The sequence below is a fragment of the Xenopus laevis genome, chromosome 2L, assembly GCF_017654675.1.
Source record: "Xenopus laevis strain J_2021 chromosome 2L, Xenopus_laevis_v10.1, whole genome shotgun sequence".
Taxonomy (NCBI): Eukaryota; Metazoa; Chordata; class Amphibia; order Anura; family Pipidae; genus Xenopus; species Xenopus laevis.
The window spans coordinates 46,933,420-47,077,598 of NC_054373.1; the positions used below are offsets into that span (position 1 = coordinate 46,933,420).

At 40.1% G+C, this 144,179-nt stretch overlaps 2 protein-coding genes across 5 annotated transcripts in view; both read right to left on the bottom strand.

Moving 5' to 3' along the window:
- Positions 1–4,835: 4,835 nt before the first annotated feature.
- sh2b2.L (SH2B adaptor protein 2 L homeolog) lies at positions 4,836–68,267 on the bottom strand. 2 transcript variants are annotated; one of them, XM_018246293.2, is made up of 9 exons: positions 67,547–68,267; positions 33,919–34,790; positions 23,907–24,008; positions 21,908–21,999; positions 20,845–20,939; positions 19,885–20,070; positions 16,651–16,844; positions 15,656–15,827; positions 4,836–7,134 (listed from the first exon to the last, which is right to left on the bottom strand). In XM_018246293.2, the coding sequence occupies exons 2-9, from the start codon at positions 34,762–34,764 to the stop codon at positions 6,827–6,829; spliced, it is 1,995 nt and encodes a 664-aa protein (XP_018101782.1). In that variant the 5' UTR covers positions 34,765–34,790; positions 67,547–68,267; the 3' UTR covers positions 4,836–6,826. The 2 variants fall into 2 exon arrangements, with proteins under 2 accessions (XP_018101782.1, XP_018101781.1); XM_018246292.2 differs by having other exon boundaries at positions 4,836–7,137.
- A 25,316-nt stretch (positions 68,268–93,583) lies between these two features.
- Positions 93,584–144,179, bottom strand: part of cux1.L (cut like homeobox 1 L homeolog) — a 248,213-nt gene continuing 197,617 nt past the window's right edge. For 2 of the 3 annotated variants that reach the window (XM_018246295.2, XM_018246294.2), the window contains 2 exons: positions 141,795–142,059; positions 136,883–139,195 (listed from right to left, as the gene is read on the bottom strand). In XM_018246295.2, the coding sequence (XP_018101784.1) occupies positions 138,517–139,195; positions 141,795–142,059 (944 nt within the window). In that variant the 3' untranslated portion in view covers positions 136,883–138,516. Of the gene's footprint in view, positions 94,209–97,562; positions 97,628–99,998; positions 100,080–101,100; positions 101,158–104,275; positions 104,360–105,380; positions 105,498–106,729; positions 106,846–109,976; positions 110,044–112,285; positions 112,423–136,882; positions 139,196–141,794; positions 142,060–144,179 lie in introns of those variants that run through there. The other variant, XM_018246296.2, reaches the window with a different exon arrangement.

A 144,179-nucleotide genomic window follows, 5' to 3' on the forward strand; every position in this document is an offset into this window, starting at 1 on the left:
CTATTCATTGAACTAATGTTGAAAAGGTGTTTAGTGACCCTTTCAGAAATCAGATCAGCACTGTGCTGGGTCACAGAAACAAGTAAACGTGGCATTGAAAGGGGACGAGTACGTGGGACCACACATTTTAAATATTAAGTGATAAAGATATGAAAAAAATATGCCAAGGGTGAGCACAAGAGCACTGTCCCTTGAGAGCATGGAAGTGTTATTAAAGGAACAGTAACACCAAAAAAAAATAGTGTTTTAAAGCAATGATGGGAAACACAACTTTAGTTTATATAAACAAGCTGCTGTAGCCATGGTTGCAGCCATTGAAGCTTAGGATACAGTATATAACAGATACGTTCTGAAGTATTACATTGTATACTACAGAGATAATCTGTTATCTGCTATGTATCCTGTGCCCTTTCTCCTTTTTTCAGTTTGAATGGCTGCCCCCATGGCTACACAGCAGCTTTTTTATATAAACTATAGTAGTGTTTCTGAAGCAAACACACCAGTTTCACCAGTGCAGCACGACACTACAGTACAGTGAAGCACTTTAATTTTCTAGTGTTACTGTTCCTTTAAGCAGTATTTCTTTAAAGGAGAATTCAACCCTAAACGTAAAAACCCCTACCCTACATAAACCCTCCTCCCCCCAGTGTTACCCCGGCAAATGCCCCTAATTTAATACTTACCCCTCGGTGCAGATGCAGGCCTCGGAGTTCATGGGCACCATCTTGAGCCGCTTTGGTAACCTTCAGAATGAGACCGGCACATTGGCGCATGCGCAATTGGAGCAAAAACTCACGAAAATTGCCGAAGCCCTAATCTCATTACAAAGATTACGAAAGTGGCTCAAGATGGTGCCCGTGAACTCCGATGCATCAGTCTACATAAGTCCTACTATTAGTAATATTAATGTATAGAAAAATGTACAGACTCTTTAGAAAGGAGATATAATTAGACATTTTATTAAAGACTCTACAAGTATATTTAAGAAGAACTGTGTGGTAAAGGGGAAAAAAAATCATACAAATATAAAAAAAAAAAAAATCACTACATTACCAAAACATGTGGACATTATGCTTTACAGGAGTGTATTTTGGCAGTTTTTAAATTACTTAACAATTATACTACAACATAAGTTCATTTATACAACTGGTCTATATAGAAAACAAACATTTCTTTAAAAAAAAAAGTATTTTTTGAAACTGCATTTTGTTGCATCTTGTAGTTGCATGGATAGTAGGTTCTGTGCCGTGTAGCTGCTACCGACTGCAACTCCCTGCATCCTTAGCCTCAAAATGGATGGTAAAGGAAGCTGGAACATCTAGTTCCCAGAAATCTTGGGAACCCATAAAATTTGAACATCGTTATAAGCTCGATACTGTGAACAATGGCAGTCAGGAAAATGGCAGTTTTGTCTTGCCTTCACAGATAAGAAATATGACAGTAAAGATTCAGATTGCTTCTATATACAATGTTTATAGATGGCTAGAGGCTTTAGAACCACAGAAACTAGGCACAAGTATACCAGCTGATCACATTGCAGGACCAACATGTGTTGGGGTCCCAGTGAGGGGTCTGAGTGATGCACAATTGTATTATATTTGTGAACAAGAGATTAAGTTCCCCAGGGTATGTTTGTAAACGATGAGCTTGATAGATTTAGCTGATGGAGTTAGTCTTCTTTCTATTGTACTGTTCATTGGGGCCAACTGCAGAGGTGCAGCTCCTCTTCACTGCCTTTCCTCTGACCAACGGAAAATTTATTTTAGGGCCGATAATCCTCAATCCACAAGGATTGCCAGATTATGGGGCAAATTTACAAAAGGGCGATTTTTCGCCAGCGAATGCTCTGCCACACTTTACTCCACTTCACCAGCAGTAAATTCCTACCACTATGTTTATTCACCAAAATGCAAAGTTGCATCTCAGCGACTGAATGCTGGTGAAGTGTCGCTAGCATTGTTGGAAGCGCAAGCATTTCTTAGCGATCTTTCGCTAGCGTTCAATTCTGCCCAGTGAAACTTTTGTTAATACTCTTACGCTTAGGTTAATTTGAATGGGGCAGGTACATATAGGTTGTCTTTATTAGAGATGTTGGTGCAAATGCTTGAAGTGGCCACTTATTATTACAAATGCCCAAGGAAGCATAATAAAGACAAAATAGATCCTCTAATGCCCTAGACATGAGCCCACCCTAAAACAAATGTGGCATGCCCCTCAAATGGTTGGGAAAAAATAGTAATACAAAATCTTTAATAGTTAAAACTTTTGAAGGCAATTCTGCAAGCTTTCTGTGAAAAAGATAGCGTTTCTTAGAACTTTTATGACGGCATACAGGATATGATGTCACTGACATAAGATTGAGGAGGATGTAGCTTCATTTTATCAGCTCGCCCGTTCTAAGTAAACTCTGGCGAAAGAGGTAATGTTCTGTAAAATTCACACTTTCGTGAATTTGTGGAGTAACGACCATTTGCCTGAGCGAAAATTTGCCAGTAGGGTCAGTAGGGTGCAAAACTGTTCTAGCTACGGTCTCTTTCACTAGTGAATTGTCGTCTACGGCTGTTAGTAAATTGGCAATGTCCCTGCGGATGAGATTTCTGGTGAATTTTCACTAGCGACGGACACTTTGCCCTTTAGTAAATCTGCCCCTATGAGTCTGAGGGTCCAACAACTGCCCAGATGGGTAGTCGTTGGGCCTGAGTTCTGAGCAAATCTGAGCATTTATGGCTACTTTAAGTCTCTAGTAAAAAAGAAAAAAAGATCCTGGCACAGTAAGTCCAAGGGGCAAATGATTTATTATCATTTTAGGATTGCATTTTTCTGTGATTCATGTGAATCATTGCCAAAAATAAACTCAATTTCAGCCCCATAGTGTGCATGAAAGCATAATGCAACTTGCTAGGCAGAACTGTCTTTAGGGTAACTATTTCCCTAGCTCTTCGCTCTGTCTGGAGCCCAAAGCTGACCGTATGTACTGATATAAAAACACATGAACCAGGTTTCTTACTGTTTTCAACACACCTATGTTCTGTGAACAATACTAACCAACACCATGGAAATCTGTTCATTTGTTCATCAGACAGACTTACAAATGTCATCTGCTCAGGCACTGTGACGCCGGGAGGTACATTAATCAAAGGTTGAATTTCGAATTCATGTGAATTTTTAAAAACTCCTATAAATTAGAAATTCAACCAATCGAAATTTATTTTAAAAAATCAAATTTTTTTACTCCGATGAATCGTCTCAAAACCTCAAATTAATCAAGTTTTTTAAATTAGAATCGAATTCGATTCTAATTTAAAAATCTCTATTAGAGTTTTTTCTCCGAAAAAACTCTGTCTGGAAGGCCACATGTAGCTCCAAATTGATTTATGGACCTCTCCCATTGACTCAAACAGCAATTCTTAAGTTCTTAAAGGGCCAGAGTATGATAAATCTCGAAAATGTAATTAAATTTAAAAAAAAAAAAAACTGGAATTGAATTTGAATAAATCTCTAGTCGAATTTGACAGTTTTAAACATAAAAAACTGCATCAAAAGAACAATGCAATGGCTTTAATGATAATATAATGATCAGCAATAATGCTTCAAACTTTGTACTACAGGTTTAGGACTTGTTATCCAGAATGCTTGGGACTAAGGGAACTTTCCATAATTTGGATGTTCATACCTTAAGTTTACTAAAAAAAAAGATTTAAACTTCCAATAAATGATAAATTATATCTTAGTTGGGATCAAGTACACGGTACTGTTTTATTATTAAAGAGAAAAGGGAATCATTTTTTAAAAATTTAGTCTATGGGAGACTGCCTTTCTGTAATTTAGAGCTGTCTGGATAACGGGTTTCCGGATAACGGATCCCATACCTGTATTATATCTCTACTGAGTTCTGGACATGTGTAATTATCTGTGAATGTCACATTTGATTCATTCATATAAATGCAATTTATTCTAAATTTTTATATTTAGAATGGCATATCTGAGTTTTCACATCAAAGTGGATTCCCTGCTGTCTGAGATCACAAGGAGTGAGGTTAAGTTTGAAGAACAAATAGAAAAAGAAAATAGAACAAAACTATATAATGACATTATTTTAACTTAATCAAACTAGCCTCCCATTACTGATTGTTAATCTAGTAATCAGGCACCATTTCCAGGTAGAATAGGGGGAAGATAAATGATTAAACACACAGGCAATATAAAACCTGATACCAATTACGCTTAGGGGCAGATTTATTAAGGTTTGAATTATTATTTATTGAACGTTTGAAAATGGTCAAAACTCACAAATTCAAATTGGGAATAATTCCAATTCGTGATTTATCATACCTTGACCCTGGGAACAACTCAAATTCGACTATTAGCCACCTAAAACCTGCCGAGTTCATGTAAAAGTTTCGGGGGGAAAACTTGATTAGAGAGAGTTTTCAGGTCTGGAAAATTCGTTCGAGTTTTTGATGTTTGAGTTTTTTCTTAAATAACATCCCATTTGAGTTGTGAGTATATTTGAATATATTGGAGTAAAACAAATTCACATAAATTCAAAATTCGACCTTTGATAAACCTGCCCCTTACTGTAAGTATTGTTGTCTTTAATTAAATTCTTACGTGACATTCCCCTTTAAAGATCACCTTAAGTTTCTTGTAAAAATGAGTGATTTTTTTCATGCTATGGTCATCACTAAGGGGCATATTTATCAAAGGTCGAGGTGAATTTTCAAATGAAAAAAATTTGAATTTTGAGCTATTTTTTTGTGTACTTCAACTACGGAATAGTCCAAATTCGATTAGAATTTGAAAAAAATTAAAAAATTCGAATATCGTCTCTAAAAATTTGACTTTGACCATTCGCCATCTAAAACCTGTCAAATTGCTGTTTTAGCCTATGGGGGACCTCCTAGAACCTATTTGGAGTCAATTGGCGGACTTTGAAAAATTGAAGGTTTTTTTCGGCCGAATTCGGACCTATTAGATCGTAAAAGGACCTATTTGACCAAAAAAATCTTTACACTTAATTTAGGTTGGTCTTTTTGAATTTGAATTTTGAAGTATTTTCAATTCGAAATTCGACCCTTCATGAATATGCCCCTAACTGTCTAAAAGCAGATTTGCACAAGGGTTAGTGCTGCCTGAGTATAACATGAGTAGCACCAGTACATCCATTGCACATACGCCTTTTCGCAGGGTCGGACTGGACCCTGCCGGGCCAGATCCACACCCAGATGTGCAATTTCCAGGCTCCTTCCTGTTGCGGCCGGCCGGAAAACTTAGCACACGACAGCGCATGCACGCAGTGATGCTCCTTTCTGCCCAGAAACGCAGTGCGCACCTGTGCACAAGTGCACGCGACGGCTTGGCAGGGGGGGGCAGATGGGTTCGGAGGGGGGCCCTGGACAGCAGCCCCCCCAAGTCAACCCTGCCTCTTTGCCTACTTCATATGAGGGAAACAATGCTGAGCTTCTTATAAAGAACAGAAGCAAATTTTAAGGCAGTTTTGGCTTAATGTAATAAAGTTGTAAAGTTTGCAATGGGTTTACTAACCAATAGCTGTTGTAAAGGTGAGCAGAAAGTGCTATGGGTATTGTAACTAGGCCTGGTGTAAATATGCAACATTTATTTCATTACTCTCTATAAATTGATAATGTTGTGCTTAAACTGGCAAAACTAGTCCAAAACTAAGGTTTTTTTGCCTGAAAACTGAAATGATTCAAACGATTCAAGTTTTTGTTTCGCTGTAAAATTGATCTATTTTAGTTTTCAGGTTGCGGGTCTCAAACTCACAGAATCGGGGTTTTCACATTCTAGTTTTTTCTTAAGATACCAGTTGAGTTTCGAGTTCATTTGAGGTAAAAAAAACTCTTAACACTTGACCTTTGCTAAAACGCACGTAGGGGGTTGATTTATCAGAGGCAGTTCTTAGTATTGTCAATGGCAAGGTATTTTTTGTCATTTTGTAGCCACAAGTAGCTGCTACTAGTAGCTCTGTATGTCTTCACCCATAGGGTAGGACTACATGGATGCCGGTAACAAATCACATGAATTGGAAATAAGGTAAGTGAATGGATTGTCGGATGAAGTCGCAGCGTTGATCCGACGTTGCACGCTGCGTCTGCATCCGAGTCGTGTTGCATTGGATCAACGATGCGATTTCATCTGAAATTTCTATCTCTTACCTAATTTCCGTCGCCTGCGATTTGTCGCTGGCGTTTTGTCGCAACGTGTCAGATCTCGCCGAAAACGTCCATGTAGTCCTACCCTAATCCTGAGCAGCAATGGAAGGTCTGGGAAGGCTGAGGCTGGGGGAACTATTGCACTGGAATGGGCTCTGGATCCCATAGCAACTAAAATCAGAATTGGTGACCACCTATATGTAAGTTAACCTGTGATTGCTCCTGAAATGTTTGGGGAGCAATTCAGGGTGTTATTGGAAATCGCTCAGTTGTACCAATGCCCTTAGATTGTTAATGGAAATGGGTTGCAGTGGGATTAAGGAATATTCCTACTAGTAGTATCAGTAAATAATTTGTATGGGTTGTATGACGGCAAACAAACCATGACTCTTCTTACATGTGATATGAATTCAGATGCACCAGTACTCCCGAGGTCTGCAGAGGCTGCACTTACCTATTAGGTACAAGAGGCAAACAAATAATAACAGGCAATGGACATTAGGTCGTTTCTAAGGTGTGCTACTCAATAAGACATGCACCAGCCAATGTCCTCTGATTTTGGAAGGTTGCTTAAAGACTAGCACCGCTTAGTAAATACAGGCCATCCAGTGTGAAAGAAGGACTATGTAGTAGTGCTCTGGTTTCCAAATGATTCAGTAAAAAGAATACTGGTTCTCAACAGCCCTAGTTCTACTTCGAGACCCATCACTTTCATGATAATCTTCTGTGCTCCCATTGGGTGATTCTAGCAAAAGTTCTGCACTGTTGCGACGGCTTCGGGTGCCGAGAGTGCCTTCTACTCGGTGGTACGCCGGGTGTGGGGCTGAAGCTGAGGCTGAGCTCTCGGGGGGAGACACTGGCTGCATGTTACTTGCTCCAGAACCTGCAAAGTAGTGTTGAGACTGAGTTTCAGTCCTACTGTTTTGTTGCTGGACACTCACGCTTTGAGAAGGTGCAGGATCTGCTGAAAGAAAAGTAGAAAGATTGGCATTTTATTAAACCTAAAAATGAAACATGTATCCTTCTGTATAAAAGACATCATTTGGAGTTCTTTGACTGACTACAGGGAAGACCAGCCTTGATAAAGGGGTTGTTCACCTTTAAATTAACTTTTAGTATGATGTAGAGAGCGATATTCTGAGACAATTTGCAATTGGTTTTCATTTTTTATTATTTGTGGCCAAATATTAAGATATTTCCAGCTTTGGTGTATAAATAATCTTTAAAGGGGTTGTTCACCTTCCAAACACTTTTTTCAATTTAGTTGTTTTTAGATTGTTACCTAGAAATAATGACTTTTTCCAATTACTTTCCATTATTTATTTTTTACGTTTTTTCCAAAATCTAAGTTTAAAGTTGAATGTTCGTGTCTGTGGTGTTTCAGTCTGACAGCTCAGTAATCCAGGTGCAGACTCTAAACTGTTACAATTTTGCAACATTTAGTTGATACATTTCTCAGCAGCATCTCTGGAGTATTAGCAACAATTGTATCAAGTCTAACAGCTGCCTGTAATGAAACCCAGAGATTCTGCTCAGCAGGGACAAAGATAAGAAATGTATCAACTAAATGTATCAATTTAGAACAGTTTACAGGATCGGCGACCCCCCCTCCCAGAGCTGCTTCAGAAGGAGAGAAATGACACTTTATACTTTAATATTAGAAAAACCGTGACACATAGAAAATAGAAAGTCACTGGAAAAAGTCGTTATTTCTGGTGATCTATCTGATAACAACTAGTTGTTTGAAGGTGAACAACCCCTTTAAAAAAAAAAAATATATATATACTTTGTTTTACAAAACCCCAAAAAAATTCAAGTTGTTTTTTTAACCCGAAAATTCAAGTTTTTGACTAAAAACTACCCTTTGAAAAACTTATATTTTTCGGGAAAATATTTAAAAAAAAAAGCCCCTATGTTGCTGTTTAAGCAAAACGTACCATCTATAGTTTATATATTACTACTCGTTTACAAACACAGGCACAACTAATAATAAATCTGACCACCAACAGATAATATCTGGTGCTTTATATCCCACATTAAAATGAATAAACCATATATTTATGTGTATGTCCTTTTATAGACAGTGGGACGGCTCAGATCCCTTTGGTTGATGTGGAAAGAGAGGGTAATGATAAAATGACGAATGCATTTGTCATGCGTCTATATCTTTTTTCCCGTTTTTCTTTTGTTGCATGTCTTATTTGCAGTTTTGCAAAGCGAAACAAGAAAAACTGCGTTTATGCAGTTTTGCAAAAATATTTGCCAACAGCGAAACTTCTGTATATTATGAAATTTTTTACTCATCACTATTTAGCATCTCTCCAGTTTGCAATTTCAGCAGTCTGGTTGCTAGTGTCCAAATTACCCTAGCAACCAGGCATTGATTTTAATAAGAGACTGGAATATGAATAAGAGAGGCCTCAATAGAAAGATGAGTAATAAGGAGTAGCAATAACACATATATGTATAGTCTTACAGAGCATTTGTTTTTTTAGGTCAGTGACCCCCATTTGAAAGTTGGAAAGAGTCAGAAGAAGAAGGCAAATAATTCAAAAACTATAAAAGATAAAAAATGAAGGTCAATTGAAAAGTTGCTTAGAATTGGCCATTCTATAGCATACTAATAGTTAACTTAAAGGTGAACCACTCCGTTAATGGCCCCAAGCTCCAACTAAATCTAGGTTGGTAGACTGGTTCTACATCTGCCTAACTCTTGCGCATACTTGATATTATACCAGGTTTACATTAATATTACTTCACAAAAGAAACCAGTGCAATATTTGGCTTATTTAATGTGCCTGACTATAATTTCACAATACAGACAACCCTTATCATATTGCGTGTCTACAGTTAGAGCATTCACTGCTGCTCTTGAAGCAATGTCAGCACAAAATCTGTTCTGTATGAGAATTGGGTTTTTTGTTCGGTTTGCTTTTGCCACAGAAAGGGTTAATGAAAACCGGTTCATTGCCATGCACCTCTATACAGTAACTGAATATTGCTTTAAATGACCTCTTGGATTTCAAGAAAAGCTGGGCCTGCTATTAAAGAGGTAAGTTAGAGATTTTCTGTTGATTATTTACAATTTAAAAACCACATCCTCCTTCCTTTCCTTTTACTGATTGTGCAGTTTAATTGTGTAAATCAGCCTTTTTTCCTGATTCAACGATCAACATTTTGCACATTAATGATTTTCGTTACACAAACAGGCTAGTTTATCAGTAATCTTATTGCTGAAATAAGCATTTATTTACATACTTGATTCTCTTATACAATTGTAGTAGAAACATACATTCTGATAAATTCTGTCTGAATGCAATGAGGTATCAAAGTTCATTTCCAATCATTTTGACGCTGTTGATGCATTGGCTATTGAAATCAGTATCTGTCTGCCCTTTGTTATTCTCTGTGTGCTGGTTTTGACTACATTTACCACTGAAACAATATAGCAGCAGTCAGCTCTCCTCCAGCCAAGATTCCAAATCCAGCAACACCATGAATACAGTGCAATTAATAGAGCTGTAATGAAGGGGGATCAATGAAGAGTGCAAGGAATTGTGGGAGTCTTAGCTATATCTGATTGATTACTGTAGAATTGTCTCAAAAATACACCTAGTTAGGACCAGCAGTGCAGTGAATAGGGTATGATCATGTGAATATAAAGGGGCAGATTTATCAAGGCTCAAATTTCGAGTTCATGGGCGTTTGTAAAAACTGTCATGAACTCGAAATTCAGGGGGGAAAGGACCAATCGAAATTTTTCAAAAAAAAAAAAAAAAATCGTGTTCAAATTAGGGTGAATGGGATTGACCCGCAAACTCGAATGAAATTCAATTCGAGTTTTTTCACAAAAAAGCTCGATTTTCTGGATGTCTCCAAACAACTCGAAATTGATTCCAGGAAGTCCCCATAGGCTTAAACAGCTATTCGGCAGATTTAAGGTGACGAATAGTCTAATTCGAATTCGTAAGGGGCTAGTACATGATACATTTTGAAATTCAAATTTTTTAAAAACTTGAATCTATTCCCTAGTCGAATTACACTATAATATACTCGAAAATTCAAATTTTTAAATTCTAAATTCAAATTTTCATTCGACCCTTGATAAATCTGCCCCAAAGTCTTTATGTTTTAGGCTTCATGATCTTTAGGCTTCAGGTAATTATGTGGAATCTAGTCTGGCCAGTGCGATAAACCAGATTTGTGTGTCATAACCAATAGGTGCTAAACCAGAGTTGCGCATAATGTTAAATACAGCAATAATCCCATATCTCTAAAACCTCATTATTAGGTATGTAATCTTAAATCACTGTCAGACCTTAAGATACATTTTAGAATCTCATTGGTTTTGTTGGGGTTTTTATTTTCATGGATAATTGGCAGTGCTTGAAGAACAGTCTATAACATATGAAACCAGAGACCAGTCAGAGCCCAGCAATGAAGGTCATAGAAATCACAGAAAATGATCAATGTGAGAAAGAAAGAATAAGTTAAAAGCATTAGAGATTCCATGTAGCAGAGATCAATGGGCTTTTGTGTAAGAGGCTCACTCTGTCCCCTGACTATTCCCACTAAGATGTTATGCATAGTGTATGAACAAGCACATACAGAGCATACATAATTTCCATCCTGCTGAGTAGAAGAAAAATAAGCCAGACTCACGGACAGTATCATTATATTCTGAGCTGGCTATGAAGTCTACGGGAAGCTGCAATGATTAATGGAAGTGTATAAAATGTTTTTATCTGGGATATCATATAAAGCAGCTTTACTGTTGTCATTTTGGGCTCCTCTAAGAAGTGTAGTCTTTAGTTTATATCCCGATTCTACAGATTTAAAGGAATCCATGCTACTCGAACAACATCCTTTAGGCTCACAGTTTTCTACATAGGTACAACTGAATAAGCTCTTATCAAAAACAGTGATACGTCATTTACTTAAAGAAAGGTAACCAAAATAAAAGCTCCCAGGAATGTACTAGCAATGGACGGTGTGTCTGAGTAACATGACCAATTAAAGGAATTCTGTCGTGATTTTAATGTTGTCATTTTTATTTTTAAATTACACTGCAAATAATTCACTCTACCGTATAAAATTGTATTAATTGAACCAACAAATGTATTTTTTGTTTTAGCTGTAATATTAGTGAGTAGGCAGCCATCATAGGTCATTTTGCCTGATCCTGTGCTTTCATAAAGAGCCAACACTTCTGTTATGCTGTTACCTTCCTATTATTCTTCAGATGGGCTGCTGGGGGTGGGGGGAGGGGGTGGTTGATATCAATATAACTTCCAGTACAGCAGTAAAGAGGGACTAAAGTTTATCAGAGCACAATTCACATGACTGAGGGCACCTGGGAAACGGACATGTCTAGCTTCATGTCAGATTTCAGTGCAGAATTCTGCTGCAGCAGCACTTTTAACTGATGCGTTTTGGAAAAAAAAAACATGTTTTCCTGCATTAGAATTCCTTTAGTATAACAGACACTGGACTACAAAGAGAAAGTAACAGGCAAGAGCAGACTATCTCAAGTGTATTTCACATTTAAGCTGAAATACATAATAGCGATCAACCTATTTGCCAAATGGGCTCCATCCTGATTTTTGAAAATCTGTACCATACAGAGTATTCTTCCTTGGATCCAAAGTACTTTGCATCCTAGGATTATATATATATATTATATATATATATATATATATATATATATATATATATATATATATATATATATATATATATATATATATATAGTCAAATACAAGAGTCCTCTGCACTCAACCCATTCTCAATATATTTAAGACAGCGACATTTTGTGCATACTGCTACTAAAAAATGCCCTACCCTTTAAACAAAACAGGGACCGTTTGTCCATATATTGCAATATATTTAAGCTGGCCAACTACGTCAAAGTCATCCCATATCTGGCCAGTCCCACGCTCAATTTTATCTGATTCATTAAGAATTCTGCTGCCCCACCATACACCCTACAAAGGGACTTGGTTTTACCTGCAACTTAACTTGCTGCTTTCAAAGTAAACCTCCATACTTGGCTGCCCTTTTATTAGACACCAGTGGGATCACCTGACTATAGCTGGGAAGGGTGGGAGCTACAACATGGAGCTGGTCACTGCTCCTGTATAAACTATAACAAACAAGGGAAAGTTGTGCTCACCACTATTTTTTAAAACCATTAGGCGGGGGTGCAATGAGGCTGTGACCACAAAATACATATAGTCAAATACAAGAGTCCTCTGCACTCAACCCATTGTCAATATATTTAAGACAGCGACATTTTGTGCATACTGCTACTAAAAAATGCCCTACCCTTTAAACAAAACAGGGACCGTTTGTCCATATATTGCAATATATTTAAGCTGGCCAACTACGTCAAAGTCATCCCATATCTGGCCAGTCCCACGCTCAATTTTATCTGATTCATTAAGAATTCTGCTGCCCCACCATACACCCTACAAAGGGACTTGGTTTTACCTGCAACTTAACTTGCTGCTTTCAAAGTAAACCTCCATACTTGGCTGCCCTTTTATTAGACACCAGTGGGATCACCTGACTATAGCTGAGAAGGGTGGGAGCTACAACATGGAGGTGGTCACTGCTCCTGTATAAACTATAACAAACAAGGGAAAGTTGTGCTCACCACAAAGGGTAGGGCATTTTTTAGTAGCAGTATGCACAAAATGTCGCTGTCTTAAATATATTGACAATGGGTTGAGTGCAGAGGACTCTTGTATTTGACTATATGTATTTTGTGGTCACAGCCTCATTGCACCCCCGCCTAATGGTTTTAAAAAATAGTGGTGAGCACAACTTTCCCTTGTTTGTTATAGTTTATACAGGAGCAGTGACCAGCTCCATGTTGTAGCTCCCACCCTTCCCAGCTATAGTCAGGTGATCCCACTGGTGTCTAATAAAAGGGCAGCCAAGTATGGAGGTTTACTTTGAAAGCAGCAAGTTAAGTTGCAGGTAAAACCAAGTCCCTTTGTAGGGTGTATGGTGGGGCAGCAGAATTCTTAATGAATCAGATAAAATTGAGCGTGGGACTGGCCAGATATGGGATGACTTTGACGTAGTTGGCCAGCTTAAATATATTGCAATATATGGACAAACGGTCCCTGTTTTGTTTAAAGGGTAGGGCATTTTTTAGTAGCAGTATGCACAAAATGTCGCTGTCTTAAATATATTGACAATGGGTTGAGTGCAGAGGACTCTTGTATTTGACTATATGTATTTTGTGGTCACAGCCTCATTGCACCCCCGCCTAATGGTTTTAAAAAATAGTGGTGAGCACAACTTTCCCTTGTTTGTTATAGTTTATACAGGAGCAGTGACCAGCTCCATGTTGTAGCTCCCACCCTTCCCAGCTATAGTCAGGTGATCCCACTGGTGTCTAATAAAAGGGCAGCCAAGTATGGAGGTTTACTTTGAAAGCAGCAAGTTAAGTTGCAGGTAAAACCAAGTCCCTTTGTAGGGTGTATGGTGGGGCAGCAGAATTCTTAATGAATCAGATAAAATTGAGCGTGGGACTGGCCAGATATGGGATGACTTTGACGTAGTTGGCCAGCTTAAATATATTGCAATATATGGACAAACGATCCCTGTTTTGTTTAAAGGGTAGGGCATTTTTAGTAGCAGTATGCACAAAATGTCGCTGTCTTAAATATATTGACAATGGGTTGAGTGCAGAGGACTCTTGTATTTGACTATATGTATTTTGTGGTCACAGCCTCATTGCACCCCCGCCTAATGGTTTTAAAAAATAGTGGTGAGCACAACTTTCCCTTGTTTGTTATATATATATATATATATATATATATATATATATATATATATATATATATATATAATGAGACCAGGTGAGGCCATGCGCACACCTCAAAGGTGAGGTAACCAGGTGCCGCAGCTGTATCGAATATCCACTTCTCTCTTGTTGTAAGCAGCGCACACTGGATGATTTTTTAAAAGATTAATTTATTTTTCAAAATTTTAAAAGCATAAAGCACAGATCAACGTTTCGGTCCTGGTCTTGGACCGTTGTCTATATATATATATATATATAATTTGTGGAATATGATATATGTGGCCCAACAAGGTGATCAAACTCAGGGTCTTCTACTCTCTGCCATAACTCCACCACAAAGAGCACAAAAACATTTTGGTGCTTCCTACAAATGTCAATGGGCTACAATTTCCAGCCTACTCCAACATATTTATGCATGGTAAGAGCTGTAATATTGCTTCATAAACTTTTCCTCTTCAGGGCCAGCAGCTAAATTAAGGCAATGACATCATCCAATGGAATGTCATCTGCCTCTGTGTCCAACTGGCTGGAGGCATTAAATATATTTCCAATTTTTGCCCTTCTGAGTCTGCAATATCATCACACTAGACAATCGTATGGCAATCTTACTAGGATGAAAGCAAGATGAACGACCTAGCAGAGAACACATTGCATCTGTAAATGTCTTATTTGGGTATTAGGTAGTTCAACTGAGAGAGTTTTGTGAAAGATTATTGTCAAGGGCCAGTGTGGGCACATAAGACAACACCAATGTGGATGAACCCATAGCCCTATGTCATTAGGGGCAAATTTTGTACATTTTGCCCATTGCGTTTCTATGTGGCATCAAAAAGACTGGAATGACCCCCCCCCCTTCCGCCTCCCATTATATTCAATGGAAATCATGTGTACGTGCAACTACTGCCATTTCAAAAACACTTATGATCAAAACATCTCATGGGTCTTAATGAGCCTAATAATGAAGTTTTTGTGTATTGTTTTTTTTTTAACATGACTACAAGCTAATTTCCATTATTCACACCCATTAATAGTCAAAGACAAGCTGAAGTTACAGAACAACCATACTACAGTGCATCAGTCTCTTGAAGAGAGAAAACAGCACAGAACTGTTCAGAGTCTATTGAAAGAGCCAAATATAATAAATAAGAGTACATTCAATGGGTGAAGTAGATATTAGAAGGCATCCATGATAGAAGATTTCAGTTAACACATAGAAATGTAGTATCTGTTGTCTTCATATATCTGCATCTCTAGAAAAAGCATGCATCATTATATAGTGAATAAAGTACCCCCTCTTGTAAAATATAAGGATATTATAAGTCACAGAGGAGTTTCATGACCATATAAAAACACGAGGCCAAAGGCCGAGTGTTTTTATACAGGTCATGGAACTCCGAGGTAACTTCTAATATCCTCATATTTTGCAACTGGAGGTACTTTATTTATTATAATACACAAGTTTCAGAGAGTCATGTGACAGAAATGACATCAGAACTCACCGTTAATAACTGATGACATCAGAACTCACCGTTTATAAGGATAGAATTTACAAGATATTCATGGCTTTTGTGTATTAGATACACAATATAAGCAAAATCTGTTATGCATATATCAAAAAGGTCAGTCTATAGCTTCACTGTAACTAGAAAGAATAGTAATGACTCACCAGATAACTGGCGCTGGGCCACAACAAAGCTGCGCAGGGTAATGTCAGCAGAACCTCCAGATTCCAGTGGGATGGGATGTGAATGAAAGTGCTTGAGCATGTCAAAAATGGTCTGAAACCAGAGATGCTGCACATGACACTGGCCCGTTTCATTTAAAGACAACCGCAGGTGCTGTAATGCAAAACAGAATATATATCTGTTTAAGAGGATACACCGCATATCTGCCACCTAGAAATCAAGAAAGAGAAGAAGCTTCTACTGCTGGTTTATACCTCGTGGGTTATTTAGTATGTGAAAAGGCTCTACAAACAAGGTGATTGGGTTAATTAAAAGAAGGGCAGTTTGGTGTAGGGATCATTAGATGCTGAGAGCTGCATTTCCAGTTTGGACACCTGTGATAAATGTATAGAGTTGAACATGATGTTGTAAGACATCTCTGCATCCACTGCAGGTGGCATCTCTAAAGTTGGCCATACAAGGGTTGACTAGGTAATATCTCACTGATCAGGCCATGGCTGAACAGAAAAAGAGCGCATGAGAAAGCACACACAGTATGGCCACCTTTCTATCATTCTCATTGTTTGTGTGGAGTGCAGACAATGAGAACTTATTCTGTTAAGTTCTTGCAACACAAATATAAAGCTTTCAGATTCTGCAGGGCCATTCTGCAAATACAGGCTGCAAAGCCCTCCTATCTCTGAATCTGCCTGCATGGGAACTAGCGATACAGCCCCTCCTTGCCCGTAGGAATGCAGAAAATGAAGGTAAAAATTAAGCTAAAGGGTAAGCAAGATGATTGCTGCCTTCAGCTGTTCTCACTTCACTACATTATAGAAACACCCCTGGTTGCATTAATAGAACAATTAGATTTCTAAAATATGGATTAAGCTACTTATTCCTATAAAGATAGGAAAAATTCCATATTAAAAATATATTATTCCAATAAAAGAGCTACTATTAAGCCATTGTACTGAGAAATGACATCAATACTTGCCTTAGCTTTCCCTTGGAAATTGAAGGTCAGAACATATTCCCCAGGACGGGTCTCACTTTGACGAATAACAAAGAGTCCATGACTCCGAGCTCCACCAGAAAGTACCAGCTGAGCAGCTCTGATCCGTGACAGTGTGCCATGAAACCAAGGGAAGTCAGACAGATTTATCTCAATTTCCTCCTCACCTTCCTCACCTGGGAATATGGAATAACAAGGATTTAAATTATACCGTAAGTCAATATATGTAACATTGTATAAAGAGATAAATTACTGCAATTTTTAAATATTAATTCCTTTTCTGATCCCTTGGTGCAAAGTGCCTATTATAAGCCTAAATCATAATGCCTAAACCTAAAGAAAAAATAAATGAAAGTAATTAAATAATGAAATAAACAAATCAATAAGAGATAAAACTGAACAATCTTCAAATGAACTACCTTCAAGTAGGTCTTGGAAATGCAGAATGGCTGTGTATTCGGCAGTGCTATATTTATGTCCCCTTATACACCACCTAGCTTGTCCTGCACTGCCAACAATTAAAAGGAATAACAGAATCCTTACTTACCAGCTGACTCTGGCAAGCATTAAACAGATTCTGTCATGATTTTTATGGTGTAATTTTTATTTCTAGTTTACACTGCAAATTATTCACTCTACCATATAACATTTCATTCTTAAATAAAAATTTTTTTAGTTGTAATATTGGTGTGTAGGCGCCATCTCAGTTCATTTTGCCTGGACATGTGCTTTCAGAAAGTACCACTACTGCACTATGGAACTGCTTTCTGGCAGGCTGTTGTTTCTCCTAATCAATGTAACTGAATGTGTCGCAGTGGGACCTGAATTTTACTATTGAGTGCTTTTCTTATCTCTACCAGGGAGCTGCTATCTGGTTACCTTCTCATTGTTATGTTGTTAGGCTGCTGGGGGGGGGGTGATATCACTTAAATTTGCAGTACAGCAGTAAAGAATGACTTAAGTTTATCAGCGCACAAGTCACATGACTGTGGGCACCTGGGAAACTGACAATACGTCTAGCTCCATGTCAAATTTCAAAATATGAAATATAAGAAAAAATCAGTTTGCTCTTTTGAAAAATGGATTTCAATGCAGAAGTCTGCTGGAGCAGTGCTATTAACTGATGCATTTAAGAAAAAATAAAAGCCCTGTACTTAAAGTATCCCTTTAAGTACAGGGCTTCATTGCACCCACAGTCCTGAGCTTTGCACCTTGCACCCAGCGTTGGACTGGAGCATTGGGGGCCCACTGGGGCTGCAACACCTTCTTAACAGGGCACAGGCCTGGGCTGGCGGGGGCTCATCAGGTTTTTTCCTGGTGTCCCACCGGCCCAATCCGACCCTGCTTGCGCCCAATGGGAGCTATGGCCCAGATGAAAATTTCTCTGAAGCTGAGCACTGAGATGTGTCATTTTGTAGATCTTGCATTTGTGTTTAGGGAAAAACAGGTGAAGAGTCATAACTTTATTATTACTGCTGCTGTGATTTTGTTCAGGTGTTTTACTCTCCTCTTCATCATGATTGCTTGGCTACTCATCCATTTGTTTATGCTGACCATGTATGACTAGAGAAAATGAATATGTATTTTTACAGCATCATGATTTTTTTCCTGGCCACCCCTTACAACAGCATTCCCACCAAGAGCCATGGAAAGAAATGGGAAGTTATAGGAAGTATTTATAAATGTTCTCTTTTTCAGGACATAATGTATTCAAAGACACGGTTACATGTGGAATTCTTTGTAGAGACTAATTGTTTTATTGAAGTATACAAGCTCCCCCATAGTGTAACGGGTACAAGTGGTTTCTTATAAACAGGATTATCATGCGCTTATTTTACAGCATAACCAATTTCTTACAGGAAAGTAAAGCAAATATGTATCTGCCATTCTGGCTATGGAGATACAAGGTGGATTATAAAAAAAAAACATCTTTGTGACATGTGTGTTATGGCGGTTACATCCCTTTTGGCACCAATGCTTTCCATCAGTTTATAGATGAGCACGACCCAATCTTCATTCCTCCCATTAATATACTATGGTCACAATATTACAAACAAGTAAAACAAGTCAATTCATTATATGAATTTAAGACTATAAGGGGCAGATTTATCAAGGGTCGAAGTGAATTCGAGGGAATTTTCAAAGTAAAAAAATTCTAAGTAATTTTTTGGCTACTTCGACCATCGAATAGGATACTACGACTTTGATCAGAAGTAAAATCGCTCGAATATTCGACCGTTCGATAATCAAAGTACTGTCTCTTTAAAGGGATTCTGTCATGGGAAAAACATTTTTTTCAAAACAAATCTGTTAATAGTGCTGCTCCAGCAGAATTCTGCACTGAAATCCATTTCTCAAAAGAGCAAACAGATTTTTTTATATTCAATTTTGAAATCTGACATGGGGCTAGACATATTGTCAATTTCCCAGGTGCCCCAAGTCATGTGACTTGTGCTCTGATAAACTTTAGTCACTCTTTACTGCTGTACTGCAAGTTGGAGTGATATCACCCCCTCCCTTTCCCCCCCCCAGCAGCCAAACAAAAGAACAATGGGAAGGTAACCAGATAACAACTCCTTAACACAAGATAACAGCTGCCTGGTAGATCTAGGAACAGCACTCAATAGTAAAAATCCATGTCTCACTGAGACACATTCAGTTACATTGAGAAGGAAAAACAGCAGCCTGCCAGAAAGCATTTCTCTCCTAAAGTGCAGGCACAAGTCACATGACCAGGGGCAGCTGGGAAATTGACAAAATGTCTAGCCCCATGTCAGATTTCAAAATTGAATATAAAAAAAAAATGTTTGCTCTTTTGAGAAATGGTGACAGGATCCCTTTAAAAAAACTTTGACTTCAATACTTCGCCAAATTAAACCTGCCGAAGTGCTATGTTAGCCTATGGGGACCTTCTAGAGCATTTTTCTAAGTTTTTTGAAGTTGAAGAAAAATCTTTCGATCGACGGATGAAATACTTCCTTTCGATCGACGGATGAAATACTTCGAATCGAAGGATTTCATCGTTCGATCGAACGATTTTACTTTGACCGCAAAACGGTCAAATTCGGTGAAAAAAATGTCAACTTCGATATTCGAAGTCTAAGTAAAGCCTTTTCGATGGTCGAATTTCAAAGTATTTATCACTTCGAAATTCGAACCTTGATAAATCTGCCCCCATTTGTTCTGCAGTGATTTTCATGTTTTTATTTAAGGTACCTGGTAAGTGACTAGAAGCAGAGGATTCCAATGTTTGTAGAAAATTTTCTAAAGGGACATGTACAAGATGTTCTGCAGAGGACTGGTCTCTGTTTCTGGCCTGGGGTGGTGCACAAGCTGGATGAGGTGGAACTGCAGAGGCGGCAGGAAAATCTGTAGCACATGTGTCCAGAGGTCGGTAAGATCCTAATGAGAGGATGGAAAAACAGTTTTAGCGAGTTCATTCTGCATGATGTCAGTACTGACTAGTCACTAAAGGAGTATTTCCTCTGGAAAATATAAGAACATGAATGTGTATGTTTGAAAATAGTTGGAAAAAATGGATGCCCTTTTAGCAAGTGAGAATATATAGAAATATTGAAATTATTACATTTAGAACACTGTCAACTGGTCAGGTGCCATTTTGGTGGTATATGTAGTATATGGTATAGAACTAGGACAGCAGATCCAGTGGGTGTTTAAGGGCTTGGTTGGGAGTACAAAAGGCTCAGTAGATTCCATAACAAAGAAGGTTGCAACATATGTCTCCAAAAAAAACTTTCCTCAACATTTAGGGGTTAAAGTGCTTCTGTGGTCGGAGTTAAATGTGCCACTGATCACAATGTGAAGCATATTTTCTAGAGAACATGGAGAAGTTAAATAGATTCAGGGCCGCTCGTTCCATGAGGCAAGGTGAGAACCTCTAACATCCAGTTAAAAGGGGCTGCAAAAAAGAGCCTCTTGCAACATTAAGATGAGAATTTCTGTTTTTTAAACTCAAAATTCGGTTCCGCTAGTGCAGAGAGCACTATAGCACTCATTGCACTAGTGATATGCCCCCCCTTTGACCCACTCCAATGCTGAAATTTTTAAGCAGCAAGTGGGAGGGGAGGGGCAGCAGCAGCCCCAGGACTACACTTGAATAGATTATGCCAATCATACACTACAGAGGGGACATATGAGATGAATACAAGTACTTACCCTCAGCCAGAAACTCGCAGCTACATGACGAGGCTTGGCCGGCTAAGCAGGTTCCCTGTTCGCAAGATGAAAGTTCTATGTCATCCCCACTATCTCTGTACATGAAGAGGAACAATGTAAATGTCAGCAAAACTCTCTTTATAACTATTCATTATATGATGTCAGAGTAAATAACAAAAATTAAGTACAAACAAAGCACAGTAGTAAATAAAGGGCAGATTCATTCACTTTGAAGTGTTTTTCAAAAAAATACATGCATGTCATAAAAATCACTGTTTTATTCTGTTAAAGCGACAGTACAACCCTTCAATATCTGTTTGATAATTTGGGCTTGTGCTGAACTTATTATATTTGCCTGTTGTTTTAATTATGACAAATCTATAGTTTTGTTATTTATTGAGCTAAACAGGGAAATTAAAGTTGCCAAATGTCCACTATATGCAGAGAAATACAAATTCACCAATTTGGACACCAATTTGTCCACAGGTTTGCACAATCAGATGCACACCTTGCCCCTTATAACTGGTCAGCCTTCTTGCCAACCATGTAGACCAAGGATCCCCAACCTTTTTTACCCTTGAGCCGCATTCAAATGTAAAAAAAAGTTAGAGAGCAACACAAGCATGCAAAAAGTTCCTGGGGCTGCCGATTATGGGCTATGTTTAAATATAGATAGCCTCCATGTGGACTGTTTGGCAGAACACCTGGTTTTTATGCAACCAAAACTTGACCCAAAACAAGAAATCTAAAAATAAACATCTGCTTTGAGGCCATTGGGAGCAACATCCAAGGGGTGTTGCGGACAAACTACTGGTTGGGGACCACTGCAGTGCACACAGCAGTAAGGAAAATAGTTTTTAGGAACTCTAATATACAGTATGCAGTACAGTAGTGGATGCAAAATGAGGTATCTAATTTTAAAGTTGGGGTTAGGGCATAAAATGCAAAATAAAATCCTTAAAAAATAAAAACTGACATGGCCATTTGTAGACTTGGGTATGGTCTAAACAGAGGTATGGGTTACGCTAAGATTAAAATGATAAAATTAGTTCCAAGTCTTTACCCGGGGTCAATACAGTCCTGTATATCAGCCACCCATGAGTGCTTCTGAAGGGAGTCAATCGTTTCCAAGATATACTCTGCGCTGTTTTCTACCTATAATAAAAAAAAATTATGCATTCTCACCGCATTTCATATTGCAAATGTTACAGAGGAACAGCAGGGTTCCCTTCAGCTCCAGTGGAAGTTAATGAAATGCTAGGTTTGCTTTGCACATGAAAAGAATATACATATAATCCAGAGCTCAAAGCAGAATCATGTTCTGAGACTGTATAGGCAGGGGGTATTGTATTTATAATCAAAGACATCTCCAATTTGAGAACTAATGAGCCAACACACTGCAATAAAAATCAAGACTTCCAAGAAACGTAGGTGTAATTATAGAAAAGAAATAAACAGTATGTCAATGGACATGAATCATTTGTTAGTGTTGCTGGTCCTGTACATCGAGTGTGTTTTCTGTTTAAAAGCCTGTGTGGTTTCTGTTTCCCTTAAATCCCCCTGAAGGTTTCTAAGGTCTCTTTCAGACTTGGTGAGGAAATGGCGTTGCTCCCACACAGTTGTAGGAATGCTTCTCCATTTACATCATGGTACATATGCCCAGGTGCAAATCAAAGTTCTGCTCTTGGTGCCAAGACTCAGCATGCTCATTCCCCAGAGTTCCAGTAGCCAAAAACTAGCACAAATAATCATATACATGATTTTTTATGAATATATTCAAGAACTCAAGGGAACAAAATTCTGGTAACACACAAACTGTAGCAGTTTTGGGAGTGAAGGTTTCTGGCAGAAACGTAAACAGTTACTAAAGGAGAAGGACTAGCATTTTACACTTGGGGGGTGCCAAAAGTTAGGCATCCCCAAGTGACTACTTTTACTTACCTGACACCCTGGGCCGGCGGAAGAAACCTGCACTGGCCCGGGGTTCTTCTAGCGACCAACATGGAGAAATCCTCTTCCTGCTTCTTCGGGTCTTCTCGCAGTTGCGCATGCGGAAAACCGGACTTTAACAAAAAAAACTGTGCACTACTGTGCGTGCGTCTGCCCTGGGAAATTTGAAAACTGATGAAGCAGGGTCTCTCCTTGGTGCTTGCTAGAAAAACCCTGGGCCGGTGCGGTTTTTGAGAATCGGAGCACTGGCCCGGGGTGTCAGGTAAGTATAAATAGTCACTTGGGGGTGCCTAACTTTTGGCACCCCAGTTGTAAAATGCTATTCCTTCTGCTTTAACACAATTTTAATAGTAAGTCTGCTTCCCAGGTACACTAGCCCTGTGCAATTTGGTACAGGTATGGGATCTGTTATCTGTAAACCCATTATACAGAAAGCTCCAAATTAAAGGACAGCTGTCTCCCAGAGACTCAATTTTATCCAAATAATTCAGATTTTTTTAACAAATTTCCTTTTTATCTGTAAAAACAACAGAGTACCTTGTATTTGATGCAAACTAAGATATAATTAATCCTCATTGAAGGAAAAACGAGCATATTGGGTTTATTTAATGTTTAAATCATTTTTGAGCAGACTAAAGAGATCAAAATTATGGAAAGATATGTTATTTGGAAAACCCCAGGTCCTGATCATTCTGATCCCAGATCTGTGTATGTGTGTATATATATATATATATATATCCCAGTCTTACCATAGCCCTTTCCTTTTGTTACTAGCTCTTCTTGTGCTAACCTCAAAAGTTTGACAAGACATTTTGGGCATGTATAAGTTGGCACTAGGGGGTCCATTATCAGCATTTCTATTCTGCACCTTCCTGATATATATTTTAAAGCGCAGTTTTCAGCAGAGCCGGTACACAGCCAGTATACATTGTGCCCCATACCCTCTAACATCATTAAGTGGATAAAGTTGTGTCAAGTTTTAGTTCTTATAGATTCTATTTCTATTCTCTGTTTTTTTGTCTAGTTTATATTAGTTATATATTCTGGTGGTTGTTAAAAAAAACATTACAGTATTAATTGCAAGCCCAGAAAAATGTGACAAGAAAACATACCTTTAGCACAAACGTATTGTCTCTATCTGGCATCTCTAGGGGCATGGTTGTCCGCACCTCCAAAATAGCAGAGAGTGGAATGCTTACTTTAGGTTTTGAAGACTGAAAAAGACATAAAAAAATATTTTCAGAAATGTAAATAAGATCCCAAAGGCAACCTATGTTACCAAAATGAAAATCAAGAAAGTACTGTAGCAAAAGATCATATAGACAACCGGATGCACTAAAGTACATACAGTATGCACAAATAATTTGTGCTCTTACATAGATCAGACTCAGCTTACATCTATTTGGTGCATTTCCCACAACGTGCAGTGCATTACATGGTCCAATAAGCCAAATGTATGTGAATATACAAATTAGCAGTGAGTGTTACATTTTCTTAAGTAGGGAATCCACTTCATGATCCAAAAATCAATAGTTATTGACCTCATTTTTCTAATGCACAAGCAAATATAACACAGTAGAGAGCATTTCATTCAATAAACTTAGACTGAAATAAACACAAATGTTGCCTTTATTGATGCCATTCATTATCCTTGCATCTAAACACACTCCTTGCACTTTTGTATTATGTTTGCCCTTCCTATTATGCTGTGACTTGCATATTGCCGACAGAGGGGAAAAGGAAATACTGAGGGAATATCTGAAAACCAGGCACCTAAACCCTCTGATACCCCAGGCAAATAGTACAGCCCCCCTTCAGCTTAGACATGCTGCCACGAGCCAGTATCCACAGCCACCCAAACTGGCCATGTCAGAACTTGAAAGCATTTTGAGATCTCCCAGGGCAAGGGGATTGGTGTCACTTACATATTCCATGCTCAATAATCAAAGCAGTAAAAATAGGTAACCCTTTTGTGGACTGTCATTTAAAGGAGAAGGAAAGGCGTGGTGATCTCGGGGGTGCCAAATGTTAGGCACCCCCAAGTGATTTATTGACTTACCTGAAACCCCGGCCGGTGCTCCTATCAGCAGAAAACTGCACCGGCCTGGAGTTATACCAGTGAGCATCACGGAGCGGTCGTCTTCCTTGTGCGGCTACACATGCGCAGTAGAACGATAATGCCAAAGTTTAACTAAAAAGGCGGCTATTTTGTTTAACTATGCATGCGTTTGCCCCATGACATTTGAAGAAAGAAGAAGTCGGAAGTGGATCGCTCTACATATCTACAATCTACAATAAACTACTTTTATGTTTATGACAAACCTGCCTTGAAGACTGGTCTCTGCGAGTGCCTGCCCCCTTTTCTCTATACGGTGGCTGTGGATACTGGCTTGTTTGGCAACATTTGGCACCCACAATTTGAAAAAGTGTGGGGCTTTGGAAATTTAACCCTTTAACAACCCTATCTCAAAAGGCTAACCAAAGTATCCTTGTGCAAACCTACATGCGTCTGCTTGATGATCATGATATAACTATACCCAACCCATGCTTTTCCTTTCCTTTTTCTCTGTTTCTGCCCCTTTTCTTCTATCCTCCCTGATTCTTTTCTTATCTGATGTCATAAAAAAGGGTATATGTATTTCAACATTTACTGACCTAAACATTGTGAGACTTCCCTTTGCTTTAAAAAAAGCAAAAATATCTTTAAAACAAAGTTAAATGTTTTAAAGTTCTTTCTAAATGTAAATGCAATTGAAAGCAGTATTAGTTCTTTTCTAGACTGCTGACTCTAATGCCTGAAAAATGTAGCAAAAGTCAGATCCGCCAGACTTAAATACACCATGGCTTGCATTCTTCTTCACATGTCTGTAATCAGTAGGCTGCAGGCCAGGATATTGGCCTTAGGTGCCCCTAGGCAGCGGTATCCTAGTGCCCAACACTCTTGCGAGCGTGCGCATCTACTGGAACACTGGCGATTACGCATACAGGAGTAGATTGCGGCAAGGCAGCATGCTGCCCCTAAAATCTTGATACCCTAGGCCCGGGCCTTTGTGGCCTCACCACAGATCCAGGCCTGGTTGGCTGATATTTAAAATAGTCAGAACAAGCAGTGCAAAGAATACCAATAAAGAGACAGATAATGATTTCAATAGCAGTTGCATTTATAAATACCACTGAAATTTTTTTTAAAAAAAAATCTATATAGGAAAGCTGTTTAGAATAACATTTTGTTTCATTGGGCATCATTTTGTTTTTGAGTTTTCAAATGCTTTAAACTTTGCCATCACTTTGCAATACACTGATACCCACCTATAAAAGCAGCCACAGAAAACGGGAGCAAATTATTATACTAACTAATGCAGTCGATGGCCAAGCAGAACAGTGTATTTTTCTGTGCATCCAGTTAAAACCTCTTTATTAAACAAGACAGTAAATGCCTGCAGAAATAGCACACGTTTTTCCCTCCAACGCCCCATTGCTCACTAGAAACTCATGAATGTAGTTATTTAGGCTTAATTAATAAAAAATAAATATATAAAACTGAAAAGGCTACCAAAATCTAGACTGGACTATACCCAACATTATCTGCTATCCTGTCTATTATTGCCTGAAGCCTGTAGAATGTGTCTGTTCTTAATGTTTATTTTATAGGTGACTATTATAACCTATAAAATATTATTATAGGTTATAGACTATTATGCAATGCTTACAATTATTCTAGGGGTGGTGATCCCATGATTTGACCCGTAGCTCTCAGCAGTGACTCTCAGACTTTGCTCCGCTTAAAAACATCGACAGGTCACAGTGAGAGCATTTGCTTAATGGAAAATCCATCACGTTTATGTTCAACGTGAGAACAATAAATTGGGATAAGACTAAAATTCAGTTATACCTGCTTTTATTCTATTTATATACATTAAGCATATAGCTTTTATTTCTTTAATGTGCATGTGGGCATAAAGACTAAGGGCAATGGCAAAGGGGTTGTTTTATCATCAAAAACATCCAAAATGGCGTACCGTTGCCAGCAATGTAAATCACAGCAGGTACATTTTTCAAAATATCCTCCAAGGCAGTGATTTCAATAATCTACCCACACTTATTTACACTGCCGTCAATGTCGTTGAATCATAAGCGACCCATCTTCAAATGTATTGCCATGGGCAACAAAATTACCTGTTTTTCATTTTCCTAAACAACAGAAGAGAAGATTCCTTATGATTCAGAAGATTCCTTATGATTCAGCACCAGTGATAGAGGGACAGAACCATTTCCCCTTATGTAAAACAAATAAAGGTGCAATGCTTGGGCAAAGATGGTCACGCCAAACTTTTATTATAATGGCAGAGTTTTTTTTATTACACTTTTTTTTTTTTAGATATTTCCTGCAATTATTATGCCCAGGTCATACGTGTACACATAATGCAGGTTTGGAAATCCTCACACCATTAATCTCTGTCTAGATTGATGGGAATTTCCATTTATACCTGGGAAAAAAGAAAAAAAAGAAATTGTGCAGTGCTGCATTGGATAGAGTGTATCTCTGCAGTATTCGTGATTCATGCACTTCCCTCTTCATTCAGCATTGAATTACCCTGCTTTATAAAGAAATAATGATTGATCAAATAATTGCACCTTTGTTATTCTATGATGCTGGGGTAGTCGGGATTTTGTTGTTCATTACATAACCCTGGAAGAATTACTTCTTATTTGGTGCACTTTTTTCTCATTGCTCTTAAAGGAGAAGGAAAGCTCCCAAAGCAGTTTATTGCCAATAGATTGACCCTTCTCTGCCTGGATAGAACCCTTTGCCTGGACTTTGACCATTCTTTTACCGAACCCTCTTGTTACTGCGAACCTCGGTCTGACGGACTGCCTCCTCCTTGATCCGCACTCCTAACTCTGCCTACTGGCCCTTACACTGGTAGCCCCTTTGTGGACTGACAGGCTCTCATTGGCAGTAAGGCTGGTTTTTATGGAACCAAAACTTGCCTCCAAGCCGGGAATTCAAAAATAAGCACCTGCTTTGAGGCCACTGGGAGCAACATCCAAGGGGTTGATGAGCAACATGTTGCTTATGAACCACTGGTTGGGGATCACTATAAAACAATGTCAACTGCCATGCCAATTTAGTTTACATCATATTGCAATTATGTAAAAGATTGTCTAAGGTTTTAATATGATTATGCACACATTACTGGCAGGATTTCTATAGGCAATAATTAAAACAGACAGGGTTGGGTTTTCTCCCTCCACTTAATCCCTAGCTAAGAGGATTCATAGCTTAGCGTGCTAGAAGGCGGCATGCACAGCACATAAATAAATCCGTGCATCTAGACTACAGTCCTGGTTCGGTGTCAGGTGGTCGCCTCCGAGCCAGCAGATGGCAAATTAGTTAAATGAAAACAAAACATGAAAGACACATGATCACAGGTCCCAGGGGTCTCGGATATACTACTCAGCACAATTGGATAAACATATTGGAAGCAGGGGATAGCTTACACTCATTATTAGCCTAAGCATGCTGCTGCTCCGTAGTTACACTTGGAAAGGGAACACAAACTGGCACCATTAGACTAACTGGATTTTATTCTCAACACCAAAGCAAAAAATACCATTATTTATGAATGCCGCCACCAATTTCCTCTGTCTGTCTGGTGTATACATCCTTCTATAGTAGTCTAAAGTACTATGGAATATGTTGGTTATTTAAATTACTACTACTACTACAGGTATGGGACCTGTTATCAGGGCCGGATTTACATAGTGGGCGCCCCTAGGCCGACTGCCGTTTGTCGCCCCTGTTCCCTCCCCTTTATTGTGCAAATTTTGATCATCAATGGGGATTGGCGCATGGGAAATGTAAAAAATTATTGTATCTCCAGCACATCCCCAGTGTTTTTCAACCAATGTGGGTGTGGTTGGGCATCATGCCGCCCCCCTAAAATCCTGCCGCCCTAGGCCCGGGCCTAGGTGGCCTTTCCACAAATCCAGGCCTGCCTGTTATCCAGAAAGCTCTGAATCACAGGAAGGTCATCTCCCAGACTTAAAGGGCATGTAAAGGCAAAAAAATAAAATCACATTTCTGCTTTCTTTAATGTAAAAGAAACCTATCTCAAATATACCTTAATTTAAAAATGTGTACCGTTTTATAAAAAACCTGACTGTGGATAGGAATTGTCAGATGGTCCCTAACTGCTCTGCAGGGAAACAATCATACTTATGAACAGCAGGGGGAGCCCCCCCCTTATTTCCCAGCCATGCAGAACTCAAGCAGCTTTGTTTATGACGATCCCTAAGCAGCCCAGACCACACTGAGCATGTGCACAGTCTTAATTTTGCAAAGATGTTTAACAAAGTTACAAGATGGTGACCCCCTGTAGCCAACTTTGAAAGTATAAATTATTTGTTTGATTAGGCTCGTGGTGCAGTAAGTTCATGTTTATATTTAGTATACAAAATACAGCATTTCTAGCCTTATTCTATTTTAGACTTTACATGCCCTTTAAGGCATGGAGACCTAAATTTACAGAAAGATCCCTTATCTGTAAAACCTCAGGTCCCATGCATTCTAGAAAAAGGTCCCAAACCTGTACTAATACTCTTGTTCGTTTAGCAATCCACTATAAATATTAAAAGTAAAACTCACTGATGTTTTAAGTGTGTCACTGATCAGTATATTTTTTATAATCTAACATTAGTGGCAGTCGGTGATAAAAAAAATATAACAGTAAAGCCCAGATGATCTTATCCGTACACCTATGGGACCTGTTATCCAGAATACTCGGGTCCTGGGGCTTTCCAGAGAAGGGATCTTTCTATTATTTAGACCATCATGTCTTAAATTTGCTAAAAAAATAATCTAAACATTAAATAAGAATATTATGATAGTTATTCCTCCATTACAGAGAAAAAGGAAATTGTTTTTAAAAATGTGAACAATTTGATTAAAATTTCTATGGGAGATGACCATCCCGTGATTCAGAACTTTCTGAATAACAGGTTTCTGGATAATGGATCCCATACCTGTATTATGACATAGGCCTGTTGTACCATTTATTATAACAGCAGTCCTATTCAGGGGTGCTTCGCCAATGAGGCAAGTTGAGGCCTCAGACGGCAGCGCCCCACTAGGTACCAGGGGCAGCAAAAATGCTGCTCCTGGTACTTTAAGAGCGAATTTCCAGGGGGAGGGGGGGCAGCAGCAACTGCTGCTGCCTCAGGCGGCGGAGGGGTCAGGATCGCCCCTGGTCCTATTCATCTTACAGGGGGAGCCCTCCCCAAAATGTATTTTGCTTACTGAAAGAAAATGTAATTGAAATGACTATTCCAACTGCTTAAAACAGGATCATAAAAAAATTAAAAATGTGTCCCCTTGCCACCCCAAACAAACACTTGGTAGACAACAACCCCCCTCCATGCAGACAATTAACCCGAGATCCCTTCTACCAGGAATCCCCCCTCACTGAACCTATCTGCCCCTAGGATATTTAAGCCTCTATTCCAATATAAATGTAAATTTTTTTTTAATTCGAGCTTTATTTGTCCTATAATTGACTGGCCAAAGGTCACAATGGTCCAACACAGAAATTTAGCCCAGGCCTTTCTGAGTACGAGTCTTGTTACTTAACATAAGTGTGAATGGTACAGTATAATTTGTGTTTATTAGAGTGCAAACAATTGCCTTCTGTACCACATGTCTCTGAGCGTCTTTTCTGCTCTGCACTCACAGTAAAATCACTGCAGGATTTCCAGGATCAGGCAAGCATGAAATCTTATGCGCAGATAGAAAAAAACCATCTTCTTCCTCCGTGGAACAGTCTGTTCAAATATGTCACTCTAGGGCCAGTCGTGGAAAATGTTAAATATATATATTTGTGAATGTTACTCCTTCAGACAAAGCAGCTTTATATCTTGCCTATAGTTTCCCTATACTATTTAGAGAAGGTATTCACCACAAACATTTATTCTGATGAATGGAAATGATTCATAAAACAGAGTTTGATTCAGAGAAGAGAACGTATCCTGTGTTTTGACTCCCTGCCAGACTTCTCTTCCAGTATTTCTCTGTACTGCTTCACTACACTACTTGTGTATCTGCTTTCCCCATACCTTATCGATGTGACAGGATCACACATTAGACATCTCTTATATATGAGTGGGATCTGCATAGGTGGTGGGTGATTTTTTGGTGAGGGGAGGCTAAAGCTGGCCATATATGGGCTAACTTAAAGGAAAACTATACCCCCCAAACAATGTAGGTCTCTATTAAAAGATACTGAGTAAAACAGCTCATGTGTAAAACCCTGCTTCATGTAAATGAACCATTATCATAATAATATACTTTTCTAGTAGTATGTGCCATTGGATAATCATAAATAGAAAATTGCCATTTTAAAAAATAAGGGCCGCCCCCTGAGATCATAAGATTCACTGTGCACACATACAAACCACATGTAAGGTCACATGAGCCAATTAACAGACAGAGTTGTGCCTTTTGCTTCCTCACTTCTTCCTGTTACAGTTAGTGTTGTAGTATTTCTGGTCAGGTGATCTCTGAGGCAGCACAGATAGAGTCACGAAATGGTGGTTCAAGGCAAGAGATGTAAAAGGGCAATATTTATATAAATATATATTCCAGTTTGGTAAGATTCTTTAATATGTCATTCAATTTGATATAAACTATCTGTTGCGTAAGTATTCATTTTGGGGGTATAGTTTTCCTTTAAAGGGGAACTATAGTGAAAATGAGAATTGAATAAAAGCTCCCTCATACTGAAATAAGAAACTTTCTAAATACAATCAATTAAATATTCTGCATTGTTTCTGAAATAATCAAGTTTATGTTCACTGTCTCTCTCTCAGTATCTGTTTCTCTTCATTCTGTCGTCTTTCAGCAGCTGGGTGTCAGATATTCATTGACAGTTAGATCATATATATATATATATATATATATATATATATATATATATATATAAATATATATATATATATATATATTATACCTTTCCTAACAGATGTATAAGAGCTCACTCAAATAACTGATTACAGTACAAATAGATTCCAACAAAATAACTGCCTTTTGCACAAATTCTGTATGTAGAGAGACATGATGTCTGGTGATTTTAATAGAGTGAGCTCTAATAAATCAAAAGGAGCTCCCCTATAAGATATATTGGATCTAACTGTCAATGAATATTTGACCCAACTGTTGAAAGAAGACAGAATGAAGAAAAACAGATGCTGAGACAGTGAACATGAACTTGATTAATTCAGAACCAATGCAGAATATTTAATTGATTGTATTTAGAAAGTTTATTATTTCAGTATGATGAAGCTTATATTAAATTAAAATTTTCACAATAGTTCCCCTTTAAAGCTGTCACATTTAGGGAATTCTATCATGGTATAAAAAGACCCCCATAATTACCTTCTGCAGCTCCCACTCACTTCAACGTGAACCATGCAGAAGAGTAGCTTAAAGCTTTTTACTCCTGCCCTTTTCTGTGGTTCCTGATGAAGTTTCATTATAGGTGTTCTCCTTGCATTAGGGTTAAAATGCCCCCATGAAAACACTGCTTTTGTCTATACATGAAACACCATGTATTTTATCTCCATTCACTTCTGCTTTCCTATTCACTGTAAGCCTCTCTGGACCCATTTGCTTCCTCTTCTTTTTACTGCCCCTTTTCATCTCTATTCCATACCCTGTTTCACCAATATCCCCTATGTCAGGGGTGCCCAAAAAGTAGATCAGGATTTACCAGTAGACCTTTAGCTGGTGATCAGTAGATCTCAAAACACTGTCAACAAACAGCTTGTCTATATCGCCCTCCTGTTTCATGCTTTTCATTTAGATAATTATTAGGTTAAGGTTTCATACGAAATAGTTGTTAAATATAGCAATTAAATAAATTCTCTCATAAATCAGTATTAATAGAATGCTAATAATGTTTTTATGGATGTAGATCATAATGGGACAACATCACTAAAAGTAGACCTCTCAACCTCTCATTAGTAAAGTATGGTCACTCCTGCCCTATATTCTACTATTTCTTACTTTCTGACCTACAAACATCCATGATGTAGTTCAAAGTTCAAATTCCAACCAATTAGATTCCCTACTGGGAAGACTATGTCCGATAGACTTTTTTTCCCAAAATTTTTAAAAATGATTTCCTTTTTTTCTACAATAAAAAAAAATAATAATAATAAAACAGTACCTTGTGCTTATCTGAACTAAGATATAATTCATCCTTATTGGAGGCAAAACCAGCCTATTGGGTTTATTCAATGGTTAAATAATTAGTAGACTTAAGGTATGAATATCCAAAGACAGGGTTGGACTGGACATTGGGGGCCCATTGGGTTAGAAACGGCAGTACGAATTGTGCCAAAAGCCTGCACACAGCGCGCATGAACCAAAATTTATTTTGGGGGGCCTGGCAGATCGGGGTCTGGGCCCATGAGTGCCAGGGCCCATCGGGGTTTTTCCCGGTGTCCTGATGGCCCAGTCTGACCCTGTCCAAAGATGTAAAGACCCCTTATCTGGAAAACCCCAGGTCCAAGCATTCTGGATAACGGTCCCATAGCTGAACAACTATGATAAGGACATCACTGTAAAGCACCGCATCCCACACTGTCACCTTTTTGGGTCATAAGTTAGTTAGACATTTGACAAAGGTAAAGAGTAACAGTTATTTTGATTGTTGCTACTCTACACCAGCCCATATTATAGGCCATCATCTGTGGTAATGCAGCACCACTGCAATGAGATATTTGCCTTATGGCAGGAAGTCAGTATGGCAGAGAGTCTATAGATGTCTATAGAGATGCACTCAGAACCAGAACAACTGTCTCACTAGACTCATACCAGGATCAGTAAACCTTTATTATGGATAAACTGGGCACAAATGAAACAATACTTTATTACTGCCTATTATGGGAAGGAAAGAGAACATTAAGATAATATAAAGATATTTTTATGGGAAAAGGACAATTGTGCAAAGAAAATAAAAAGCTGTATAATAAAACATGAAATAGTGTTAGCAGTGGAGGATGTTAGCACTCCAAATCTCTAAGGAACTCAACATGCAAGCATATAAAAATAAAAAAGGTTATTACCTTTGGAGGCACATAAAATTCAAGCAGGAATCTTTCTCCCTCCATTTTCACCGCTTTCCTTAAAAGTAAGCGGCATTTCTGCCACTGAGAGTTGGCAACACAATTAGAGTCATCGGCCACCATGTACCTGAGAGTTCCTTCTCTCTGAATGTCAACGACATCTATTTTTGATGCTTGCGTTTTTGAAAGTCGCAGTTTTTGGGTCCATTTTTCACGGGGCTCAACGTGTTCCTTGCTACCTGAAGTGCAATGCTCACGATCAGAGCGTCTTATTGTCCCATTGTCCAAACCTGGCTCAGGAGAGGACTTTCTGTGCCACATTTCCTTCACGCCATCCACTACACACAAGCTCATGTTCCGTAAAGAGAAGCCCTTTTTAAATTTTGTTTTTGAGCTGTCGTGAACCGATACATCTTCGGAACTGCGCGAGTGGCCATAAGATGAGACTTTATGTACACGGGCCTGAGTCCGACTTAGATATCGATTTGTGACAGTATTGTCCATGCTGTCTAGAGACTCTGTGGACGTTTCTTCTTTCCGGGGTACAAAATTTCTTGCTAAAGGCACCTGGCAGTTTTGTAGACCTACAAAAGGAACTATGTTGTACTTTGTGGGGGAATCTGACACGTATACCCTGCTGACCTCAAAACTGAAGAAGTCTAGAAAATTGGCAGCAAAATGATGAGAGAATGATGTTTCAGCCCCAGGAGCATTATAATGAGGATTCTCCCTCAGAAACCTGCAAAATTTCTGTGCAAAGTCCACGGCAGTCGCTTGTGCATGAAGCTCACAAAATTCCTTCCAGTCAGGGAGCTGAGAGGAAGAGTCTCTACTATCACCATTCATGGTTGCTCCATTTCACTCTTAGGAAACTATAAGAAAAGCAAAGGAACATGTTCAGCAAACACAACTTGTGTTCCAGAAATCAGAATAAGTACAAAGCCAATTTAACTCTTCAGTAACAACACAACAAACAATGGATGCCCCATATCTTTTATGCTTGTGACATTTTTCACACACTATATAAGCATTTCAATCTCCTTGAGAATAATCAAAGTGATAGAACGTGATAATAATATATGAATGAGCATTTTGGAGCAGCCGTATGTATTTTATTATGGGGAAGGATCACCTGTTTCTTTGTGAATAATATCTTTATAAATATAACTTATATTGAGAACTTTAATTCTTTAATACATACTTATGCTAGGCAATGGGATGTCAGCTCACAAGAAGGAATGCTGGACCTATCCACGACCTCATACAGCAGTTTCCCATTTTAACCAATCAATTTGGTGAGACAGTGCTCTCTGCTTAACAGGAATTCAGTGACCGCAGAAACCAACCTCGGTAAAATTATAATGTATATTGACAGGGGTGGCTTTGGGGCTGCTGCCGCCCCCTCTCCTGCCCCGTGCTAAAAAATCAGCGTCAGAGAGGTCAAAAAGGGGCTGGAATTCCTCAATAGCGCTTTTTGCACTAGCGGAGCCAGATTTCAGGGTTAAAACGTTAAAAGGTGGCTTTTTTTAAGGTGTTTATCTGAATCAAAAAGGTCATATACAGTATGTTTAGTGTTGCTCGATTTCATGTTTTTTTTAAACTACAAATCGAACTACAGAACACTACTAAAGCAGATTCAAAAGCAGCAAATCTATACATATACCTATTTACCTATGACATAGAAATAAAAATCACTGTGTTCATAAAACTACTGTTTTGCCTCTTTCCAGCTTTCAGAAGGGGGACACTGACCCCAGCAGCCGAAAAGCTATTGCTCTGTAAGACTGCAGTTTCATTGTTATTGCTACTTTGTGTTACGTATATTTCTATTTGGGACATTTCCTTTTCATCTTCAAGTCTTCATTCACACCACTGCCTGGTTGCTAGGGTAATCTGGACCCTAACAACCCGATATCTGATAAAATTCCCAATGGGATTGCTGCTGTAAAAAAATGTAAAAAAAAGACCAATTGCTAAATATCTCAGATTATCACTACATCATACAATAAAGTTGATCTAAAGGTGAACATCACCATTAAGGTCCAAGTTAGCAGAGAGTAACATTATCACTTATCAGCTAAGATCAGTGATATCACTGTTTATATATTGCAGTGAATACAGCTGTGATAAGCATTTGAGCTTTGTGCTCTATAGAGTTATTGTTCAAATTTTAAAATACTCGAGAAGAGTTTTCTGTACAAGGAATGTGCAACATTTTTGGATATAATTTAAAAAAAAATTATATATTGATAACAAGCTTTGACACTTTCAGAAGGCAATCAGCTTGTTTCCAATGACAAATGAGACATCCATGTGAAGCTATGTCTATATGTCTATATGGAATATATATAGTGTAGATCAGGGATCCCCAACCTTTAGAAGGTGTGCTCAACATTCAGAAGTAAAAGGAGTTGGGGAGCAAGACTAGCATGAAAAATGTTCTTGGGGTGCCAAATAAGGGCTGTGATTGGCCATTTAGTAGCCCCTATGTGGATTGTCAACCTACATTAAGGCTCAGTTTGGCAGTGCACCTGGTTTTTATGCAACCAAAACTTGCCTCTAAGCCTGGAATTCAAAAATAATCACCTGCTTTGAGGCCACTGGAAGCAACATCCAAGGGGTTGGAGAGCAAATTGTTGCTCATGAGCTACTGGTTGGGGATCACTGGTGTAGATGCACTAGTCTGCATTGAGCCTCTAGCAGTTAGGGTTGCCACCTGCCCGTATTTTACTGACCTGGCTGTTAAAAATTAAGCTTAATCCCAATGTTATTAATTGGGAAAATGCATTAAAATATAGGAAGTCCGGTATTTTTTCAAGAAAAGGTGCCAACCTTAGTATGAAAACAGTAACAATTAAGGTACTTATGAGCTGGGTACAATGTTGCCAATGCATCAGCCGCAAGCACCTCCAGGTAACCAGTTCAGCTGATAAACACACTCAGTGTGTTAAAACATAACCTTTATTTAACGTTAATTAAAACCACGCTGCCAACCATAGTAGCAGTATGTAAGGCTCATTGTCGAGCCGATGACACTGCACTGGACTTTGGAAGGAGGCAAGATGGTGCCACTGTAGAGTCCTACCTCTCTCTTCCTACAACATACACAACCCCCAGTTGTCCAACCTGCTAATGAAATGCAGAATAGCACAGAGTGGTGCTGGACGCTGGTTGACATCTTTGGTCATTCAATGTCTTTTTTCCTAGCTCTCTGGTGCCAAACATAGACAGCAACAGATCTACTCTCCATGTTTCTGCCCCCCAGAGATCTGGCAAACTAATTACCCTGAGATGTTGCTTGCCAACCCAACTGTACTACTACTACTGTACTACAGGGTGATTTTGGAGGCTGTTTTGGGAGGGAAAAGGTCTCCTTTTCAGACAGAGCGTCTCAGTTGCTAATTTGAAATGATGGCTCTCTATGGGTTATATTTATCAAAGAGTGAAGTTAGAGATCGTCAAAGTCCACTAGAGTGAAATTCCGCCACTCCATTAATTTCTATGGAATTTACAAAAAGAGTATTTATCAATAAGTGAAAGTTCACCCTTTGATAAATATGCCTTTCAAAATACCATAGAAATGAATGGAAAGTGGCAGAATTTCACTCTAGCGGACTGTGGCGATCTCTAACTTCACTCTTTGATAAATATACCCCATAGAGAACCATCATTTCAAATAAGCAACTGAGATGCTTTGACTTGTCCATTAAAGAAGAAGGAAAGTCTGTTTGCACTTAGGGGTGCCAAATGTTAGGCACCCCCAAGAGATTGTATTGACTTACCTGAAACCCCAAGCCGGTGCTCCTATCGGTAGAAAACTGCACTGACCCGGGGTTTTACTAGCAAGCACCACGGAGTGATCTTCTTCCGGCTTCTTCTTTCTTCAAATTTCCCAGGTCAAACATATGCGCAGTAGAATGAAATAGTTGACTTTTTAGTTAAAGTTTGGCTTTTCGTTCTACTGCGCAAATGCGCGAAGAAAGAGGAAGAAGATCTCTCCGTGGTGCTCACAGGTATAACCCCAGGCCAGTGCAGTTTTCTGCCCGAGACGGCCCGGAGTTTCAGCTAAGTCAATACAATCATTTGGGGGTGCCTAACATTTGGCACCCCCAAATGCAAACAGACTTTCCTTCTCCTTAAATGTATTCATATTAATTTTTAACCCACTGTGAAAAGAAATACAGCATTTCTTTCCTTCTATTGTGTACACATGGGCTTCTGTATCAGACTTCCTGCCTTCAGCTTAAACCTCCTTGCCCCATGCGTGAGCATGCTCAGTTTGCTCCTCTTCCCCCCCTCCCTTCTTTCTCTGTTGTAATCTTAGCCCAGAGTGAGCAGGGAGAGACTCAGGCAGGAAGTGATGTCACACCAAGCTAATACAGCAGCTGCTAACCTAAACAAACAGGGAGCTTCTAGAGCCTTTAACTCAGGTATGGTAAAACATTCTACAGAATAAATATAGTATTCTAGCTTGCACTTTTGCAGCTAATCTATTGGCAATAAAATGCCTCCATAGCTTTCCTTATCCTTTAAGAAACATAAGTTATTCTTAGTAACCATAATGTATCTAGCATCTGAACACCAACGTGTATTCCTGTTAACACTACCTGCCCTAACCATATATTGTACACTTGAACATTCCCTGGCTTTCACACAAGGTCTCTCCCTCTCGTCGAGCCAAATATATTTATTCAACTTGCCTGGATTTAATAATGTCTTGTTATTACTGACAAATTGTGTAAGACATCAGCTTGTCATTATTGAATTTTATATTTAAAAAAAATAATAATTAATCACATTTATATTTTTCAGCTTCACAGAACAGAAAGTGCCTGAGAGATAAATACAATTAAAAATTAAATGTGACTCAGAAATGACAGTCATTAAAATAAGAAGCACATTTTCTTTAAACCACAGCAAGTTCAATCATATTAACTGTTTCAAAGAAGGATGCTCAGCTGATAGAGGTTAAAGCACTGGTCACAAAAAGTGTTGGTCTGGAGTAGAGATGAGCTGGAAAAACAAAAAAACAGGTATTTTGGAGCTGATCTCTGATTTGTGTATATGTCAATGCAAATTGTTGGAGCTGTGGAAGTGAGCAGATCCGCTTCTTTCCACCTGCCTACAAAATGCAGGTGGAGAGAAGCCAGGGGCACTTCGCCAATGAGGCGACTTGAGGCTGTTGACTCAGGCGGCAGCACCCCACTAGGTGTCAGGGGCGGCAAAAATGCCGCTCCTGGTACTTTAAGAGCTGAATTTTCGGTTTTCAAACCGGAAATTCTACTCCTCTAGCATAGAGAGCGCAGTTAGGCTCTCTGCGCTAGCGCACTGGCCCTCTCTGCCGCCCTCGTGGACCCCCCTGGACCCCCTCAGGTGCAAAAAGGTAAGCGCACACAGGGCAGGGGGGGCGGCAGCAACTGCTGCTGCCTCGGGCGGTGGAGGGGCCAGGATTGACCCTGAGAGAAGCACAGACAACAATCTGTGTCATCAGGGCCTTAAAAGGGAAATAAATTATTGTATAGTAAGTATAGAATTTACTGGTCATCTATTTAAAACAAACATCTTATTGGTGGCCATAGGTAACTGCATAACTAAATATACAGTTTGAAGAACAGTTTGGCAGAGTGAGAGAAGATGTGAGATGCTTGATAAGTAATTGAAATACCACTGAAATAATGGCATTTTAAGGATATTTTCCTACTCAGCAGACAGGCCCGGAGAGGCCACCAAGGCCTAGTGCGGCAGGATTTTAGGGGGCGGCATGCAGCCCAACCACACCCACATTGGTTCAAAAACACTGGGGATGAGCAGGAGATATGATTTTCTTAAATCTCCCATGTGCCAATCCCCATTGCTCCGGTTCCAATGATGAAAATTTTGACGGGGGATACAGACAGGCCTAGGGGTGCCCGCTGTGTAAATCCGGCCCTGTCTGCAGGTATCTGTATTTTGATGACCACTCTCCTGTGACGTTGCTGAATGTTTGGGAAACTTGTTAATAGATAAAAGTGCCACAAAGGCCCAGACCTAGGGCGACAGAATTTCAGGGGCGGCATGCTGCCCAGCCGCATTTAAATATGAGCACATGTCTCCAGTGCCGGACAAATTCTCCGTCTGCCTGTGCACACGCTCGCACCTAAAGGAAGTGGACGGGGAGGGGAAAGGGAGGGTACTCGAAGGGGAGGGTACGCGGAGGGGAAGGAGAAGGGGGTAGGAGGAGATGGGGGGTGGAGGAGGAGACGGGGGAGCGGAGCTGGCCTTGGGGCATCTGAATAGTAAGCCCGGCCCTGGGTGTCTGCAATACTGACCCACCCACTCACTGCTGCAACCTATAGCTTCCCCCACACCCTCTATCCAGATTTTCCTCCATACAAGGCAGTTAGAAAAGTCAGCAGAGTCATTAGTGCCGGGTTATAATGCCCTACACCTCAGTTGTGCCCTAAGCAGTAGGCATCTGCTGCCTACCACTAGTTTCAGCCCTGCTTTTTCCTGTTGAAAACAAAACATATAACACATGCTGGAATGGGACTTAGTTTTGTGCACCTGATCTTGTTAAGAGAAAGAGGAGTATTGCTTTTAAAAACTCACATTTATGAGTGATACCGTGCTGTCACTAGAAAGGACCTTGTGCACAGCAGCAATTGACATTACCCATACTGTGCATTTATAGAAGTTTCTCTTTTGTCAGTAATGCTGAGTTTGGAGGCTGCCACCCAGCCGGTATTTCATGGGCCTGGCCAGTAAAACACCTGCCAAGTCATAAATTTACTAGCAATGTACTTGCCGGTTAATTTGTAATGCCCTTCCACTGTAACCCTGAACTGCCTATTTATGAGAATGAAGCCCCAAGATCTGCAAAATAAATACATTTGGCTACAGCGGCGATTTTGGGGCTGATGCCACCCCACCCCCTCTACTGCTCCACACACAAAAATTAGCGTTGGATTGGGTCTAAGGGGGGCAGCATCGCTAGTGCATTGAGCGTTCTTTACACTAGAGGAGCTGAATTTCCCGGAAGTTCGGCTCTTAAAGTTACAAGAGGCGGCTTTTTGCCACCCCTTGCAACTAGCCGCTCACTACAGCCTGAGGCAAGGTTCTCACCCTGTTTGGGTATCAAAAACAGAAGGTATCACTGGACTGGAAGGTATCTGACACTGCATGCTATCTCTTAATATAAACATTTTAGTATCACTTTAAAGCAATTACAGGCAGAAACTATAAGGGGTGGAGGGAGTCACAATGTCAGTAATATTTTACTAAAAACAAGTAATGTCAGCAGTACCATCGTACTTCTCTAATTTGATTTCCAAGACTTTAATTTCTCTTCCTTATAATTATTTTGCTAAATTATAATAATGATGGTGTGTAACTGCCAGGGGCGATCCTGGCCCCTCCGCCGCCTGAGGCAGAAGCAGTTGCTGCTGCCCCCCCTCCCCTGGAAATTCGCTCTTAAAGTACCAGGAGCAGCATTTTTGCCGCCCCTGGTACATAGTTGGGCACTGCCGCCTGAGGCGACAGCCTCAACTCGCCTCATTGGCAAAGCACCCCTGGTAACTGCACCTATTGATCCTGGGAAACCCTGGAACTACCACCATCCCAGTACTAACAGAAGCTAGCACACAGGGAGCCACTACTGCCATGATGAAAGGATATCCCAATCAAGGCAAGCAATGTAGAATATAGGCACCATCTCTCCCTACTACATGTACTATCCCACAGCCAGTCTCCCCTTCTCCCCTGTTGCTGCTTGCACGAATCAGAGCTTGCACATGGAAACCATTCAGCACAGGAGCCCCCGTGGCTTATTGGGTCAAGCAGAATACATAAAATTTCAGGGATGTGCCCCTTTGTCAGGTGTGCAGCATTACACAATTAGGGCTCTTACAGACGAGCGTTTGAAGCTGTGCTCCCCTGCGTTCAGTTTTTATGCGTTCAGCCGCAGGGGAGCGCAGGAGTAGACACAATCAGTTTTTTTCAACTCACACAGGCGCATGTAGGCACTGAACGCAGGAAAAAAGCAGCATGTTGCGTCTCAACCTGCGTTCGGCGCCTACATGCGCCTGTGTGAGTACAGCCACTGAGTGTGTCTACTCCTGCGCTCCCCTGCGGCTGAACGCATAAAAACGGAACGCAGGGGAGCACAGCTTCAACCGCTTTTCTGTAAGAGCCCTAAATCAAGCAGTCAATTAACCCCAAACAGATAATTTAACCTCCAAATCTTGTAGTTCATCAACCTCCATGAAACTCCTCATTTAAATATTTTCTATTCCCGTACTGTAGTACAAATACTAATTTATGTGTGGCATTCTGTGCTGGGATTAGATTTTCAAGAATTTGCCATCTCAGTTGTGATGTTTGATGCCCCTTTAGCCGTTATACTTTCAGTTTTACCTCATCCTTATCACTTGTTATATTATCCAAATCAGGTGTCTAATTCAACCGTACCTTTATAGTACGACACACAAAAGCCAACCCACAGGAGCATTTAATACAATATTCAACCACTGTGCTGTCACATGAATGAAAACCCTTTGTCTCTCACATATTACTTGTAAGCAAAAAAAAAATGGTTGTACACAAAACAATTTCTCTTATTAGGATCTATTTTGAAACCATCCCTGTACTTCAGTATAGCCCTCTTAACAGCAAATACATGCCTGGCACAGTACGGAGGTTTCCACATTATTTTTACCTGTGCTGCTCTGTAAGGTGATGATGCAGAACCTCATGCTTGCAATAGTACATCTCAAGAGACACATGCTGTTAGAGTATAGAATTGCCAGTTGCAATTGGTGTTTTCTTAAAGAAAAGCCACTTCTCAGCACCTTTGCATTTCTGCAGATTGTGGACTGATGAACACGATTTCCTAGCACATTTTTCATTTGAGGTGTTTTCAGATTGTTCTCCAGAAATAAAGACTTTTTTCAGTTTTTCCAAAATCAAAGTTTAAATTTGAATGTACTTTTAGTCTGGCAGCTCAGTAATTCAGGTGCAGATTCTGAACTGTTACAATTTGCTACAATTTGCATACATTTTCACACCACCTGCAATATTAGCAACTATTGTATCAATTCTTACAGCTGCCTTTAATGAAACTCAGGGATTCTGCACGGCAGGAACAAAGATAAGAAATGTATCAATTAAATGTATTAATTTTGAACAGTTTACAGGGTCTGCGATCGTACATCTTACGATTTTTCGGCCGACATCTGTCAGGAAATTGATCGGTCAGGTCAAAAAATCTTTGTCGGTCCCAGTGCAATCTATCTATGTTTGCAGGGCCAAGCAGGCAGCTCCCCTTTGTTTTCCTGGCAAATTGGTCTTTTTAGTTGATTGACAATTTGTACGATCGCACGATCGTTCCGAGAAAATCGTGGTCTCACAATAAGGATCTGATCTTTTAAAAATCTCAACATGGCCATCTTAAGGCATATAGGATGCATATTGTACAATGCTATTGTGGATTTATGAAAGGCATTTTCTTTCTATTGAAGTCAACTGGAGACAGCTTCAGAGTGGTTATCCACTAAGAGAGATTTCCAGAGGATGGGAATCCCTTCAGATTAACAGAAGGGAGGCTTCAAAGTATTGTGTTTTCTTGCAATAAATAATTCCAAAAACAAGTACCTGGTGCCTTTTTAGTGATGGAGGATATATCAGGTTACTTGTATTAGAGGGCAATTTACACGTGTACACCAAAATCAGCCTGCAATCAGAGCTGCCATTAGGGGGTACAAGAGACATCGCATTTCTGATGCTCTGCTCAACTCATACGCAGAGATAAAATGTCTCATTTACAAAGGATGTACAATGTGCATTTTCAACATGTTTTATGCCAACAAGGCAGCATTTCGCCCCAAAATTCTAGGCACAGGCCATTTATGTCCACCACTCCTTGCGTGCAATGCAATAACAAGATGCAAATTAGCTTCTTTTTGGTAAACCGCATACAAGTTATGGCATACACTTTTTTCATGGCATTTGTGTAAGAATGGTGTGCACAGTACTAATGTTGCCATTAAAATCTGTTTCCTTGGTGTAAGACAGTTGTAGCTATAAACACAATGTACTAAGGGAGTTTGAATTACCGACAAGTCTAGGGGGTATATTTACTAAAATCCAAATATTTCTCATATTTTATAAAAAAAAAACACAACCAAACTCCCATTTTCGATTTGACCTTATTTAATAATAAAATAACCCAAATTAATTGGATCATGGATACACTGGATAAAGTGTTGCGAAAACCCGAATTTTTCAGGCTTTTTTCCCCGAATCGCTTGTTTTTTTGAGTTTTAGCTTGAATACCCCAAAAATGTCGGATTTTCAGGCTAAACCCAGAGCAAACCACGATAACGTCAAATTGGGATTCTCCCATTGACTTATAAAGGACCTAGACAGGTCTGAGATGGCAGATTTTTGGATTCTGTTTTGTGCAGCATCGGGGTATAATAAATCTCAAAAAATGTGTTTTATTTCCATGAAAAATTTGAGAAATCCAAATATTTCTCATAGTTTATATAAAAAAAAACACAACCAAACTCCCATGTTCGATTTGAACGTATTTAACAATAAAATAACTCAAATTAATTGGATCATGGAAAAACTCAATAAAGTGATGCGAAAACCGAATCACTCAAATTTTTCAGGCTTTTTTCCCCGAATCGCTTTTTTTGAGTTTTTTTTGTTTGTTTTTTTCAACTTTCTGTTTATTGAAGTTAACACATTAGTTCAACAGAATGCAATTTTCTCTTCCTGTTTACACATTTAGCAATAAAATTTTACTGATATGCAATCTTCGCCTATTGTGTTTTTCACTTTTACAAACCCAATTATGTGTTAACAAATTTACAACAATTCCTTTTAAATGAGGAAAAGGGGAGGGGGAAAAAGGTGAGGGGAAGGGGTTGAGTGAGATCTCCTGGTGGCTTTTTTTGAGTTTTAACCCGAAAACCCCAAAAATTTTGGATTTTCCGGCTAAACCCAGAGCAAACCATGATAACTTCAAATTGTGATTCTCCCATTGATTTAAAAAGGACCTAGACAGGTCTGGGATGGCAGATTTCGTATTCTGTTTTCTACAGCATCGGCTATCGGGGTATAATAAATCTCAAAAAATGTTTTTTTTAGTAAATAACCCCCTAGGTTGCCTCATGATATGTATAATGTCAATTTGTGCTCTGTTTGTACCCAAAAAAGTGGGTAACCAATAACCAGTGATATGTTACATCAGGTCTATGTCGTCCAGTACAAGCTGGAGAGCTACATATTGTATGAAACTTTATTTGTAAAACAGAGTTTCTTCACATAATAGAATGAGCATATCCCTAAAAAGCACAATGCTGAATTCACAGTCTAGAATAGCTTCCTAAATTTGGCACTGATTTCTAAACAGCTTTTTCAAGCAAAATGGGGAAGTTGATTTTGGGAAGTGAATAGAACTTCTATTTGTGTGAGTGATGGAGATGCTTCTTTCATGCATACAATCCATCCTCATAAGGAGCCTGCCTCTGACATACATTCCCCTGTACAAAGCAGTGAGCTCTTGACTTATACTTCACATCTGAAAAATCACAGGCACTCCAGGCCAGAGTATTATCTGGAGAATTCAAGCACTTCACTTCCCTTCACTGGGGAATAGATCAAAATCTAACAGGCTGCTGCAACTGCACTGTAGGGAACAAAACATGATGATTGCACTTAAAATTGCACTTTGCTCACTGTAGTTGTGGACATACATATGCCCGATAGAATGCTGCTTATAAATATAGTTAAACATGATCACACAACTTGCCATTTTTAGTGAAAATGGCATTGCCCATAGGAGAGATTATTATTATACCCTTGGGGTAGTGCCCCCCACTATGCTGAGTGCAGGGCACTGTGTAGAAGGGGGCGTTAGAGGCATTTCTGGGCAGACTGCATATCTGACTTGCTCTTTATTTAACAGTGTCATAGACCTGATGGAATTTACAGCCGGCTACTATTCCTGCACCAACCCTGGGCACAGGTCTTATAACTCAAGAAAGCAGCAAAGCATTAGTCTTGCATCTGTACTCCTTTAATAAAACACCGCGGTACTAAAATACCTGCCAATGTATAACATAGGTAACGTTTTACCCAGTTCTCTAACTTATAGCAATCAATCCAATGATAGTCTTTAGTTGAACCCGCTTGTTTTGTTCTCATATGGTCTTAATTAGCACATCTATTATTCAAAATGGAGATTTTTAGCTCTTACCCAATAGTATGTACAGCAGGTCAGGTCCGGACTGAGAATTAAAATAGGCCCTGGCATTTCAGGTACACAGAGGCCCAAACAGCCCCACCAGCCCACTAAATACTGACTTTCTATGGCACCTTATAGTAGACACTGTGGCATTTGCCAGAACCCACAGATTGCCAGTCCGGGTCTGCAGCAGGTTATCACCAGTCCTGCTAACTGATTCACTTCTACAATCAGAAACTAGGGACAACACTAAATCCAGTAGAAACCTGTTTTTTTGTCACTCAGGGGATTGAGCAAAATAAACTTGGGCAAACCTAAAATCCGTGAAGAAATGAATACAGCGTACAAGCAAGGGGCAGCAAATAATCCAATAAATCGTATATTTGGGGGACGTAAAATCAGGGTTCTACTGTATCACAAGAGCAATGTGAATGGAATAGTAAAGAGAAGTGCAATGCCTTCTTACATCAGGAAATAAGGGAAGAAAGGCGCTGTATGTTCCTAACAAAAAAAATTCTTTAGTCTGCTGCCCACCACTTGCACTCTATACTCATAGACATAGACATCTGAACTAATCACTGGTTTTGTATATACAAGCACATAGTAGTAGTAGTAGTTATGCTCTGCAGGAGATTGATACCACTAATTATGCTTCTATCCTTATTTCAGATTCAGCATTTATTTTAGGCAGATCGTCTTGGTCTCTGCAAGATAATAAGTAACTTGCTCAGCACAACCTTTAAATGGACAGAGCACTTACAGCATGAAGCAAACATACGATGAGTACATTATTATAGGAGCTCAATTGTAGTTAAGGGGAAAATATTACCTTATAGTCATTTAAGCACGAGAAGAATGTTTCATGGTGAGTGCAGCCCAGTCATGCTGGGGAAATTGCAGTTCAATATTGTAGCTAATTGTTCCTGCCGCGCACGCAGAAAGCTACTTTTCAGTAGTCGTGTGACATGTCCTGACAGTAACAGCAGCCTTGTCATGGTTCATAAAGGAAATGTAAAGCAAAGTAATCATTGGAATGTACATCAGCCTCTAGAACAGGGATCCCCAACCTTTAGAACCCGTGAGCAACATTCAGAAGTAAAAGGAGTTGGGGAGCAACACTAGCATGAAAAATGTTCTTGGGGTGCCAAATAAATGCTGTGATTGGCCATTTAGTAGCCCGTATGTGGATTGTCAACCAACATTGAGGCTCTGTTTTGCAGTACAACTGGTTTTCATGCAACTAAAACTTGCCTCCAAGCCTGGAATTCAAAAATAAGCACCTCCTTTGATGCCACTGGGAGCAACATCCAAGGGGTTGGAGAGCAACGTGTTGCTCGCGAGCTACTGGTTGGGGATCACTGCTCTAGAAAATGATGATCCTATTATATATATACTGCTCTACTTTACAACTCCACCCTCATTTACCACTACAAAATATGTGAACCCAAATATTAAGGGGGCACTAATACTTTTTTCTTTTTTATATCACCTATACATTTGATTAACGGAAATATCAACAGCAGAATAGATTTCATTTGCGCTCTTTCCTTTCACAGCTTCTGTGAACACATTTTTAGATAAGCTTACAGGTTTTACTTGCCTTGGCCATACACATGAAGATCTTAGGTCTCCAAATGAGCAGATCTTTCCCTGTTATGCCCACCTTGAAGTAAGCGATATCAGGCTGATCTAATTGTTTGGCCCTAGGGCCCAATCATTGCATACCTCTCAACTGTCACCGGGACAGTTCCGATTTTGATAGCTCAACCTGCAACTGCAATGTTCCGACTTTCTCTTTGATCTCCTGCACTGAAAAGCCAGAAAAAGATACAAAGTTTCTAACTTAATTGGCTTTTGGAGAGAGAACCCAGAATAGATACTTTTGTAACAATCTGAGATAAGCAGGTCTCTTGAGAGAGGAGTCTAAAGGGGAACTGACCTTCATTAGCAAAACTGTAATAACAAATAAAAATCACAGAAATGTGTTCAACTTTCATAACCTGCCAAATTTTGTAAAATGTGCATGGTCAAAAAATCTTTTTGTGCCTCTTTCTATTTCCAAAATGTTGGGAGGTATTTGATTGGATCACAACAACGGGAAAACAGGGTCCGTTGGATGGGTGAATACAGGGGCCAATCAGCTGCCAACTCGGTCTGTCTGCAGTTTTTATCCTCCTGTGTATGCTGCTATTAAGCTGCCATTGTTTCACTCAGTGGCTTACCACAATGTCCCTTCCACAGGGCACCTATTTTCTTTTAATTATAATGTTGTCATTCCTTTATAATTCCATAACAACATACTTAACATGAGTCTTTTAACCTGAATTCAGAGCTACAAACTGACCCACAGAAAACGGGCCACTGGGAGGTATGAAACTGTACATGAGAAACCTGGGAGCTTGGTGGGAGGGCTTTGTTTGCACCCTTTTTTCTCAGGATAATTAGGGGGCAGATTTATCAAGGGTCGAAGTGAATTTGAGGGAATTTTCAAAGTAAAAAAATTCAAAGTAATTTTTTGGATACTTCAACCATCGAATAGGATACTACGTCTTCGAATTTACTTCGAATTCAAAGTAAAATAGTTTGATTATTGGAATCTCTTTATAAAAAATTTTGACTTCAATACTTCGCCAAATGAAACCCGCCGAAGTGCTATGTTAGCCTATGGGGACCGTCTACAGCATAAAATTGTTCGAATCGTGCGATTCGAACGATTTTACTTCGATCGTTCGATGGCCAAATCCGGTGAAAAAAGTATTTTAATTCAATGGTCGAATTTCGAAGTATTTTTTACTTCGAAATTCGACCCTGATAAATCTGCCCCTATGTGTGTTATCAGTGTTTTCAATGTAGGGGTTAATATGAATACAGGCGCAGGGCATGGGAGACTGGGTTATTACTTGCAGTGACTCCTTAAAAATCTGTGTTGGCGGAAAGTGGGAGGAGTCAGGACGGGAAGTGGGCAGGTGTGTGGATCCGAGCCGGGCCCCTCTGAAGATTTTTTTGCAGGGGGGCTTGGCACACTCTACTTATGCCACTGGTCTGTGCCCAACCCCCTCCCTTGATTCTCCCCATCTCCTCACCTGCCCAGCCCAGCTCTGCCACCAACCCACCCCTGCTACATGCAAGTGGGTCTAAAACAAGGAGAATAAAGAACTCATCATTTTTAAATCCTATCTGTGCTTTTTGGGTCAATCCGATGCAAACTTGCTAAAAAACATTTCACATCACAAATCACAGTGTTCTGAATTTTGGTCACTGACTGTGACCTTTCTCAAGGGAAAAAAAATACTGGGTTTGTAAATTAAATAAATAAAACGTGTTTTGTATGCACATGGCCTGTTAAGTGCTGTACTTTGTTGGGCTATTACACTATTTATTACAAGCACCCAGGCAGACAATATATTTTTGTGTGAGTGCTCCTACATTGAGATTGCATATATATATATATATATATCTGTATATATATCTATATATATATCTAGTATATATAGTAAATATTGTTTCTAGTTGCTATAGCAATATATATATATATATATATATATATATATATATATATATATATATATATATATATATATATATATATATATATATACATACACACAGTATATATCGATGTTTGCTACCCGGCCTGTACAGTTAGGGGCCGATTCATGAAGCTCGAGTGAAGGATTCGAATGAAAAAATTTCGAATTTCGAAGTATTTTTTTGGTACTTCGACCATCGAATTGGTTAAATTCGTTCGAATTCGAACGAAATCGAACGGATCGAACGAAAAATCGTTCGACTATTCGACCATTCGATAGTCGAAGTACTTCCCCTTTAAAAAAAACTTCGACCCTCTACTTCGGCAGGTAAAACCTACCGAAGTCAATGTTAGCCTATGGGGAAGGTCCCCATAGGCTTGCCTGTGATTTTTTGATCGAAGGATTTTCCTTCGATTGTTGGATTAAAATCCTTCGAATCGTTCGATTCGAAGGATTTAATCGTTCGATCGAACGAAAAATCCTTCGATTGATCGATCGCAGGATTAGCGCTAAATCCTTCGACTTCGATATTCGAAGTCGAAGGATTTCAATTCGAGGGTCGAATTTCGAAGTATTTTTAACTTCGAAATTCGACCCTTAATGAATCTGCCCCTTAATGTAGGCTGCATATACAGATCCGTTATCCAGAAACCCATTAACCAGAAACGGAAAGCCCATCGCCCATAGACATTTTATCCAAATAATCCACATTTTTAAAAATGATTTCCTTTTTCTCTGTAATAAAAAAACAGTACCTTGTACTTGATCCAAACTAATATATAATCAATCCTTATTGAAAACAAAACCAGCCTATTGGGTTTATTTAATGTTTAAATGATTTTCTAGTAGAAATAAGATATGAAGATCCAAATTATGGAAAGATCCATTATCCGGAGAACCCCAGCATTCTGGATACAGAATCCCACACAGGTCCCACACCTGTACAAGCAGAATTAGAATTAAAGCTATACAACCATACAAAAAGGTATGTGTTTAATTCCCAAAACCAACATCCCAAATCAATAGTTCCCTCACTTTCTAAGTAATAGGCTTTAGAAAAGACCACAGCTTTAATGCACAAGCCAACACAACCATTAGGCAAGGAGTTGTTTAGTTACTGATATAAAACCTATTCAAGCTGCATTTAGTAATTTTGCAGGAGCTAGGGAATTTATGCCACCCCTCCTGTTGATATGTCACTGATATGTCAAAATTAAAGGTTTTTTGATGGTTTTAACACTTATTAAATTTCACATTTTTAGAGTTTTAGAGAAATTAAAAAACTATTTTTTTTGAGAAAAAATATAATTTGTGAAAACAAGGAAATCCAAATGTTAGTAAATAGGCCCCTTAGTCAGAAAGCATCAGTATTAAAAAATACCTGGTGTATGGGACAGGTTTTTAACACACACAAAATAACATGCACCTATTGTCTTGCTGTTCTTAGCGTAGGGTGGGGGGTAAGGTCAATGGCCTACAGGGAGATATGTTGCTCACGACCAAATCTCCCGGTAATGCGTCTCCAGCAGAAATAACTGAAACCGCTGCCATTAAAACCAAACGAACCCAAGGCAACTTCCTGCACTTTCAGAAGAATGAAGCAATGTGTTGGTTTTACCCCAGTGATTTCAATTATTTCCAATAGAGAGAGGCATTTTTCGGCACTCCCTGTTGGCCACTGCCCTACACTGTGAAAGTTTTGATGTTGACTAGATTCTCATTCCGGCATATTTAGTGCAGTGTAAAACAAGAGTTTACTACAGTCCCAGGAAGATGTACAATAAAATGGAAAAAACAAGCAATTTTTTTTAGACAACTGAAAAGACATATCGCAAACAATCAGTAATAAATTAAGGGGGTTTTTCACCTTCCAACACTTTTTTCAGTTCATTTTCAAATAGGTCACCAGAAAAAAAAGACTTTTTTCAATCACGTTTATTTTCTACTTGTGATAATTTTTCTAATATTGAAATATAAAGTAAAATTTTTACTTTCTTATATCTTTCTGAAGCAACTCTGGGGGAGGGGGGGTTGCCAACTCTGTAAATTGTTCCAAATTGATACATTAGCTGATACATTTCTTATCTTTGTCACTGCTGAGCAGAATCCCTGAGTTTCATTAAAGGCAGCTGTTAAGAATTGAAAAATGTAACAGTTCAGAGTCTGCACCTGAATTACTGAGCTGCCAGACTCAAACAACAGGAACATTCAACTTTAAACTTTAATTTTTGAAATACAGGCAAACATGGAAATCAATTGAAAAAGCTTTTTTTCTCAAAACAACTGAACTGAAAAAAAAAAGCGCTGGGAAGATGAACAACCCCTTTGGGGCTAGGGCCACATGGGGAGGTTGAAATCAGCTAACCGAAATCTGCTGGCTGATTTCAACCCTATCGTGGGCAGTAGCCTCCTCCTTCCGCATTGAATCTGCGTGAACAGACTCTGCGGGTTTAGCAAAGAAACGCGTCTTTGCAATTTGAGCTGAAATCCGCTGAAGTCAGTTCACGACGAGCTAATTCAATGCAGAAGAGAGAGGAGGCTACTGCCCACATTAGGGCTCAAATCAGCCAGTGGATTTCGGCTAGCTGATTTTGGCCCCACGTGTGGCCCTGGCCTGACTTGGTGGGAGCCTTTGATTGCACTGCTGTTATTCTACTGAAAAGTGTAAGTGTCTTACTCTTCCCAACCAACCAAAACTAAGCTATGCTTGAAACAAACATGCCACTCACAATTCAAACATCATGGGGCAGATTTACATAGGGTCGAATATCGAGGGTTAATTAACCCTCGATATTCGACTGCCGAATTTAAATCCTTTGACTTCGAATATTGAAGTCGAATGATTTAGCGCTATTCCTACGATCGAAGGAATAATCGTTCGAAGGATTTTAATCCATCGATCGAAGGACTTTCCTTAGATCAGAAAATTGTTAGGAAGCCTATGGGGACCTTCCCCATAGGCTAACATTGGCCTCAGTAGGTTTTAGGTGGCAAACTAGGGGATCAAAGTATTTTTTAAAGAGACAGTACTTTGACTATCGAATGGTCGAATAGTTGAACGATTTTTAGTTCGAATCGTTCGAATCGAAGTGGAAGTCGTAGTCAAAGGTCGAAGTAGCCTATTCGATGGTCGAAGTAGCCATATTCGACCATTCGAAATTCAAAGTATTTTTTCTTCTGTTCCTTCACTCGTGCTAAGTAAATGGGCCCCCTTGTGTCTGATACAAATCCTAGTGCATTATACATTGTAATTACCAAACTTCTGCTTTAGAGACATATGTTTGTTCATGATTTTACAATCATAACCCAGGCTGCTTTCTAAATACATGACCCCAACAGCTGCTAAACATGGGATCGTGATCAGTTATGTATTAAATCCAGCAACTATACAAGAATGTCTGCTAGAACCCTAATAAAATATTATCAAAATATAACTTTTGACAGTTTTGCTTTGCCTACAAAGCTCAGAAAAATGGCACAAGTTTGCAACCATCTCCAGGCATACAGCTCCTGCTCCTGACAGTTTTGAAACAACCTGTAGGGTTCAGTGACCATTGCTTTGATATAGTGGGACATTGTTTTAAGGCAGTGAGTCCCAAGGCACATATGCTCTGAGAGGGGCTCCCATATTGATCCCTGTAATATCATTAGAGTGGGAACACCCAGGGAGTAAATGGTGGACAAACTGGTGATCACTTCATGAATTGATTCTTTGTCCCAAATGCCCTGGCCAGAATAAACCACACATTCATCAAAGTGTTTCTCTCACCCCATCAGTTCTCTACAGATCTCCAAGGAGCTGCACATAATTCCCACATGTGACTGCTATGCAGATCTTTTGGGTATGGTACATCACTGCAAGAGACGGATACTGAGCTCAACGTATACACAGCTAACAGGAGGAATTGACTTTGTAAAGTCATCCATGTCAACATAGATTAGAGAAGACCTTGTTAAGATATGGCTCTGAGATCATTTCTTTCATTTTCCTAAGTGTTTGGACACCAGACATAAAGGGAAACAAGGATGGGGGCAGCTTGAGATTGTGGTGCACGTGTGGCCACCCAATTATCTACTTAAATCAGTCATTACAAGTAAATGCATTTAGTACTGAGCAGGAAGAGGATCATTTGGTTCATTGATATGATGTTCTTGTGTCATTAATGCACACAGTATCAGTATGATTTATACAGGATGAACAAATTATTATTATTACCCTTGACATCCAGGAAGGCCAACAGGCGTAACCCCTGACCCCTCAGTTACAGCCTAATCGTGGAGGCCAACAAAATTGAGTATGTTGCAAGCAACTTACCAATACTGGTAAAGATAAATCTTTTATTTATATTTATTTTTAGCTCTTAGTCAATGTGCATACAACCAACATATCTTCTGGCACACTCATGAGCAGCAGGTGCAAGACAGTTGCATGTAGAGGTGCAATGTGCAACTTGATATCACCTCCTCAAGGTCGATTTTAATTTAAGGGCTCCTTTGCATATTTATTATACCCTGTACAAGTTGCAAGTTGCAAGCAGATTTTAAGGGTGTAATATGTCAAATATATTTGTGTAAACCATTTAGGCACGTGCAATTCTGTGCTTTGTCCACAGACATTAGTAAAGCATCAGGTCTAGTAACCCATAGATCTTTGCTTTCAAACATATTACTACTGAATGCTACTTGCTCATTGGGTACTTCTGATTACTAGACCCATTACATTAATTTAAGGACTATAAATTTAATGACTTCAGATCACATTGCTTATTTACAAACATACTGTTACAATCAAATGAATTGCTAGTTCTTTAACTGATCATGGGATAAGATTCTTACCCCATAGATCTAGAAGCAACAATAATTCCTCATATTGTTTAGTGTGAAAGTCAACTATTCTCTTTAATACAGTGGAATTTCTTTCTACAATAGACAATAGAAAATAGTCCACAGGCCTCATGTCCCTTGCCGCCTACACCCACAGGCCCCATGCACTTGATTCCCCTTGTCATTCATCTAAATCTGAGGGGGAGGCAGGATCGTATTCATTGCTTTTTAGGCAAAAATAAAAAGCAAAGATTGTATGATAGTGTCCCTTATCACTTTTTGTACGGGTTACACATAATTTCACAGATTAGGTTTTTATTCTTCTTTCACCATTAAAGCATGACCTGATCCTTACTTGCATAATAGGCATCTTCATTCATGTTTAATAATTTAATTCATTTGTGATTGACCCAGGAATTAGAAATCCTAACAATTTTGGACTCAGGAAGGAACCCTTTAATATATCTATATTATATATTTGCAGAGGTCCTGCAGATTACGATTGCTATCCTCTAGACATTTTGTACCAGTGAACATTCAGATGTAAAGAGAGTTGGGGAGCAACCCAAGCATAAAAAATGTTCCTGGGCGGTGCCAAATAAGTGTTCTGATTGGCTATTTGGTAGCCTCTATATGGACTGGCAGTATTCCGGGTTTTTATACAACTAAAACTTGCCTCCAAGCAATGGAATTAAAAATTAAGCACATGTTTTAAGGCCACTGAGAGTAACATCCAAGGGCTTGGTGAGAAACATGTTGCTTGGGGACCACTGCTCTAGATTTACATTTGAGGGCTTTACAAAAAGGGAAAGGCAAAAAAATTCCATTTTATTTGAATTACTCTATGATCTGTTTGCTCAAAAAACTACTACTCTGGGGAGGACAAGTGAAAAAGATCCCAGATCAATGTTTCTTACAGTGTAAACTTAATATAGTCAGCAAAAGGCTTTGAACCTAGTGGAACCTATATGTGAACCTGTGCAACTGCAACACCAGACTTCATATATACAATGTGCCAAGACAGACACCATTGACTTACACTATGACTTCATATAACCCCAGCCTACAGTAAAAATGCATATCCACTACTAAATAACTTGCACAGATCAGCATATCAGATTTGCATACATTAGCAAACGTCATACGGTACTTCCCCTTTAAATGTTCTAAGAATGCTTTTTTTAAAAAAAAAACAAATCCTAGCAAATCTCTTGGAAACTGTATATTGAATGAGTGTGCATGCACTAGGAATAAAGTACATAGCTCAGCATTCCCAGTGTAAGATTTCTCAGCTGCTCTGATCACTCTTCATTCTATGAAAATCTGATGTGTGGAAAGGCGTAATGGGATTACACAACACACTGGATGTGGATGCTGGGAGTTGTAGTTGCTGAACAACAGCAGACCTGCCATCCATGCTTTAAAATATACTATTATGTCAACTGGGAATTTTGGAGACAAGAGTACTTAAGTCTCCATCTGTTCCTATCAGGATAAGAGCTCCTGCATCTACTCATGTTCACATGCACAATAGTAAGGAGATGCTTATTGTATAGATGTGAAGCATGCAAAACAGCAATAGAATAGTGTTGATGCCAATGAAAGAAGCCCCTATAAAACTTCCCACCTGAATACCTGCAACACTCCCAGAGGTGACGTTATTAATTTTTCAAGACTAAAACAAATAAAGATATAAATAATATTAACAACTTCTTTAAAAAGTGCCAAAACATATTCATCAGCACTGTAAAATAGAATAGCACATACATCGTTCATTCAAATTACATTTCAATACCAACCCCCACATGCAGCAGAGAGGGCTCTGCTCCCTTGAGCTTACAATCTAAACAGAGAGAAGCGCACACATGATAGAATACTTTTTTTAGCAATGTTAAATAGTAACCTATTCAAAAGAATCTCATTGAGGGCCAAGTCCTGTGCTAACTGAATTCATGTGCCTTTGTGCAATGGTTTGTAACAAACAACCTGGTATGAACCAGGAGCTTCTAGAACACAGGTCATACACTTTTAATCCAGCACTAAATGGCAGAGACAATAGGATTAAATAGACAAAGCAGGGCTTGTGCAGACACTTCCAGTTGCATCATAAGTTATTATTTCATTAGTAAGTTGTTGGTTCATTTCAGGAACAGGAGCCATAGCCCCGAGCAAAATCATTTTGTCCTAAATATGACATCGTTACTGATGTGCCCAGCACTGAGGGTGAGTGGAAGATGAGCCTTATGGATAAATGACACTGAACCAAAATACAACATTAGGTTGCACCTCCCTTTGACAACTAGGAACCTAATGCACTATTTTATAAAGGTATAATTTACATTTAGGACCACAGTAATAGTCTAGCAAGTATCCCATTTACTGTAACCAATAGTAGAGTACAGTATGTATGTGTAAGGTCCATACCATTTCATCTAGTACCTGGCCAGATCCACATAATTACAGGCAGATGATCTAACTCTAATATTACATCCATGACACTGGACATAGCACTGTGAGGTGCTAAGGGCAATGAATTTTGGTGTTTCGGTAGAACAGGTAATAATATCACGGGTGTTCTGATGCTAATACTGGAGAGGGCTGTGTCTAGTAGCATGTCATGTCTGCCAACATTTGCAAATCAAAAAGACCACATCCCCAATCCACTGGACCACAACATGCCATACCCAGGCACCATACTCTGCCCACCTTCTATTAAATCAACACTCCATTTTAAGCCCAACCATTGCAGATTTCCCCCTTAAATGTGATCCATTGGGAGGTATGTGTTAGACCTTTCTTCTAGAAACTCCAGGTATGATAAGAAATACAATTAATAAATGAAACATCTTTGTTCAGTAAGTGCCTGCATAGATAGAAGGAATTCTACACCTCTTTTCAATAAAAAAAAATATATATAAAGTTTAAGTAAAGCCTGCCACTGACTGGTATGGCCAACTACTTGAAAGGGGCTGATGGTGGCCCCCTGTCCTAATGTGCCCTGGGCTAATGCTCCTGTTACTTATAAGGCAACCCTACATGTCATGTTCAATTTCTAATACAAGCAGCTAAAAGCTATTCTTGCAAATGCAGTTAAATATACTGATGTCTGTATGCCATGGGGTGACTCACAGAAATCAATGTGTAACCTATTTTCCTCTGTCCTTGTTGCTAAAGGGAGTGTGCTCAGGAGCATGATGAGGATGACTAAACAGAAAAACAAGTGGTTCTGTATTACCTCGATGATGGGTTAGGGAAGGACAAACATAAATCTGTACAGGGCTCAGTGCAGTGTCTGCTTCAGTTTACCTACAGTTCCCATTAACGACATACTGATAACCCTGTAGGATTTTTAAATCGCCCCTTTCCAAATATCTTTTGTGGTTCTAAGTGCATCTGCCCCTTTGCAGCCGTAGGTACTGCCTCTCCTGTGTCAGGGGCATTTATTATAGCTGAACAGAGTGGCAAGGAAAAGAAATGTTTTACTCTGGCAGAATATACAACATATCTCATTTTTATTTGTACTTAGCTCTGGTTTAGCTCAAGCTTGAGTCTCTGGCACAATGTGCATTTATCTCCTGTATCAGAGACACACACCGATATTACTATTCTACAGAGCTTCTCTTCCCACGCAGCCGGCCTCATTTATGGAGTTAGGTGCAAAATGCAAATATCTTGTGCAAATCACAGGGGCCACTACTACCTGCGTGTGACTTTAGATGGTCATAATGATGCTTTGCCAGGCATCCAGAGTAAAATGTAGACACGTTTTATGAATAGAATACCCTTGCTGTCTGTCAATTCAGTTCAAAACTCACAAGCTACATATTACGTTATATGGGTAGGCTAATTCTCTTACCAGGACTATTCAGATCTATGGATTGATACGTGGGAACAATACATGCTCAGTGTTTATTAACCATTTTTCCCCAGGTATCCTATGCCAGGCAAATGTGCTACAGTAAAAAAATGTAAAAAAAAAGAATGAATATACAGTGCATGTACCTGGCCAAGTTTACAAAGATGGCAGCACGGTGTTCTACTGGAAAGTAGATAAATGTAAAAGATGTTAGTATGATGTAGACAATTTGCGATTGGTTTTCATTTTTTATTTGTGGTTTTTGAGTTATTTAGCCTTTTATTCAGCAGCTCTTCGGTTTGCAGTTTCAGAAATCGGGTTGCTAGGGTCCACATGAATTTATAAACCATGCACTGATTTGGAAAACCGACTAGAATATGAATAGGAGAGGATCTGTATAGAAAGATGAGTAATAAAAAGTAGCAATAACAATAAATGTGTAGCCTTACAGAGCATTTCATTTCTAGATAGGGTCAGTGACCCCCCATTTGAAAGATGAAAAGAGTCAGAATAAGAAGGCAAATAATTCAAAAACTATAAAATGAAGGCCAATTGCAAAGTTGCTTATAATGAAATATGCACCTGCCAACATGAACCGATTGCAGTATCTTAGTAATAGTAACCACTAACTAGCTGCACAGAGGAAAACAGGTACTCAAACGTCTAACTCAAACGAGGCCTAACAAACGAGTTATACTCAAATAACAATTCCCTCATAACTTCTGGGTACTGTGTGCATGAATAATGCTTTCCTCATTATGTACAAACGCAGCTGCTCTTTTATGTGTCTTTAATTATGACAATTATATTCCAGTCACATTTCCAGTGCTTACACCATGTTGTATTGTTCTTATAACCAACCTTGACATTATATATATATGAGGTGTGTTGGAAACGATCATGTTTATGTGTGTTTTTCGCCAGTATTAAACAGGTAAACAGTTAACTCCAGGGAGAATGTATGTTGCTGCAGCAGTGAGGCTGTGTTTGTGTATTGGCTCAGGAAAAGCCTGATAAATGGATCCCAGGAGTGAATGGAGGAGAGCAGGGTGGGCCCTCCTGATTCTCTGCTGAGCTGCCTACCCTTGCTAAATTCAACCAAGATCTGCATGTACAGGCAGCCAGCTTGTCACAATATATTTATATTAAAGGTAAATATTTGTATACACAAAAACATAACATTTAAATGTGAAGTTACAGGCTCCCCCATAACAAGATCTTCTTATCACCTGCCAAAGCAAATGCATTCTTCCAAACAATGAAATATAGGCTATTTTCATGTTTTTCTAAATTTTTTATCTAAATAGTTTATCTAAATTCCTTGCCAAATCTTGTGCCCCCTAACTGTATATAACTGCGGGATATTCAAAGTTATGCCTTTGCCATAGAACTTCACTATGACCACCTGAAATCCACAAACAAAAACCCTTTAGGGCAGAGACACACGTGGAGATTCGGGGAGATTTGTCGCCTTGTGACTAATCTCCCCTAACTGCCTTCCTGTCGGCTAAAATCTAAATTGCTGGTGTGTATAGATGAGGATTCGTACAATTTTCGGACTGTGTGTGGAGAGTCCCGAAATTTTTCGTCCGGTGGAGATCGTTCGTTTGGTCGATCGGACAGGTTAGAAAATTTCTGTCGGCTGCGGGTAATATCTCTGCATGTATTGCTGATCATACGATTTTCAGTGGGAGACTGTCACTAGCTTTTGTCTATCGTACAATTGCTGTCAGGGGCAGAACATCGGCTGATCTGTTCTTAAAATACTTTATTTGGTTGGAATGATAAGACTTTGATCTGAATGGTTAGTGGTAGGTCGGGAGATGGGAAAGTCCGAACGTACATTGATTCGTACGATCAGATCTTTGCGTCTATGGCCAGCTTTAGTCTTCAGAAGTAAAAAGAGAGTGAAAAGGATAACATGGGCACTATGGGTGATGTTTCATTGTTTCATTGACATTGTTTTGTCATTGTAAGAGCACAGAATATGGAGTTACTCTGTTGCTAAGAATCCACAAAATGTGCAGCTTGGGAGAGGGTGGCAATATGCTATGCCTTCCCCCTGTTAATTCCTTTTCCCAGGTAAGGTGAATAGACGTGATTTCTGGCCTTGCCCACAGCATTTGCTGGCTGCACCCTGGCACCACCTCAATATGCTCCTTGCTCTTCCCTTGTCTGTGATATATATTCAAATGAGTCCATTTGAATGTCAGATCTGCCATTAGGGAAGGCAGTGGCTCAGCCACAAGTTCATGTGTAATTAGATCTGTAGTGAGTTGGTATATACTTCTGTTGTGTATCTTCCACATGCTCTGGACTCCTCCCACACTTCAAATACATAGAGGCAGGTAGGTTAACTAGATCCTAATGAAAATGGCCATGGTGTGTGTATGTATATTGTGTCAATATGATAGTGACTTTACATCGTAAGCTGCACTGAGCAAGAGACCGATGTGTTATGATCTTTGTAAATTGCAGTGTAAATGTGTCAGCCCTATACAAGCAAAGGATAATTATAATTATGATAACTAGGCCCTTAGAACTGAGAAAGTACTATGGCTAAGCATTAGCAACGAGAGGCATATGCTGCGCTGCTGTAAGAATTAGGTACATGCAATGACTTTGTCGTCAGCCGCAACCTCCTTTGTTACCAGCTCCTGCTCCCATCAGTCAGAGAATAAAAGGACGGCAGAAGAGGAGCCAGTGCACCATGTTCTCCAAGCCGTGCTTTCCATTTCCGCAGTCAATAGTGGGACGGTGATAAGCTTTTATGATGTACAGCAGAACAGCTGCGTGTAAAGCACACAAGTACCAAAACCCATCTGCTGAGTGATGTGAGAGGCTCGATGCACTTTCATGCCAGTGATTATCATAAATACATTACCACTTCCATTCAGCTGGGCCAACACAGTTATGAGGAAATAGTGGAGTCATTAATTTGATTTAAATATGGATACTTTCAAGCTAAATACTGTATACTTAATTACTACCCACCGGATCACTGGCAGGAGGGAGAGAGAGATGTGTAGATCTCAACATGAAGTAGAGCTCAACATGAAGAGGGGTGCCAGAGAGGGAGAGACAGGGAGAGATCATTTGTTCTAGCTACATGCTGACTGCCAATGTATTCTGGAAGCAAAAATTCTGGAAGTAAAATATGTATAAAAGCGGATGTGGACTAATAGCGGTACAAAATAAATGCAGCACATGTATAAAAACAATTTCTGTGTATGTGGCGAGCAACCACTGTGTATCAGACTTACTTCCTATTTTCTGTTACACAAATTGGCAAATATTTGTACATGGGGACCTTCTTAATGGGGTGATGCTTAGCTCAAGAGATATTACAGTGGGAATATACTATATTATCGTTAACATTTATAGGAAAATAAACGGATCCCTTGTTCTAAATAACATTAAAGGGATGATTCACCTTCAAATTAACTTTTTGTACGTTATAGAATAAGCCATTCTTAGCAACTTTTTAAATCGGTTGGTCACCTTTAAATGAACTTTTAGTATGGTGTAGAGCAGGGGTCCCCAACCTTTTATAGCTGTGAGCCACATCCAAATGTAAAAAATGTTGGGGAGCAACACAAGCATGAAAATAGTTCCAGGGGTGCCAATAAGGGCTGTGATTGGATATTTGGTAGCCTTAATGTGGACTGACAGCCTATAGGAGGCTCTGTTTGGCAGTACACCTGTTTTTTATGCAACAAACTGCCTCCAAGACAAGAATTAAAAAATAAGCACCTACTTTGAGGCCACTTGTTAGCAACATCCAGGAAGCTGATGAGCAACATGTTGCTCGCGAGCCACTGCTTGGGGAACATTGGTGTAGAGAGCGATATTCTGAGACAATTTGCAATTGGTTTTCATTTTTTATGTGTGGTTTTTGAGTTATTTAGCTTTTTATTCAGCAGCTCTCCAGTTTGCAGTTTCAGAAATCTGGTTTCTAAGGTCCAAATAACCCTATCAACCATGCATTGATTTGAATAAGAGGCTGGAATATGAATAGGAGAGGACTTGATGAGATGAGTAAGTGAAGTGTGTTTATTTTCTCTCCTTTTTTCAATTGTGCTTATTATATGATGCTTTTGCGTTATATGTTTGAGGTGTCTTAATAAAGCACCTTAAATTTAAAAATAAAAGTTATTGGTTGCTAGGATACTTTGGACCCTAGCAACCAAATAACTGCTAAAATTCCAAACTGGAGAGCTGCTGCACAAAAATCGAAATCATTTAAAAACACACATAATAAAAAAAAGAAGACCAATTGCAAATAGTCCCAAAATATCAGTCTCTACATCATGCTAAAAGTTCATTTAAACAACACAACACAGTACTGAGCCACACATAAACCTTGATTAAATGTAGGCTAAGTGACACTGGCTGTAGCACTTTTCTTTGCCTTAACACTGCTAACTGTACAGCATTCCCTCTTCTGTGCAAGAAACAGAGTTCTTCTCACTGCATTGTCACTCCTCTTTGGTAAACCCATTTACAGAGATCCCATGAATTTCTCATCATGTCAGAGCTTTCCTCTCCCTTATACGGCCCTCTGGGGGAATTCAGTCATTCAAGTATTTCCATCAGGGTAATAAGATACTGCCTTGAAATATTTAGCTCAGATGCTTAGCAGGCTGTTAGATTAAGTAAATACCAATTCAGCTACAACAGACAACACAACATGTATCTGGCACACTGGTCTAGGTGTTTTGAGATAGAAATGTTACCACTCTTTATTTGTTGAAAACGAGTTATTTAAGGCCAAGAACCATGAAGTTCTTAGGGATATCAGTGCTAATTGGGGATTGCTCCACTGAACTGACCTCATGTCGATGCCATGGCATCTTCTAGCCTCCTGGAACAGCACATTGCCCAGTGCTTAGTGTGTTTATGGATTTCCCTGTTCAGCTAAATCTGACTTTATATGTTCAACAAAAATATATAGGTTTAGCTAAGAAATCCAAAAGTATAAAAAAATTACGAGTGACATGCTGGTAGGTAGGGAGCATTTTTACTTAAATTACCCATTTATTCTGCATGAAAGCAGTCGGACAGAATGGGGTCTTGGTGGTATCTCTGGGGTCCTAGGTCTGAATTCCAGCCATGGGTTTCTCTCCTACACTTTTTCTCCTTCCTACTATACGCCAAAAACATACAGGCAGGTAAATGGGCTCCTCATAATCCTCTGCACTCAACCCATTATCAATATATTTAGGACATTGAGGAATTTTGTGACTTAAGCTACTAAAAATGCCTTAACCTTTAAATAAAACAGGGATTGTTTGTCCATATATTGCAATATATTTAAGCTGACCAACTACATCAAAGTCATCCCATATCTGACCAGTCCTACACTAAACTTGCATTATTAACCTTGAAAGCAGCAAGTAAGTTGCAGGTAAAAGGATAAAAGCTGCCAACAGACGGAGTGGGCAGTTTATTGGCCCGTGTGTGGGGCCATCCGACGGGCTTCCCCGATTGATATCTGGCCGAAAGTCGGGCAAATCTTGACCGGGCAGGTTAAAAAAAATCCGGACAGATCGCAGCCGCATCTGTGCATCTACGTGGTCTATCGGCCGCCCGTATCGGATCAGTCTGATATTGCCCACTTCAATGTGGGCATATTAGAGAGAGATCCGCACGTTTGGGGACATCGCCAAATGAGCGGATTTCTACGTCTATGGCCACCTTTAGTCCCTGTGTAAAATGTATAATGAAGCAATAGAATTCTTAATGAATCAGAGGCAAGTTAAGAGTAGGACTGGCCATACAGAGATGACTTTGACATACTTGTCCAGCTTAAATATGGACAAACAATCCCTATTTTGTTTAAAGGGTAAGGCTTTTTTTTTTACCCTCAGGTCAACGATGGCATCATAATTGCCTCTATGATGGCAATTTGATCAAGAAACACATCAACGTGCAAATGAAGTCCTTGATCCAGCAGAAAGCTCAAACCTGCCCAATTTTTGCCCAGATATCTGTCAGGTAGGCCAGTCTGAGGGCATCATATGTGCTGACAAGTCAGTCTGAAGGGGCTGAATTGGCAGCTTAAATCTGTCTGTGTATGGCCACCTTTAGTCTGTAGTCAGCATATAACACTAAAAGGTCCCCATAGAAGCGGCCATTCTTCTTTGGTGAACGACCGATTTCAGCGCAGTCCGACCAATCCGTTAAATTATTGTGCGGTGAGTGGGATTCGAACGATCGTACATCTTGCGATTTTTCGGCCGTCATCTGTCATAAAATTGATCGGCCAGGTTTAAAAATCTTTATTGGTCCCAGTGCAATCTATCTATGTTTGTAGGGCCAAGCAGGCAGCTACCCTTCAGTTTGAGTTTGAAATGATCTTTTTAGTTGGTGGACACATCGTACCTTTAAAGATCATTTCGAGATTATCTTGGTCTCACGGTAACGATTGGATCTTTTAAAAATCTTTACATCTATGGCCAGATTAACTTTAGCTGTTCTATAAACCAACTAGTGAGCCTGGGTTTATCCATATATCATGAAAACCAAATGCTTGCTCTTGTATCTAACTGGGAGACTATCCCTTGTGTCAGCCTATCACAAATGGGAAATATCTGCAAACAGAAACAGAATCATGGCACTCCTTTTACTGACTTCCACTGGTCCAGATTAGACTTTTCTCTGAATAATCAGCCCTTTCAGTACCCTGATGAACCCCAGACCCACACTCACAATGTACAATAATAAAGCAATATAGACAGTGTGCTCTATATTAAAGAAGCGTATACATGAGCAGTAGCAACACAAGCAGCCACCACATAATTGGAAATCCAATCCTTGGATCTGGTTACAGATTGGTGATAATATGATAAAGGGATTAAATGAGAAAGTCTGCCTAGTTTATATTGCACACTTGCAAACAGTGGGTTAAATGCGTAAGGATTCTATAATTTCCTTCCCATTTTCCAGGGGCATTCCAACCTGCGGCCTTCTATAACTATAAATAGGAACAGTAAACACTTTGTTAAGAGCAATGAAAAAACAGGATGTATTAAGGGTAAAGTCACTGACTGGCATCTTGTACAGTCTAATTAAATCCGGCCCAGAAGGCTCAGCAGCCCCCCTCACCCAAAACACACATGTTCAGCACCAACACTGTGATTATGAGATTATACCCACAGGGCCGGAGTTAGAGAATTCAGCAATGGAATCATGTGCCTCAGACCCTAGTGCCCCAATTGTGCCCTATGTTTCTCATATAATTCCAGCCCCAGATCTAGGATTATGTTTGTCCAAGAAATCATCCAAGCCCCTCTTAAAGCAGAAGGAAATGCTAAAATGCAGTAAGCTTTATCAGAAAGGCCTATATACGTTAAATACTCAAGTAAACCCTCAAAGTAATGCTGTTCTGAGTCCTCTGTCAAAAGAAACACCACATTTATTTCCTTCTATTGTATACACATGGGCTTCTGTATCAGACTTCCTTCTTTCAGCATAAACCTCCAGGGCTTGGGCTTGAGCATGCTCAATTTGCTCCTCTTTCCCTCCCTCCATTCTCCCCTCTCTGCTGTAATCTGAGCCCAGAGCTATGAGTGAGCAGGGAGAGACTCAGGCAGGAAGTGATGTCACACCAAGCTAATATGGCAGCTGCTATCCTAAACAAACAAAGAGAGCTTCTAGAGCTGTTTACTCGGGTATGGTAAAGCATTCTACAGAATAAATATAGTGTTTTAGCTTGCACTATTGTGGCTAATCTATTGGCAATAAACTGCTTCTGAGGCTTTCCTTCTCCTTTAACAGAATCAGCCATCACAACATCGCCCGGCAGTGTATTCCACAACCTCACTGTCCTGACTGTGAAGAACCCCCTACGTTGCTTCAAATGAAAGTTCTTTTCTTCTAGTCTGAAGGAGTGGCCTCTGGTGCAGGGATCCTCTTTATGGGTTAAATGGTCCCCTGCTATTTGTCTATAATGTCCTCTGATGTAAGAGTACATTTCCCCTGTTTCTGAACTACAACTCCCAGTATTGATCGTGGGATCTGAAAAGAAAAGCTGCAGCGTAATACCCCTGGTTTCCATCATTATTATATAGGGTTAGAACATGTATAATTTAAATATTGAATAATAAAGTGATTTTTTTCATATTAGAATATTTCACCTGGGCCTATATGTCACTAAAGAACAGTGAGTGGTTTGTCTGCTAATGTTTCTCCCTCTTGTGGAACAGAATCCCCTTTACTGTATGTAAACGTCCCACAAATGAGGCTCTTTGTGGCCTCCAGCTCTTGCACGTGGGCCTGTGATTGACAGCTCTCCCCTCTCTCCCTATGTCTGTCTCTCTGCTCAGGCTGTCTGTGTTCTCCATTAGGAAACAGTAGCAGAATCACACGCCTCCCTCCCCCAGGCACAGAGAACAACATCTGCCTGAAATGACCATCAGATGCTCCACACTGTAACCTGTGTGTAACCTGTATGTAACCGGAATGTAACCTGTGTTTAACATGTATGTAACATGTATGTAATCTGTATGTAACATGTATGTAACCTGTGTGTAATCTGTGTATTACCTGTATGTAACAGTAGGTAACCTGTATGTAACCAGTAGGTAACAAGTATGTTATCTGTGTGTAACCTGTGTGTAATCTGTGTGTTACCTGTGTGTAACCTGTATGTAATCGGTGTGTTACATGTATGTAACTTGTGTGTAAACTGTATCTAATCTGTGTGTTACCTGTATGTAACCTGTATGTAATCTGTGTGTTACCTGTATGTAATCTGTGTGTTACCTGTGTGTAACCTGTATGTAACCTGTGTGTAACCTGTATAAATAACGCAGCAGGGCAACTGGACCGGGGCAAGAGCTCAGTCCCACAATCCACAGAAAGGACAAGGCGCCTGACTCGTGTCACAAAGCGCTAGACACAGTAACTCGCACGATCCACATGACTGTAGGCAATTACACACGGGCAGATGCTAGTTACATGGATCACATTAAGATGATACTGTACAGAGGGGGAGGCACAGGAGAGCAGCAGCCACAACATGAAGCGTCTGTACAGTGTGTGTGAGAGGATATGTCCCTTCCATAAGCACAGACACCCCCACCCCACAATATTAGACAGTCCGTCTCACTACTCACATCACCCAGCAAAGCGAGAGCTGAGCAGCTTCCATAGAAACCCGGGGGGGGGGGGATAAGCGGCACTTACTGTGTGACAGGAATCATTGCTGGTGCTGGATGCGCCGGGGATTTAAATCCTGTGCTGTACAGTCAGCGTGATCCCACTATTCCATTTCTCTGTATCGACTAATAACACATCCCCGAGCCACGAGCACCTTCCCCTAATCCCTTTCTTGTTTTCCACTCCCCCAGAGCTGGGGGCGGTGTCCGACTCTTATGGCTCAACCTACAGACTCCCAGCTCTGCCGATGGAATCGCACTTCTCTCTGCCTGCTGACTGCCACCTCTAACTACTGACTCCCACCTCTAACTACTGACTGCCACCTCTAACTACTGACTCCCACCTCTAACTACTGACTGCCACCTCTAACTACTGACTCCCACCTCTAACTACTGACTGCCACCTCTAACTACTGACTGCCAACACCGTATAATGACTCCCACCTCTAACTACTGACTCCCAGCTCTAACTACTGACTGCCACCTCTAACTACTGACTCCCACCTCTAACTACTGTCTCCCACCTCTAACTACTGACTCCCAGCTTTAACAACTGACTGCCACCTCTAACTACTGACTCCCACCACTAACAACTGACTCCCACCTCTAACTACTGACTCCCACCTCTAACTACTGACTGCCGCCTCTAACTACTGTCTCCCACCTCTAACTACTGACTCCCAGCTTTAACAACTGACTGCCACCTCTAACTACTGACTCCCACCACTAACTACTGACTCCCACCTCTAACTACTGACTCCCACCTCTAACTACTGACTCCCACCACTAACTACTGACTCCCACCTCTAACTACTGACTCCCACCACTAACTACTGACTCCCACCTCTAACTACTGACTCCCACCTCTAACTACTGTCTCCCACCTCTAACTACTGACTCCCAGCTTTAACAACTGACTGCCACCTCTAACTACTGACTCCCACCACTAACTACTGACTCCCACCTCTAACTACTGACTCCCACCTCTAACTACTGACTCCCAGCTCTAACTACTGACTCCCACATCTAACTACTGACTGCCACCTCTAACTACTGACTCCCACCTCTAACTACTGTCTCCCACCTCTAACTACTGACTGCCACCTCTAACTACTGACTCCCACCACTAACTACTGACTCCCACCACTAACTACTGACTCCCACCTCTAACTACTGACTGCCAACACCGTATAATGACTCCCACCTCTAACTACTGACTCCCACCTCTAACTACTGACTCCCACCTCTAACTACTGACTCCCACCACTAACTACTGACTCCCACCTCTAACTACTGACTCCCACCTCTAACTACTGTCTCCCACCTCTAACTACTGACTCCCAGCTTTAACAACTGACTGCCACCTCTAACTACTGACTCCCACCACTAACTACTGACTCCCACCTCTAACTACTGACTCCCACCTCTAACTACTGACTCCCACCACTAACTATTGACTCCCACCACTATCTACTGACTCCCACCTCTAACTACTGACTCCCAGCTCTAACTACTGACTCCCACATCTAACTACTGACTGCCACCTCTAACTACTGACTCCCACCTCTAACTACTGTCTCCCACCTCTAACTACTGACTGCCACCTCTAACTACTGACTCCCACCACTAACTACTGACTCCCACCTCTAACTACTGACTCCCACCACTAACTACTGACTCCCACCTCTAACTACTGACTGCCAACACCGTATAATGACTCCCACCTCTAACTACTGACTCCCAGCTCTAACTACTGACTCCCAGCTCTAACTACTGACTCCCACCTCTAACTACTGACTCCCACCTCTAACTACTGACTGCCAACACCGTATAATGACTCCCACTTCTAACTACTGACTCCCACCTCTAACTACTGACTCCCACCTCTAACTACTAACTCCCACCACTAACTACTGACTCCCACCTCTAACTACTGACTCCCACCACTAACTACTGACTCCCACCTCTAACTACTGACTACCAACACCGTATAATGACTCCCTCCTCTAACTACTGACTCCCAGCTCTAACTACTGACTCCCACCACTAACTACTGACTCCCACCTCTAACTACTGACTCCCACCTCGAACTACTGACTCCCACCTCTAACTACTGACTCCCAGCTCTAACTACTGACTCCCACCATTTACTACTGACTCCCACCTCTAACTACTGACTCCCACCACTAACTACTGACTCCCACCTCTAACTACTGACTGCCAACACCGTATAATAACTCCCACCTCTAACTACTGACTCCCACCTCTAACTACTGACTCCCACCTCTAACTACTGACTCCCACCACTAACTACTGACTCCCACCTCTAACTACTGACTCCCACCTCTAACTACTGACTCCCACCTCTAACTACTGACTCCCACCTCTAACTACTGACTCCCACCTCTAACTACTGACTCCCACCACTAACTACTGACTCCCACCTCTAACTACTGACTGCCAACACCGTATAATGACTCCCACCTCTAACTACTGACTCCCACCTCTAACTACTGACTCCCACCACTAACTACTGACTCCCACCTCTAACTACTGACTCCCACCTCTAACTACTGACTGCCACCTCTAACTACTGACTCCCACCTCTAACTACTGACTGCCAACACCGTATAATGACTCCCACCTCTAACTACTGACTGCCAACACCGTATAATGGCTCACACCTCTAACTACTGACTCCCAGCTCTAACTACTGACTCCCATCATTTACTACTGACTCCCACCTCTAACTACTGACTCCCACCACTAACTACTGACTCCCACCTCTAACTACTGACTGCCAACACCGTATAATGACTCCCACCTCTAACTACTGACTCCCACCTCTAACTACTGACTCCCACCTCTAACTACTGACTCCCACCACTAACTACTGACTCCCACCTCTAACTACTGACTCCCACCTCTAACTACTGACTCCCACCTCTAACTACTGACTCCCACCTCTAACTACTGACTCCCACCTCTAACTACTGACTGCCAACACCGTATAATGACTCCCACCTCTAACTACTGACTCCCACCTCTAAGGGTAAGGACACACTGGACGATTTGTCGCCAACGTTTTAAAAAGTAAATCGCGGCGACAAGACGATCGTCTTTTTTGAACAGACGATTCACAGCGACTATTGGCACAGAGCGATTTGTATCCCATTACTCTGTGCGGTACGTGCTCCACCCAAACCGGAAACGGTTTGTGCTTCCCGCTGTAACCTGGCGTCTTTACGTGCTTGCGTTCTTGCGTCATTGCGTTCGCATTGTAATTTGAATACAGTTGCTGCTACTTATCTGTATGTGTGTGCGTGTCTAGGAGATTTCAGTGCTTTTCTAAGTACATGCTATTTCTGATAAATCGCTCGGAAAAGGGTCTCAGTGCGTTTTGGAGCTACAGGCGATTCACAAACACGCTGTGGGCACAGGAGCTGGCGTCTTTCATTTGGTTTTGTTCAGAGACAAAACGAGCGATATGTCGCCGCGATTTGCTTTTTAAAAACGTTGGCGACAAATCGTCCAGTGTGTCCTTACCCTTACTACTGACTCCCACCTCTAACTACTGACTCCCACCTCTAACTACTGACTGCCACCTCTAACAACTGACTGCCAACACCGTATAATGACTCCCAGCACAACCTACTGACTCCCAGGACTGCCTTTTGACTCTCAGAATATTCTAGTGACTGCCAGGCCAGCTAAGACTGTTGACACTCAGTTCATTCTCTTACAGACTCCCAGCTCAGCCTACTAAAGGTGGCCATAGACTCAAAGATCTCCTCGTTTGGCCAAACGAGCGGATCTTTCCCCGATATGCCACTAACGGCATGGCTATATCGGGGGTAATTCGAACGATCGAATTACGATGCGCCAAGGGGCTCCGACGGGTCGGTCGGTTAAAAATCAAACCTTCCCGATCGATATCGTGGCCAGATATCGATCGGGAAGACCCGTCGGAAGCCCCCATACACGGGCAGATAAGCTGTCAAATTGGTCCAAACGACTATATCGGCAGCTTTATCTGCCCGTGTATGGCCACCTTTACTCACAACACAGCTAACTGGCTTTCAGTACTAACATCTGACTCCCAGCAGAGCCTCCTTACTCCAGACACAACCTACTGGCACTGTCTAACAACTCCCAGCACAGCAGGCCTGGACTGGGAGACAAAATAGGCCCTGCCATTCCAAGTACACAGAGGCCCAAACAGCCCCTACCAGCCCACTATATGGTCATTTTTTATAGAACCATACAGCAGCCCCTCATTTGCCAGAGCCCACAGATTGCCGGTCAGGGCCTACAGCACAGCATACTGACTCCAAACACAGTTTACTGACTCTCAACATCGCTTACTGACTGACAGCACTGCCTACTAACTCGCAGAATTGCTTATGGACTCTTGGCACAGCCTACTGACTCCCAGCCTAGCCTGTAGACTCCCAGCACAATCTACTGATTTTTGGCAAAGCCTAGTGACTCCCAACACTGTCTTCTGACTCCCAGCAAAGTCTAGTGACAACATTGTATATTGACTCAGAGTAGCCTTCTTCCATTTCTCCTGCATGATACTATGGTAATATTGTTTATCATTGAGAATTCACTGAAACTGAAGGGGACTCACTGGCAAATCCTACAAGAGGTTATGGTAAGGGTGCACTGAAAGCTTTTGTATTTGAGGAATGGCCATAAATATGCAAAAATAGAATACATAATTCATGTGAGAGGCTTATTTTAATGAAGCAGCTGTAGTGGAGATGAATGTGTGAGCCCCCCAGGCAGAAGATGGGACAATCTTCTTCATTTGCATCATTTCTCAGTGGCAATAGCATTTAATATTAAGGATTTGAGGGCATTATTATACAGGTTAATCAAGGGATGTGAATAAATCCCCAAATACTCTTTCCTTGTACTTTACAAGTTTTGAAAATCATTCATCACATCAGAATCACAGACCTATTCAGACAAAATATCTAGTAGTATTGTTAGATCAACACCCATATGTATAAAAGCCGTATGGGATCTCTTGTCTGGAAACTCATTATCCAGAAAGTTCCAAACTACAGGAAGACCATTCCCCATAGACTCCATTTTAAGCAATGAGTTTTGAAAATAATTCCATAATTTATATATAACTTTGTTTTTGTTGTTAACTAAGTTACATAAATCCATATTGGTGTCAAAACAATCCTATTGAGTTTCTTTAATGTTCAAAGGTTATTTAGCAGACTGGTGATCCAAATAACGGGAAAAAGCCCATAAGGAAAACCCTGGGTCCCAAGTATTCTGGACAATATCTCCCATATCCTGTACATTGCAAAAAATGCTTTGCACTGCTATTGGGTTTATTTAATGGCCAGTTAGATGAGTGGCCTGTCAGAACTTTATGGCTAAGGGCAAACAACAGGGTTGACAGTGGGTACTCTTTCTCAGCTCCCTTTCCCAATGGTAGATATAATTATATAATTGACCTTAATTTGGGCAGTGGCATCCACTTAATAATCAGTTGTATCAGTTATATCAGTTGTAAAGTGAGGATAGCCCATAAGTATTGCCATTCTACAGAATTGAAAGTGTTCTCTGAGTGTAAGGTAATTATTATCCTGGGTTTAAATGGAGTCTATGGGAGATTGCCTTTCCATAACTAAGAACTTTCTGGATAACGGGTTTCCGGATTACGGATCCCATACCTGTAATACATTGATAGAAGAAGGGTTAAAATTGGGGGAACTGGTTACTGTGTTTGGGTGAGCTAGCCAACTATATTCTCTGGGTACATTTGCACTCACAGTTGCAGCTTAAGGCAAGGCACAGTCAGATCTCAGAAACCACACGTTTCTGAAAATCACATTGGCAAATTCTCGGGAGAAAACAAACGGCCAAATTGTTCTTCTTCTAATCAGGTGTAGCTTTAGATACATGGTGCCACTTATTATGGAGAATTGCAGCAGCGCTTGTTGGCCTGTATGTTTTTGGAGGAATTTTCATTCAGATTTACCTTAAATGGTGAATATACATAATTATACTATATTTTAACAGCAGTTTAGTCTCTTAAAGGGATTCTGTCATGATTTTTATGGTGTAGTTTTTATTATGAAATTACACTGTTTACACTGAAAATAATTCACGCTACCTTGTAAACCTTCATTCCTGAACCAGCAAGTGTATTTTTTTAATTTATAATATTGGTGTGTAGGCGCCATCTCAGGTCATTTTGCCTGGTCATGTGCTTTCAGACAGAGCCAGCACTTTAGGATGGAACTGCTTTCTGGCAGGCTGTTGTTTCTCCTACTCAATGTAACTGAATGTGTCACAGTGGGACCTGGATTTTATTATTGAGAGCTGTTCTTAGATCTACCAGGCAGCTGTTATCTTGTGTTAGGGAGCTGCTATCTAGTTACCTTCCCATTGTTCTGTTGTTTGGCTACTGGGGGGGAGGAAAGGGAGGGGGTGATATCACTCCAACTTGTAGTACAGCAGTAAAGAGTGACTGAAGTTTATCAGAGCACGTCACATGACTGGGGGCAGCTGGGAAACTGACAATATGTCTAGCCCCATGTCAGATTTCAAAATTAAATTAAAAAGTAATCTGTTTGCTCTTTTGAAAATGGATTTCAGTGCAGAATTCTGCTGGAGCAGGACTATTAACTGATTCATTTTGAAAAAAAACATGTTTTCCCATGAGAGTTCCTTTACCTGCCTCTAAAGTTATTTGCCACTGTCCAATCCCCTTTTTATACATTCATGCATACATTAATTTTATACACACTCTAAATGCAATCACTGCTTCCCAAAGACACTGTACACTGCTCCTTTATGTCTTTATATGGGGCTAATGTCCTGGTCAGAACGACTCAGCATCTCAGCAGCCCTAACTACTGCCCCATGTTTATGCCCCTATAGACTAAATATATACCTAAAAGGTGTTGTTTTTGGTTTCATTTGAAGTGTTTAAATTTACCTTTGGTTCTTTTTGGCCTGAAACAGAGACAGGTGTTTCCTCCACTTGGTCTTTTAAAAACATGTTAGTTTCAGTATTTACAGTATCTCAACATCAATAAAAAAAAACCGAAGCACCATTTCAGATATATGCTTAGCAGAGGGGAATCCTGGGAAAGAAGAAACTCAGTTGATGTCCCAAATTAGCTATTCAAATCACCGTCTTATCTTTGGGTTCTCATGGTCTGAGAACAGAACTATATAACAAAAATCAAAGTCCAATCAGAAGCTGCCAAACTATAACTCTCACACAGGCATGCTGAAACTTGCTGGTCAACAATAGTATAAAATAATATTGTAAATGACATTTGCCCTTTTATCTTTGTTTTACATCAAGTTTCCCTGGGGATGTTGCACAAATATAGTCTGTGCCTGATCTTATAACATCCCTATAATGACAGTGGCTGGCATATTTCCATTCTGTACTTATTTGCTTTCCACTTGGCAGCACAGAACGTGGTGCAGGAGAGTAGTCTAGATCCGCAACCCCCTTCTATGGAATGATGACAGGTCGTATATATTTAGCAATGAGGAACAGAAAGAGTTTGTGATGACTGAAACAAGTGGGGAAAATGTCACAGACATAACGGCTCTGGGAATGAAGTTTCACATTGTTACACAAGTAAAAACAAACCAGCCAGGAACTGATTTCTTTTTGTTATTAGGCATTTCATTAATGTAAATTCATAGGCTCGTAGATTTTATTTCATTGTATTTGTTTGTGTTATATCCAGGCTCTTCGATAACAACCTGGATGATTTATTATTGTGTTATAGGGGGTGGTTCACTTTTAAGTTAACTTTAGTATGTTATAGAATGGCTAATTCTGAGCAACATTTCAATCAACCTTTTTATTTTTTTATAGTTTTTGAATTATTTGCCTTGATCTTCTGATTCTTTCCAGCTTTCAAATGGGGGTCACTGACCCCGCTGACTGTAAGGCTACGCTTAGGGGCAGATTTATCAAGGGTTGAAGTGAATTCGAGGGAATTTTCGAAGTAAAAAAACTCGAAGTCATTTTTTAGTTTACTACAACTTTGAATTTACTTCGACTTCGATTCGAAGTAAAAATCGTTTGACTATTCGACCATTCCATAATCGAAGTACTGTCTCTTTAAAAAAACTTTGACTTCAATACTTCGCCAACTTAAACCTGCCGAAGTGCTATGTTAGCTTTTGGGGACCTTCCAGAGCATATTTAAAAGTTTTTTGTATTCGAAGGAAAATCATACGATCGCATGATAAAATCGTTTGAATCGTACGATTTGAAGTACGATCGGAGTACGATCGTACGATGCAAAAAATCCTACGAATTCTACTTCGAGTTTCATAGTATTCAATTCGATGGTCGAATTTTGAAGTATTTCGAAATTCGACCCTTGATAAATCTGCCCCATATTGTGATTGCTACTTTTTCTTTTCTTTCTACGGTTGCTAGGGTCATTTGAACCCTAGCAACCAGATTGCTGACACTGCAAACTGGAGAGCTGCTGAATAAAAATCTAAATAACTCATTGCCCACAAGTAATAAAAAATAAAAAACAATTGTAAATGGTCTCAGAATATCACTCTCTACAACATACAAGGTACAACATAAGGTGCCATATGCCTGGGTATTTAATAATTTGGCTTTTGAATTATTTTTTTACAAGTTACACTTTATTTTAGGTTATATTCACAGGTGTCACTGGCAGTAGGGGAATTATATGTTACTGGGTTTCACAGCAAATTCAATTTAAGGCCCCAAAACACTGGCACCAGGATTCTACATCTAACAAAATCTTTTCCCCAAACTCAAGTAGGATGGTGCCTCTACCCAAAGAACTGGATCAGCTAATGGCTGAGTTGAATTCAATTACTGGAAAGTCTTCCTCCCTATAATTTACTGCATGTGATTCTAAACTCCAGGGAAGTTGTATCGGTTTTGTATTCATGGACTTATATAAAACACTTCTACTTTTCTTTCCCTGCCCTTGTTAACTAGTTTTTTTCCAAACTTCAAGCTTTACCCCATTCAGAAAAATTGTACCCCAGTTATAAAATATTTAATGATTCAGTTATTAGTGAGTTTGGCTATTGAGAGGGCAAACCTAACCCTTTACTGTATTTATTGGAACAGATCCACTGTAGGATTATTTTAACATGTATTTATTTTAATAATACTTTACAATGATAATACAATCGGGGGGGGGGGGATAATGGAACGGTGGAACTTGGAATAAATAACTCCAGGTTAGTCCTGTGCTTATCCCCCTGTTTTATATAAATATATATAGAAATGTAAAGGGGTAGAACTGTAGCAAAACTGTAGCAACCCCATGTTTGGTCCTTGCGAAGTAGATTGCAAGTGCATAGATAATCCAAAACAATGATAATAAAGTGGGAAGGATTGTACAGGTATGGGATCCATTATCCGGAAACCCGTTATCCCGAAAGCTAAGAAATTATGTAAAGGGCATCTCCAATAGACTCCATTTTATCCAAATAATCCAAATTTTAGAAAATGATTTCCCTTTTCTCTGTTATAATAAAACAGTAGCTTGTACTTGATCCAAACTAAGATATAATTAATCCTTATTGGAAGCAAAACCAGCCTATTGGGTTTATTTAATGTTTACATGATTTTTTTAGTGGAATTAAGGTATGAAGATCAAAATTACAGAAAGATCAGTTATCTGGAAAATCTCAGGTCACGAGCATTCTGGATAACAGGTCCCATTCGTGTATTTACCTCTCAAGAACCAAAAGTAGAGTAGCTTCAGTTTTTCCATTTAGCTCAGGAAATAATAAAAACCCTACATTTTTGTGATTAAAACACTAGGCTTTTCAAGCCCTATTCAATTCACTCATGTTGAACAAGGAGGCAGCTCTGCAAAAATAATGAGACTTTTTATCTTCAAATACTTCTCTAGAGAGACCTCGGTGCCAAGACTTGTGTTACTGGTCACAAGTTGGTCTCCCAAGTATCCAGCGTTCTTGCCAGTAGGTTAATTAAAAAAAAAAGAAATGATAACTTTCCTGAACATCATCATTTACTAAATATGAACATGTGGAACAGTTATTTAGTGGGCTAGCTTCTAGATAGAAGGTGTCTGTAGGTTTTTTTTTAGGTGTAGTGAGGCTCATTCTCCATTGAGATTCCAATTAAACCAAATGTTTCCCCATCTCTTAACGCTCACCAGTAGTTTTACCAGTCTTGCAATGGTGGAGCGTTCTTCCGTTGACCAGGCCGGGTCCACTAGCAACGTACACGTATAGAAACGGATCCGCACACACTCGAGTTTATGCAGTCGGGGAGTATCACCTTTTATTTAGCGACCATACACACATACATTCATTGGAATGTTTGGTGGCTAAATAAAAAAGGATACTCCTCGAGTGTGTGCGGATCCGTTTCTATATGTGTATGTTGCTATGGGACCCGGCCTGGTCAACGGAAGAAAGCACCACCATTGCAAGACTGGTAAACTACTGGTGTGCGGTAGGAAAAATTACATTGTCCCCATCTCTTCTGGCCATGGATTTATATTCATTAAATACATTTATTCCAAGAAGAAACTTACTAAAAATAGTAAGACAATGTAATGCCAAAATGGAATATTTGCCCATATTTTAAAATAGTAGCTCTGAAATGAATTAACTGTCCTCCATCTATGTCACTGTATCCTGGCACAACTGACGTGATATCAACACAAATGTCGCATGTCCTGTAGTTTTTTACTTTTCTGGAAAATGCTTTCCAAATGAAAAGGTAAAACATGAGCATCAAGCTGCTTTTGATGAACCTCAACAATGTCTAACCAATTCTATACTTTAACAGGGTATATTTGAGCTGCACCTAAAGTGCAGTGACACACAAGGCTACTGGTGAAGATTAGTTGCCCAGCGACAAATCGCCTCTTCTACGGGCGACTAATCTCCCCGAACTGCCTTCCCTAGAATGTAAATCACTGGCGGGATGGCACTCAGATCGCTTTGGCTTTTTGAATAGAGATGTCGCGAACTGTTCGCCGGCGAACTTGTTCGCGCGAACATCGGGTGTTCGCGCTCGCCGGAAGTTCGCGAACGTCGCGCGACGTTCGCCATTTTGGGTTCGCCATTGTTGGCGCTTTTTTTTGCCCTCTCACCCCAGACCAGCAGGTACATGGCAGCCAATCAGGAAGCTCTCCCCTGGACCACTCCCCTTCCCTATAAAAACCGAAGCCCTGCAGCGTTTTTTTCACTCTGCCTGTGTGTGCTGAAGAGATAGTGTAGGGAGAGAGCTGCTGCCTGTTAGTGATTTCAGGGACAGTTGAAAGTTTGCTGGCTAGTAATCGTTTTGATACTGCTCTGTTATTGGAGGGACAGAAGTCTGCAGGGGTTTGAGGGACATTTAAGCTTAGGTAGCTTTGCTGGCTAGTAATCTACCTTCTACTGCAGTGCTCTGTATGTAGCTGCAGTGGGGCAGCTGTCCTGCTTCTGATCTCATCTGCTGACTGCTGCAATAACAGTAGTCCTTGTAAGGACTGCTTTTATTTATTTTTTTGTTGTTTTACTACTACTACTACTACTACTACTATAAGAGCCCAGTGCTATTAGTCTAGCAGTGTTGGGGAGTGGGACTGGTGTGCTAATCTGCTGCTCCTAGTAGTTCAGCAGCACCAACTTTAATTTTTTTTTTTTAATATTCATTTTTTTTTATTTTACTTTTTTTATTTTACTACCGCTGTAGTAGTGTATAAGTTGACCTTTTAGGCATTATTTGCCCTGTAGGCATTATTTGCACACTGTTTTCTTCAACCCGCCATCTAGCTGTGTGACCTTGTTCACATTCTGTCTAAATATCCATAATATTACCGTCTCCAGAAAAAACACCGGAGTGACTTTTTTCAAGCAGCCATAATATATTTTACGTAATCCGTATCCACCGCTGTAGTAGTGTATACGTTGACCTTGTAGGCATTATTTGCACAGTGTTTTCTTCAACCCGCCATCTAGCTGTGTGAGCTTGTTCACATTTTGTCTAAATATTGATAATATTATCGTCTCTAGAAAAACCACTTGAGTTACTTTTTTTCAAGCAGCATTCATATATTTTACGTAATCCGTATCCACCGCTGTAGTAGTGTATACGTTGACCTTGTAGGCATTATTTGCACACTGTTTTCTTCAACCCGCCATCTAGCTGTGTGACCTTGTTCACATTCTGTCTAAATATCCATAATATTACCGTCTCCAGAAAAAACACCGGAGTGACTTTTTCAAGCAGCCATAATATATTTTACGTAATCCGTATCCACCGCTGTAGTAGTGTATACGTTGACCTTGTAGGCATTATTTGCACAGTGTTTTCTTCAACCCGCCATCTAGCTGTGTGAGCTTGTTCACATTTTGTCTAAATATTGATAATATTATCGTCTCTAGAAAAACCACTTGAGTTACTTTTTTTCAAGCAGCATTCATATATTTTACGTAATCCGTATCCACCGCTGTAGTAGTGTATACGTTGACCTTGTAGGCATTATTTGCACACTGTTTTCTTCAACCCGCCATCTAGCTGTGTGACCTTGTTCACATTCTGTCTAAATATCCATAATATTACCGTCTCCAGAAAAAACACCGGAGTGACTTTTTTCAAGCAGCCATAATATATTTTACGTAATCCGTATCCACCGCTGTAGTAGTGTATACGTTGACCTTGTAGGCATTATTTGCACACTGTTTTCTTCAACCCGCCATCTAGCTGTGTGACCTTGTTCACATTCTGTCTAAATATCCATAATATTACCGTCTCCAGAAAAAACACCGGAGTGACTTTTTTCAAGCAGCCATAATATATTTTACGTAATCCGTATCCACCGCTGTAGTAGTGTATACGTTGACCTTGTAGGCATTATTTGCACAGTGTTTTCTTCAACCCGCCATCTAGCTGTGTGACCTTGTTCACATTCTGTCTAAATATCCATAATATTACCGTCTCCAGAAAAAACACCGGAGTGACTTTTTTCAAGCAGCCATAATATATTTTCCGTAATCCGTATCCACCGCTGTAGTAGTGTATACGTTGACCTTGTAGGCATTATTTGCACACTGTTTTCTTCAACCCGCCATCTAGCTGTGTGACCTTGTTCACATTCTGTCTAAATATCCATAATATTACCGTCTCCAGAAAAAACACCGGAGTGACTTTTTTCAAGCAGCCATAATATATTTTACGTAATCCGTATCCACCGCTGTAGTAGTGTATATGTTGACCTTGTAGGCATTATTTGCACACTGTTTTCTTCAACCCGCCATCTAGCTGTGTGAGCTTGTTCACATTTTGTCTAAATATTGATAATATTATCGTCTCTAGAAAAACCACTTGAGTTACTTTTTTTCAAGCAGCATTCATATATTTTACGTAATCCGTATCCACCGCTGTAGTAGTGTATACGTTGACCTTGTAGGCATTATTTGCACACTGTTTTCTTCAACCCGCCATCTAGCTGTGTGAGCTTGTTCACATTTTGTCTAAATATTGATAATATTATCGTCTCTAGAAAAACCACTTGAGTTACTTTTTTTCAAGCAGCATTCATATATTTTACGTAATCCGTATCCACCGCTGTAGTAGTGTATACGTTGACCTTGTAGGCATTATTTGCACACTGTTTTCTTCAACCCGCCATCTAGCTGTGTGACCTTGTTCACATTTTGTCTAAATATTGATAATATTATCGTCTCTAGAAAAACCACTTGAGTTACTTTTTTTCAAGCAGCATTCATATATTTTACGTAATCCGTATCCACCGCTGTAGTAGTGTATACGTTGACCTTGTAGGCATTATTTGCACACTGTTTTCTTCAACCCGCCATCTAGCTGTGTGACCTTGTTCACATTTTGTCTAAATATTGATAATATTATCGTCTCTAGAAAAACCACTTGAGTTACTTTTTTTCAAGCAGCATTCATATATTTTACGTAATCCGTATCCACCGCTGTAGTAGTGTATACGTTGACCTTGTAGGCATTATTTGCACACTGTTTTCTTCAACCCGCCATCTAGCTGTGTGTATTATCGTTTCCAGAAAAACCAACTGAGTTTTTGTTGTTGTTGTTGTTTTTTTAAAAATAATGCCAGGCAAAGGCAGGCCGCCACGCAGAGGCCGTGCTAGGGGCCGTGCTGCTATGCAATCCTGTGGCCCTAGCAAATTGCCCAGTTTTAAAAAGCCAATGACCCTGAACTCCCAAAATGCTGAAGAGGTAGTTGACTGGCTTACACAGCACACCCCATCCTCTACCGTTTCTAACTTTACCACAACATCCTCCTCATCCTCCACTGCTATGGCCACCCCACGTAACACTTCCTCCACCACCGGTGCCCCTTCTTCACTGGGGTCAGAGGAGTTATTTTCCCATGAGTTTCTTGAACTGAGTAATGCGCAACCATTATTGCCAGAAGAAGATGAAGGAGATGAGGACCTTACACCAGATTTAATTCTGGCAGAGAACACGATAGAGATGGACATAATGAGTGATGAGGAGGAGGTCCCCGCTGCTGCTTCCTTCTGTGATGTGTCAGAAGAAATTGATGCATCTGAGGAGAATGATGATGAGGAGATTGATGTTTTGTGGGTGCCTAGTAGAAGAGAGCAAGAGGAGGGTAGTTCAGATGGAGAGACGGAGAGTCAGAGAGGCAGTAGGAGAATAAGACTTAGAAGAAGCAGGGAGGACAGCCCGCAGGGATCAGTAGGGCAACAACATGTATCGGCACCTGTGTTCAGCCGGCCAACGCACCCGCCATTGCCGCCAATGCCGCCAACTTCTACTGTTACCGCCAGATCGCACACTTCCAAAAAGTCAGCAGTGTGGGATTTTTTTAATGTGTGTGCCTCTGACAAAAGCATTGTAATTTGCAATGAGTGCAGTCAGAAACTGAGCCTTGGTAAGCCAACAGCCACATAGGTACAACTTCTATGCGAAGGCACATGAGCGGCAAGCACAAAGCACTTTGGGAGCAACACCTCAAAGGCAACAGGCAAACTAAAAGCCACACTCCTTCTGGTCCAGCATCTTACTGCTCTACCTCTGCTCTCCTTGACCCGTCTGAACCACCCTCCACTCCGCCTTCCACCTTGACCACCTGTTCCCATTCCCAGTCATCTGCCACCAGCCAAGTTTCTGTGAAGGCCATGTTTGAGCGTAAGAAGCCAATGTCTGACTGTCACCCCCTTGCCCGGCGTCTGACAGCTGGCTTGTCTGCACTCTTAGCCCGCCAGCTTTTACCATACCAGCTGGTGGACTCTGAGGCCTTCCGCAAATTTGTAGCAATTGGGACACCGCAGTGGAAGGTACCCAGCCGCAATTTTTTTCTAAAAAGGGAATACCACACCTGTACCAACATGTGCAGAGCCAAGTTACCGCATCTCTGTCACTTAGTGTTGGGCCAAAGGTCCATATGACTACTGACGCATGGTCCTCCAAGCATGGTCAAGGCAGGTATGTCACCTACACTGCCCACTGGGTGAACTTGGTAATGGCTGGGAAGCAGGGAATGGGTAGCTCAACAACAACAGTGGAGTTGGTGTCACCGCCACGGATTGCACGCGGTTCTGCCACCACCTCTACTCCTCCATCGCTCTCTACCTCGTCTTCTTCTTCTTCTTACTCTGCTGCTGGGTCCTCCTTCTCCTCCTCCACACCTGTGCACCCCCAGCTCCCCCTAGGCTATTCGACGTGCCAGGTACGCCGTTGTCACGCTGTCTTGGGGATGACGTGCCTGGAAAGCAAAAACCATACCGGATCTGTACTCCTGTCATCTCTGCAGTCACAGGCCGATCGGTGGCTGACCCCACACCAACTGCAGATCGGAAAAGTGGTGTGTGACAATGGAAGCAATCTGTTGGCAGCGTTGAGACTAGGCAAATTTAACACATGTGCCCTGCATGGCACATGTGTTAAATTTTAATAGTCCAACGTTTTGTCTCCAAGTACCCAGGATTCCAGGACGTTCTCACCCAGTCCAGAAAGGTGTCGGCCCATTTCAGACGTTCCTACACAGCCATGGCACGCCTTGCTGACATTCAGCAGCGCTACAACATGCCAGTCAGGCGTTTGATTTCTGACAGCCAGACTCGCTGGAATTCAACGCTCCTTATGTTGGAACGTCTGCTGCAACAACAAAGGGCCGTCAACGAGTACCTTTTTGAACTGGGTGGTAGGACTGGATCTGCACAGCTGGGGATTTTTTTCCCCCCGTTACTGGGTGCTTATGCGCGATGCCTGCAGGCTCATGCGACCTTTTGAAGAGGTGACAAATATGGTCAGTCGCACCGAAGGCACCATCAGCGACCTAATACCCTTCGCTTTCTTCCTGGAGCGTGCCGTGCGACGAGTGACAGATGAGGCTGTAGACCAGCGTGACGAGGAGCTGGAAGCGCACGATTTCTGGTCGGAATCACCAGAACGAACCCAGGCACCTGCTGCAACGCAGGGAGAGGTGCCAGAAGTGGAGTCAGAGGAGGAAGGTGGCTTTGTGGAGGAGGAGGAGGAGGACCAAAAGGAGCAGGCTTCCCAGGGGGCTAGTGGTGACCTTTTGGGGACCCCTGGTCTTGTACGTGGCTGGGGGGAGGAGACCGTGGATGATGCAGTCCTTGATAATGAGGAAGCAGAGATGGATAGCTCTGCATCCAACCTTGTGAGAATGGGGTCTTTCATGCTGTCATGCCTGTTGAAGGACCCCCGTATCAAGAGGCTTAAGGAGAAGGACCTGTACTGGGTCGCAACGCTACTAGACCCTCGGTACAAGCATAAAGTGTCAGAAATGTTACCAACATACCACAAGTCCGAAAAGATGCGGCATTTACAAACCAGCCTGCAAAACATGTTGTACAATGCTTTTAAGGGTGATGTCACTTCAGGAACTCATCAACATTCCAGGGGCAGAGGTGCCAGTAATCCTGCCACGAGCACACCTGCAAGGACAAAGCCCTTTGGCCAGTCTGTAACGTCAGACATGCAAATGTTTTTCTGTCCAAGGCAGCGCCACAACCCTTCTGGATCCACCCTCAAAGAACGCCTCGACCGGCAGGTAGCGGACTACCTGGCATTAACTGCAGATATCGACACTCTGAGGAGCGATGAACCCCTGGACTACTGGGTGCGCAGGCTTGATCTGTGGCCAGAGCTGTCACAATTTGCCATGAACCTCTTGTCTTGCCCAGCCTCAAGTGTGCTCTCAGAAAGGACCTTCAGTGCAGCAGGAGGGATTGTAACTGAGAAGAGAACTCGCCTAGGTCACAAAAGTGTCAATTACCTGACCTTTATTAAAATGAATGAGGGGTGGATCTCGGAGGGTTACTGCACGCCGGAAGACTTGTTCTGACTTCTATGCAGCTGTCCTTCTCTTCAAGCCTCATGACTCCACACACAGCTGTCCTTTAGCGTCCTCCTCCTCCCTCCGCCACCGTTACAAACTAGGGTGCAAACCCTACTGGTTTAATTTTTTCTGGCCTCTGTGCTTCAGTGGCTGCAACCAAAAAAACTGGGCAAACAATGTCTACAAGGTCAACGTATGGCAAAAAATGACTATTTTCAGCATTTATATGGCATATTTTTTCTGGCAACTGTGCTTCAGTGGCTGCGTCCAAAAAAATGCATATTTTCTGCATTTATATGGCATAATTTTTCTGGCCTCTGTGCTTCAGTGGCTGCAACCAAAAAAATGCATATTTTCAGCATTTATATGGCATAATTTTTCTGGCCTCTGTGCTTCAGTGGCTGCAACCAAAAAAATTTATATTTTCAGCATTTATATGGCATAATTTTTCTGGCAACTGTGCTTCAGTGGCTGCGACCAAAAAAATGCATATTTTCAGCATTTATATGGCATAATTTTTCTGGCCTCTGTGCTTCAGTGGCTGCAACCAAAAAAATTTATATTTTCAGCATTTATATGGCATAATTTTTCTGGCAACTGTGCTTCAGTGGCTGCGACCAAAAAAATGCATATTTTCTGCATTTATATGGCATAATTTTTCTGGCCTCTGTGCTTCAGTGGCTGCAACCAAAAAAATTTATATTTTCAGCATTTATATGGCATAATTTTTCTGGCCTCTGTGCTTCAGTGGCTGCAACCAAAAAAATGCATATTTTCAGCATTTATATGGCATAATTTTTCTGGCAACTGTGCTTCAGTGGCTGCGACCAAAAAAATGACTATTTTCAGCATTTATATGGCATATTTTTTCTGGCCTCTGTGCTTCAGTGGCTGCGGCCAAAAAAACTGGGCAAACAATGCCTACAAGGTCAACGACGTTGACCTTGTAGGCATTGTTTGCCCAGTTTTTTTGGCCGCAGCCACTGAAGCACAGAGGCCAGAAAAAATATGCCATATAAATGCTGAAAATAGTCATTTTTTGCCATACGCTGACTCAACGTATATGGCAAAAAATGACTATTTTCAGCATTTATATGGCATATTTTTTCTGGCAACTGTGCTTCAGTGGCTGCGACCAAAAAAACTGGGCAAACAATGCCTACAAGGTCAACGTATGGCAAAAAATGACTATTTTCAGCATTTATATGGCATATTTTTTCTGGCAACTGTGCTTCAGTGGCTGCAACCAAAAAACTGGGCAAACAATGTCTACAAGGTCAACGTATGGCGAAAAATGACTATTTTCAGCATTTATATGGCATATTTTTTATGGCAACTGTGCTTCAGTGGCTGCGTCCAAAAAAACTGGGCAAACAATGCCTACAAGGTCAACGTATGGCAGTTGTTTAAAGAGAACAGTAGATTACTAGCCAGCAAAGCTACCTAAGCTAAAATGTCCCTCAAATCCCTGCAGACTTCTGTCCCTCCAATACAGAGCAGTATCAAGCAGATTACTAGCCAGCAAACTTACTATCATCTGTCCCTGAAATCACTAACAGCTCTCCCCCTACACTATCTCTTCCAAGCACACACAGGCAGATTTTTCAGATACATTTTTGCCCTTGATCCCCCTCTGGCATGCCACTGTCCAGGTCGTTGCACCCTTTAAACAACTTTAAAATCATTTTTCTGGCCAGAAATGTCTTTTCTAGATGTTAAAGTTCGCCTTCCCATTGAAGTCTATGGGGTTCGCGAACCGTTCGCGAACCGCTCGCGTTTTTGCGCAAGTTCGCGAATATGTTCGCGAACTTTTTTTCCGACGTTCGCTACATCCCTATTTTTGAAGTCGCCCGAACACAAGAGAGCTAAATGAAGCATAGAGTTTTATCTGGAGGTGTCTAATAATCAGCATCTACAGCAGGGGTCCCCAACCTTTTTTACCTATGAGCCACATTCAAATGTAAAAAAAGTTGGGGAGCAACACAAGCATTAAAAAAGTCCCTTGAGGTGCGAAATAAGCCTGTGATTGGCTATTTGGTAGCCCCTATGTGGACTGGTAGCCTACAGGAGGCTCTATTTGGCACTATACTTTTTTTGGTTGCATAGTTTTTATGCAACCAAAACTTGCTTTCAAGCTTGAAATTCAAAAATAAGCACCTGCTTTAAGGACCCTGAGAGCAACATCCAAGGAGTTGGAGAGCAACATGTTGATAGCGAGCTACTGGTTGGGGATCACTAATCTACAGTATAACCAAGTACAGCTTTTCAGAAGATGAGGTGAGTTTCAGCCACAGAAGAAACACTGTTGATAGATGTCGCTCCATATCTTCTCCTAGGGAATACAAAGCCATTTAGGCACCCAGATGTGTCTTATGGTGCAAACCATAGGAACAATGGAAAGGAAAGATATTTCCTAAGATGTTAGAGCCCCCGTAAAACTAAAGAGACTAATAACTGAAAAATCTACCACTGCTTCTGCTACTTCACTATATTTAAACATCACTGAACATGAGTCCTATGAGTGAAGAACAGGGCCAGAAGTAGGAGTAGGTAGAAGAGGCAGCTATCTAGGGCACAACTTGGGAGGATGCCAATTTCATTGAAAAAAAATGACTGCATGAGATGTTCTGGATTACTAGTTTTTGTGGGTGGGGGGTACAAGAGATACTTGTGTTGGACACCTCTTGGCCCTACTGTGGTGCAGAATAACCTTCCACTTTCTTTTTCAGATGATTCCCTGTCGATTCATAGACCATAATTGCAGCACTGACATTTTACACCTTCCTGAATTCATTGTACAGCAACGTAACAACCAATTTGGTATCCTTGTTAATAAATATTCACTCTGTGTTTTCATTCATTTGGTCCCCCAGGTGAACTGTCTGTCAGAATTGTTTCTTACAGACTCCCGGACAATACAACCCTGTAGGTTTTTTTGCCGTTCAGGGATGAGGAATAAGGGAAAGTTAAAAAGATGTATAAGAAAATGAAAGGACGTGTTAATACATTTTACAGTTGGCTGATTTGATGTAACAGTCGCTCTGTGCAACTTTCCTTTTTGAATTCAGACACACAGGCTTCCAATACCCTGCAGAGCAAGTCATTTTATTTGTTATACTGTATACTCAGACAGGGTTTTTATTGCCTTTGTTTCTTTACTTCTTCTGCAGGTTTATTTAAAGTGGTATTTCATAAAATGCAGTCCTGCAAAATGTATGTGTGTGTCAGGGTCACATATATTATATATCCAATGCACTTTATTTTAACCCAGTAGTTTCCTGAGAAACTGAATTGACCCTTTAACCCATAAACCTGTTATCCAGAAAGCTCAGAATTACAGAGAGGCCATCTCCCATAGACTCCATTTTAATAATATAACCAAGTTTATAAAGGTTTTCTTTTTTTCTCTGGAATAATAAAAGAGTGCTGTGTACCTGTTCCTAATCAAGATATCATTAATCCTTATTCGATGCCGAACAATCCTATTGGGTTTAATTGAGGTTTAAATGTTTTTTTTTTTTTTAGTAGACTCCATATGGAGATCCAAATGGAGGAAAGACCCCTTGGAAAACCCAAGAATTCTGGATAACAGGTCCCCTACCTGTACAGAAGTCTTTGTGTTGGTATTTGTCTGCTCCCTGGAATACATAGTCAATACTGCCCAGCTGTACTCTCCTACATGCAGACGTGACTGCCACATTCAAGAGGAATTTCCATAGCTTTGCCTTTGCCAGAGAGAACCGTGTCAATCACAAACACCTTTGTGTCATAAGATAATTTTACTCAAATACTCCTCCTTATGCAGTATGTGCACACATTGACCGGGTTTGGGGTTATTCATTATTTGTGACTAGGCCAGAGGCTGTCTTAACAAGCTATAGGGCCGAAGGCACATGTATAACTGAGGAGGGGTATAGGGCTATCCGGCACTCAAATGAACCCACAGGGCCAAGGAAGTATATTAGTTAAAACATTATTTTTTATTAAACAAAATTTAAAAATTACAAGTACATCTCTGGATAGCCCTATTTCTTCATTTTGCCTATACCACAGAAGAAAATGGATTGAGAGCATTGAATTAACACCAGCTATGGCAGTAAGTTTATTATAGACAATGGATTCAGAGCATTGCCTTAAAGGAGAACCAAACCCTTGCTAATAAAAACCCCTACCCCCTACTCTACGTAGACCCCCATCCCAGTTCCTCCCCAGTCTAGGTGGTACCTTTGGTAAATGCCCCCAACTCTTTACTTACCCCTCGGTGCAGATTCAGAGCATCGGAGTTTACGGGCGCCATCTTCTTCTCTTCGATAATCTTCTGAAAGAGAGCGGCGTGTCTGCGCATGCGCAATTGGATCTTCTGTTTTGCGGCAACTGCACATGCGTCGAAAGTCACAGAAATTGCAGATTCGCCGGAGGAAGACACGAAGAGAAGAAGACGGCGCCCATGAACTCTAGAAGTTTAGAACTATCAAAATAAACACTTTTTCCATTCACTTTCCATTTTTTATTTTTAACCATCTATACAGTAATCTAAAGGTACTAGCAACGAGCGTTTTTGCCTGGTTTTGGTACTAAAAACATTGATATACACCAATATAATGCGCTTTGGAAAAGTTGTGTGGTCATCGTGGAAAAAGCGACCATAGACTTTTAACACATTTTGCTAATTTTTGCACATTTTTGGACAAAAACGGGAGAGATTGATTCATCACTACAAGGGACAGATTTGCAGTAACAGTATCAGTGTGTTACATGACACTTCCAAACCCCATATTAGTCCAGGCAGCTTTTATATAAATGTAAGGATCAACAAAATCCCACATGCAGTCTGCATTGTCACTAATGTGAATAGTAGCTACCATACCAATGAATAAGGTGCCGCAATTTCCTTGGGCAGATGGTGTGATGCTGTTAATAGCAGTGCTAACAAACACAAGCCTGACTCACTTCTTTCTGTGTATCGATAAACGTGGCATTATGGAAAATAACTGAATGTACGTGTTGTCATGGGAATGGCCCTTTGCCGGCCTCAATTTAGAAATCTATTTTCTTAGTCCTTAGAAAACATTCAAGTATTTCTCATTCAGAATTACTGTATGCACAGTGACATCAGCAGGTCCAGTGCTTTGATTTGATTCATACAGACCAGTTCCAGTTGGTTCGTTCCCAATAGTTTGCATTGTAAAAGTGAATTGTCATGGTTATAGGAGGAAAGCCTCTGACCACTGTTTGATTAACTTTCCATTTTGCACAGCTGAAAATGTCAATGTTGTACATATGGGAATGGTTAAGAGAATCCCCAGTCACCTTCTCCCGACAGATTGAGCTGCTTTCCAGAAGCGCTGGGTGTGATTATTCCCAAGACTTTGGCGCACAGGTATGTTGCATCTTATTCAGGGAACTGGAACATTTATGTAACATGCAAAGACAACAGCAGTAAGCAAATTCATAACAGACAAATGACAGACCATAATGCAGTGCACAGAGGTCAGTGGTGCCTGGAAAAGGAAAACTATACCCCTCAAACAATGTAGGTCTCTATAAAACGATATTGCATAAAACAGCTCATGTGTAAAACCCTGCTTCATGTAAATAAACCATTTTCATTATAATATACTTTTTAGTAGTATGTGCCATTGGGTAATCCTAAATAGAAAACTGCCATTTTAAAAAATAAGGGCCGCCCCCTGAGATCGTAGGATTCACCGTACTCACAAACATACCAACAAACCATACATGTTAGATCACATGAGCCGATTAGACAGAATTATGTATTTTGCTTCCACACTTCTTCCTGTTACAGTTAGAGTTGTAGTATTTCTGGTCAGGTGATCTCTGAGGCAACACACAGACCATCACAAAATGGGGGTTCAAGGCAAGAGATGTAAAAGGGCAAGATTTACTTAAATATATATTCCAGTTTGATAAGACTCTTTAATATGCTACTTAATGATCAACTGTTCCTTAAGTATTCATTTTGGGGGAATAGTTTTCTTTAAAACTGAAAGAGGAGAGACCCAAAGGTGCAGTGTTGAGGCTGAACTACAACTGCCTGTTTTCTTGAGAGATAAAGGTCAGCTGTGACTTCGGGTGATGGCACATGTGGAGATTAAACCTGCTCTACCATGGGCGACTAATCTCCTGCAAATTTTTTTCCCATTGGCGTTAATGTGAATCGCTGGGGGGAAAACATGGCAGTCGCCCAAAGTAACAGGCAGAAGTGAAAGAAACAAAGAAAGCAGAATAGACTTGCAAGATATATTGCCAAGAAATCCAGGGGTGCTGTCCCAATGAGGTGAGTTGGGCGCCCCAAAAGTTACCAGAAAAGGAAGCCTCTGAATGCTGTTTAATGTCAGAGGTTCTATTTGATTTACTAGAACCAAGTAATTCCTCCCACATGCACAAAGGCAGGCTGAAAAGGTGAACAAGGACAGGATCAAGGGGGGAGAAAGAATATGAGCAAGAATCTGAGTGGGGGACAACTATTAAATAGCTGTCACGGTACAATGCTTATGGTTCAGGAAGAATTGAATCCTTGGGATGGGGAGAAACTGGAAGCACATGTAAGGCTTTAGCTGGCCATAGATGTTGAGATTTTTAAAAGATCAGATCCTCATCGTGAGACCATGATTTTCTCGGAACGATCGTGCGAATTGTCCATCAACTAAAAAGACCAATTTGCCAGGAAAACAAAGGGGAGCTGCCTGCTTGGCCCTGCAAACATAGATAGATAATCGTAAGATATGCGATCATTCGAATCCCACTAACCGCATGATAATTTCGAAGGATTGGTCGGACTTCGCTAAAATCGGTCGTTCAGTAAGAAGAATCGTCGCGTCTATGGGGAGCTTAAGTCTGTGCAGTGTTGGGAAAGAGTGAGATGAATCCTACTGAAAATATGGCACAGCTCTGTGTTGCTAAATGAGTATATGGCATAAAGAAAACTGTGGGTCTGTCCAGCTGGGGCAGGGGGTGGAGACCAGAAAGGTGAGATTTTGAGTCTTCTTTGTTACCAGTATGGATCTCCTAAAGTACATGATTAATAGATGATAATAAATGTTAATAGAAGCCGCAACATATGATCAGAGCAACCAACCCAAAAAAAATGACCAGAGTCAACTTTCATACCCAGACTTTATTAAAGTATTTGCATAGCTCCAATAATATACCCACTACAATCAACATAAAAGCAATCGATTCAATGTGTGTGCAAAATCATTAACAGCAAAAAACCCTAAATATATTGTCATTCATCTCACAGGAACTTGAATTTAACTTGAAGAAATGGAATAGGTCATTCCGAATTCAGACGGTCTGACTACTAAGCAATGACAACAAGGAGGGAATGAAAAGACAGCTCGTCTCTGTATATGGAGCGCAGCATGCATAGACCAGTGGCTTCCAGCAAAGCATTCCGGCCAGTGACCCCGGGAACAGGTTTATCTGCTGTCACAAGCTAATAGACTGATTGATGGATGGGAAATGCTAATCAATAGCTGCAGGGATAAAAGCAGCAACATTTTGGGCAATATGATGTTGTTTAATTTCTAGAATGGAGTTTGTCAGCACCTTGCCATTGATTCTGGCAACAGGCATCCATCTTGCTAATCAGATCCACTAAATATATATATTTGGCATCTAATGCATAATCATTATCAGGCGTCTTGTAAACTGCTTGCTATATCCTTTCCCTGTACCTCTATAGTAAGCCTGGCAAATGCTAGCTCTGGCCATCACTTCTATTTAGCAGAATAATAAATGTTAACCCCGTGCATTGTGGGTATTTTGGGCACGAATATGCAATTTTAGGCGATATAATTTTCTCTTGTATAAAGCTCATTTCTGTACTATTGGCATGGCTATGAGAAACCTCCCCTGCAGCCCCCAATGTTTATTAATATCAATATAGGAACCTCTTCTTATATAAACTTGCACCCTGCCACCAAAATCCACAGAAGGAAATCATTCTTCCGTGGTTCTATTGATCCATTCTATCAGCAAAACAAGTGACTATTAAAGGGATCCTGTCATCGGAAAACATGTTTTTTTCAAAACACATCAGTTAATAGTGCTACTCCAGCAGAATTCTGCACTGAAATCCATTTCTCAAAAGAGCAAACAGATTTTTTTATATTCAATTTTGAAATCTGACATGGGGCTAGACATTTTGTCAGTTTCCCAGCTGCCCCTGGTCATGTGACTTGTGCCTGCACGTTAGGAGAGAAATGCTTTCTGGCAGGCTGCTGTTTTTCCCTTCTCAATGTAACTGAATGTGTCTCAGTGAGACATGGGTTTTTACTATTGAGTGTTGTTCTTAGATCTACCAGGCAGCTGTTATCTTGTGTTAGGGAGCTGTTATCTAGTTACCTTCCCATTGTTCTTTTGTTTGGCTGCTGGGGGGGGGAAAAGGGAGGGGTGATAGCACTCTAACTTGCAGTACAGCAGTAAAGAGTGATTGAAGTTTATCAGAGCACAAGTAACATGACTTGGTGCAGCTGAGAAATTGACAATATGTCTAGCCCCATGTCAGATTTCAAAATTGAATATAAAAAATCTGTTTGCTCTTTTGAGAAATGGATTTCAGAGCAGAAGTCTGCTGGATCAACACTATTAACTGATTCATTTTGAAAATTTTTTTTTTCCCATGACAGTATCCCTTTAAGGAATCTTCCATGCTTCACCTGTGATTGATTTCCACCTTAGACTTCCCCCCATTAACCCAACATAAAAACCACTAATGTACGAATACTTAAAAGAGAGCAGATGTCTGATAGCCAGCAATAAAAACAGACATTTTGGAGTTTGTTGCTAAGGCCAGAATGGTAATTAGGATTACTTGAGCTCACGTTACTGGTAAGGCTCACTGCTTTCTGTAAAGGTGAAAGATTTGGGGTGGAAGGAGATGTTTTCTGCAGGAAACTGCAGTGAAAATGAAACTTCCTGATAAAGATCAGGCACATTTATTCTTGTTCATATTGCAGATTTAGGTTTGGCTTTGCTCTCTTTTAAGAAGCACCAGCACCGGAACTAAAGAAATGAACTGCCCACTAAGATATTGACCCGAACGTGGCAGGTCAATGTCCAGCCTAAATGGATATCTGCCTATTTAAAAATGTATAAGAAATCCATTTTCTCAGCTCCTGTGTCTGCTGCTTTGCAGAATTGAAAAGATCAGTGAGTCTGGGTCATGCAGCTGTGCCTAATGCAAATATCACAGACACATCCGCTCATTTGGTCTTGTTTTGGCCGCAGGAGGCTGGAGACGCCCCTCGCGTTCCCTATTGCCACATGGCTCCATTTTCTCCGTTCTCATGGAACTTGTGCAAGTGATCAGAGTACCTGTACGGGACAGAGCAAAAGAACATCATGTTGGTTACTGCTACACACCAGTGCATATGAGAAATTATATATTATTATATATTATTATAGGAGGTCAAGTGACGGAATTGGGAAGGGGCCTTGGCTGGTGGGGCCCGCAGGGTTTTTTCTCTGTATCCTACTGGCCCAGTCTGACCCTGGCCAAGGGTGCCTGCACAGACGATCCTGCTGTAATGTGTGTGTGCCGCTTGCTGAAAAGCCCAGTACCCCCTCTGGTGCCATATTTAGCTTCAAGTATCCAGTGGCAGTTTATAATTGCATATCTTTCTCATATACATATATCATATACTTGTAATATGCCCAAACCCTATTCCACTCCAATAAACTTGTCCACATAATATGATTATTCTACAAAAACAGCTGGGAGCTATGACAAATAGGGAATAGTCACATCAGTGACTGTTAATAATCACTGATGTGTCCTACAACCAGGCCAGGGAACTCTGGGGTCATTTTAATAATCTTGAATTCAAGTAGCAGAGGGAACATTATTTCCTGTAATGCACAATTCTCAATGACCAAGTGCCATCACTATGATATGTGACATCACTATTGGCTCATTATAACTAGAGATGCACCCAATCCTAAAGCCTCCACAAAAAAAAATTCTGCCCAATACTGAACGGAATCTGAACCTTAATTTACATATTCAAATATGAGAAAAGTAAAAAGAAATTGTCCTCAACTATAAACAAAAAATTGTCACATTCAGTTGTCTAATGCTTTATAGTCACAAGACTATCTGTCTTTATTTTAGCACTGAAAAAAGTACTAGAATTCTGCTGAATCCCAAACTGAATCCTGGATTCAGCACATCCCTAATGAATATATCATTAAGTATTGTTAATGAGGATACATTTTACATGCCTCTTATTATAAAGAAAGAATTGTTCAGTGTACCTTCCTAAAAAAGCAATACGTTTTCCGAACGAAAGAGGTGTGATTACCAAAATAATGTGTTATAGAAATGAAAAGAAGTAAAACCCCTCTCTATTCAATTGACCACCAATTAAAGAAAATTCAAATATTAGTGCAGCAGTGTCAGAGTTTATTAACAGTTTCGTTAATGGTTACTAACCCAGTGTTGCTTCAATTATTGGGCAGCCATTGCTGGGTTACCCAATAAAGTGCTAATTCATTAGCAATTAAAAATCATGTAACAGGATTAATCAATATTGTGCTATAAAGTGCTAGTGCTTCAAATGAAATTAAGAAGTTAACTTAAATAACCAGGATTAAATTGACCCAGGTGAGATTAAAGTTAATTCATTATTATATATCACACATTAAAATCCATTCATTATAGAAGATTGTAGATAACCGACTAACTGTTAAAAAGTAAACTTTACTAAATTCATTAAAATTGCTATCCACAGCAGTAAATGAAGGGAGAATTTCACTGCATACAGTCAGGTTTCTTATAAAAATGGTACACATGTTTTAATTAAAGTATATTGGAGATAGGTTTCTTTTTCATTAAAGAAAGTAAAAATGGGATTTTATTTTTTTGCCTTTACATGCCCTTTAAATAATAAAATGAGAATTTAAATTCAGTTTGCTATCTGGCCAAATCTATTGTGAAAGATGCTCTCTCTACTGATGCTGTATGTGCTTAATGCACAAAAGCACAAGATATCTAAGATTTGAAATAATTGTGAATTTGTTAAACATGGTCAGAATATATAAGAGGAGTATCAGAGGTCCTTCAGCTATGGCTGAACTATAACTCTGAGCATTCCATGACATTGTGTGATTCAGTTGAATTGAATGTCCCTGAAAGGAAACTTTTCTCCTGGTCACATTTGTGCAGCACTGAGACATTTTACTCCTTTTCCCATTAGACACGATGCATCCCGGGAGGAAGTGTTTTCTATGGAAAGTGATATCCTTGGGTTTGCAGGCTCCGGGGAGATGAGAGGAAGTTGTTTATGGAGATTGTGGGAATGGGAATCACTATCATTCACCTGCCACTTCATTGTCACAAAGCCAACACTTACATAACGGCCTGGCCTCAGTGCACTGAGCTGCGCTATAGGTGGGGAAATACAATGGGGTAAAGTTTGCAGGTAATTCCAGCAGCAATGAGGTTCGTTGTGGATCTCTACAGACTCGCTGTGAAATGAATCACAGTGCACAGTAGCCACCCTCTATATTGTGTTGCTTTTTTGGTACCTATGGGCTTCCAATAAGGGTACATACTAAAAACTGCCTTCTGGACACTGGAATGGTGACATGTGCTTGAGCTACTGGTCAGTTTTCAGGGGAACTAAATTCTTGGTAACAGAGTGAAAATTGGGGCCTCTGCTAGGGTTGCCACCAGGCCGGTATTTTACCGGCATAGCCGGTAAAACACCTGCCAGGGCCGGGGCCGGTATTGCAAATTTACCGGCAAAGCAGCTGCCGGTAATTTGTAATAGCCTTTACAAAAGCCCTTGTCCTCCAGTAAAATCTTACATTTCCTTTGGCTTCTGCGATGTGGCCCCGGCCCTTTTGCGGCGCTGACCGCCGGCTCCGCCCTCTTTTGCATCACGGCCCGCCCTTTATTACCCACACCACTGGCCGGTATTTTTTTTTTTTAAAAAGGTGGCAACCCTAGCCTCTGCTAATGACTAGTTCATATGCTATTAGGCTCTAGTGTGAATGTGACACCTAAGCTGGCCATACAGGGCAGATTTAAGCATCCGATATTGGTCCAATTCTGAGTGTATCTGCCCGTGTGTGGGGCGTTCCGACTGGCCTCCCCTATCGATATCTGGTCAAAAATCTCCTGCGATCCAGGACCTCATCGGCTAGTTGATGCAGTCCTCGTCCTGTCGGCCATAGTTGTAATGTGATCGTTTGGCCCTAGGGCTGAATGATCAGATTAACCCGATATCGTCCTGCCGTTGGTGGGAATTTTGGGAAAAGATCCACTCACTTGCCAACCTCACCAAACGAACGGATCTTATAGTGTGTGGCCACCTCTCCTCATGCAGGTTAAGAGCACAGATCAATATTCAGAGTTGGCTATGTGGGCTAAATCGTACTTTGAAAAAAGTAACATGATTTTACCTTTCGTAAGAACTCATTACCCTTGACCAGAGGACTAATCATGTACAGTGTGTGAGCAACATTGGCTTCATAATGTTTAAGTCAACGCAACAACAATAACATTGCGAAGAAGCAAAATCAGACTTGTAAAGCCTTCCCCCATGGAGGCACCAATAAATATATCATCATGCTAGAGAGGAGCAGCTGAGCAGCAAGAGGACTTAATGGGCCAGCCAGCACTTACTATTACTCTATCTTTATAGAGATACATATGTATACACATACTTTTTGGCACAGTAAGCAGCACAGTCTCTCTCCACACTCTCGCTCCAGGCCGTCTTGTACAATACCTGTTAAAAGAAGGAAGATAATGCACTTAATACTAGACACTGTTACTTGTTGCAGCAGCTTGTGACCATTTCAGCCACAATTTGAACCATTTATTGCAGTGGATCATGTGATGATATAAGTAATACCATTAAGAGCCAAAGAATATATTTGTTTAAAAGGGGTTTTATTCCTAACAGGAGTGTGAGATTGCATCTTAAAGGAGAATTCATGCGCAGTTGGAGTAAGTTTCCGGTCGCAAACCACTGTGCATGCACCGAAAGTCACGATAATTTGTGATTTTCGGCGCATGCGCAGTTGTTCGATACCGGAAATATACTCCAACTGCGCATGTGGCGAAAATGCTGTCAGGTTACGAAGATTACCGGAGAAGAAGAAGATGGCTGCTGTGAACGTTGAGGCCAGAATCTGCACGGAGTAAAAAATTAGGGGCATTTGACCAGGGGGGTGGGGTTTTTTTATTACAGGTTGAATTCTCCTTTAAATGATTTTTTTAAATAATTTGCCCTCTTCTTCTGATGCTTTCCAGCCTTCAAATGGGGGGTCACTGACTATCTTTCTATTCAGGGCATCTCCTATTCATATTCCAGTCTCGTATTCAAATCAATGCATAGTTGCTAGGGTAATTTGGACCCTAGCAACCAATATTGTTGAAAATGCAAACTGGAGAGCGGCTGAATAGAAGAAAAAGTGAAAACCAATTGCAAATTGTCTCAGAATATCACTCTCTGCGTCATACTAAAACTTAATTTTAAGGTGAACAACCACTTTAATGATTGCATAGAAAGTACAGTATTTGCATCAATACCTATTAGTGGGCGATGCCATACGGTTTGCCTCAGGGTCATTCTATATAGATTTCAGCAATCATAAACAGATAGTGGTGCTGTTTGGTAAGCAGGCCTGGACTGGCAATCTGTGGGTTCTGGCAAATGCCCGAGGGGCTGCTGTGAAATGCCATAGACAGTGACTACTAAGTGGGCTGGTGGGGGCTGTTTGGGCCTCTGTGTACTAGGAATGCCAGGGCCTATTTTAAATCCCAGTCCAGTCCTGTTTGTAAGCTATGGGAAGTGAAATGTTCTGTACAGCTACTCTGACCATTGCTATACCATATTCTGCACAAAATGAAGATAAGATTGATTACATGAAGGCCTGAGTTTGATTCCCGCTGACAATTACTATTTGCCGTGAGCATGTCACTTAATCTTCCCCTTTAAGATGTTGCATGAACACATAATACCGCCAGGAAACCCTTAGCATACATAAGAAGAAGAATTGATTCAAGTGATGAAAGCAGCTCTCTGTCTATCCATAAATCATAACACCCACTGTGCAGAAGTCCCCTGCTTTAGAGAACACCTACTTGTCTCTCATAATAACCCCCAGAGGACACAAAAAACCCCTAACCCAAAAATAGAGAGTGAGAGTCTAAATAGCAAGTGTGGGTAGTTCTGCAAATCAACCTTTCAGCTACCTGCACTGCCTCCACTGAACTGAAACAAGGACAAGGCAAATAAGCACTAGTATATATGAACCGTATACTGTATATATACCCTGCAAGCCATGATGTGGAATGATATGCAATGTCTGAGACATATTTCAAGGTACATCTGATCTGTAGGAGCAGCGTTTAGAGATGGAAAAGTTGTATGTGTGTGTGTATATATATATATATAATCTCACTGGTCTATGGGACAATCTATTCAGCCTGATTTTGAGCAAATTTGGCAAAGATTCGCTATTTAGGTGATCTCTGCATAGGAGCAGATTTTAGTGTGTATGAGCAGCATTATTCTAGGTTAGCTGCAGTTAACGGTTCCATTCCTAGTAGCAGTTAGAATGAGTTGGCTCAAGATAATCTGAATTATTTTTAAGGTAATAATGATTGCATTTGTAAGGCTGAATCTGAAAGCCACATTTTCACATATCGCTTAGCACTAGATGTTATTCTTTAGAGCTCTATGATATTCTTCTATGGCTGCAGGCAGACGGGACAGTGTCACCAGAGACACTCACCAGGGAATGTTACAGGCTAATTATTACATTTTACATGGGAAATTGCTGCACATCATTCAGATTGCTGGAAGTGAAACTTTTTGATGCTGATAATCTCTGAGCCTTAGCTTTCATCAGAGAGTTTCTATTCCATAGAACATGAAAGAAGTAAAACACTGATACAGCTCCTTGTGGGGGGACTTGTGCTAAGATCTAAAAGCATTTTTTATATTTTATGCTAAATATACTGTATATATACTGAATATACTGGTTTTTTTTCTTGAGACAGTTGGCCATATCTCTAAATGATTGATATTTTACTGCAGTGAAGTGCAAGCTTTTGGAACAAAATGGATTCATGCAAACAAAGTTACTTACCAAAAAGACCAGAGAATGCAGGAAAAGGGTGTAGAAAAAGGCAATGGTCCGAGCCATTTTGTTAGAAAGAATGAGTTTTCCCTAGAAAAGTAAAGAGATTTCACATTATGAGATATATCAGTAATTTGTTATTTTTCCAGCTGATCTGCAAGAAGACCCACCTTTTCTCAAACACATTACAGAATTATTACGTATTCATCATAGAACATGTTAAGACATACAGGCACAAGCTTCTATAGCCTAAGAGCTTACACTTATTGCCTTACATTATAGCAAATGTAATCTTCCAACCAATTATAAAGCTCTGTAATATTAGGGGTATAACTACAGAGGATGCTGGGTTTGTGCCCATACCCAGCCCTGATGTGGGTATCAAAAATAAGATCTTCATTGCAGAATAAAAGAAATATGCATTGTGAAGTGACCTGAGCTGTTGAGTGACAATGGCGATTGAGGGCATTGGAATTTGGAGGAGGGGCATCTTGGAGCATAATTGGGCACTCATTTCCATAGCCCATCACATTCAAGCTATGCATTTGTAAATGCACCTAACATTGTGGCCATAGAAATCAGTAGATGACTGATGAGGTGAACAATTTTTAAGTGCTAGACCACGTCTCTTACTGTTCATACACAAAGCCCAGAGAACGACTGAGCACCCCTATTCCTGCCCCTGATAAATACAGCTCTGCCAAATTAGTTCCTATAGAGAAAGGAAGGACTGCCTTCCCAATCTTAAACTCAACCTGCAAGTCATTTAGTTAAAAGTAATGAGTACAATGTAGAGGTTTCAATATACAGTATGGCAAAGGCCAACTTTAGCTTTACTTTGATGTTAGCATTAGATTTGGGAAGCAAAGTTGAAGTCTGGCTCAGGTAAATAACAAGGGGATCAACCCATTTTGGATGCCTATACAAAGGGATGGACATCTATAGAAATCTATATAATCTATTTTATTATCAATGCAATTTATGTGAGGATGCATTTTCATTTAAGAACATCTAGGCATAAAATAAATGCCCCATAATACTAAAATGCTGGAAATAAGAAAGTTGGAAGGAGCAGTTATTGGTGCATTAAAAGCAATGGGCCATAATTTACCATGCCGAGCGTTGCCTTGTCCCACGGACTGAGACTCAGATACTTCCTCTGGCGTTCCTGAAATCCAAGCACAATGCTTTCAGACGTTTGCTGAATATCTGATTATGAATATGGCGAGACAGCACAAATATAATAGCATCACTTTAAAAAGTGCAAATCATTTTAAATATGTATTTTGTTGGGATACAAAGAATTTACAGTCATTTACAAAAGATGTATGACACCAAAACAAGCCAAAGTTCTGCTTGTTTCCTATTTGCCTGACTGTACTCCCATTGCTGTACCTTATCACAAACCATTTTCATTTTCATGTTCATTTTTTTAATCATAATTCCCCATTTTATTATAATTTTACCCTTAATTCAGCATTGATTGTTTAGTGCTTAAAGGAGAAGTATCCCCCCTTGTTCAACATAAGTGCAATGAACAGTGTTTGTACTGATTATGCTTTATGGCTATTGTTTTAATTAGAAATATGTATTTTTAATTTTTTTTTATTCCTTAATGTCAAAATCTGAAATTGACACATTCTACTTCCTGTTCCTAATGAGCACAGTCAAAGCAGATCATCAGTCCACTGCGAAACGTCTGTATAATGAGCTGCTCTTTATCTATAAAGGTGAATGGCAGGAGACAGCACATTTTTTGGCCAACCAAGAAAATGGAAGAATAACAAATCTATTTAGCAATCGAAAATGTGTTATTCATATACGTCTCACTAAGTGCATTCTGTCTGTTAGCTTTAGGAAGCATCATGTGGTTTCAGGTAAATAATATCAAGACCGCAAAGTAAATATGGAGGTTGATTTCCAACGAAAAAGATCTATAAACTCTGGCTCACGGTTTATGATTTGGCTTCTGCAAGCAAACATCAAATATTAACATTTAACAATCAATTTTATTATCTGCTGGGTAGGCACACAGTATGGCGTGTCCTTATGCAAACTCCAAAAACAAACACAAAATAGTCTCTTGACTGAACAAGTGCATATTATATATATTTTGTAACATCATAAACACTGAAATGCAATACTGTGCTTAAGTAAAAATGACAGAGTTCTAAAAATGACAGAAGAAAAAGCTAAAAAGATCCCTGATGATGTTTTTTTTTTTTTAAAAAAAAGTTCTGCTCTGTAGTTAACAGTAAGCCCAGCCATAGCTTTTGCTCCTGGCACTCCGATCACTGTTATAGGAAACACATACACAGGAGAGAAGAGACAGCAAGTATCACTATAAACAATGGTAGCCATATTCCTTTGCGATAGTCACACCTGTGTGTTCAGTGCAATTGCTCCCAATTTGCATCAAAGTGCATGTGCATTGGTGCATCAGCCGCAGTTACATCACATGCATGTCTCTCTTGCTGGAATCATCAGAAATCCCACTGCATTGTGATTGAGCCCCATAAATTACCCCTTGTGCCAATTAAAGGACAAGGAAAGCCTAATCCACCGGCAACCCCTAGGCCTAAGGAATTATATTTTAAGCCTTTTTTCCCCAGACCACACTCCTCTTTAAAAAAATGCACCTGCTGGGGGATTATCCCTGGACTGGTAATTTACTGGCTGATGCCAGTGTTGTTAATAAGGGCAGAGACAAACGCTTATATTCGGGGAGATTAGTCGCCCAGTGACAAATCTCCTCTTCTTCGGGGCGACTAATCTACCCGAACTGCCTCCCGCTGGCTAGAGTGTAAATCGCCGGCGGATGGCATTGTGTTCTTCGTTTTCCGAAGTTGACCAAAGTTGCCTCACGAGGAAACTTTGGGCGACTTTGGAAAACGAAGTGCTACTAGTGCCAGCCCACTGGCAATTTAGATTCTAGATGACGGGAGGCAGTTCGGGGAGATTAGAGGCGATTTATCGCTGGGTGACTAAATCTCCCCGATTCTGAGCGCATGTCCCTGTCCTGAAAAATAAAAATACAGGAAGGATAGTAGTTTTTTCCATAAAAGTTGGCGACCCTAGTGAGATATAGGGATAGTGGCTAAGTGGCCTAGACCAGTGGTCCCCAACCAGTGGCTCATGAGTAACATGTTGCTCGCCAACTCCTTGGATGCTGCTCTCAGTGGCCTCAAAGCAGGTGCTTATTTTTGAATTCCAGGCTTGGAGTCAAGTTTTAGTTGCATAAAAAGCATGTATGGTGCCAAATAGAGCTTCCTATAGGCTGCCAGTCCACATAGGGGCTACCAAATAGCCAATCACAGCACTTATTTGGCACCTCCAGGAACGTTTTCATGCTTGTGTTGCTCCCCAACTTTTTTTACATTTGCGTATGGCTCATGGGTGAAAAAAGTTGGGGACCCCCGGCCCAGACAGAAAATAAATAAAAGCCAGATGGCCATGTCTGTTCAAGGGGAGTGTTCTGGCATCATTGGGTGTAGCTAGTGGAACAGGGATTTTCGTATACCCTGTAGAGACACATACCATATAATCGGCTTACAAGGTATTCCTCTGTACTAAGCACAAATCATCTGAAATATTTAAGGGTATTTTAGCTTGTTGATATGATTCAACTTTTTTCTAAATGTGGAGTTTTGTTCCAATGTAGAATCTCATTTTACTGAATATAAAATCCTGAACTGAAATTCTGTGTGTAGATTCCAGACTAGCCTGCTGATCCTTAACATGGTCCAGGGGATGGGTTAATCACATGACCAAGACTTGGTAAAGGAGCTGGTAAATGAGTTACATGAACACCAGTGAGATGCTAAGAAGGGTGTTCTGGTTGCACAGGAAGAGGTACACAGCCCACTCATTAATCACACTGAAATGCTGACAAAGTGCTTAAATCTCTCTTTGTTTTTTCAGAAATGCAGTTGCTTAATCCTCAAGTAACTCTGTCTGGACAGAAGCACCAAGCTCAGTCGGGAATTTGAATCTGAGGCAGAAGTCAGGCGAACCAGATATAGAATGAGATTTTATTCCAACACACTATATGGCTCACCAAGTCTGCCCCTTCATCACAAATAAACCCTATAAAGCAGAACAATGAAGCTTACACTTTGTACCGGCAAGAACTGGATGTCATTATTTCAGCCATACTCATTGGTCTCTGACCTTGGCACACAAGCCTAAAACTTTACATAAAAATCTGTAAACTTTTACATACAATCCGCATACAGAGACATAAACACGGCATTAGCTTTGGCCTTCAGATCCAAGAAGGACTTTACCTTTCTGCTAAAGGATGTGAATGGGTCGAGTCGTTCTTCATACTGGGAAGAATAACGTAGCTCAGTGTCATCGCTTTTGCTTCCCTGAAATGAAAGCCAATAAATACATATAAATTATTAGCAGCAAATCATTGTTTTACCCTAAAGAATGGGAAGGCAAATTGTATACTTAGTATCACAAACAGAAAAAGAAGCCTACACAATGGAATGAGCGGTTCATTTTATTCTAGAAACAGGAATGGAGTGGCCTCTGGTGGTAGAATGAGATATGACACCCAGATACTGACCTTAAAAAATGTATTAGTATACCATGAGAAAAAAACCACCAAGACAAATTAAACTTTAAAATTGCACAGTCTTTATTAAGAAATAACTTATCGAAACTCTGCTTGCGCTCCTCTTCAGAAAAGGCGACACGGCGACAATCCATCGCGTGGTGCTCAATTTCTCCTCTCTGGCTATCTCCTATAAGGAAGGCAGGGAGGAGAAATCGAGCACCGCAAGATGGATTGCTGGATCGCCTTTTCTGAATATTTTCTGGTATACTAATGAATTTTTTTTAAAAATTTTGTTAATTTTGAATTTTTGGACCTTTAAGTAAACGACTGATATGAGTGGACATTCTAAAATGATTAAAAACACTTTTTCTTTTTGAATCAACAGTTAAACCCCGAATTTTCACTCTCCAGGGGACCAGAAAAAATTTTTGGGAAAAAATGTAAAATGGTGGTGAATTAAGCATTTAGCATATAAATGGCGTAAAGGCAAAAAAGGAAGATGTTGGAATAACATTCACAGGGGATCAACAGGGGATTTCAAGAACTGTCTGAAATGATGGCATAAAATACAGGAAAACCTACTTATAATCTGGGAAATGATCCCAATGAAATGCATACAATTTAAATGTATAAAAAAAATAAAATCTGGGAAAGTGTAAAACGAGGGAATGTAAAATCGGTTTGTTTGCAGTGGAAATATCTACAGAGGCAGTGTAACCCCCATATATATGGGGCAGATCACAAGAAAGAGCCATATGTTGTTTAACTGGGTTGGAGGCGATATCAGGTCCATTTGGACATATTGGTGTAAATCCCATGAAACTCACCCTCCCTGGGTAGCTTTGCAGAAATTTAATTTTCTCATACAGCTTAATGTTGTCTGCTCTCAGGTTATCCAACTCAGTCTGAAGAGCTCTCATGGTATGATGCATCATCCTATTCTCCTAAACACACACCAAAGGATATAGAAACATATTTTAATGGCAACAAGTTTCAAAAACAACTTTAGTTCAATACTTGTAAAGTAGAAGAGAGGAACAAGGGGTAGTAATGTGTAATTAATTAATCTGTGATGTAGTGGTTTAGATAAATGTCTTGTTTTATGATACGGATTCTCAACTCAGGATAACTGTATGTGTCTTTAAAGACCCTGGGCAGGATCAGTTACCCTTTATTTAAAGGGGACCTGTCACCCAAAAAAATTATTCCGAATCCTATTTAATCATGTTCATCAAGCGAAATAAACTTTAATTACACTACATATATTATTTGAATTATGTTTCCTTCAGTCTGGAAACTCATAATTATAGCAAGCAGGCAGGAGCCAATTTGTGGACACTGTATCTTGTATCATTGTGGACACTGTATCTTGCCTTGTATCATCTCAGAATCTTGTTTGTGCATCAGAATGGGGGACCTGATGTCCATCCCCATGCCTTGGCTACACAATTAAATGGTGAAGAGAACTGGGGGAATATGTGGAAAGCAGTGACATCTAGGAAGTGCTGAATGGAAAGTAAAAGTAATTGCTTGACCCACCTCTATGTCTAAGGCATAGAGGAGGGGCAGGCAATATTTGATTGACAGCTGAGATTTTTGAATGAGTTTACACCAACTATGAACACTTTAATAAAAAAAAGAATTTGGATTTCATGTTTAATTTGAAAAGGACTTTTATTATACAGCTTTTTATGTCTGGGTGACAGGTCCACTTTAAAAGCCTAATTCATTTCATTTACTACACTGCTGCATGGAGATGCCTATGGTTGTTTTAATTATCCTAGCAACCAGGCAGCAGTGAACAATGTAAAGGAAAAGGAGGAGGTTAATATATAAGCAACTTGTATTTCGTTAGTATTACTATGCTTTTTACTTCTCCCATCCAGATGCTGCCTACTCCTTCCCCCGGATCAGCACAATCTAAATCTTAGTCCTTGTCCGTGTTTCCTGTCAAATAATGATCTTTTAGGTGGAAACGCTGAGGGACAGAATCAAGTGTGTTTACACTGGAAACAGGAGACATGGCAAAAGCCATAAGAAAAACACTGAAGCAAATTGGAAACAGGCAGAGACAGCGTGGGCAGAAACGAAAGTGACCCAAGAGAAACAAATCAGAGAAAACACATGGATCAGTTCACAGTTCAGACACACTGAAAAAACATCAGTGCCAGCCTACCGCTTCCAGCTCCTGGTTTCTTGCCCTGAATCGCTCCCTCTGACTGGATATGATGGACAAAAGAGAGTCCATTTGGCCTTCGGGAAGTGGAGGACTTGCAGTGTTTGCAGGATAACCTAAAAGGACAAAAATCATAAAAAAAAGTAGCTTCCTCGGTCCCCATCCCAGAATCTATGAAAACCTAACCCGTGTTATATATATATATATATGTATAGGCATGGTATAGACTGAGATCGAGATGCATACAATACAAATAGATGGAGGGGTCTTTTGCTTTTAGTGTATATATTAAGCATCCCAAAAGCGTGTGCCGTAACAATAGCAAAGGGTCTTATAGAGGAATTATTTGTCTCTATGGCCTGTTTTATTCACCTACCAGAGCTGTAAGTCTTGCCTTGAAGAACAGATTGCTCATGGAAGTGAACAGGGCAAGAGGAATAATACCAGGCATCTATTACTTATCAACTTGGGTTTAATGCCTTAGGAGAGGATACTTTCTTATTCTGCATACTATGTTATCATATTGATTTTTATGGTTTATTGTGAAAACCAAATAAAATATTTCAAGGAGAGGATACAATCGTTTCCAGTTGGTGTCAATCTGTATCCAAGCTTCTGTCACTTTAGTTTAACTTGGGATTACCCTAACTGGAATTTTGACACATCTGGTACAGGTATGGGATCTCATATCAGGAAAACCCGTTATCCAGAAAGCTACAGAAAGCCCATCTCCCATAGACTCCATTTAATCCAAATAATCCAAATTTTTAAAAATAATTTCCTTTTTTCTCTGTAATAATAAAACAGTACCATGTACTTGATCCCAACTAAGATATAATTAATCTTTAATGGAGGCAAAACAATCCTACTGGGTCTATTTCATGTTTTAATCTTATTTTAGTAGACTTAAAGTATGAAGATCAGAATTATGGAAAGATCCATTAACCAGAAAAACCCAGATCCCATACCTGTACATGAAAATCCAGGGAAAGTTCTTTCAGTAGGGTGCTGAATGGTTTGCGAACAAGAAATATCTTATGTATCATATTGGAAGTCATGACTGTAACCCCTTTGAAAAAAAGCCAATACACTTAACACCCAGTTATCTCATTTATTTTGAGTTTCCCACTGGGCAAAGGAATTCTGTTTGAGGAAGTATTTCATTATATCCACCGCAAGGCCCTTTTGCAGAACAATATCAGAGGTATTTTTATTATTAAATTAGTATCTTATTATTGTGCCATCATCTTCTTGTGTGTAGCACGTGCAAGCATGTACAGATAGGCGTCTTTAAATATGCCACTGCCATCTTTTATAGACAGCAACAGACTCACTGGTATAATACAGGTATGGGACCCAGGCCTGGAATTTGTGGAAAGGTCTCCTAGGCCCGGGTCTAGGGCAGCAGGATTTTAGGGGGGCAGCATACTTCCCAACCACACCCTCATTGGTTCAAAAACACTGGGGATGCACTGGAGATACAGTCATTTTTTAAATTTCACATGCACCAATCCCCATTGCTCCTGTCCCCCTGGAGGGGACTGGGGTGCCCAATATGTAAATCCGGCCCTGAAGTGACCTGTTATCCAGAATGCTCGGGACCTGGGGTTTTCCGGATAACTGGTTCTTTCCATATTTTGGGTCTTCATACCTTAAATCTACTAAATAAGTATTTAAACGTTAAACAATCCCAATAGGCTGGTATGATAAAGATTAATTATATCTTAGTTTGGACCAAACACAAGGTTCTGTTTTATTATTACAGAGAAAAAGGAAATGTATTTGACATTTTTTAATTATTTGGATAAAATTGAGTCTATGGGAGATGGCCTTTCCCTAATTCAGAGCTTTATGGATAACGGGTTTCCAGATAACAGATCCCATACCTGTACTGTGTACTTGAAATGGTTTTGTGCATGAGACGCCATGCAATGCAACTGAGCTGAAAGATTATAGCACCACTGATCAGCTGCTGTGCTATAACATTCAGTAGGGATACAGCACCCAGACCTTCAACACACATTGTTGCCTATGAGACACAGGGCTATGGATATTTGATCTATATAATAACATAGATGGCTAATTGTGTCTGCCAGGTTGTTTAGCAGTGACCTTAAAAGATTTATGGTGTTGACTGCCATTGGAGTCATTTTGTTACTAGCAGTTACTTATCTCTGATTATCCAAAGACAAGATTATTCAGCAGTGCTGTATTCGTGTTGACTAGTGAAAATGTATAAGCTAAAGTAAAATCACATCTCTTTACAAATGAAAACACCTAGGGGGTTATTTATCAAAGTCCGAATTTATCTCAACATTTCCAGCCACAAACTCCGATTTAATCCGCACAGGTTTTTTTAGGCGTATTTACTACTAGATTTTCCCGAAAATCTGATTTTCACATTTTTTTGGATTTTTCACCCAAAAACTCATATTTCTTATGCTTTTTGCCCGAAAACTCTGAAAACTTTGTGGTATTGCACGAAACCCAACGCCCATCAAAAAATCATTAGGACTTCTCCAATTGACTTATATGCAACCTCGACAGGTCTGAGATGTTGGATTTTCTGATTCAGACTTTTCCATCCTCGGGATATAATAAATTCAGAAAAATTTGTGATTGTTTAAAAGTCCGATTTTATACTAAATGATCACTCATTTTTTGGGATTTTTGCATTCGGAGTTTAGTAAATAACCCCCTAGAGTGGTGCTGTGCATTTGAATTTGAATGAATAATAAATACTTATATACCACTTAATAGCTCCTGTTTAACAGACCCTGACTGGTACACTGCAGTTTATTCCATAACCATTAAGCACAATGGAAGCTTGTTAAATAGACACATTTACTCATAATGTGTTTCACTCTCAAGGCCACTGCTCCATTGAGAAGTAGAACAAATATGGCATTTCCTGCTGAGACAGTCACAAGGATATAATGGCCTATGCTCATTAGTATATCCAGAAAAACTGAATGATCAATTACCGGTATATCCTGATACCCTGAAGCAATTATGGACATTTATGTTATGATTTGTATTTGTTGCCCTTTGGCAAAGACGTTTAAATTATTTACTTGGGGATGTCAACTAGTCCCTATGATCTGTCTCTGATATTTAGAACTGACTATAAAATTCTTGTAAAAGCGAGATGGAAGGCTTAATATTCTCCTAGCATTGCAGATATAACTCAGTGACCTGTACCACTGATCAGCTCCCCCTCCCACACTCAATATATCATCTTCATTACCATAAAATTGAGCACTTGCTTCTTTGATGGGCTCTAGGATCTTCTCCATAGTGACAATATCTGCACCCTGTTCAACACAAACAGAAAGAAGTTTAATGCTGTTGCTTTTATGGAGTAACTCATGAAGTAACAAGTAGCACAAATCCACCATTTACCTACAATATACAATTGCTTATATTAAATTCCTAAGGTCAGGTGAGATCTGACGCTCCGTTAATATATTTTTGAAGAAGTCTAGTTTTGTGGTTATTGATGATGGAAATCTATGTGTATCTGTATAATCCATATATTGGGGACTGGAATGATTATTTGCTGATCTGAGGGTACGAAAAAAAATGACATAAAACTATTAGTAAAGAGTTGTACTGGGTTTTGCCTTAAAGGAACAGTAACACAAAACATGAAAGCGTTTTAAAGTATTTAACATATAATATACTGTTAGCATGCACCGGTAAAAGATATGTCTTTGCTTCAGAAACACAACTATAGTTAAAATAAAGAAGCTGCTGTGAAGCCACAGGGGCAGCCATTCAAGCTGTAAAAAAAGGAAAAAAGCTAGCCGATAAAAGATAAGCCCTGTAGAATACAATGGTGTTTTATCTGTTATCTGCTATATAACCTGTGTCGTTTCTCATTTTTCCAGCTTGAATGGCTGGCCCCATGGCTACACAGCAGCTTGTTTATTTAAACTATAGTAGTGTTTCTGCAGCAAACACAGTTTTTGGTGTTATTTTTCCTTTAAGACCCCTTGAAATTCACAACTGATTACTATTAAATACACTTCATGCTTTTCTCAAGAGATCTTGCATTAGAAATTATTAAGGACAGCGCCAGGTTTTTTTGTGGGGGGAGTGGGGGGCAATTTAAAGATACCAGAACGAAGCAGATTTCACTATATGCCTTTAGTTTTTAATGATCTTGCTCATCTGTGTGTCTTCTCCATGCCTGGCTATTGGCTATAATGTTGGTGCATGCCAATAACTCTACCTGCGACACTATACTGTATACCATTACTTCTACTGTTTCCTACCATAGCCCCCCCCCCCCACATTATAAGAAAATTGGTGGCCAGGGCCCCTTAAACGTCCATGCCTTCCCGAAGTCAGCAGCTCTCAGAAAGATGGGGGGCCTGGCTAATCAAGTAAGTGTGGGGTGGCCAGGGCCCCCCTTACCCTCGGGGCCCCCTACAACTCTCCCCCCTGTCCCCTGATGGCTGCCCTGATGCCGTATCTCCAGTAGTTCATCATATAGTGATGGTTGTTGGGATTTTTTGGTTCAAGTGTCCCCTGGAAGTCTAATCTTGGGCCAGGGCTAACCTTAAGTTACAACAAGGTTTTTACCCCACATTTAACGCTGACTCAGCTTTCAAGTGTATCAAGCAGATCAAAAAAGGCGCAATTCCTAAATCTTACCTTAACTGGTTGAGCCTTATTTCCCCAGTGCTCCAAACCCCTAGTTTGGAAATCACTGCCATATAATACATTTAGGGGGTTAATTATCAAAGGTCGAATTTTAGAGTTTTTTTTATACCTCGAATTAACTCATAACCTTTTATTTCCGCAGGGAAAAAACTCAAAATAATTTGAATTATTCAAGATTTCTGGCAACACCCTCCAGAAAAAACGTGAACATTGTCATTGACTCCTACATGACCTCGACAGCTTTTAGATTGTCTATTTTTGGATTCAAGCTATTCCCAGCTTCGGGGCATAATAAGTTTAGAAACATTTGAGTTTTTTTTAACCTGGAAATGTAGGAGTTTTGACGCAAACAAAATAACCTTGAAAACTGGAAATTTTGTGGAAAACACAACTCCAACCTTAATAAATACATGTACCCACACTAGATCCTCGAGCAGCATACCATACCGATGATACTCGTCATTAAGTAAAACACAGAACCAACTCTCCATTCTGTCCCAGAGATTATTCTATAATGCAGAGGTCCCCAACCTTTTGTTCCTGCGAGCCACATTCAAAAGTAAAAAGAATTGGGGAGCAACAGAAGCATGAAAAAGTCCCTGGGGATGCCAAGTAAGGGTTGTGATTGGCTATTGAGTAACCCCAATATGGACTGACAGCCTACAGGGGTTGGCAGTACACCTGGTTTTTATAGAACCAAAACGTAATTCCAAGCCAGGAATTCAAAAAGAAACACCAGCTTTGAGGTCACTGAGAGAAACATCCAAGGGGATGTTGAGCAACATGTTGCTCCTGAGCCAGTGCTTGGGGATCACTGATATAAAACTAACTGGCTGAAAGATTTCCTAATGCCCACATCAACTATTAAAGCCATTGTTTAGGTAATACCTCAGCATCAGGGCGTTGTACAGCAGACAGGGACTGAATGGTGCTGAGATCATGTTCCAACTTGCTTATGAGATCCTTTTGTTCAGACATTGTAGCCACAGCTTCAGTGACTTGCACCTGGAGTTCTGCAGAGCGACCTGAGGAAAAACATACATTGCATTTAGTCTTATTAATCGCTTGGGCTGTTTGCTAATGATGTGCCACAAATAGTCATAGAAAGTCTGTCAGCACAAAAGGTCAGTGCATTAGATTAACAACTATGTGGCTTGGCGCTTTTGAATGTTAGTGATCAATTGGATGTACTGGGAAGGCAAGTAATGATAACAGGAAACAATTTCAGGTAAGACTTGACAAAGCTTCTCGAAAATGTAATGATCTCAAACACAAAAGAAATATTGATATATGTTTAAAGGGCCAGTAACATCACTATGTGAAAACAACTTTTTACATTTATATCCGTTCAGCCAGCACCTACAAACTATTTCCCAAATCATATTTTGTATGTAAAAGTTGTTTTTTTTCTATAGAGAGCCATGAACAGCCTTTGACCCCTGTATCTCTCAGGCTAAGTACTAAAATCATTGTATAGTGCCGACCTTATATATAACGTTTGCCCTATTTCAACTGGAATGGTTCCCCCCCCAAGCTTCATTGAAGCTGGATGATTTAATTAATCTCTTAGAAACTCATAAGTCTTAACATTCATTTTCTGTCTGGATTCTTTTTTTTTTTTTTTTTTTTTAAAAACGTATGACGACATGGTTCATACAAGGTAATATCTGTTCGTACACAGAACCTATAGTGCATGATACAATCCGATACATGTAAACTATGGAAGACAGAGTTTCAGAGCATTTCAATATTTACATACAGTACATGCATCAATATATTCATTATGACATCTAAGCATACAGTCGGTCTACGTTAACCCTCAGGAAGCTCAATCAAATTAAAGTCTAGCCGTGGGTCCCAAATCCTTTCAGATTTGCAAGGACAACTGCTGGTCAAGTAGGTTAGCTTGATGGAGGGAAGGGCTTTATTAATTACATTGACCCACTGAGCAACTGATGGGACATTGCCCATCCAGTTCATGACAACCACTTTCTTTGCATAGTATAAGGCGAGTCTCATAAGTCATCTGGCCTGGTGAAAAATAGATTTTCCACTAACCCCAATAAACAAACTTCAGGGAAGCATACTGTACCTGTGGGAATGCTAAGTTGTTTGCTAGATATTGTATTACCTCCAGCCAAAAGTTCTGTATCTGAGGGCATTGCATTGCCACGCCAGGAGCAAAAAGGAGCTGGGAGTGACTGTTACCAGGTCAATGGGCTATAGCAAGGGAGGGTCAGTGTCTATTAGCGCATGATACAACCTGGATGTGAGTTTGAACGTTCTGGGTCCTGTAGAATTAATTCCACTGGGGGAGTAGCAAAGGTGATCTTCAGATAGGAAAACTGGGCGGAATGGCTGGCGGTGGCGGAGTTGGAGGTATCTTTCTGTCTAGATTCTTGAGTGATTTACAGTAGAACCCCCATTTCACATCTGCTGATTTTAAGTTTTCCCTCATTTTACATTGTTGTTTTGTGGTCCCACCTATATATTATGCATAATATATTTACCTGATTTTACATTTTCCCGGATTTTACACCATTTTTTTGGGGTCCCCTGAAAAACGTTAAATAGGGGTTTTACTGTAATTGACTTCTTTGTATCTGAAATATGCACAATTTCTAGCCTGTAATAGCGAGAATCACCTGTAATCCTCTTAGATCATCAGGCTTCTTCCATTTGCTAGAGTGTAAACAGATGCCATAACACTCTTGTTTTGAGACGTAGCTTTTCCCCAAAGAGTCTGCTTGTTCCATTGTAACCTCTTTAGAGCAGTTGTTCCCAAACTGTGGGGTTGTCACACAATAGTGGAAGGTTGTAGGAAATCAGAGCAACAGATTGGAGACCCAACCTGAAGACCATTAAAGTGCACATAAAGGAAAGTGGCGTACGGCTGGAAGGTCACATTTGGAGAAAATTAATTTTTACGCCCACATATCTTTGGAACAGATTAAATAGGTGATACAGCAATGTTTTTATGTATATGTGACCAGTGCAGTATTTAGGTCTGGTGCTGCCCTAGGCACTGGATCTTAGCATGTACCCTTCTTCCTTCTTGTGTAAGCAAATTCTTTATATATTGTGGATTCCATTCTGAGATCAAATTCCAAAAGAGAGGTATGCATTGATGTTACGTCATTAGCCCACATTCCTACAGCCTAGGTAAGTTGCTGCTTGGCTACATATTAAAGATCAAATGAAACCAAAGATCTAGGTTGAATTCAAGATTGTCTTAGTTCCTTGGTACTTCCTATATTATTGCTGATTTTACTGACTTATTGACTCTCTGCTTGGTTCAGTAGACATTAATTAGCAGGTGTCTGCTCTTCTCTGCAATTCTCAATAAGTTGTGCTCATTTTACATTGTTTGTAATTGTGTCCTAAAGATTTTCAAGCTATTTATATAAAATGAGGAATTCTGCCTGGGAAAATCAGAGGGTTATAATTTGATGTGTTTATACATGGTGATGATATCCAGTAGAAGTAACTCTAGAGCAACTAGACTTGCTGAGTAATCATTGAAGATGTTTCACTACTCATCCGAGCAGCTTCTTCGGTTCATGTTGAAGTGAACGTCTTCAGTGATTACTCAGCAAGTCCATTTACTCTAGATTCACTTCCACTAGTTAAACTGTGACCTGCATTAATGAAAACCTTCATAGACACATGGTGATGATATATGAATTAGTAAGGTGAAAAAAGGTTAATCTGTCCCACATCTAGTGATGGGCGAATTCGCAAAACGGGGAAAAATTTGCGAAACAGCGTAGTTTTTGGCGCCAGCCTCTCGTTTTTGACGCTGGCATCCGTTTTTTTGTCGAAAATGCACCGGCGTCCAAGAAACGGATGCCAGCGTCTAAAAAACAGACGCCGGTGTCCATTTTTTTTTACGTCGGCAAATTTTCGCCAGCGAACTTTCGTGCCCGTTTTGCAAATTTATTCGCCGGCAGCGAATCACACAAATTCACCGCAAATTCGCGCCTGCCGAATAAATTCGCCCATCACTACCCACATCCTGTTGCTCTATACCAAACATATTCAAAAAGAATAATGATTTTAAACTATTCTGTTTCATACAGTGTATATCGAATAAAGGCGTTTTAAACTTAGATATTAAAAAATATAATAATAATAAATTAACATGTTATTGTTATTTAAAACACATTCTTTGGCAGACTCTCTTCTATTAATGTTTCAATTATTAAGATAATAAATGAGCAGAAGTAGCTATAACAATTGAGTAGTGTCAGAATAGTTCAATATCCATTGTCTGTTTATGTGGCTAAGCCCTTGGATGAATAAAATAACACACTAAAGCACTGCGTATCTTGACAGCGCTATATAAATAAATGATGATGATGATAACACACTTAATGAAAAGAATGTGTCGCATATGTCATACATCCAAAAACAAACATTGCTCGAGTCACATATGAGTGTGACTTTTGACAGTTAAATGGAATAAAAATAAATAAAATGTTATGTGGTGCTGGGAAAACTGTATAAATCCTGCAGTTTTGGTAGGTTCATATCTGGCGACACTGAAATGTAAACATAGTGGGAATGGATAAACAGCCACATTGTTATGGACCACCCACACATATTGAATTGGATACCACTGGCCCTTGTTTACCTATGGTTGAGAAAAAAAGTAGTCTCAAATGTAATCTGTTTGTGCAGCACACATACAGACAATTCCCTTTTTTCTTTTTAAGTATCTTGTTTGCAGAGTACATGTGTGATCAGGCCCAGTATACTATAACTATACGCCAGGTCTGGCTTATTTTTACTAAAATCTAACTGGTTTTCTTGAAGGGTTGACTGTTGATTCTGACTAGAAGCAAATTTCATGGTCAAAAGCTAGTTTTGCCTGAGGGGAGAATGATTTATCCTTATTGTCAATACAACTAAAACTGGCACAAACTACATATTTTACCAGGAAGAAAATTGAATTTGCTTTCATTAATCAGGAACATCAATAATGGTATTATGTCAAGAATTTCCCCATCTCTAAATTAGGGTGAAAAAGGCCTTGATTGATTTATACCCAGAGGATGCGCTTAAATCCAGGCGGTCACTCAGGGAACATCTTGGGTTTTTGGGATACAAGGGATGTGTACATAAGGCCATTTAAAATGAATTAATTCCTTAGTAAATCCCAAATCATTCCCGTTACCATTCTTAAGCATTTATCTGTACCTCTAATTTTTTCAACATCTAAAAATTCCTCCATTCTTAGGCTACATCAGCTAATCTATAGCACTAGTGGTGCACAACACCATAAAAAGCAATTGATTGTGTTCTATATATCTAAGATTAGACTGGGCAGGTGCTTTAGTCTCAAACAGCTCGACTAAACTAACTTTACTTCTGAAATGCAGGAATGCCTTGCAACTGCTATTCATGACTTCAGAGGGTGGAGAGGTTTTCAAGGCTTTAAATAGTGTTAGTCTGTCTTTCCACAGTCTGCTGCAGTCTATTAAAGGAGAAGTAAAGGCAAAAAAACTAATTTTTACTTTCTGTAATGAAAAAATAAATCTATCTCCAATATAATTTAATTAAAAAATGTTTTTATAATTAACCTGACTGTATGCAGTGAAATCCCCCCTTCATTTTACTTGCTCTGACTGCTTCAGACGGTCCCTAACTGCTCTGTAGGGAAACAATCATACTTTCAAGTGGCGAGGGGGGGGGCCCACCTTAATTCCGAGAACTCGAGCAGCTTTGTTTGTTTCCCTGTAGAGCAGCTGGCGACTGTGTAGAGATTTGTATCCACAGACCCAGTGCAGTCTGTATATTCTGATTATTAATCAGTCTTGCTGTGTCGGCTTCTATGGCAGAAATTATTTGACTTGTGCTGTCTTGATAATTTATGACAATCCCTAAACTTAACCTCCTAACAGACGCCCAGACCACATTGAGCATGTGCGTAGTCTTGGTCTTGCAAAGATGTTTAACAAAGTTACAAGATGGTGATCCCATGTGCCCAACTTTGAAAACAAAAAGCATTTGTTTAATTAGGCTTCTAGTTCATGTTTATGTTTAGTATACAAAATACAGCATTTGTAGCATTATTCTATTTTAGACTTTAGTTTCCCTTTAAAATGTCTAACAACTGCCTATGGCTGTGACTATGTGACTGATCTACTAAATGGCAATTCAAAAGACATAACATAAGATATCCTACATACTGTAGCTGTGATTTGATTGCAAGTGATCAGGATGCACTGTGGATCAGAATCACTAATAATTACATCTAAAAATGTTCTATGGCATGTACAAAGCTGTACCATTTGGTTGTGTGGGGTCAAGGCTAAAATCTAATCTTACAGTAAACATATGCTTTAAAGCAATTCAAACTGCAGTAAAGTATTGGGTTTACAATGCCAAAGCCATCAGGAAAATGTAAAGTGATGTAAAAAGCAATAAAAGGGTAAATTCTATTTATTTTTTAGCTCATCGCATAATTGCTTGATGCTGAACTGCATTTACAGAGCTTGGTGCAGACCACAAAGCTGCTGCATTGTGTGGCCTCTACCATACAAGATGCTATCCTTGTAGTACAGTGACAGTATGCAGTGAAAGCATGAAAGAAGTGTATGTCAATGAGAAGGATACATTTATCATATGTAAGCAAGGCTGTTACATTATGTTGCAAAAAACAAAACAAATCTTATTTATATTTGTGGCCAATATATATTGAGACCTTTGCACTTTTCATATATTTGAAAAACGATTACTTTAAATAAATTGATCTAATGGAAGGTACGTCTGAAGTTGGAAAAAACAAGTTTCCATAATTCTTTGCATCACTATTAATATGACAGAACTTTATTATTCCATTTAGAACACAACATATCCTTTCAGATAAAAAAAAAAAAACATGACACCAAATCATTAGCACCCACACCCTATACAAACATAAAGGGGCTCATTAAAGATTGCTAACGCTGGGTTTCGTGCCGAAAAAAACTCAGCAATCTTCGTAAATTTCCCTAAAATGAATTTTTTAACGAAGAAAAACTTTGGCACCTAAAAGCTGGTGGAAAGCATGAAACCATCACAAGTGAGTGGGGCCCCTAAGTGAAATTGAGTACTTCCTATAGTCATAAATACGTTTTCAACACTCTTTTATGAAAGTTTGGACCATTCTTGTTTTTGCAAGAAACAGTTCTCCCAGATTTGAAGGGTGCATTGTCTCATCTGCAGTTTTCAAATCTCTCCACAAATGCTCAACCAGATTTAGATACTAACGTATTGCTGACAACTTCAAACCAGTCCAGCTTTTTGCCAATTTTCAATATCCTGCAGGAAGACTCACATAATCTCCAATAAAAATTCCGCTTTAGGACACTGGGTTTAATATTAAGCTCCAAAATGTCTGGTTAATCTCCTGATTTCATGATGCCATACACAGACTCTAGCCACCTCATTTCCAGGGCAAGAAAAGCACCTTAAAATAATTGGACACCTCCTCCATGTTTGACTGATGGTGAGCTTTTCTTTACATTTTTGATTCTTTTCCATGTAAATGAATTGATATTGTGCTGTACCAAAAAGCTCTATTTTCATCTCATCTGTCCAACGATCATTCTACTAAAAGGATATTGGCTTGCTCGGGTGTGTTTTGGCTTACTCAAGTCAGGTTTTCTTATGATCCTCTGTCAGCAGTTGGGTCATCCTGGTTGTCCTACCAACCCCATTTTTCATTGCGTTTTCCATGTATAATACAAGTTGAAACTGTTGTACATTTAGTCAGAAGGCAAGTTTGAATCTGTCTGGCAGGTTCTACCACCACAATTTAAACAATACTTCTTCACTGTTTTAATTTTGAGTTCAAGTCCAGCAGCAAGACTGGCTGCAGTAAGATAGGTATTCAACATCTTGATAATATTGTGTACAGTGAACACATGGATATTAAGGTCTGTTGAGGTGAACTTGTAGCCTTGAGATTGTCTATATTGTCTACAGTTTTCTGTCCCTCTTCAGCTCTTGCAAATGGAGGATCTGTCCCTCCTTTTCTCCATATTTAGTGTGTTGCACACAGACATATTAAAGGAGAATTAGAAACTTTTCTTAATTCAAACTGGTTAAATAAACTAAATTAGAATCACCAGCTTGAAGTTCAAATATTTCTTACAAATTATAAACATTGACACTAAATTTGCCTTGTCCATTCTAGGATTTCTAGGATGAAATAAGATAAGACTTAGAATTTTTTTCCAGCTTTTTTTCCCCACATTGTTCTCATACAGGAATTAACACTTTATCATTGTTACTCTTAACAATTATCTGCCAGAAGCAGTACAGGTACAGTATTTGAAAAAAGTGCAAAGCTGCCAATATTCACAGACACAAGTATATATCCATATTTCATAATAAATTTCAAGAAAGAAAAAAAGTTTTTTTCATGCAAATGAATTTAGACTAGTGTGTGCCCAATTTAATGGGGATCAGAGCCTTGTATTATAACCTCTATAGGAAAACAGACTAATATGAATGATGTATTAGCCCTATGGAACACTATATAAAGCAGTGCTGTCCAACTGGCAGCCCGCAACCCCACCCCCTTGTGTGGCCCCCACATGAAAGTCTGCCTGCTGTGACTACTTACCATGTATGAGCTTTAAAAGGTATCAGTATTATTATTATTATTAACATGTATTTATATAGCGCCAACATATTGCGTAGCACTAAAGTAAATGTGATTATAAAACTAAATCACATGAATTATATACATAGAACATATAGAGTTACATACATCACAATCAATACAGGTACAAAAGGTGAGGAAGGCCCTATGCAAAAGAGCATACACTCTAAAGGGAAGAGAGTAATACACAAGGTGTGGGAGTGGGCAAGATCGAATTAAGTGGGTGAGAAATGTGGTACTGTATGTGGTGTTGCATTTGGTAGTTAAGCAGAGTGAGAGTAGGCTTCTCGAAAGAAGTACCTTTTAAGAGATTTCTTGAAAGCAGAAAGGTTGGGAGAAAGTCAGACAGACCATGGGAGAGAGTTCCAGAGGAGGGGTGCAGCCCTTGCAAAGTCTTGAATGCGAGCATGTGAGGAGGTAATGAGAGAAGAGTTGAGTAGCAGGTCAGTAGAGGAGCGTAGTAAGCGGTTGGGTGAGTATATAGAGATGAGCTCAGAGATGTAGGGTGGAGCAGAGTTATGAAGTGCTTTGAATGTCAGGGTCACTAATTTGAATTTGATTCTGAAAGATAGCGGAAGCCAGTGCAGGGATTGACAGAATGGCGAGGCAGAGGAGGAGCGGTTGCTGAAGTGTATGAGCTTCGCAGCAGTGTTCATTATGGACTGGAGAGGTGACAGTCTCTGGAGGGGAAGGCCAATTAAAAGAGAGTTACAGTAGTCTAGACGTGATATGACGAGAGAGTGAATAAGAATTTTGGCAGCACCTTGAGTGATAAATTATCGTATTTTGGATATGTTCCTCAGGTGGAAGTGACATGATTTAATAAGTGACTGTATATGAGGAGTGAATGAAAGGCAGAATCTAGGCTAACCCCAAGGCACCGGGCCTGGGGAGAGGGTGTGATAGTGAGGAAAGAGAACCATTTCAGTTTTAGAGAGGTTTAATTCAAGGTAGCGTTGCGACATCCAGGTAGCTGACAGGCAGGAGGAGACGCGAGTTAGGAGTTCTGGGTTGAGATCAGGAGATGAGAGATAGATCTGAGTATCGTCAGCATAGAGGTGGTAGTGGAAACCGTACAAGTTGATTAATTTGCCGATGGAGGAAGTATAGAGGGAGAATAGTAATGGTCCCAGGACAGAGCCTTGAGGAACACCAACAGAAAGAGGTAGGGGAGAAGATGCTACTCCGTTAGGAGACACTGAAGGAATGATTGGTGATGTAAGAAGAGAACCAGGACAGGGCTGTGTCATGAAGGCAAGCGAATGGAGGGACTGGAGGAGGAGAGGGTGATCTACAGTGTCAAATGCAGCTGCATTTGTTTACCCCTCAAGGTCAAACTGAAATCCACTATATTGTTCACACATTCTTCACACCCCTAAAGCCCTGTACTGTTCACACCTCAGCTCAAGACTGAAAGTGCCCACATTGTTTACCTGTTCACAACTTATACAAACTGATGGAGGGGCACCAGTATTGTGCAAATGTATGTAGCACAGTATGAACTGTTCATCTCTTCAAGAGCGGTTTTGATAGGTTTCCCTGCATCCTGCTGTATTTTGCCTTCCCTATGCTCATTCTGTTTGCCATACTCTGTCTGCCCTAAGCTCCATGTGTGTGCGCCATACTCTGCCTGCCCTATGCTCCGTGTGCGTTTCAAACTCTGCCTGCCCTATGCTCCCTGTGTGTGTTCCATACTCTGCCTGTCCTATGCTCCCTGTTTGTGCAATACTCTGACTGCCCTTTGCTCCTTGTATGTGCAATACTCTGCCTGCCCTATGCTCCCTGTGTGTGCCATACTCTGCCCAGCCTATGCGCCGTGTGTGCCATACTCTTCCTGCCCTATTCTCCGTGTGTGCCAAACTCTGCCTGTTATATGCTCCCTGTGTGTGTGCCAAAGGCTGCCTGCCCTATGCTCTCTGTGTGCCATACTCTGCCTGCCCTATGCTCCCTGTGCGTGCCATACTCTGCCTACTCTATGCTCCATGTGTGTGCCATACTCTGCCTGCCCTATACTCCCTGAGTATGCCATACTCTGCCTGTCCTATGTTCCCTGGGTGTGCCATACGCTGCCTGCCCTATGCTCCCTATATGTGCCATACTCTGCCTGCCCTATGCTACCCTGTATGTGCCATTATCTGCTTGCCCTATGCTCCGTGTGCCATAATCTGCCTGCCATATGCTCCGTGTGTGCCATACTCTGCCTGCCCTATGCTCCCTGTATGTGCCATACTCTGCCTTCCCTATGTTCCCTGGGTGTGCCATACTCTGCCTGCCCTATGCTCCCTGTTTGTGCAATACTCTGCCTGCCCTATGCTCCCTGTATGTGCCGTTATCTGCTTGCCCTATGCTCCATGTGTGCCATAATCTGCCTGTCCTATGCTCCCTGTATGTGCCATACTCTTCTTGCCCTATGCTCCCTGTGTTTGCCATACTATGCTTGTCCTTTGCTTCTTGTGTGTGCCATACTATGCCTGTCCTATGCTCCTTGTGTGTGCACCATACTCTGCTTGCCCTATGCTTCCCGTGTGTGCCATACTCTGCCTGCCCTATGCACCCTGTGTGTGTCATACTCTGCCTGCACTATACTCCCTGTATGTGCCATACTGTGTCTGCCCTATGCTCCATGTGTGTGTCATACTCTGCCTGCCATATGCTCCCTGTGTGTGCGCCATACTCTGCCTGTTTTTAACTACCTGTGTGTGCCATTCTCTGCCTGTCCTATGCTCCCTGTGTGTGCCATACTCTGCCTGTCATATGTGCCTTATGTGTGCCATACTCTGCCTGCCCTATGCTCCTTGTGTGTGCCATACTCTGCCTGCCCAGTGCTCCCTGTGTAAGCCATACTCTTCCTGCCCTATGCTCCCTGTGTGTCATACTCTGCCTGCTCTATGCTTCCTGTGTGTGCCATACTCTGCATGCCCTATGCTCCCAGAGTGCCATATTCTGCCTGTCCTATGCTCCCTGTATGTGCCATGCTTTGCCTGCCATATACTCCCTGTGTGTGCCCTACTCTACCTGCCCTATGCTCTGTGTGTGCCATACTTTGCCTGCCCTATGCTCCGTGTGTTCCATACTCTGCCTGCCCTATGCTCCCTGTGTGCGCCATACTCTGCCTGCCCTATGCTCCCTGTGTGTGTCATACTCTGCCTGACCTTTTCTCTGTGTGTGGCATACTTTGCCTGACCTATGCTCCCTGTATGTGCCATACTCTGCCTGCCTTATGCTCCCTGTTTGTGCCATGCCTGCACTATGCTCCCTGTGTGTGCCATACTCTGCCTGCCCTATGCTCCCCGTGTGTGTCATACTCTGCCTGCCCTATACTCCCTGTGTGCCATACTCTGCCTGCCCTTTACTCCGTGTGTGCCATACTCTGCCTGCCATATGCTCCCTGTGTGTGCCATACTCTGCATGCCTTATACTCCCTGTGTGTGCCATACTCTGCCTGCCCTATGCTCCCTGTATGCAGGCACGTTTCAGTGGCTGCTGCCACATCGCTAGTGCAGTGAGAGCTATTGCACTCACTACACTAGAAGAGACAAATTTCCGTTTTAAAAAAACGGAAATTCGTCTCTTAAAGTTACCAAAGGCGGCTTTTTGCCGCCCTTGGTAACTGGCTGCTCCGTGCCGTCTGAGGCAAGATTCTCACCTTGCCTCATGGCCGGAGCAGCCCTGCCTATATGTGCCATTATCTGATTGCCCTATGCTCCCTGTGTGTGCCATAATCTGCCTGCCATATGCTAAGTGTGTGCCATGCTCTGCCTGCCCTATGCGCCCTGTGTGTCATACTCTGCCTGCTCTATGCTTCCTGTGTGTGCCATACTCTGCATGCCCTATGCTCCCAGAGTGCCATATTCTGCCTGTCCTATGCTCCCTGTATGTGCCATGCTTTGCCTGCCATATACTCCCTGTGTGTGCCCTACTCTACCTGCCCTATGCTCTGTGTGTGCCATACTTTGCCTGCCCTATGCTCCGTGTGTTCCATACTCTGCCTGCCCTATGCTCCCTGTGTGCGCCATACTCTGCCTGCCCTATGCTCCCTGTGTGTGTCATACTCTGCCTGACCTTTTCTCTGTGTGTGGCATACTTTGCCTGACCTATGCTCCCTGTATGTGCCATACTCTGCCTGCCTTATGCTCCCTGTTTGTGCCATGCCTGCACTATGCTCCCTGTGTGTGCCATACTCTGCCTGCCCTATGCTCCCCGTGTGTGTCATACTCTGCCTGCCCTATACTCCCTGTGTGCCATACTCTGCCTGCCCTTTACTCCGTGTGTGCCATACTCTGCCTGCCATATGCTCCCTGTGTGTGCCATACTCTGCATGCCTTATACTCCCTGTGTGTGCCATACTCTGCCTGCCCTATGCTCCCTGTATGCAGGCACGTTTCAGTGGCTGCTGCCACATCGCTAGTGCAGTGAGAGCTATTGCACTCACTACACTAGAAGAGACAAATTTCCGTTTTAAAAAAACGGAAATTCGTCTCTTAAAGTTACCAAAGGCGGCTTTTTGCCGCCCTTGGTAACTGGCTGCTCCGTGCCGTCTGAGGCAAGATTCTCACCTTGCCTCATGGCCGGAGCAGCCCTGCCTATATGTGCCATTATCTGATTGCCCTATGCTCCCTGTGTGTGCCATAATCTGCCTGCCATATGCTAAGTGTGTGCCATGCTCTGCCTGCCCTATGCGCCCTGTTTGTGCAATACTCTGCCTGCCCTATTCTCCCTGTATGTGCCATAATCTGCTTGCCGTATGCTCCGTTTGTGGCATAATCTGCCGGTCCTATGCTCCCTGTATGTGCCATACTCTGCTTGCCCTATGCTCCCTGTGTGTGCCATACTATGCCTGTCCTATGCTCCTTGTGTGCGCACCATACTCTGCTTGCCCTATGCTTCCCATGTGCCGCCTGAGGTCCTGCCCTATGCTACCCATGTGTGTCATACTCTGCCTGCCCTATTGCTCCATGTGTGTACCATACTCTGCCTGCCCTATGCTCCCTGTGTGTCATACTCTGCCTGCTCTATGCTTCCTGTGTGTACCATACTCTGCATGCCCTATGCTCCCAGTGTGCCATATTCTGCCTGCCCTATGCTCCCTGTATGTGCCATACTCTGCCTGCCATATGCTCCCTGTGTGTGCCCTACTCTACCTGCCCTATGCTCTGTGTGTGCCATACTCTGCCTGCCCTATGCTCCGTGTGTTCCATACTCTGCCTGCCCTATGCTCCCTGTGTGCGCCATACTCTGCCTGCCCTATGCTCCCTGTGTGTGTCCATACTCTGCCTGACCTTTTCTCTGTGTGTGGCATACTTTGCTTGACCTATGCTCCCTGTATGTGCCATACTCTGCCTGCCTTATGCTCCCTGTTTGTGCCATGCCTGCACTATGCTCCCTGTGTACCATGCCTACACTATGCTCCCTGTGTGTGCCATACTCTGCCTGCCCTATGCTCCCCGTGTGTGTCATACTCTGCCTGCCCTATACTCCGTGTGCCATACTCTGCCTGCCCTATACTCCGTGTGTGCCATACTCTGCCTGCCCTATTCTCCCTGTGTGTGCCATACTCTGCCTGCCTTATACTCCGTGTGTGCCATACTCTGCCTGCCCTATGCTCCCTGTATGCAGGCACGTTTCAGGGGCTGCTGCCACATCGCTAGTGCAGTGAGCACTATTGCACTCACTACACTAGAAGAGACAAATTTCCGTTTTAAAAAATGGAAATTCGTCTCTTAAAGTTACCAAAGACGGCTTTTTGCCGCCCTTGGTAACTGGCCGCTCCGTGCCGTCTGAGGCAAAATTCTCACCTTACCTCATGGCCGGAGCAGCCCTGCCTGTATGTGCCATTATCTGCTTGCCCTATGCTCCCTGTGTGTGCCATAATCTGCCTGCCATATGCTCGGTGTGTGCCATACTCTGCCTGCCCTATGCTGTTTGTGCAATATTCTGCCTGCCCTATGCTCCCTGTATGTGCCATAATCTGTTTGCCCTATGCTCCGTGTGTGGCATAATCTGCCGGTCCTATGCTCCCTGTATGTGCCATACTCTGCTTGCCCTATGCTCCCTGTGTGTGCCATACTATGCCTGTCCTATGCTCCTTGTGTGCGCGCCATACTCTGCTTGCCCTATGCTTCCCATGTGCTGCCTGAGGCGCTGTCCTATGCTACCCATGTGTGGCATAATCTGCCGGTCCTATGCTCCCTGTGTGTGTCATACTCTGCCTGCTCTATGCTCCCTGTGTGTGCCATATTATACCTGTCCTATGCTCCCTGTGTGTGTCATACTCTGCCTGCTCTATGCTCCCTGTGTGAATAAAAAATTGCCTAAATAAAAGAAACCGTTATTCTAAGCAACTTTCCAATATACATTTATTAAAAACTGTCATTGCTTTTAAAGTTAAAAACGATTGCTATTGAAAGCAGCATTTGCTTAACTTCTGGTTGTTACTTTTTAAACAATGTTGGAAAAGTCTTCGTTCCCCAGCAAAGATAGGTCTGTTAATCAGCTGCCTTGTCTTACACTGTATGAATAGTCTGAGTCACCAGGAGATAGTATAGAAAGAGAACAAACACTGCTTTTAATAGCAATACATGTACATATAACTTAAATAGAAACATTGTAATGAATGTATATTGCAAAGTTGCTTAGAATTGTGTTTTTTTAATTAGGCAAACATTATTTTTTGGGTTGATATTCCCTTTAAAGGAGAAATAAACCCCAAAAATAAATAAGGCTAAAAATGCCATATTTTATAAAATGACCTTATTGCATCAGCCTAAAGTTTCAGCTTCTCAATAGCACCAATGATTCAGGATTTTAAACTGTCACAGGGCGGGGGGGGTCACCATTTTGAAAAGTGTCAGAGACACTCACATGCTCAGTGGGCTCTGAGCAGCTGTTGAGAATCTAAGTTTAGGGGTCGTCACTAATTATCAAGCAGAAAATGAGGTTGGCCTATAATATAAGCTGATGCTACAGGGCTGATTATTAAATTCTGATGCTAATTGCACTGGTTTCTGTGCTGCCATGTAGTAATTATCTGTAAGAATTTCTAAACAGCCCTATATTATGACATTTCTGTTCTATGTGTACTGTATATTGTGAGTGGGTTCCTAAGCTCAGTAAGTGACAGCAGCACAGAGCATGTGCAGTGAATCAGCATTGTTTACTGCTAAACGCTGTGGTTGCCTTGGGCTGGTACAGAAGGCCAAAACATAATGTACAACATTTCTAGCTGATTCTTTAGTTAGGTTTTAGTTGTCCTTTAATATATATATCAAATATAAAACTATATGTTATGAAACAGAGATGTTTGACAACAGTTTCCAAATCAGAGTAAAGAATTGGGCCACTATAAAGTACAGGGCTATAATAAAACTTAAATTAAACTTTTTTTTTTTTTTGCTACTGAGGTCACAACCACTAGACCCAAACACATTAAAATGACATATTACAAACCAGTTACTTTTAAGCTTTCTTACACCGAATTGTTCCATGTGTAACATTTTAAATGGAGTGCAGGTGCAAGTTTTGTGACTACATTGCTGCATACCCTAAAATTCAAACTAGAACATTTGGTTAAAAAAATTGCAATACAAGGAAAATTGGCAGACATATACTTTGTGCACTTTGTTCTCTTTAGGAGATGTATACAATTATTGCAAAAGACATTTGATAAAAACAAAATTCACAGTATTTATGTCAATACTTCTATTTTACAGGTGTTAATCATCACTGAACATAAACCAAAGAATATCATATGTGGCATTGGTTGGTTTCTAAGCACTACCGATTTACACAAAAACGAAGAATTTCATTGTCAGCTGACGTTTGATACTGGAATATAAAAGAAGATCACAGGTTAATGACAAAGCCAAATGTACCATAACAATATTCATTGCCAGACTCAAATTTAAATGTTTGCTGTTTTGGACAGTATATTGCATTATTTTTTTTATTGAAATAAAGACAAAACCACCAAGCGCTGTGTTTGTATAAAAGATATTTACTTCAATTATCACACCTAGGGTGCTAGTGAATAATAATAATAATACATTGTGTGAGATTCATACAGTGATATTGCTTCTCCATATCATATAGGGACCGTTGTACAGTGCTGAGAACAAACATTATGGCTACCCAAACAAAGACAGAACAAATGCCTTTCTGCTGACGAGACATCAGTTCCCACTGGTGTCAGCCATAAAACTTGTACTATATGTTTAAACAAATACCAAGAAAGAAAAGGCTACACATGAGGAATCACAGCAACACAATATGGGCTTCTCAAAGCTACGTGTACAAAAAAGACACTTTTTTTGTTTTTTGGTCAGTTGGGTCTTTGTGAGGATTTTCTTTTAAATATGTGATTGTGAATAACAAGCTCTAGAAACATCTAAGACTTAATGCAATACAGCAAAAACATAAAATACTGCTAAAAATGTCAGACACCACAATACACTGGGGAAATTGAGCTTATTCAAAAACCTCTCAGAAAACAAGAGAATGAAAAGGAAAAAAATGAGTACATCACGTCTAAGTTCATCTTGTGCTGTGTTAGTAGTCAGGGCATTCAAAAGCTGCACCCATCTTAATGGCAAGTAGTTTTTGCACAAATAGAATTTGTTAATTTTATATTAAATAAACAGGGACATGAAGAAATGTTTTTTTTCCCCTCCCCTAATTAGAGGTTAAACATTGTCTTTGGACATGAAACCTTCAGTCTGACCTAGCAGAACTGTGTGTATATTACAGGAATGAGAGAACTGAGAGCCATGTTTATTACTCTAATTACTGAACATGGGGTTCTGTTTCATTTTGAAGCAGAAATACAAACAAAAGATGATATAGCTTTCTGAAAAGTGGGCATATATTGCATTTACTTTCCACTTATACTGTCAGCCTTAAAAAAGCTGTGCTCTATAAAAGTATTTGGTGCAAGGCAAGATTTACTACACTTGGTGGGACCCCAACAACTGCTGTAGGAGACACTAGGGAGCCCAGTACAGTGAGAGTGGAGCTGTGTGAGTGGAGCTGTGTGCGCTCTAGCTCACAGTTTGGCTTGGCAATACCCATTTTATTCAATGGGTACTGTTTGCGGTGTACAACACACCTTGGTGAATGGAGTAGGTCAGGTGTTGAGTAAGACAGAAAGTGAGGATGCTCTGTCACACATGGCTGCTTGAGACAGTTTGTGTAGCTTTAGGGCAGAGACACATGGTCTGATTCGCGGTGATTAATCGCCTGGCGACAAATCTCCTCTTCATCAGGGCGACTAATCTCCCCGAACTGCTGCCCTGTCCGCTAGAATGAAAATCGCTGGCGGGATGGCACTCGTTGCACTTTGTTTTCCGATATCTCCCAAAGTGGAAACTTTGGGCGACTTCAGAAATGGGCGATTTCGCAAAACAAAGCGATCCGAGTGCAATCTTGCCAGCGATTTTCATTCTAGCCGGTGGGAAGGCAGTTAAGAGAGATTAGTCGCCTCGAAGAAGAGGAGATTTGTTGCCGGGCAACTAATCTCCCTGAATCTGCCCATAAGGGATGTCTCTTCCGTGTGCTCCATGGGTCTAAAAAGTATAACAGCACTGTATGTAGAGAACATTACTTCTCCATGTCTAAATATCAATAGAATCTGCCATAATGCTTGCCTCATGTGAGCCATTCTCTGAATGCAGCAGTGAAAACAGCGTTAAAAAAATCCATGTAAATATGAGGTTCAATTTCAGTTCATCTTTTTTCAAATAGTCAGTATATTATTAAAGTAAATGTACGAAGTTACTTGAATATCAGCATATCTGAACACTGCCATACTACTTGTTCATGAAAATGATGTTTGTAATTAGGTTTATAAATGCCTGTCTCTTGCTCTAAGGTGCTACAAAATAGACTGGGTCTTCCAAAACTGATAACAGAATGCTTTATTGTGGGGTAACATGACCCACGCCTGCCAGACAGATATGTTTTTTTTAATAGAAAACTATTGGAAGATATACTGTATGAATCACCAGTGGATAACATGTACATGCAAGTAGTTCTGTTGCAATCAACAAAAAATATCCTGGTCGAGACAAGCAATATGGCAGCTTTGATAGTAGAGTCTACTAATGAAAATACATAACATGGCCGAGAGATAATCTGCAATGAACTTCAAATGAGAGAAAAGCTTTGTTCAGGGCTAGATTTAGAGCTGATGAAGGGGTGCATAGACACTTGGCTCCCAGAATTATAAGGGCTTATAATTAGAAATGATATGGTATAATTCTAGCAGGTAAGGGCATCCTTTAACCACGTTAAAGCTGTTTACTGAAATAAAACTACCAGTATTCACTGAAAGCCTAAGGTTAGTAGAGTACAGCAACAGCTGGAGGGTGACAAGCTACACTCCGTGGATATATTTCTCATGTTGACAGCACCAGCTTTTTTGCATAAAACCAAACCCTCCACCTTACTTGAATGACTTTGTAGATTTGCATTGTATAATTCATTATGTAATCCTGCGTCAAAACTGAAAAAAAAGAAATGTATATTGTTCTGCGATGTAATGCACCGTACAAGCAGATATTGTAAAAGGTGGGTGTTCCCTAGGTTTTATTTTTGCTCATAATCACCATTCTTATGTGTTTCATTGTGCTCTACTCCTGTTACATGAAGCCAAAAGGGGTACTGCCTAACAGTTCAGGGGCCTGCTAGATATCACTGGGATCAGGCCAACCAAAATTGCATTCTTCATCACAAAGACACACAGAGAGATACCATAATTCAATGTATTCCCCAACAGTATGAGAGGAATTTAGGGTATAGTGGCTCTTTAACTCATACCCCAATTACTTTAACAAAGGAAACTGGTATAATAAAAGAACACTTCTACATTGTAAAATGTATTACACCTGGGAATCAAGAAAACAAGTGATATTTCCAACTGAGAAACCTAAACAAAATAAGGTTCTAAAAGGATCCACACTGTTTCGTATTCCGGTTACCTGCATTATTGCCAGCCCTGAACGTGTAACTAAGTATTCTAGAATGAACACTGCAGCAAATATAGTATTTTTAATTACAACATAAACTGCACAACTCAATTAAAAAAAGACTCCAGGAGGCAACAGGCAAGAGAATGCAAATCATAAATGAATTTCTTTTCCAAACCTGCTATAGAACCAAATGTATATTCAATATATATATATACAGAGTAATTCTTGTGTTTCTACAGTAAAGACCAGTAGGATATATGTTTTCTCTATAAACAATATGATATATCATTGCTGGCTCTCTCATGTTAAGGGTCTAAGCGCTCGGATATTTTAACTATTGTTTTGGAGCAGGGGCCACTAGCCATTTTTTACCCTTGAGACACGTTCAAATGGTTTGGGGAGCAACAAAAACAAGGAAACATTTCTGGGGGTTGTGAAATAAGGGCTGTGATTGGCTATTTGGCTAGTGGGCGCTGTTTTTGGCAGTCTATTTGCCTCCAAGCCAGGACTTCAAAAATGAGCACCTGCTTTGAGTATTTTTGGATGAGCGTGAAAGGGTTGAAAAGCTGTATGTTGCTCACGAGAAGCATGGATGTACAAAGTGTAATTCTATAACTGATAGTAAATTGCAGTGCCCATCACTCTCAAGTAACTGTAGTACAGCAAAAACTATAGGGTTGCCTTTTTGGACATCTTGAGTTTATCTGTTGAATTTATTTACTATTGAAACATTTGTTTAAAAGAACCATTGCTATTAAGACAATGTAAAAAAAAAAAAAAAAAGCACAGTGAATGTAAATACTACAAATTATGGAAAAGTGAAAAAATTCCTTGACTGTAGGAAGAACCCAGTCTGCTAAATGAAGATATTAACAACCTGCCTTACGTTTTTGAATAGACAAATAAAGAATACTAATATATTTTGTTATAACACACATTGCGGTGTTAAAACATGATATGTCTAAGGAAACAATGTGTTAAGGCACATTTTAATGTAATGGTCAGTAATATGGTCCTGGCTGCTACTGCTGTTGGGCAGATAGATTCTTAGGCAGAATTTCACTCTAGTGGCGGAACTTCACTATTAACTTCACTCTTTGATAAATATACCCCATAGATAGATAGATGATAGATAGATGATAGATAGATAGATGATAGATAGACAGACAGAAACATAGATAGATAGGGTGCAGGGAAGTACATTGATAGGCTGCTTTCCGTAATAAGCACTTAGGCTGACCCATAATACCCTGGGCCTCAGAGTAAAAATTTGTTTTTTTTTATTTTTATTTTTTTTACTATCTAGTAAAATAAAATGTATTGCGTTAATAAAATAACCCTCCAAGTGCACAATAGTATGATGAGAGTGGGAACTAGATGGGGCTCAGGTGTTTCTGAGGAGGTTTTAGGTTCTAAACAAAGCATACAGATTTGGGTATCAAATAATAACACACTGCAAAATGTTACATTTTTTTATGAAACACAATTAGAGATTCATTAAAATCTGGGGTTATGTAATAAAACGCATAAAGGGCCAGGCCTAGTCACCCATAGCAACCAATCAGAACCTAGAATGTAGTGGGTGACGGACATTAAGCTAGTAACTGATTGGATGCTATTAGTTATTAATTGTTAAATTGTTAATTTATTTACATTAGCCCAAATATGATTTAAATTATAGTAAACAAAATGCTTAACTAAAAATACATATAACCAAACTCTCTCTCTCTAATGAATGTTGGAATGTGTTTCTACATATAGCACATCTTTCTATGGTAAACTGGTGTTGTGCGATATATTCTAACAATGCTATTTTATACATTCCCATTATAAATGTAATCATTTAGTAACAGTGATTTTGCTTAAAAATAGCTTTCACCTAAGACTGAAAATGTTTTTACACAATCAATGATTTTTATTTAAAAGTGTGTCTTCCCGCTATTTACTAAAACATTTTAGGGCTTCTGTCATGATTTTTGTGCTTAAAAATAATTTCTAAAAGTTTCCAAGATTTTTTTTAGGAAAACTTTTTTTTTTTTTTTTAATAATTGTCTATAGGAAATTCTTCCTCATGGGAACATATATTTTACCCTGTTAATCTAATATGTCCAATACCAAACATGTGACATAAAAATAACCTATTAGTTAGCAATAGTGTACAGGTCAATAACAGTTGTTATATAATTAGTGACTTCCTCTATATACATACTGATTTATGCTATAGCATTGGGCGGTGCAATTATGTGTGCTCTTTTTTTTTTTTAATTTCTCCTTCATTTGTCAATATGGGCAATACCCAGGCTAAACAAATGGTTGATAATCTTGGCATAAATTAGATAACAATTACATATAACCAACTTTTGTCAAGGTTTTGGAATTTTTGCATATATATTTCTTAAATGTATTTTTGATTTGAATTGATTACATTTTAGCTTTAGTGAACAGAATTAACTACAGGAGTATCACTTTATGTCAAGCTTAAAAAACTATCAAAGCAATGAGTATGTTTTTTCAAAAAGAATAAGTTGCGTTTTAGTCCCCCCCCCATTACTTGTTTAGTTACAATAAAGAGTTTTCAATTAATGTAGTGTAGATTTATGTTGTTTAGACAATTATGACTCCAGCATTCTAACTATAGGTAGGTTTCATTGCTTTCAATGTTTGAAAATTTCCATGGGTCTTGCCATATAATCTTAGGTATATCAAAGGTGTGTCTGCATTTATTTGGCAAAAACTAGGAAAAGTACTTCTGGGGGAAACAAATGCCATTACAATGCACTCATGTTGCTTCAAACATCTTACCCAAGTGATTTTCTATATGATTCCTCTCTGGGTTTATTGAAACAAATGCTCTTGTTAGAAAGCGGGCCCAGACTGGCAATCTGTGGGTTCAGGCAAATGCCAGAGAGGCTGCTATACGTTGCAATAGAAAGTCAGTATTTAGTGGGCTGGTGGGGGCTGTTTGGGCCTCTATGTGGGCTGATTGGGCATCTGTGTACCTGAAATGCCAGGGCCTATGTTAATTCTCAATCCAGACCTGGTAGATAGGTAAATATGTATCAATATATGCTTTTAGGATAGGGTCACAATGTGAATAGTTAGCCAAGTGAAGCCCAAGTTGATGTAGTTAGCTTTGGTCAGGTTCCAGGTGCTGGAGCTGGTAGAGGAGTCAAATACCTAAGAAGTCACTGCTGATGTTGCAGGAAGGTTCACATTAATAGGCAGTGTAGGAAATATTCTAGGCTGGTTATAGGTTTTCAATGGACAGAAGGACTCTGATTCCCTCAGCATTACTAGTGAATGTCACAGAAATTGCTGCCTGTACTCCTCTTCCATGAAAGTCTCCACTAATACCCTCATTTACTCTTGCCCTGGTATTAGTCAGCAATAAGTAGCAGTTATCAAATTGCATGTTCCCTGCAACTAAGTACAAATTCATTAAAGGAAAACTATACCCCCCAAACAATGTAGGTCTCTATTAAAAGATACTGAGTAAAACAGCTCATGTGTAAAACCCTGCTTCATGTAAATGAACCATTAGCATAATAATATACTTTTTTAGTAGTATGCGCCATTGGGTAATCATAAATAGAAAATTGCCATTTTAAAAAATAAGGGCCGCCCCCTGAGATCGTAAGATTCACTGTGCACACATACAAACCACATGTAAGGTCACATGAGCCAATTAAGAGACAGAGTTCTGCCTTTTGCTTCCTCACTTCTTCCTGTTACAGTTAGTGTTGTAGTATTTCTGGTCAGGTGATCTCTGAGGCAGCACAGATAGAGTCACGAAATGGTGGTTCAAGGCAAGAGATGTAAAAGGGCAATATTTATGTAAATATATATTCCAGTTTGGTAAGATTCTTTAATATGTCATTCAATTTGATATAAACTATCTTTTGCTTAAGTATTCATTTTGGGGGTATAGTTTTCCTTTAAGTAAGAAATATATGTTTCTTGCTACATTTGGCCGGTATAAGAAGACCATGATGCTCTACAAGGCAAAGATCTCCCATAAAAGATGAATAGACAATTTCTAAAGCAGTTTACAATTAAGACAGGAGAAGTGGAAAATTGAAAAATGTAATAGCAAGGAATTTTCTTTCCTCTATCTGTTGAAAGCAAATGTCTGATTGGTTGATAACTGCATTGGGACAAATTTTGTCTGTTACTGCATAAGACAACATTAAAATGAAAAATACTTTCTACTTGATTCCTTTGCAAGATTACCAAATAATAGTAAAAACCTTACAATACTTCTATCTACTTATATAATTATTGCTTTTTGTATATACTACATACACACGTTAGACACCTAATAAAGGTCTGTTTACAGGGCTATAAATCTTATAGTATACTATGGCCAGATTTATTATTTTATTATTATCAAGTATTTTTAGAGCACCAACATATTGCACAGCGCTGTAAAGATTTATCACGCTACTAGCTTTTTGCTGCAAAAATTGTGAACTTGAAACCTCAACCCTGAATTTAAAAAAATGTGGCATAGAAAAAATGGCAAATTTATGTAAGAAACAATGGTAGTTATATTTAAAAATTATTAGCTATTCTTCAATTTGAGTTTTCAAAATTAATTTGAAATCTGTCAGACACCGAATAATGGGTAGAATGTGATTTTACTGCATTCTAGTTTTTTCACATTTTTACGTGAAAATGTTTTTAAGTTTCAAGTTTTTTCATAAGTGCGTGTTTTTCAAATAAAAAGAATATGATTTTAATTAACCTGCCTAATGTTTTTCTGCCATATAAAATTATATGATATGATGCATTTGAACATTTTTGGGATAAAAAGCAATAGTCTCTAGAGGTGACAGGTGGTGTCCATTCATGTCAATAGAAGGAGTATGGAAGGGGGTATGTAGTGTCTGTGAACCCCGCTGGGCCCCAGACACCCAGTCCAATGGTGAGTACGCATTTATCTTCCTTTTATATCTGGTGGCAAATTCAGGCAGACTTGTAACACATAAAAACAAGTATACAAGAAGTTCATGAGGGCAGAGGCCAAGTCGGACTGGGGCCTCTAGGTCCCACAGGCTGATACAAAAACAGGAAAAAGGAAGTAAGTGCCACAGGGGCCCATCGTGAAAGGAAGACAAACTTAAGACGTCCAACTAGAATGATCTGATACTATGCAAGGCAATATCAGTAGAAAGCACTTTCTATAAAAGAAAGAGCCCAGCTGTTCTCAGCAGAAACCCAATTTTAATTTCCTAGTTTAACCTAATTGACACTAAACGGTGCTCAAACATAACCTTTCAGAGGACCACCTCAGTGCTTCATACGGAATAAACCTTTACCCACTTCTTAGAAAGTGCTACTTAACTGACCAAGTTCAGAAATGCTTTGTGAAATGGAAAATGTTTCTGGCTTTGAAAAACAGATGCAAGTTATGGAGAAGTTAAAAATATGGAATGGCAAATATGGTGTCCAATAGTTAGAATGTTCTCTTCTACACCTAAAAATAAAACACAATAGTAAAATGCAATAAATCAAAACTAAGCAATAACCTTTTAGGATTCTGGAGAAGCCTTTTTTTTGCCTCCTGGAGTCTTTGTTGATTGACTTAATATTTTGGTTCTTCAAAAATGGAATTGTTTACACCCCGAAGAACGACATATTTGAAGAGCAATAAGACAACGACCTTGTAAAGAAATGTGGTTCTGCGCCTTGCACTGTTCTACTAAATAATATAAGCTCACTGAATTGTAGCAGAGGGGCATGATTAAAAAAAACAAGACAACAAAAAAATAATACCCCCCATTCCCCATGAGAGGCAAACAAAAATAATAGTAATATTATTAAACCTTAAGTAACGAATGCACCAAATAACGTCATCGAAAGATGCTGACCTAAGACAAAATGTTTCAATGATACACAATAAGGTCAAAAAAAATCTTCAAATCAATAATATACAGTATGACAACTACATCTTGTAAATTATTCCCAATACTGCCGGCAGTCTATCCCTCTAAAGAATATTTTGCCCTGTTTCATCCCTTCCTAACAATCAGATAATAAAATACAGCACCTATAAATAAGCAAAAAAAATATATATATATACTGAAATCATCTATTGTTAGTTTTTAAGATATGGCGATAAAGGAGTCTAGTTCAGCAAAACTTGTAGAAGCCATAACAGATAAACCAGCTTATTGGAAAAAAGGTGGCAGTAATGCACTCGTATGTGTGCACAATAACATAGGAAAATACACAGACTTATAAAATTGCATACACGATTATTCTCACACTTCTTTGCTCTCATACAAACATATCAACAACATGGAAGGAAAGGGTACAAATTGGAACGGGGTTCAACAGACTTAAAAAATCAAAACTACAAATGAAAATTAAATGTGATTTTGGTTATATTTATCTATTTACATTATTAAATCAGAGAAAAGAAAGCCTTTTTGTAACTTAAAAAAAAGACTTGCATTTAAGGGTCTGCCTCTGGCAGCATTTTGCGAATTAAATCTATTTTCTGAGTAACTATTTATCCTTCAGTGATGCGTAACAACAAATATGACTCATTGGAACAATAGGAAACATTCCAACTTGTACCCCTTACCCTCCAAAATATGAGGTCTGATCAGCGTGCTCTGTGGTTAGAGGTTAAAAAGCAGATTACAAAATACCTAAATTCAGATCATTTGTCCTGATTTGGCCTAAAATGGAGTGTAATAAACAGATTCTGGCTAGGAAAAGACCAGAATCGGTTAAAGCTATGAAACAATGTGCACTAGATTCTATCCCACTAACAAGAAAACACTACGTCAGCTACCACAAATTAAGATTTTTTTTTTCCTGATGTGAATTTTGTTAGAAAATAAGTGGAGTAGATGTGTGTTTTATTTTGAAGTTCGAAGCATGGGTTTTTTCTATTTTTTCTTGAAAATAGGAATCCAAACTAGTGTGTTTAGAGTCAGTTGACTGTGCAATCTCTTAGTGGCAACTGAAACAGCTACAAAACCAAAAATGGAAAAAAAAACCTAAAATAAAACATTTTCCTGAAAAAAATCTCCTCCTTTTCCTTGTACAAGAAGAACATAGTGTATTATCGCTCTGCAGCCATTTCATGGCAGATAAAAAGCCCCATATATGGTGTGGGTTCATTATTTTTTTTTTCTTTCTTTTGTTGTTTTTTTTTCTTTCAAGTTTTCTTTTTTTTGTTATTTTTAAGCCCACACTGAAAAGGAGGGCACAAGGCAAAGCTGTAAGAGTTATTCCAGAAAGTGTGAAAATCACTTAGGGCAATAGTAAAAACACTTCAGGGTACAAAAAAGCTTGACTACAGATATCCGTTTTTTATCCTCGAAAACACAAGGAAAAAAATGGGCTTAATGCTCCTTTTGAATTCTATATGCACCTTGGCCTATGGCGTTTTTGCCCTGTGGCCTGCAGGGCGATAAGTGCGCGACAGGATATAACCAGTGAAAGGTCCAGTTTTGTTTCCCCAGCTTGTTGGAACCAGGGTTAATTTAATCTCAAAACTCCCATTCGATGGGTTCCTCTCGGCTAGCGGCTTTCTCTAAGCGGTGAATTATGCTGTTCAAGTTTGCAGCTTTCTTTTTCCTCAATGTGTTGTCCCGTGTGTTTTTGGAACTTGCTGTCTCAGAAAAGCTAAATAAGCTTTGAATAGAATTTCCTTTTTGTGAACTTGTACTTGGCACACTCGATAGTTTCTCTGAATCGGATTTGTGGGAACTCTCCTTTGCAGAGACTGTGCCTGAGGCAGCTGAGGTAGAGGAAAGCTTTTCAGTAGCAGATTTTCTTGTACTCATTCCTTCCCCAGAACAGTTTGATCCAGAAAGGGAACTCTGACCCAGCAGCTTCTTTTGGCCTTCATCATCTGTGTTGTCTGGGCTTTCATCTCTTGGGCGGGTGGATCCTGTTTTCTCAGTAGGTCTGGCATCTTCGCTCTCTTCAAATGCAGAATCAGTCTGTCCTCCCTGAGACTTTATGCTTAGACTGCTGTACTCATCTTGATCAAGGGCTCCATGCTTCCCCTCCATTGTGCTTTCCATATCGACACCATCACAGCTGTCTCCCTCCGAGCTGTGTGCGGCCCTGCTGCTTGTGGCTGATGGGGAGTCACTAGAACCAATCTGTCCATGGCTGCCTGCTTGAATCTCTTCAATAAATAATTCTCTTCGTATTCGAGATCTAAAAGACAAAAGAAGAGGTATACAGTATTCATAAATGCATTCAAAGTCCAATTATATTGTACTATATCTTAATTTTGCCATTCAATATCCAATTCTACCACAATTACTTGCATTATAACTCTGAATATTTTGCATTACTATCTTTCTTACATTTAATACTTAAGACAATTCAGTTAGGATGAGGCTAGTGATTATATCTTGTCTAATGGGCTACTGTGACTGCTTGTAGATATATGATCCATCTGAATGAAATTGCAGTGGAGTCATTCTCCATCTCTGCATGGTAGTGGTTATCAGATTTTTTTAAGTTTAAGCCCCATTCAATGTCCAGTCTTTGGTCAGGGACCCCCTATAAATTCATAATACACGTATAGAAAAAAACCAATGTTAAATCTAGAACAGATATCTAGAACAAAACATAAGCGTTTGTTCCAGAGCTCACACTAATTTACCTTGAAGTTGGACTTATCTAGGACAATAAATAAGCATTTCCTTCACATTTCCCACAAAATTGCATTCAGGCTGGGCCTTGTGCTATTGTTCCAGCCCCCCAGGGGGCCATCCCCACAGTTTGATAAGAGTACACTGCTCAGTTTTCACACACAGACACTATGTACCTTAAAATAACTTTTAGTATTTAGCTTTTTGTTCAGAAGTTCTTTGGATTAACTGCTATATGGTTGGTAGCTAGGGTCCAATTTACCCTAGCAACCAGAAAAGTGTCTTGAATGAGAGACTGGAATATAAATTGGCCAGGGGCTGAATAGGAAGATACTGTAAGTAATAGGGTCAGTCCACACAACAGATTCGGGGAGATTAGTCGTCCCAGAGAAAAATCGCCTCTTCTTCCGGGCGACAATCTCCCCGAACTGCCTTCCCCCTGCCCTCCGCCCACTAAAATGAAAGTCGCCTGTGGCAATTCACACGGTGCTTTGTTTTCCGAAGTTGCCTCACAAGGACACTTCGGGCAACTTCAGAAAAGGAAGTACCGCGTGTGAATTGCCGCAGGCAATTTTTATTTTAGCCTCCGGAGGGCAGGGGGAAGGCAGTTCGGTGAGATTGTCGCCCCGAAGACGAGGCAATTTGTCGATGGGGCGACTAATCTCCCCGAATCTGCTCGTGTGGACTGACCCATAAGATAAAACTGAAGTCTCAAAGAGCAATCATTTTTGGCAGAAGAGGAAGCAAATTATTAAAAAAAAAAAAAACGATACAATGTAAATGTAACCTAATTACTCGGTGCGATCTTTAACTTACAAGTCCATTGAAGCTACAGTCTATAACAGCAACCTGTTTCCATTCCTGTTTTCTCTTAATGTGGCGTCTGCTGTTTTCCAATCTCTAATTGCAGTGCACTTTATAAATCCTCTCTATCACACAGTACCACACTCACAGTCTATTTCTTTCTGTTAATGTTATTTAAACTTTGTGGCTGTAACATCCCTGCTCACACAATTTATCAATTGGCCTAGGTTTGCTTTCTAAGTTATGCGACTTGCTCTTTCAGGTCATCCCCTGCATACAGGCCCGGACTGGCAATATGTGGCTTCTGGCAAATGCCAGAAGGGCTGCTGTAAATTTCGATAGACACTATTTATTGGGCTGGTGGGGGGCTGTTTGGGACTTTGTGTACTTGGAATGCCAAGGACTATTGTGAATCCGGACCTATCTGCATATATGTAGCCTTTTAATTCAACATTTCCCCAATTCCTTGTCAAAACTTACATGCAAAGTTGTGAAATCTCCTTTGACAAAAAGTCATTCTCTGAACCACATACAAGACAGAGTGGCCTACATTACTGCCAAACACCCTGAGACATAGCAGCTTCAATCATACTTTTTTTCATTTACTGGCGAACCCACTAGTTAGTCCCACTGGATCTACTGACTTGATATTAAACTTTCATTTCTTTGTATGAAATTCAGCAAATACAAAACTGAACTATACAATACCCTCATACCCAACCTCTCTGGTCAGCTACTATTCCCAATTCACTATTCTTGGTATTCTTGGTACAGGTATGGGATCAGTTATCCAGAGAGCTCTGAATTATGGGAAGGCTGTCTCCCATAGACTCCATTTTATCGAAATAATCCACATTTTAAAAAATGATTTCCCTTTTCTCTGTAATAATAAAACAGTGCCTTGTACTTAAAGCAAACTAAGATATAATTAATCCTTTATGGAAGCAAAAGCAGCCTATTGGGTTTATTTAAGGTTTTCAAGAATTTCTAGTAGACGTAAGGCCCATTATCTGGAAAACCCCAGGTCCTGAGCATTCTGGATAACAGGTCCCGTACCTGTAGTTTCATCATTAGGTACAGTACACATGCTCATACTATTATCACCTCAAAATAAAGCTGCTATATTACAAATATAACATTGTGTTACACAGAGATTAAAACAATTGTGTGGTGGAAATACCCCTTAACTGGTTTTAAATGTTGTCCCTAATGTTTTTCCTGACTTCATTTAAAACTAAAACGTAAAATGTCTCAATGACAGCATGCAGTTATTAATCATAGAAAACTGCCCTATAATGAACACAAGAATAATCCCACATTCAAAGCAAACATACTTCAAGTAAAGGACTTACCTATAATTATGGAACCAATTAATGACAGTGCTGGTTTTTAAGTTTAGCTGTGTAGCAAGTTCTTCAATGGTTTTAGGTGAAGGGTATGGCTTTTGCTGGTAAGCCCTTTTAAGAGCTTCCTTCTCTTCTGGTGCCAACACCACCCTGGGTTTCTTTAGATGATGCTGAGGTTGTGGACTTGCTCCTTGGCTGTAGTCTATTCCAGATGAGAGGGGCTCGCAGGGCTGGCTATCACTCACTGAGCTGTGTCTTCGTTTCATATAAGCTACAAGCCAAAACATAGGATACAGAACACATTACTAGTAGTGTGACAAAAAAACTCCACCTTCATATGGTACTTTAAAGGGGTTGTTCACCTTCAAACAACTAGTTGTTTTCAGATAGATCACCAGAAATAACTTTTCCAATTACTTTCTATTTTCTATGTGTGACCGTTTTTCTAATATTAAAGTGTAAAGTGCCATTTTTCACCTTTTAAAGCAGCTCCGAGAGGGGGGGGGGTCGCCGACCCTGTAAACTGTTCTAAATTAATATATTTAGTTAATACATTTCTTATCTTTGTCCCTGCTGAGCAGAATCTCTGAGTTTCATTACAGGCAGCTGTTAGAATTGATACAACTAAATGTTGCAAAATTGTAACAGTTTAGAGTCTGCACCTGAATTACTGAGCTGCCAGACTCAAACACCAGAGACACGAACATTCAACTTTAAACTTAGATTTTGGAAAAACATTAAAGAATAAATAATGTAAAGTAATTGAAATAAGTCTTTATTTCTGGGGAATAATCTAAAAATAACTGAAAAAAGTGTTTGGAAGGTGACCAACCCATTTTATTGTTGGCATTGTGTAGTTATAGCACGACAACAGATTATGAATTAGTTAGACCATTTCAATTGGCTTAAGAATCACCATATCGTTCAGATGCATGGCTAGTTCAGAGGCAGGATAACTACTTTATCTATGGTAATAAATAAAGTAATATGCAACAAAAGCACCAGCAAAGCCCTATATTCAGCATCTCAGTACATGCATTCCTAACAAAACACTGTATTGTGTACAAATGTGTATTTACAGAATTTGAACACAAGGTGGTGCTTTAATCCTGTACAATGCATATAAAATAACAGAAAAGCTTTATAGTTTTAGAAAGAGACTGTTAATGCAATGAGCAGGTTTGTCCAGCTATAAGGCCATGGGCCAAATGAGGTCCTTCAATTGACTTTAGGCCCCAGGGCTGCTTAAGGCACCAGGAGAATTGTTTGCATGGCATCATTTAATGTAGTGGAACAGCAAACACAAAATAAGAAATGCTACTGCTGCTCTTCAGAATGGGCTGTGAAATATAACAATGATTGTGGAGGTGCTATATTACTAAAATTGCCCCCTATCTCTAAACCATTGTGAGAATTATAAGCAAGGAAGGAAAGCAGTGTACTTGACTAGATATCTGGAGTCAGACTACACAGGGCTGTGTAGTACACATATCCCCAACCAGTAGCTTGTGCAACATGTTGCTTTCCAACCCCTTGGATGTTGCTTATTTTTGAATTCTGAGCTTGAAAGTGAGTTTTAATTGCCATTCCACATAGGCCAATCACAGCCCTTATTTGGCACCCCAGGGGACTTTTTCATGTGTTGCTCTGCAAACTCTTTTTACATTTGAATGTGGCTCGCAGGTAAAAAAAAAGGTTGGGGACCTCTGCTCTAGAGATACTTGAGATCATTTACTGACTATTGACACAGTGCTGCCTGCGTTTGGCAATGTTGTATTCATGAGGGGCAGGCAGGGGGACACACGTAGGGGTCACCCCACTGTCTCCAACATGTATGTTATTTAGATGCCAACAGACACTGGCCATAACAGGGTCCTGTACTTTCCCCCTGCCCTATGGCAGGCTATATGGACACGGTTCTCCTACACTAGCGGAGGCTGCTCTTTGCACCTTGTGCTGGATAATAAATTGGAGCACTTTAATGTAAATGAGTGCTCGTGGACTTGTGGAAAAGGCAGTCATAAATGAGTCCCTCTATGTTGTCTCTCATCACTGGTGTATATCAGTGCAGCAAGATTAGTCAAAATGTGGCACAAGTCTCGCTATCATGTAGTACATTGATACAATGAACATTGTAAGATCCAACAGCTCACTGTAAGAACAGATCAGTAACATAAAGTCATATATATGAGGGAGCCCACTATCCACTGCACAATAATATTCATCCTGATAAATTTTCTCAACACACTCAAGCTGATTACGGTAGGAGAAAAGGTACATGTTACATGGTAGATAACAGAACATTGCTGTACAATCCCATTGTATGTTACAGTGCTTATCTGCAATGTAAACCTGTGTCTTTTCTCGTTTTCAGCTTTGAATCCTGAACCC

Bases quoted from the DNA above. Each gene is read 5' to 3' on its own strand.
- sh2b2.L (XM_018246292.2), bottom strand. From the start codon at position 34,764: ATGAATGGTGATAGTAGAGACTCTTCCTCTCAGCTCCCTGACTGGAAG. The intron at 20,071-20,844 runs GTAAGTACTTGT...TCCTCTCATTAG, and splicing joins CTGCGAGTTTCTGGCTGAGG to GATCTTACCGACCTCTGGAC. The intron at 7,138-15,655 runs GTGAGTCATTAC...CTTTTCTTTCAG, and splicing joins GGCCCAGCGCCAGTTATCTG to CAGATCCTGCACCTTCTCAA.